This window comes from Callospermophilus lateralis, chromosome 11 (genome assembly GCF_048772815.1).
Source record: "Callospermophilus lateralis isolate mCalLat2 chromosome 11, mCalLat2.hap1, whole genome shotgun sequence".
NCBI lineage: Eukaryota > Metazoa > Chordata > Mammalia > Rodentia > Sciuridae > Callospermophilus > Callospermophilus lateralis.
In genome coordinates this window covers 16,358,464-16,471,737 of record NC_135315.1, presented here as the reverse complement: position 1 = coordinate 16,471,737, position 113,274 = coordinate 16,358,464, and the positions used below count along the sequence as shown (strand labels likewise).

The following is a 113,274-nucleotide window of genomic DNA, read 5'->3' as shown; positions in this document are numbered from 1 at the left end:
AGCTAAATAAATAAAAAGGGATGGAGATATAGCTCAGTGATAAAGCACCCCTGGGTTCAAATCCCTGTACCAAAAAAAAAAAGAAAGAAAGAAAAGAAAAGAAAAAAAATATACATAAATTTTTGCATGTTAGGAGAGGAGTTCTCAGATCTCCTGAAACTCACCCAGGGATTTTTAAATGAAGAAACTTTGTCCCTAGGTTCAGAAGGGATAAGGACTCGAATACTTTGAGTTTGGGACAAGCTAGGGCTTTTCCTAGCAAGAGTACTTAAAATGGAAGAACAGCCACTAGATCTAATCATGGTATGGTATAGAGGCAGGGGTCCTGACTCAGAAGCTGACAAAGGATGGTCAGTTTGGCTGGTAAGGATGTTGTCATAGCCTACAACATCCTTCTGTCTCAATTCAGCAGACATTGGTTGGGGAGAAGTAGTGATCTAGTGATAGATTAAGCAATTGGAGTCCTCACTTGTATGCAGAATTTGGCAATACTCTGAAAATCCAGCATTGTATCAGTCAGCTTTTTATCACTATAAGAAAATTCCTGAGATTGCTGACTTTGTAAAGAGAAAATGTTTATGTAGATGGAAGTTCTGGAGATTCAAAGGCATAGCACTCACAGCAGCTTAGTTCTGGTGAGGGCCTCCTGGTGAATGGTGGATGGCAATGAAGTGAACACATCTCTAGTCGGAAGCAGAGAGCTGGGTGGGGGTCAGGCTTGCTCCTTTTATAACAACTCTCTCAGGGAGGGGTACCAAAGGGGTCACAGAACTACCAAGGGGTCACATGTGAAATACCTCATGCCCCCTGTGACTTAAGGACCTCCCACTAGGCTCTACCTCTTAAAGGTGCACCTCCCAACAGAGTCACCCTTAGTATCAAGCCTTTAACACATGAACCTTTGGGTGGGGACAAATAGATCATAACCATATGATCTAAACCATATTAAACTATAGCAAGCATAAATGAGTTTGTCTTAAGGGGGAAAAATAGCTCATATTTATTAAACACTTACTACATGCCAGTTAAATAGCTAAGTGAATTACATTAATCTAATTTAACTCCCATTTACAGATGAGGAAACAGAGACTTGGGGTAATTAACTTTCCAAGGTCACTCAGCTTGCAAATGGTGAAGCTAAAATTAAAATTATGGCCATCTTATATTAGCCTGTCTTTGTCTGTCTGTCTGTCTTTGTCTCTCTCTCTTTCTCCTTCTTTCTCTCTGGTACTTTGCCACTGAGCTACATCCCCAGTCCTTTGAATTTTTTATTGTGAGACAGGGTTTTCCTAAGTTGCTTAGGACCTCACTAAGTTGCTGAGACTGGCCTTGAACTTGTCATCTTTCTGCTTCAGGCTCCTGAATCACTGGGATTAAGGGCATGTGCCACTGCACCCAGTTCACTAGTCTGTCTCTTGACAAGGCAATAAAGAGTGCCTGAGAGGTTGGAAATACATGCCTGGAGCCCACTGGCAAATTTGGATTAATTGGAGCAGGGGCTCAAGGAGAGCAACTAGGGATTTAAAGAGATACTGGAACAGGAATTTGGGGCTGGAAGTCAAGCCACAGCCCCATTATCAAAATGAAGCATTTCCCAGGCTCTGGGTTGCAGTGGGATATGGATTGGTCTGAGATGAGATATGAGCAGCCGGGTGATGTTCTCTGTGAGCAGAACTTGAGTCCAGGCTTGTCCAGGCAGTACCTGGTATGCCACAATGGAACGGGAAGTCCTTGGGCTCTTGCTTTTTCTTCTCAGCAGGGAAAGGACTGGCTCCCTTGAGGATGAGGGAGAAGTGGCAGTTTCACTGTAGGACTGAAGTTGACGGTCCCAGGTCCAACCAGGCTCCAGCTCTGGGAGGACAGGGCCTCTTAGGGTCCCAGGCAGCACCTGTCACAGTCCACACATGTGCCCACTTCATGCCTGTGATTGAATGTTGATGGCTGAGCTCATCCCTCACAACCCCTTGATAAAATCTAAGGGCACTTTCTAAAATAGCTCCTCAGAGCCCAGAGTTTCTAAGCTATGCCGTTTTCAGTCAGCGTGGACTCTGAAAAGCCTATTCTCATGCGAGCCAAAGAAACAGCCGGTTCATCTCTCTCTCAATGGACAGAAGAAGAACTCCTGCCAAATGTGTAGGAGGAGAAGATTCTGAGCCAATGTGCTACACTATACTACGTCTCCTTAATCAGAGGAATGGACTTCCTTAGAGAGATCTGAAATTTCTCCACAAATAATAACAATAAAAAGAATACACTTTGCTGTGCATTTCTGGTTCCAAAGGGCTTTCCTATCCATGGTATCATGGCACCTCATAAGTGGGTGTGTGCTGGGAGCAGGTGCAGTGAGACCAAGGGCACAGAGAGGGCAGGAAACAGGTTTTTGTTTTTTTGTTTTTCCAGATAGTACAAATCAGTGTAGAGTATTTGGAGACTTTTTCAAGGTCATTTAATCAAAGGTAGGGCAAGGACCTAAATCTGGACCTTCTGACTTTTTGTAGAGGATGATCTTAAAGGCAAGAAGTGCACCAGGAGTATGGCACATAAGTTTAATCCCAGTGACTCAGGAGGCTGGGTCGGGAGTATCACAAGTTTGAGGCCAGCCTTAGCAATTTAACAAGGCCCTCAGCAACTTAGCAAGACTCTGTCTCAAAATATTAAAAGGACTGGAGATGTGACATAGTGGTGAAGTACCCCAGGTTCAATCCAAGGTATCAAAAAAAAAAAAAAAAAAAAAAAAAAAAGACAAGAAGTCCAAGGAATGGCCACAAACGTGGTTCTTCCAACTTCCAGTTGTGATGTTGCAGAACTGAATAGGAGTAGGGGCTGCCCAGTGAGGATGGAACATTGTTGACAGCACAGGAAAAGATGCTTATTTGGGATCAGCCTGGCTAATGCTGGGTAAGGGACCTCATGGTGGACTCTTGCTTTTTAAAGGGATCATGGGGAAGAAGCAGGCCTCTGTCATACACTGGACACCCCTCCATGGTCTTACTGCTGGGTGCCTGGCTCTAGATCAAACCACAGGATGGACACTCACATCTCACATTGGAATTAATAGTTTATTAAAATTGTCAAGTGTGCCACATAGTAGCACACTCCTGTAATCCCAGCTACTTAGGAGGCTGAAGCAGGAGGCTCACAAGTTCAAGGTCAGCCTTGGCAATTTAGCAAGGCCTTCAGCAACTTAGCAAGATCCTATCTTTAAATAAAGAGGGCTGGGGATGTGGCTCAGTGGTAGATCATTTGCCTAGCATGTGCCAGGACTTGGGGTTCCATCCCTAGCACTTGGGGAAAAAATTTAACTATTAAATGCTGCTAAAAAAGATAAAAGAAAGAAAGAAAGAAAAAGATTCTTTTAGTTACTAAGGATTGCTAATGAATCTAAAGATAAGTCCCTGCACTCACAGTGTCTCAAATAAATGGTTACAGAATCTCTGCCTCAGGCTATGACAAAGTGACTGGTGTAGGACCTGCTCATAACTAATAAATAACAATGCAATTTATTTAAAATTTTTTTTCTTACTTTTTTAAATTGGTGCATTATAACTGTACATACTAAGGGATTTGCTGGTACATATTCATACATGCAGACAATACACAATATAATGATATAATTTGGCCAGTATCACTCCCAGCACCTTCCTCCTCTCTCCCCACTTCCCCCCTTGGGCCCTTTCCTCTACTGATTTCCCTTTGATTTTCATGAGATCCTCCCCCATTTTTCCTCTTTATCCTCCCCCATTTTTCCTCTCTATCTTCCACATGAGAGAGAACATACAACCCTTAACTCTCTGAGTTTGACTTAATTCACTTAACATAATGGTCACTAGTTCCATCATTTTCCTGGTAACAATACAATTTAACAAACTATTTGAGGAATCACTTTTAGGCACTGAACAATAGCGTGAAACTATAATCCTCGAGGGAAGGGAAACACATGAAGCAAATCCATATTCGTCCAGCTTTCTTCTTGGGGAACTTTCTGGATTGCAATGCAGGGAGGTGAAGCCTAAATGGTCTTATTGAGCAGAAGAAAGGTAGATTGGAAGCTGAATGAGGGGAAGTCTCTTAGAAGTTGGCCAGGCCTTTTCAACTGGGGGACTGCCTGTCTGTGCAAGGGATATTCTCTAAGGCTTTTCAGGGTGCAAGTGATAGCTGAACAGAGTACCAGAGGTTGCACATGGCTTTGGGTTTCAAATGTTTGGGTTTCAGCCTGGCCAGAGTGAAGGGATCTCACTGAGCAACCAGGTACTCAGATGATTCCACAGAAAACCCATACCTTAGGAATAAGGACCATGTTCCCAAGTAAAACAAAAACAAAAACAAACAAACAAACAAACGAAAACCCCACAGGATGTTTGAGGCCAGCCTTAGCAACTTAGCAAGGCCCTCAGCAACTTAGCAAGACTCCATCTCAAAATAAAATATTAAAAGGACTGGAGATGTGATGTAGTGGTGAAGTGCCCCCAAGTGAGCACACTCTGAAGAGATACAGATAGCAAATAAGCCCGTGAAAAGATGCTCCCCATCATATGGTACTATGGAAATGGAAACAAAGACAACAGTGAGATGCTACTATGCACCTCTTATTGTAATCAAATTCCAGAACACTCATATTCATCCAAAAACATGCACATGGATGTTTAAAGTAGTTTTATTTACAATTGCCAGAACTTGAAAGCAACCAAGATGTCTGGCAGGTGAATGGATAAGTAAACTGCAGTACATCTAGATAATGAGATAATTTCAATCAAAGCTATCAAGCTATGAAAAGACACTGAGGAAACTTAAATGGGTATTACCAAGTGAAAGAATCCAGTTTTAAAAGGGCATATACTATATGATCCCAACTCTATGACAATCTGAAAGGGAGACAGTATAGAGACAGTAAAGAGAGCAGTGGTTTCCAGAGGTGGATGGAGAGAGCATAAATGAGGGCAGCAAAACTACTCAGTGTGATATTATAGTGGTGCACACATGTTATATATAGTACATTTGTCCAAATCCTTAGACTGTATACCACCAAGAGTGAATCCTAAAATAAACCATAGACTTGGAGTGACAATGATGTGTCATTGTAGATTCATTATTTGTAACAAATGTGCCACTTTGACGTTATTGATGGGGAAGGCTATCCATGTGTGGGGTAGAGGAGATGTATGTATGTATATATATATATATATTTTTTTTCCCCACTTAATTTTACTTTGACTATAAAATTGCTCTAAAAATAAAGCATATTAAACATTATTGTTATCTTGAAACGATATTTGAGCAAAGAAATAGATTCTGTATGTTTCCTCTGCATGAATATTCTTTTGAAAAATTTGAAATTTAAATTAGAAACAAAAGCAAAACCAATTATACCTTAAGAGTAAGGATAAAATTTTAAGACCAGTTTTGAAAAAGAGTAAAGTGAAGTCTGACTAGATTAAAAACATCTGTAGGGGCTTGGGGTTGTGGCTCAGTGGCAGAGTGTTTGCCTAGCACATGCAAGACACTGGGTTGGATCCTCAGCACCATATTAAAAAAAAAAATCAACAAATAAAATAAAAGCATTCTGTCCATCTACAACTACAAAAAAATCTGCCAATAATTAACTGCCTAAAAAAAGCTTAATACCTTTTAAGGGAAGACAGCATAAACTCTGGTGAACAATTTACAATGTTCAGCATATAGCCTAATCTTACTATATATGTGAAGAAACAGGAAAATGGAACTTGTAATTTTGAAAACAACAACAACAACAACGTAACCATGAGAAACAGGCCCATGAGAAACAGAACCAGAATTAGCTGACAGGAGTTTTTAAGCAGCCACTATAGACATATTTAAGAACTTAAAGGAAAATATAGACATAATGGTTAAAGAGATGAGGGATATCAGCAGAAAAATTGAAAGCATAACAGAGACCCAGCAGGAAATTCTAGAATTTAAATAGTACAAAGTCTGAAATGAAAATTCCCTGATAGGCTTTAGAGAATAGTAGAGACTACAAAAGAAAGGATTAGAACACTTGAAGAGATATCAACAGAATATTCAATGTGCAAGACAAAAAAATTTTTGGCGGGGGTAGATACCGGTGATTGAACTCAGGAGTACTCGACCACTGAGCCACATCCCCAGCCCTATTTTGCATTTTATTTAGAGACAGGGTTTCACTGAGTTGCTTAGTGTCTCACCATTGCTGAGGCTGGCTTTGAATTTGTAGTCCTCCTGCCTCAGCCTCCCAATCCACTGGGATTACAGGTGTGAGCCACTGCACCTGGCCAGGATAAAAATATATTTAAAAAAACTGAAAAATGACTGAGCATTCATTCACTCAGGACTCTGTAGGACTGAGAATGGAGTTCAGTGGTAGAGCACTTGCCTAGCATGTGCAAGGACTTGGGTTCAAATTCTGACACCAAAACAAAACAGAGTTTCAGCGGTCAGTGGGATAATACCAAGTATTCTAAAATATTTGGAGTTCAGCAGGTAAGGAGGGAGAAAATGAGCAGAAAAAAATATTTGAAGGAACAATGGTTAAAAATTTCCTATCTATGCCCTAAATCCTATGTGTACATTATTTTCCAAAAGCAATTTTTCAAAAGGCAATCAATAAAAAGACAATTAGATTCTTCTTAAATAATATAGGCATAATCTTTAAGAAAACTTCCCTATTTATCGGGGAAATTTAGGTACCCAAAGCCTCATCAAGACCCAAACAGTTACATACAAAGAAAACAACACCTAGTAACTTTATATTTAAACTGCTGAAAAAACAAAACAAAACAAAACAAAAACAAAGAAAAAACCCCATGAAAATAGCTAGATAGACATTTGGGACAATTTAAGCAATAAAGTCAAGATAGTATTGGATTATAACCCATAGAATAAAGTAAATATCCATGGGCTCATACCAATATAAATACATCAATTTTTAAAATGGCAAGGGATAGGTAGCTCCTTTCTTACTTGGAATAGCAATTAAAAGCTGTAGAAGGAAAAAAGGGAGTAGAAAATCACTATTAATCATACACCGTGGTGGTAGCTATTGTAGTTAAGAAGCAACTGATGGGTGCTAAGATTTGTGGGTGAAATTATGAAGAGAAACAGGGTATTTGCACAGAATTAAAGTAGTTTCCCATAAAATGTGTATTAGTGACAAGAAAAATGGTAGTTTCTTTGTGAATATAAATCTGGCAGACACCACCTTAAGTACATAACGTTAACCTTATAAGTAATAAAATATGTCAATATCAAGTACCCCTAACCCGATGTGCTGAGAACATACAGCATCATTTTTGTGGTGGTGTTGTCCAAAATGACACAGACAAACCTAAAACTAAGGGCCATATTGCAAAATGACTGGTCTTCATTTTTCAAGAGTGATAAAAGAGAAAGAATGAGACTTTGCCACCTCCCTCCGCCATCTTTTTGGCCATCCTACACTGGACTGCCTTAATTTTGAATGCTGAGATTTTTTTCTATCTCTGGGCTTTTATTTGCACTTGCTTTCACCTTGACCTTCAATGCTTTCACTATGATCTCAAATAGCTGCCCTCTCCTTAGCTTTTTTGGCAGCTGCAGCTTCTAAATTCCCACTGTGCAGATCCTAACATCCAGAACAAGGATGTTCTTCCAATTCAGGGTCCTGGAAAGAAGCTATGATTGACCAAGATTATAACACATGCACACCTTTGTCCACTCAACTGTGGCTAGAAAGCAGGGAAGGAGGGAGGGAGGGAGGGAAAGGAAGAAAAAGAAAGATGAGGCAATGTTACAAATTAAAGGAGACTAAGGAGCATAGTGACTAAATACAATAGAGAATCCTGGATTGCATTCTGGACCAGAAAAATGGCATTACTGGGAAAACTGGCAAGATCCAACTTCTGTAACTAGATTAGTTCAATTAGTGTTGAATTACTGCTATTTTTTCTGTATTTGATAATTACGATGCTGTAGTATAAGATATGATCATTGTGGGAAGCTGGGTGAAAGGCATAAAGGAATTTTATTTGGTATTTTGTATTTTGAAACTTATCTGAAAGTGAAAATAATTTAAAAGTAAAAAGTAAAAAACATATTAGGGAGAAGACGAGCAACAAGAATGTCAATGGTGGGACTGGGTTTGTGGCTCAGTGGTAGAGTGCTTGCCTGGCATGTGTGAGGCACTGGGTTCAATTCTCAGCACTGTATATAAATAAATAAACTAAAGGTCCATTGATGGCTAAAAAAAAAAATAATAATGTCAATGTCAATAGTGGGAAATTTCTCAAAAGAGACAATGGAGGCCAGAAAATGGGGGAGCCTCATCTTTACAGTACTTAAAAAAAAAATCCCTGTCAATCTAAAAATCTATTTCTAAGAAATATCATGAAAATGAGGGTGAAACCAGGAAGGTTGAACATATTTGTTTCAAGGATAGCTTCTTTTCAAGATTTGTTAAATTTAAGGAGTTCTTCAGTCAGAAGGGAAATTACTCCAGATAGAAACTCGGAATTAAAAGATGGAATACAGAATAGCAGAAATGGTAAATATGTGGGTAAAATTCGAAGGCTATTTTAAAAAATCTCCTTATTTATTTTTTGTGAGTGTGGTACTAGAGATTGAACCCAGGAGTGCTCTACCGCAGAGCTACATCCCCAGTTCTTTTTATTTTTTATTTTGAGACAGGATCTCACTGAATTGCTGAGGCTGGCTTAAAATTTATGATGTTCTTTCTCTCCTTGGTCTTTTGAGTAACTGGGATTACAGGTATTCACTACTGTGCCTGCTTTCTTTATTTAATTTGTTAAGAAGCAATATTATATTGTAAATATTATATTGTAAGTTATGTATTTAGAAGTAAAATATAGATATATATCTATCATATATCTTTCTTATATGTTACATGAAATGGTATAATACCGATCCATGTATATTAATTCACTTCTAATTCAAACTAATTTATAATACTAATGTGATCCCTAGAGAATACACACATGTATATGCACACATGTCTCACAGGGAAGTGATGTAGCTAGAAAGTCAGTAGAGGGGAAAAATGAATTATCCGCAAAGAAAGCAGAAAAAGAGAAACAAAAAGATTGGAACAAATTTAAAAAAAAAATTGGTGGATGTAAAGAGAATCTTCAATTATTATACTAAATATAAACAAATATAAATGTGAATGACTAGCTCCTTCCTTTTCCTGGGGCTGGGGACTTCTTAAGGAGTCACTTACATGGCCATGACAGGCTTGCTGAGGCTTGCTCTAAGGCTGGGGACTTAGCATATTTGCTGAGGCCAGTGCCCACCAGGAGTGTTTGGTGCCAGTAGGGCTAGACTGGAGCCATTTAGGTGACTGGTTATTGGTTATATATATGGAAATTGAGCGAATAAGTAAATATCAAAGGCAGAGGTTAACTAGGTGTAACCTGGATCTTGCTCCAGGACTTCAACAACACCCAACTGAAATGACTTCTGGCCTAGAGGCTCTTTGCAGCCAGAGGAAGTAGATGGAAGCTGGAGTCTCAAAGCACAGGTCAGAGTCCAGCTTCCTTTTGGTTGGTTGGCTCTTCCCCAGCTTCCTTGTAAATTGCTAGTGTCACTTCTGCTGTGTGTATGCTACTAAAGTGTAAACTAGTGTTTGAGAGGTCCCAGGAGGAAATGCCCACCTTTGCAGAGGGTTGGGCTAGAAGAGGGAGGAGATCAGACTAGACTTCATGGAAGAGATGACATTTGAAATGTTTTGAAAGATAAGTGGAATTTTCCAAGTGGAAAAAGGAAGGAAAATCAGTCAGACAGAAAGGTATGGAAAGTTTGGGAATGAGAAATATCTTCTTGGGCTACGGGTGGGAGATGGGTCAGGGGCAGCTGTCAGGCTACAGCATGCTCAGGAGCTAGAGAGGCTCAGGTCTTGTTTTTATTACCATCAGAACTGCCTATTCTAGTAGACTGCAGGGCCACTTTCTGATGGCCTTCTGCTTTCAGCTCTAGTATTTTACTCCTCTTGAACATCTATAGGTTTCTAGCTGGGGGAAGATCCAAGGACCCTAGAGGAGGAATTGGGGTAAGGGATGGAAAAGGGAGTGAGCTGGTGGCTTTGAGGAAAATATAATAAAGTTTTAAAGACTACGAGTTAGAGTTTGTTGAAAATAAAATGACCGGGCTGGGGATGTGGCTCAAGCGGTAGCCCGCTCGCCTGGCATGCGTGCGCCCGGGTTTGATCCTTAGCACCACATACAAACAAAGATGTTGTGTCCGTAGAAAACTGAAAAATAAAAATTCTCTCTCTCTCTAAAAAAAAAAAGAAAAAGAAAATGACAGTGTCCTGAAACATTTATTAGACAACATATATATATACACACACACAATACGCATTTGTAGAGAGAAACACTTCATGGGCCCATCGCCGCTTACATGTCTTCAAGGCGCTTACACTCTACCAGAAAACCAAACTAACCCAAGGCGGGGAAAATCAGTGAATAATAAAGGATTGAACAGGTGCAGAAAACTCATTCAACAGAAGTTTGGCAAGCGAATGAATGATACTTGAGATACTAAGAAAAAGCGCCCCAGGACTCCAGGTGACATTGCCCCGTGGGTGTCCCTGAGGAGGTGGGACTAGAAATGTCCAGTGAGCGGCCACAGGCTCCTGGCCTTTCTGAGCATACCAAGAGTCCAGGCGCCGACCTCTGGGACCGGGATGGCTCACGACCCCCTCCCGGCGCCGCCTCGCCTAGTTAGCTGACAGGCGGATCCTCGTGGGCGGAGGCGAGGCCTCCAGGGAAGAACCGCGGTTTCCCACCGCCCTCTTTCAGGCTTAGGGTCCAGAAAAGGGCCCAAGGGGAGGAAGCGCTAGTCCGCGTCCCGCCCCGTTGCGTCCCACCCACCGCGTCCCCTCCCCTCTAGCTGCGGGAAAAGCAGCCGCGGACATCGCGTTTAGCCGTGGGGTGGGCAGAGCGCGGCAGCGGCGGAGGGCACCATGCTAGCGCTGCGGTGGCCGCGGCCCCGGCCGCTCTGGACAGCTCTGCTGGCGCTGGGGGCGCTGGCGGGCGTCGGCGTGGGCGTCGGAGGTGAGTGAGACTCCAGCGCCACGGGACGCAGATCTCCTGGGTCCCGCACCAGTTCGGATTTGCAGACCCGGGAGGGCGGATCACGAGTTTCCGCAGTCTGAGTGCGCGGGGTCGTCGGATCCCGGAGCTGAGGACCTTCCTGGCCTGGTGATGGCAGGGCCGAGAGAGAGGTCCCTAGTGCTTGGGGGCCGGTCTTCAGCCAGTGGGGCGCCTTCCCTGGGCGGCCTCTGTACGCGCCGCGCGGGTTCGCATCTCTGAGCCCTGCATTCAGCCGGAGTTGCGCAGGTTGCGGTTGGTAGCAATTCAGAAGTAGCGCAGGCTGGATGGGACTGTTCCCGCGCGTTGGTCGAGGGAAGAGCCTCTGACAGAGTACGCGCGCACTGGCTTGCCAATTCCTCTTTCTCCGTGTAACCCCCCCGCCCCGCCCCGCGCCCCTACCAACTTTTTAAATTTAGCGGCACCCCCAGGGGAGGTTTTGGAGCAGCATGAAGGCTCTGCTCCCTCCCGTGTCTCTGGGTGGCAGCAGTGCTGCTGTTTCTGGTACAGACCTCCCACTCCAAAAGTCTCTAGGGTGTGCGGAGAGGCGCTCTGGGGAGGCTCGGATCCCTGGCCTTGTTTCTTCTGCTGCTGCTCACACCATTGGCTACCCCGGCAGTCAGCCTTGGCCTTGGTGTTGGGAGCCCTTAGTGATTTTGCTGAAGGTGGAGAAACCCTGGCTCGGTGAGCTGGGGCTTCCCCTACTGCAGAGGACACACAAGAGTGCACATATGGACTTCAAAATAATACAGTAGTACTCATAAACAAATTAGACCCTGCAGGTGGGAGTTTTTCTTTTCTTTTTTAAAGGGGAAGGTTTATTAAGTCCATTTCAAATATAAACTATTCAAAAATATCTTGGTAACTGCCTTCAAAACTATTCTATGTAGGTGAAGACATATATAGATTCTGGACCGACAAGGATGTTTTGAGGAGGTTCTGTGGAGGGGCATTTAACTGTTACCGCTGAAGCTTCCATGTGACAGAGGTGATCTCTAGCTGTAGAGAACAGCCTGGTGACACTGAACAGAAATCAGAATTTTCAGCATTCTGCCCTGGAGATGTTAGAGCCTAGGTCTGCTGCTGCTGGCTGTTGATGGGGAGATGGAGAAATCCACAGGTCACCTCACAATTGACTGTTTTCATAAACTTAAAACATTTTAAAATTTACTATTCTGAATTTTTAAACTGAATACAGAATAAAATTGTGTGTGTTTATGTATACTGTACATGTATATGACGTGGAATGATCCAATCAAGGTAATTAGCATTTCTGTGTGCTGGGAACCTTCCAACTCCTCTCTTAGTTATTTTGAGATATGGAATACATCTAAAACATTTTGCCATATTATTTTTATATCCACAGCTTTCTAAATTCACTTGTGAGTATAATCTTTATATTTTTAGAAGAAAATAGTGAGGAAACATAAGATTGTGCCTAGCACAGAGTGTGGCTTGATGTTAGTGAAGAAGAAGAGTGTGTATCTTTTTTTTTTTTTTTTTTGTTTCTCCCTCCATCTCTCCTACTTATGCCAGGCTAACTCATGTGGATCTGGCTCACACAGTTGTAATGATCCACAGGATACTGCACATTCATACCTAAGTCTAAGCAGTGTTTAAGAGTAGGGACTCTAGAGACAGCCTTCCAGAGCATCAGTCCCCTGTAAAAGCAGTTTTTATTATAGTTCCATCATCTACCCCAGTGTTGGTGGAAGACATATTAGATCCCTGGTGAAGCAGATGGTGGGATAAGAGGAGGACAGTAGTGTTAGAACACGCAGTATTGAAGGGATACAGAAAGGGGTACAGAAAGTAGGAGTGGGAGTGGAACAGAGAGGCTGCTCAGAGTAAGAGGTCCCGGTATGGGGAGAAAAGAGGTTCTAGGGGTAATATTGAGTTTTTTTTTTTTTTTTTGGCAGTACTGGGGTTTGAATCCAGTGCCTTGTGCATGCTGGGCAGGCACTCTACCACTGAGCCTGGTTTCAGATTTTATCTGCAAAGATGATCTCTTACATAAGAAATTCGATTCAGTGGCTTCCTCATATTTCGAGTTCTGTTCTAGCCTAACTAGTTCTGGGCTGGGGTGCTTATTTCTCTTTAAAATTTGTATCCTAGAAACTGTCCAATTGGAGCCCTCTGTAGGAATCCTCGGGGCCTGGAGAGACTTGGGAGAAAGGCTTGTTAGCTAGGGGAAGGAACAGTTATGGTTTAAGCAAGTAGGATGTAGGTTTAATTCTTGATTTTCCCTCTGATTGGCCATGTGACCTTAGATGAATTTCTTAATCTCAAAGGTCCTCAGTTTCCTCATCTGTAGAGAAAGCAATACTTCTATGGTTATGCAGAATAAATGTAGACAAAGGCACAAAATAAGTATTTAATAGATGGCAATACTGTTGTCATTATTCTTCTTATCCATGGTATCTACCATGCGTACATTAGAGGCAAGAGCTGTTGCGGTTTCCTGCATGAGTGCAATATGGGCTTCTAGCATGAGACTGACGGGGTCCCTTTTTCATACCTATTTGACAGGGGGTCCCTCTTATTTCAACCCATTCCTCTTTGGTGGCATGGCATATTTCAGCTCCTCTGGTCCATCAAGAATGCACAGGTGAGGCCAGGGAGAGAGGTCCAGACACCTTCTTTATCCAGGAGCAAACTTCAAGTCTGTCTCTGGGAAGAGAGGAAGGTAGAAAGTGTTCACAAGACTTCAGACTCAACGAGGAGAGCGACATGCCTATTTTGTTCAACATTGTGCGCAGTGCCTGGCCCACAGGCAGCAAAATGAGTATCTAGGGAATGCTATGAAAAGACATCTAGAGGTGATGTGGTTCACTTTAAGAAATACAATATTTAAATACTTTCATTCATTCATAAAATATCCTCTAGTGCTCCACTTGGACATTCTGGAGGTATTTGGGGTGTGTGTGTGTGTGTGTGTGTGTGTGTGTGTGGTGTGTATGGCTGAGGACTGAACCCAGCGCCTTGTTGCATGCTGAACACACACTGTACCAATGAGCTGTGTCCCCTGCGCACTAAGATACAGTCGAGACCATAAGTTCTTTAATGTTTGTACCTCTGTACTAGTGCACGATTTGGACTTCTAATCAGAGGGTGCTGGAAACTCAGGGAACCCTGGGTGAAATGTCTGCCTTTTTCCCTCTTTTGGGGGGATCCCCGAAGAAGGCAGCATTCTTCTTTATTCCCCTCAGACTTGTGAGTGTGAGAGAAAGGTGAGAAGGGGTAGAGGTTTCCTGGGGCCATCCGAAGATGGGACCAGGAGGCGACAGTGTGAGTGGGGGGACCTGGATATGACTCCAGAAGTTCCCGATAGAAATTCTTCCTGTACAGCTCCCCATCCCACTCAAGATCTCTGGTTATCATCCCCTCCCAGCCCCAGGAATCCTGCCCTCGTTGGCAGGAGTGGCCGGGAGACGTGCCCACAGGAACCACAGCTCCTGAATCAGCAGACAGATAATTAACTGGGGGAGTGACTGGGCAGCTTCGGGGATAAACTGCTTGGCTTCCCCAGCCTGCTGCTTCACCCCATGCTGCCTCTTTCTTTTCCTGAACCTTGGTCCTCCCTGAGTGGCAAGAGCAGTGTGCCTGCTACCGTTCAGGTCACTAGTGGAAATGAGCAGGGAGCAGAGAAATGACACTGTCTACGGAAACCGCCTGTTCTCTCTGTGTAAACTGCTGGCATTTATTGAAACTTGGGACTGTCCTGCAAAAATGGTAGACTCTACCTGTCTCTCTATGCACACAGTATCCTCAGGAACACTGATTTAAAAAAAGATATTGGGTTTATGAAGGTATTGTTTATGTGCTGTAAAATCCACCCCCTCCCTTTTTTTAGGTGTGCATTTCTATGCATTTTGACAAATGCATGCAGTCAAGAAATTATCACCATAATCAAGATGCAGAATATTGTCATCACTCTAAAAAGTTTCTTCAGCTGCCCGATAATCAGTTTCCTATCTTCAACCTAGTCCCTGGCCATCACTGATCTGTTTCCTGTCCCTACAGTTGTGTTTTACAGAATGTTATTTAAATGAAATCATAGAGTGTGTAGCCTTTCAAGTCTGGCTTCTTTCACTTATCGTCATGTGTTTGTGATTCATCCATGTTGCTGCATGTATGGGTAACTCTAGAGGTTACCCCAGGCTATTCCAGCTGCCTCAGGTGTTGGGACAGTTATCCCTAAATCGGTGGAGCTAGGCCCATGAAACCTTGGAGGTGCAGTTCAGCTTTCATTCTGTATATTTTCTAATTGGGTAGTTGCATTTGGGCCATGATTAAGTCCTTAGATTTTCCAGCTGCCAAATAGTTAAAGATGAGAATTTTACAGCAACAAACAGTATTATAATTCTTAGTCCTAACAGCAACAGATATTTTGTGGCCAAAGACAATATGTCATGATTCTTAGAGCCAAAAGTTGTAAAATAAGCCTGGAACTATTTTACCTTTTTAAATGTTTGACTGCATCTCCAAAGAAACAACCCACTGGAAGTCTTCCACAAAGAGCTCCTCCCTCCCTCCCTCTTTTCTCCCTTATATTTTATTTTTTAAAAGTTTATTTGTTCTTTTTAGTTATACATGACAGTAGAGTGTATTTTGACATATTATACATGGACTTTAACTTTCCATTCTTGTGGTTGTACATGATGTGGAGTTTCACTGGTCATATATGCATATATGAACACAGTAAAGTCATGTCCAGTTCATTCTATTGTCGTTTCTATTCCCATCCCCCTTCCCTTCACTTCATTCCCCTTTGTCTAATCCAATGAACTTCTGTTCTCCTTCCCCTTATTGTATGTTAGCATCTGCATATCAGAGAGAACATTCAGCTTTTGTTTTTTTTTGGTATTGACTTAGCATGACAGTCTCCATTTCCATCCATTTACCAGCAAATGTCATTATTTCATTCTTCTTTATGGCTGAGTAATATTCCACTGTATGTATGTATGTATGTGTATATGTATATGTATATGTATGTATATATATATATATATATATATATATATATATATATATATATATATACCATATTTTCTTTATGCATTCATCTGTTGAAGGGCACTTAGGTTGATTCCATAGCTTAGCTATTGTGAATTGAGTTGCTATAAACATTAATGTCGCTGTCCCTCCCTGTTTTTTATTTCAGTAGTTCATTTTCTTTGTTTGGTTAGTGAAGGAGTTCAAACACTCAAGGAGAGAAAGATGAAATGATGCATGTGAATCCTTTTATCTTATTTATTTTATGTGGTGTCCAGATCGAACCCAGTGCCTCCATGTGCTAGGCAAGTGCTCTCCCTCTGAGCCACAACCCCAGCCCTGCATGGGAATCCTAAGAAAGTCAAATGAGGGAGAGTCAGTCAGTTTGCTAATTATAATTAACCAGATGGTGTGTTCCACTCAGACAGGTCCCCTTGCGTGTGCCGTGCTCATGTGTGCATGCTTGTGCTCCTTTACCTAAACTTGTGTTCTATGCCACTTCCTTTTATATGGGGGGAAAAAAACAACAAAAAAACAACAACCTCAGGAAAAAGAACCGTGAGTCTGGAATTTAAAAACCTACGTCTGATTCATGGCTCTGCAGGCCTTTTCATGAACTTGCTGGGTGACAAGTCATCTTCCCTCTAGGCCTCTGTCTTTTGGAGTCTCAGGGGCTGCAAAGCAAGTGAAGGAGGAGATGAAGGAGAGTCTTCCATTTGTTCTTGTTCCTTCCTCCGACTGGAGCAGTTCCTTCTTCAACTGATTAGCAACTTGAAATTTCATGTAAGGGTTTCTTTAGGGCACGGGGAGAGGAGTCCTGCATTAGAGAGGACTCCAGAAGTTTAGCAAAAGGCATATTCAGTAGTCACTTTAAAAGTCAGAATCTCTTTGCTAATGGAATTTTTGGGTAGCAGAAACCTAGTTCTGTGAGATCCACTGATGGTTCTAAATCCTTCCATTAGCCACCACACAGGATGGCTCCAAATTAGACCTTCCAACTTGGATCCTCCTGCTTCAGCCTCCCAGGAGCTTGTGCCACTGTCCCCAGCTCTACAGTATCATATTTCTGTCTGCCTCAGAAGTGTTGGACCAGCTCCTCTGAGGTAGAGGGGAGCTTGGTGTCTTCCTCCTGGAGCTTCCAAAGTTGGGAACAGACCAGCCTCTGGGAGGTTCCTGAAGGCTGTGGAAGCAGGCTGTCAAAGTTTACTTTTCTTTTCTTTTTCATTCTTTTCTATCCATTATTATTATTAAACAAGAATTGCATGTTTGTGATGCACAACATGTTTCGGAACATGTACACATCATGGAATGGCTAAATCAAGCTGCCTAACACATGCATTACCGCATGTACTTACCATTTATCTGTGCTGAGAACACTTCAGATCTGCTCTTTTAGGTAAATGAGCAGTTCCTAACTACTCACGATGTTGCACAGTAGATTTCTTGAAGTATTCCTTCTGTCTAACTGAAATTTTGTATCCTTTATCCAGAATCTTCCCAACCACCCTGTCCCCCAGAATTCATCCTCTTGTTCCAACCTAATTTTGGGGTTCCAAGAGGCTATGAGGTTTGGATGCCAAAGGCACAGTAGAACACCTAGCAGACTCCGGGAGGGAGCCTGCACTAATGAATGGCAATGCAGAAAGGAGGCAGACCAGAGGTCATTTAAAACTAGCTTTAATTTTCTTTTTAATTTACAAAAGTAATTCAGCTTGTTAAAAAAAAAAAAAAAAAAAAAAAAAAAAAAAAAAAAAAGGGCAGGGAGAGACGCCGCCGCCGCTGCCGCCGCAGCCTCTGAGAGCCTGGAAAAGGGGAAGCGAGAGCCAGCGAAGGACTCAGTCCCCGGGCGGGGGCTCTGCTGCGGCGGGGTCAGGCGACGGCAGGGGCAGGAGCGGCGGCGGCGGCCCGCACTGGCCAAGCGGAATAAAACCAAGAAGGAGAAAGAACCACTCAAACCGGGGAAGAGTGGGGAAAAATTCAAAAGAAGGACAAGACACAGTAGAATCAGAGTGCTACTGTCTAGGAGCTGGAGCCACAGAGTTGAAATTGCCACTGAAAAACACTGAAATATTGGGTCCTTCACTACTTCCTCATAAGGAGGCACCATGGCACATTAAGCATGACGCTGTGTCGTTATCTTGCAGGAGTACAAGCTGAGGCTCCTCGGTTCTTGTGAACTTTGAGTTGACTCTGTTTGAGTGTTGCTTCCCCCCCTCAGCTCACTGCTTCACTTCTAGTTCCACCCACTTACCAAATATGATTGACTCACGCAGGTGAATGGAACCATTTCTGCACACGTTTCTCCTCTTATGTCTCTCAGTGTTACTCTGGATTTGAGTATTTTAACCAGAACAATTTAAATAGGTTTGAAATTCCCTTGTTGCTCTTCAAGCCTTTCTGATATCACATCACCTTCACAAGCACTCCTGGAGGCACACGCAAGAGTCCCCTTCTAGGGCAGACCAGCCAGGTTTGGGACATATTTCCAGCAGAGAAAATATTCCAAGATCTTTGCCTGTGGCTGACTTAATATGCTACCTCTAGTGTGTAAAGCATCCTTGTGCTTTGGAATCCTGGAATCCTGGCTGGCTGTCTTCTAGCCTCACAGCAGACCTGGCTTATGTTGCAGAACGCCTTTTGGTTAGAACAAGAGAACATTAGATGGCATGGGTGTTTCATAAGATGAAGTGAGGGAGAGAGAATAGAGTAGGACAGTGACAGTATTTCAGCCTGGGAGTTAGAAAATAAAAAACAAAAATGCCATAAGTGACACTGCTTAACTTTTGTGACCCAGTTGAGTAGGTTGTGCTTTTCTTCAGAAATTCCTCTGACAAGATGTACAGCAGGATATATCTTTCAGGGTGACAAAACATTAAAGGTCATACTGGCTTCTGAGCAACTTTTGCTCATTGAGGAAATTTCTACTTATGTGACATTGGTATATCCCCCTCCCCGCCCATCTTTCAAATAGAATGTTTAAATTTGACTTGTTACTTATCCACAATTTCTGGAAATAAAAGTTTCTGTCTTGCAAAAAAAAAAAAAAAAAAAAAGGCAGTACAGAAATATGATCCTGTAGAGCTGGGGACAGTGGCGCATGCCTGTAATCCTAGCTACCGGGAGGCTGAAGCAGGAGGACCCCAAGTTGGAAGCCAGCCTGGACAGGGAGACAACAACTTAGTGAGACCCTTCACAAAAGATAAAAAGAGCTGGGGCTGTAGCTCAGTGATATAGTACTTGCCTCACATATGTGAGGCACTGGGTTCGATCCTTAGCACCACATAAAAATAAAATAAAGACAAACATATAAAAAGATACTATGTCCAGGGGCTGGGGCTGGGGCTCAGAGGTAGCACACTTGCCTGGCATGTGTGAAGCACTGGGTTCAATTCTTAACACTGCATATAAATAAATAAAAAATAAAGGTCTGTCAGCAACTTTTATATATATATATATATATATATATATATATATATATATATATATAGATAGATATAGATATAGATATATATAGATAGATATTGTGTCCATTTACAACTAAAAAAAAGAAGATATATAGTAATGTAGAAAATACAAGTTTCTTATAATGTCATTCTTAGAGATAACAACTGTGATTCACAATAGGATCACTGACATTTAATAATATATTCTAGGCATCTTTTTTATGTCAGTATATGACTTTCCATTATTTATTCTAAGAGATATATAATTTTAGCGAGAGGCAGACTCTTATAGGGCTGTATCAGAATTTATTTAACCAACTTCCTGTTGGAAGTCATTGGAGTCATTCCCAATGACTATAGATGAAGTATTATTTGCTGTTACAGATAAAGTTGCAGGGATCTAACCTTATTCGTTTATTATGCACCTTAGTTTCAATTTTTCTATAGACTGAACTACTTGAACTAAAGTTGCTGGGTCAAAAGGCATGGATATTTATTTATTTACTTATTTAGCAGTTGAACCCAAGGCAAGTGCCCTACCACTGAGTCACACTTGCAGCCTATTTTTTTTTTTTTCTTTCCTCTGTTGCTCAGACTGGTCTTGAACTCTTGGGCTCGAGTAATCTTTCTGCTTCGGCCTTCCCAGTAGCTTCCGAGTAGCCTAGCATGGGCATTTTAAATTTTAATGGATGTTGACAAATTGTCTTCTAAAACAGTCAAACCAGTTTGCCTTCCTCCCAAGACTGGCTGGCAGTTAGGACTGGTGACAGCACTGTTGCTTGCTGTTCTTACTCATGAGACATGAGCTGGGGAGGAACATCCCAGAGCTGGAAAGCTGGATGCCAAGGTCCCCTACAGGGTTCTGCTGGGCTGGGCCTTAAACCGAGCTTGGTACGGCCTGCCTCTTTCATATTCCGCATGAGTCAGATGGGAGGTGGGGCTGGTGCTAATAAAAATTTCCAGAACTCTAAAATGCAACATTTCAGATGTCAGTTATGCCATTAGGAAGAAATGGCCCCTTGTGCATTGTGTAAGGGGGCTTGTACCTTGGGATGCTAGGCCTCCTAGAGTACCAGACAACATGTTGATGTTTCTGGTGTTTGAAAGACTGCATACTTCAGGGGCCAACATTCAAGGTCATCTAATCCAACTTGGTTTGTCTTATAGAAAAGCAGAAAGGAAATTCCTGAGAGGTAAAGGCGTTTCCCCTAGATCTCCTGGGCATTGTGTGGGATCTAGCCCTGAGCGCTCCTGTCTCCTGCTTTCTTTCTTACATCCTGTCTGAGACAAGTATCCTCTCTTGTCTGACACTGAGGTGGAGAGGGGAGGAAGGACATTCCTGATGCAAAAAGTGACTAGAGTAAAGATAAAGGGGAGGGAACTGGACATTTTTTGAGCATCTACTATAAATTGCTCTTTCACACACATTACCTCATTTAATCCTAAGAACTCATGTGGCAAGCATTGTGCCCATATTTGGGAGCACAGAGTAAAGGAAATAACTGTTGAGGTCTCCAGACTTGACTGATGTGGCAGGGTTAAACCTGATAAATATTAGGGAGCAGTTACAATTTTTTTTTTTTTTTTTTTTAGTGTTTTACTTGCCGATGGACATTTATTTATGACAGCAGAATGCATTACAATTCTTTTTAAAAATTTTATTTATTTATTTTTAATTTTATATAACAGTGGAATGCATTACAATTCTTATTACATATATAGAGCTCAATCTTTCATATCTCTGGTTGTATACATAGTATACTCATACCAATTCGTGTCTTCGTACATGTACTTTGCATAATAATGATCATCACATTCCACCATCATTAATTATCCCATGCCCCCTCCCTTCCCCTCCTACCTTTCTGCTCTATCTAGAGTTCATCTATTCCTCCCATGCTCCCTTTCCCTACCCCACTACGAATCAGCCTCTTTATATCAAAGAAAACATTCGGCATTTGGTTTTTTTTGGATTGGCTAACTTCACTTATCATTATCTTCTCTAACTCCATCCATTTACCTGCAAATGCCATGATTCTATTCTCTTTTATTGCTGAGTAATATTCCATTGTGTCATTTTTTTTATATATCCATTCATCTATTGAAGGGCATCTAGCTTGGCTGATGTGGCAGGGTTAAATCTGATAAATACTAGGGAGAAGTTATGGATTCTTTTTTTTTTTTTTTAGTTGTCAATGGACCTTTTTTTTTTTTTTTTTTTTTTTTTAAAATTATTTACATGTAGTGCTGAGAATCAAACCCAGTGACTCACACATGCTAGGCAATCGCTGTATCACTGAACTATACAACCCCAGCCCCAGCAGTTACAAATTCTTAAATAGAGATGTGGCTGGGCCTCAGAGAGAGCAGCAGAGAGATTCAGGGACAAGCCTGGGGTCATAGGGCCGGTGGGAAGGACACAGGTGGCTTTAGACCCCTGGTCTCCTGCTGGTCTTCAAGCTTTTCCTACCACATCGCCCTGCCCATTGTTTAACCGCCCCTGCCTCATCCAGTTTCTCCAGGGCTGCTTGTTTATTTTAGACCACAGCCACTCACAAGATGGGACTCTGCCTAAGGATGGGCTTTATGTAGTCTTTGGCACATGACTATCTAATTAACCCCGTCAGAGGCGATAACTAGACATGATCTGGCTTCATTTATAAGGACAGGGCCTACTGGCTGAAGGGTCAGTGAAAGGGGATGGCACAGTACTCAAAACATTTGAGCCTTGTCCAAAGGGCATCCACTTGCTCAGGCCAAAGTCCTTCCTGTCCTTCCCTCATACCCCAAGTGGCCTCTTTCATCAAGTCCTTAGAACACGTCCAGCATCTGACCACTTCATCCACTCCACTACCATTCAAGTCCAGACTACTGCCATCTGTTGTCTGGATTATCTTAATGATGTCCTTATTGGTCTCTTTGCCTTCTGGCCTGCCCGCTGTCCGTCCTCCACTCAGCAGCCAGGCTGAGCTTTTTCTGCTTACTTCTGCTCAGATCCCTCTGGTGGCTCTCACTGGAGAATGTGTAGAGACTGAAGACCACCTGCGCTTCCCTGGTTTGTGGCTTCTAAGTGTTCCGATCCCTGCTTCTCCACCCTCCTCTCTGCCTTCTCTTCCTTTGTTTCTCTTCCTGCTGTTTCTTCAAAAGGCTGAGGTCCACCCAGCACTGGGTTTCGGTTCCTTCTGGAGTGCTAGTCCCCTAGATCTTTCCACGGTTCACTCTTTAACATCATTTTGGAATGTGAACTTGTTGGAGAGGCCTTCCTGATGCCTTCCCCTCCTTGCTTGCTATTCATTTATCCTGCTTTATTTTCTTTAAGCATTTGCCACTGTTTGAAATTATGATTTTTTTATTGTTATGGGTTTTTTTGGTATTTAATAAAAAATTTGTTCTAATTAGTTATGTATGACAGTAATGCTGTGTATGTTTTTGTTAGCAATTTTCTCACAACATATAAGCTTCACAAGAATGAAGGCTTTGTCAGTTCAACAGTGTGCCTCTAGCACCCAGGAGAGTCCCTGGTACAGGCAAGTGTTGCAGGGAATGAAAGAATCAGTGAATGCTGACACCACTGAGATATATTGGTAGAAAGGTATAAGGCCAAAGTAACCATTTTGCTGATTAAATATAGCAAAGTTTTCAGTCCAGGCTGACTTATTTCAGGGCACTACTTTTCAAAATTATGTCATACAATACTAAGGAAATGAAAATCCATTCTGCTAGGTTCTTAGGGATTTGGTAACAAAGTACCACAAATTGGATGCCTGAAAACAACAGAAATTTATTCTCTCTGGAGGATAGATAGCTGAAATCAAGGTGTTAGCAAGGCCATGTTTTCTGAGACTCTGGGTAAAATCTTTCCTTGTTGGGACTGGGGATATGGCTCAAACGGTAGCACTCGCCTGCCATGCGTGCGGCCCAGGTTTGATCCTCAGCACCACATACAAAGATGTTGTGTCCGCCGAGAACTACAAAATAAATATTAAAATTCTCTCTCTCTCTCTGTCTCTTAAAAAAATTTTTTTCCTTGTCTATTTGTAGTTTCTGATGGTGGCTGCAATCATTGGTGTTCCTTAACTGTCACCTGTAACTGTGTCTCTGTTATCACATGCCACCACTCTCTGTCTCTGTTTTCACACGACATTTCTTTCATCTTATAAGGACATATTGGATTAGTGCCTACTTTAATGATCTCATTGATTACCTCTGCAAAGCCCCTATTTCTCAATTCTGCACTGGGGATTAGGACATACATATCTTTGAGAGTTTAATTCAGCCCATAACAATTTTAATATCGGTGGAGGCAAATTATCACAAATGTTTTCCAAAGTTAAATACCATATTTAATTGACTCTGATGCATTGCTTTTTTCCTGTGGTATTGGGGATCGAACCCAGGGCTCTATACATGCTAGGCAAGTGATTTACCACTGAGATGTGCACTTTTTCCTACTTACCTATTCTTGAAAGGCCAGGCAGTTTTACCTTTTGATGGTCATGGGGTCTTTTTGTTGTTGTTGTTGTTGCTATACTCGGGATTGAATCTAGGGCCTCAAGCATCCTAGGCAAGCGCTGTATCACTGAACTACATCCCCAGTTCTGTTTACTTTATTTTGAGACAGGGTCTTGCTAAGTTGCTGAGACTGGCTTTGAATTTGCAATCCACCTGCCCCAGCCTCCGGAGCCCCTGGGATTACAGGTGTGTGCCATGGTGCCTGGCTGCATTTTATTTTTTGAAAAGTTTAGAATCTCTGAAGCCCATAATCTTAGATTTGGTGAAATGTGGCAGTTTGGATTCCTTATGCTTTGGGCGATGTTTCCTGGAGGTTTTGCTCAGAGCACAGAGGTGTGCATTGCCTTGAATTCTACCTTCTTTCTCCTTCCCCCTTCCTTGGGTTACTGAGCTACTGCTACCTTTAAGAAAGGAACAAAAGTAGATTTCCTTTGAAATACGCTTTATAGAAACCACTTATGCACACATAGGGCAGTTAACACGAGAAATTTTGTTCTTCCATGAGTCACCCAGCCAGGTGACTGCAATGGAAGATCAGATATTGAATCACCCAGGGTCCCCCATGGACCTTACTGGGAATTGACCAAAGGTCAGTGGTAGGGCTGAGGATCCAGGCCAGAATTCCTCTCCAACAGACAGTGAGAGAGATGTCCATAGACTGTGGACATCTAAACACTGCCCTCTAAACACTGTTCATTCTAACTTGGCCCTCTCCTGATGTCCCCTGGCCTCATCAGGGTGGCCTGTTCTTGCATCCTGTTTGATTGGACACCATGTCCCCAAAATAGCCTCGTTGACGCATATGACTTCCACTGGTTCCAACTCCCTTCCTTGTTTCCTTTTTTTTCTCTATTTTTCCCACCCTCTGACTCTGCTCTGGTTCTGTGAACCAGGCTGATGTGCCAAACCACAGCCTTCGACTTCTACTTTCCAGGCAAACATCTTGGCTGGCCTTGCCTACCTTTCCTATTGGCCTTCTTTTCTTGGCCGTCTCTCCTAGATTGGATTTTTGAATGCTGATATTATTAGCTCCATGTAGAAGCCAGATCTGATAATTGGTCATTTGACCTGAGCCTGATACTTTCTGCTCCATGTTCTCACCCCTACCCCTCTGTTTGGGGCATACTTGGCTTTGTGTCTAGTGTTCTATAAAATAGTATCTTCAAGGAAAAAATAAAATAAAAGCATTCATTTGCCCTGAATAGCTTGAGACTAAGGATAAAAACAGCAACAATAAAAACAATGGCAACAGCATTTATTGAGCATTTTCTGTGTGCCAGCTGTTTTGTTCAACTATGTTCCAGGTTCTTTTAATTCTTACAACCATCTCGTGAAGACCAGGCCCAGTCCAGCTTGTTTTGCTGCTCTGGCTAAACTGTCAGAGGAAAGAAGCTATAGCAGTTGTCCATCTTTTTCAATGACATTGTGATGAAGATCCCCACTTCTCTCGGAGGGCCATCTCTGGGCCCCAGAGGCTGAGCAGGAACACAGGCTTTTATGAATGACTGAAAAACTTTGGTTCAGACTCCTTGCTCATTGTTCAGTTTGGCAGGGTGGTCTCGGAGCAGCAGCTCCTTGAATCAGCATGGGCCCAGCTTGGAGACTTCTGATGTGAGTCAGTCACTTTGAACCACTGCATTCCAGGAACCTGCCCTAAGTGGCAGGACTTGGTTGGGGAGATCATGGAGGGATCATTGGTTCTCATGAAATCAACCTGTGATTCATTAAAAACAAGGGATAAAGGGGAGTGGGTAACCATGACTCCAAGGCATGACTTCCTAAAGACCAAATCCCAGCAGCTCAGCTCCTCATCTGGGGTCAGGGACGACTCATACACTAGGAGGGGCCTGCTGTTTTTTATTTCACATCTGGCAAGGCTTTCTTTTGTGGCTATGAATCAAGGACTCATAGGGAAATGCTAACTTGAGAATGAATGGCTGAATAAATGGACAGACTGGGAAAAGTTTTCAAAAACAATCTGATAGTGCCCATGCTTCCCACGCTGCCCACGCTTCTCTTCTGCCTTTCGACTCTCTGCAGTTGCTTTGTGTTTCTCCTCAGGAACCTCTGCGGGATTTATATCCAGAATTACTTCTTGGATGCCAGTCCTCATGGCAATTCCCCAAAGAGAGAGAGATACCTAAAATAGTTCAGGCGAGGCTCCTTTCTGAACTCTTCTGATAGAACAATAAAGAGGGGCTATGTCCACATCTGCCCAGGGAGAGAGCAACTGGGAGGCCCAGACATGGCCAGGCAGCCCCTGGCTAGGAGAAGCCTTGGGTTGCCTTGTTGGTTCTGAAGATTGAGATATCCTGACTATGGCTCTGGGAAGATTAGTTTCCTTTTTTCCATTACAGCTTTTTGTCTGGCTGAGAGATACCCCACCTTAGAGGTGACCTTGATGTTTTAGGCCCAGGCCCGGAACCCATGACATAATTTCCACCCACAGTCCTAGGTATACATGCTAAGATTGTAGTCAAGCAGAGGTAGGGCTCTAGAAGTTACTCGTGGGCTTAGAGCAGCATCCCTCTTGTTGAATTTTAGGATTAAGAAAGGCCCTTGAAGTTAGTTAGACTCAGGTTACGAAGAAACCTGGAGTTTCTAGGAGTTACTTCAAGGATTCCACATTTTGTGGAGAACACTGAAGGTCTAAATTGAATGAGGGACCCATTTAGAATTCTATGAGTAATTTTGAGAAATGAATTCATTTGCTTAAAAACAAAACAAATAAAACCGATGTAGTGTAATATCTTTATATATATTTACTGAACATCTTTGAACACGGACTGGGTCCTGTCTGGGCAGGCTAGGGCAGGCCTGAAGGGAACCTAAATATGTTGGGTGGCAGTGTCATTAAGATGAGAAAAATAATAATAATAATGTGGTAGTAATACTAGAGTTGAGAAAAATAAGGCTGAGAGGAGTTAAATGACTCACCTAAGGCCACACTATTAGCAGGTAACTCAGGATCACAGTCTTCTGATGGCCCATGCACCCTTCTGTTAGATCCCTTTGCCCCTAGTGAGGCCCTACAAATACTGATAAAGTGTAATTTTCTTCTTCTCTCTGTGTTGGCATTGAACCCAGGGTCTTGCACATGGTAAGCATGATTAGTGTAAATTTCAAAGAGTTAAATGTATAATTCTAATATAAATAGAAAGTAAATGCATGTCAAAGATTTATTTAGCTTAATTAAAGAGAGAATCAGTAAAATGTTAGGACTATTTGAAATTAAAATTCAAGGAAGAGAGATTAATACTTGGTCAGTCAAAGAAAGGTGGGAATGAATTATGGCTCATAGATTCAGAATTGGCCACTGTTTACAAAGCAGTAAATCTTAAAAAAAATTTTTTTTAAGTTGTAAATGGACACAATACCTTTGTTTTATTTATTTATTTTACATGGTGCTGAGGATGGAGCCCACTGCCTCACACATGCTGGGCAAGCGCTGTACCATTGAGCTACAAACCCAGCCCTACAAAGCTGTAAATCCTAATGTTTGAAGGTTACCTTTTCTACTAGACAGAAATTATTTGCATTTTTGTTGGATAAGAATCATACAGGTTGTTTCTCATAAAAAATCATTTACATTGTCATTGGATACCTGCTACTCTTACAGAGTTGTAGAGTGTCCTAATCAATAGAAATCACAATAGAAATTCACCAAAAGGTAGAAAATAAATCACACAAAAGGTAGAAAATCAAATATCCTTAACCTCAGCAGGTCATTTTCTGAATGTATTTTTGTCCAGGTGTTGGGATGAAAGGAACTCAGTCACACTATAATAAAATAGATTGGGACATTTTGTCTGGTGAGAAGTTTTGGGGATATTGGAAAAGTACTCACTGGGGACAATTTCCCCCAAACACAGACTTGCTGGTCTTTACAGCTGGGGGCAAAGTAGGCCTTTAGAAACCTGGATAATGAAACTGCCAGGATAACTGAATGGATCTTTCTTCCTTCTAGGGAGGAATGGGCCTTCCTCATTCTGTGTCTTATACTGGAAAAGGCCTCCCTGGAGTCCCCGCAAGAATAGGGGTTTAGTTGGCTGAGGCGAGCAGGGAGCATGGCAGCTTCTGCACAAGCAGATGCCTGGGTTTTGCTTCCTGGCTGGGTTTCTCAGGGATATTTTCGTGCCCCTTGCTGTCCCCACTCCTCACCCCCATCCCCAGGCTTTCCCCTGTCCTTTGTCAGTCTGAGGACTGTTCACATTAGAATGGTATCTTTTCGGGTACCCCTTGGCTCACCAAATTCTTAGACATATCCTGTGAGGCAGATATGTCATTTTGTAGAGAATAGGCAGGTTGCCCAAGGCTATAGTACAAAGAGCATTTGGAATTCAAGCATAGACCTTACTTCCAATGCCCGGAATTCCATGATCTTCCGGTTCCGACCAGTTGACTTTTTCTTGACATTTCTATAGTTCTCTGGAGCATTTCATGCTTGGATTCCAAAATACGTGTATATGGGAAGTGTCGCAAAGGGGCAAAATTGTGACATATGCAGTCGAGGGGAGAAATAAAGAATGTCGAGGCGCTTCTGCCCCTTTCAATGCTTTACTCACTCAAATTACTCAATACAATTTCACTCTATAGGTTCTTAATCAAGAAAACGACAATCCTTAATGCTAGGCACTGCAATAGACATAATCAATTCACAGCAAACAATTCTAGATTAATTCTAAGCACTGCAAAACACACTTAATCATGATAAGCTAATGACAGACATCTCCTCTGCATGCTAAGTTCAAAAGTCTTAAGCCTTAAGCTTTATGTCCAGCAGATGCACACTCACTCAGACCACGGTGACCAGAACCAAGGCAGGCTTTTCCTGGCGTGGAGTGGATGACCAGTTGAGGAGAGGGTCATTGGGAGAAGTTGCAGCTCTTACCAAGGTCCAGACAAGGTAGTAGAGTTTGAAAGCGGTGAGGATCATACAGAGGTTCAGGAACAACGACAAGTGATGGGATGTCAGGTCCTCATCAGGCTCTCCAGCTGATGAGCCTGATGTGCATCCTTGTTTTCAGCTGGCTAAATCCCTGTTCATTTGTTCTATCATTTATACTAAATTTGGGGGGTTTTTGACCCCCTTTCCAATCCTTATCAGCTACCACCAGATTTCTCAGGAACATCATTTACCCTGGGGTCAGAAACATCTGGTCTGGTGGTCTCCACCCTGATCTTCTTGCCTTTCCCTCTTACCAGGCGAGGACAGCCTGCCAGGGGCTTCACTCTGTTTACCAGGGTGAGGGGAAGTAACTTGTTTGAGGCCATACTGGAGGGCTCTGTGGGTGTGCCTGGGGAGACTGCAGGTTTCAAACTGGAGTTTTTAAAATGGAGTTGCTTAGGCTGAAGCCTAAGGCCATCCTAACAGGAAGCTTAAGAAGTTTTCAGATTTGCTTTCCTCTAGCAGGCCAATGAGACACTGCCACTAAAGTCACCCTGCCCTCCCTGTTCCCACCATACTTAGGCTATGCTTAATGTTAGTGCCTCTGGGATGCTCTGTGTTGTGGCTGTGAATATCACTTGGATAATTGAAGAGGACACTTGCCACTTTGTTTTATTTATTTATTTTATATGGTGCTGAGGATGGAGCCCTTGTATTTTCATTTGCACAACGTAGGCATCAAGCCAGTTGTTCATTAAATCCTTTCCATCAGTTGTGATCAGACACTTGGGTCCATGTCTTAGCCACATCCCGTCACTTGTTATCCCTGTGACCTCATCAGCTGAGGATGGAGATGAGTTTCTCCTAAGTCTTTATTCTCTTTCTTCCTTATCAATAGCCTGTTTGGTAAAAACCTGTGAAATGGTTAAGGTATGTGCACTTGAGGTCTATGAACCTGGGTATTTGGGAAAGTTGGGAAGGATAGGGTAGGCTGGTTACTTCATTGAGCCAAATCAGGTACTAATGCCCTTATCTCTGTTGCAGGACCCAACATCTGCGCCACAAGAGGCGTGAGCTCCTGCCAGCAATGCCTGGCTGTGAGTCCTGTGTGTGCCTGGTGCTCTGATGAGGTGAGGAACAGATGCTGTACCTTGTTTTCCCTGACAAAGACACAGACTCCTTAGGTTATATCCTTTCTCCTAAATGCATAGCAAGACCCTTCTGAGCAAGACTGGGGTGAAGCCTTCCCACTGATGGATGTTGAAGAGCCGTTACAGGAACATGGCTGGGAGTGCCACCCAGAGTCTCCTGGGAAGCCCCCACCCAGCCAGTTCAGCTGAGCCTCTAGCTTGGCTGTAACCATTGCTACCCTTTACTACCTTTGCTTGCCTTTTGTTGGGGTGGCCCAGGAAAGAGGTGCCTCAAGTCCCAAAGGAGGGACAGAAGGGGTATAGATATGGAGGGGTAGCTGACTGTTTTCTTTCTTCTAGAACTTCAAAAAGGCAAATAGAAGAGGAATCTTGCTCATATGTGGGGCATTTGGTTAGAGGCTCTTTCCTCTTTTTCCCCCTCTCTGATGGCCTCTTTTTCTTCTTTCCCTCCTTTCTTCCCTCTCCTAGGTGTCAATGAGAGAAGGAGCTGGGCCCATTGGTGAGGATGGGAGGGTGATGGGAAAGGGTTAGCTGTGTCTATGAGGAGGGTTTGTTGTGTCTGGGGCCCTAGGGAATGAGTGTGTCGAGCAAATGCTATGTTTGTGGCTGGGTTGGGAATTTGGAGCAGGCGAGGCTGGGGGTGGGGAGAGGTAGACCTGGCTGGAGAGATTCCCAGCCATTACAGAGTCTGAGGCTGAGTCACTGGCCACTGGCAGGTGGTTACCTGAGCTCCTGGCCTGGCTGCTACTCAGCTACCAGAGGGAGGCATCCTCTGTCACTCAGCATGTCCCTGCCCTCTACAGTTTTAAGATCCCTCTAACTGGGCCTTTCATTCCCCCTGTCTGCTTCTCTTCCTGATTCACTGATTTTCCTAAAAAGGCAACCTCCTGTGCAGGCTGCGGGGGAGGGGAGCTGGGAGGCTGTGTTTATCCCCAAGAGGAGGCTGCCAGAGCGCAGAGGCCAGCTCAACATGCTGCTTTGGCCTCTGTGCCGTCAGGCACGGGAACTGCTTCCCGAGGCAGCTGCCCAACATCTGGGCCACATTGACTTCATTTAGTAAATGAAACATTCCCTGGGGCTGGGAGTGGGAGGTGTGTGGGGAGGGTGAGTCCTTCTCCTCCACCCCCTCAGGTGCCCCTCCCCTCTGGGCAGAACTGGCTGCTCAAGTGTTGAGGTGGCTTCTTCCCTTCTCATCTGCCCTCTCCTCCTTCCTCCGGTCACCATCATGAATGAAGCTTTTTAATAAGAAAGTGGGAGCTAATGCAGAGAGAGGCGTCTGGTTTGGGTTGGATGGCCTAAAACTGGTAGAGCAGAGAAGGAGCTGGGGTAGAAGCCCTAGTATCTCTCATTTCCTCCTCCTCCTTCCCTCCTTTTCAGTCCAACACAGAAGAAAAGGCAGGCAGCTCTGCCCCAGAAAGTCTAGGGGAAAAAAAGGAAACATTCTTGGAAAGTCTGTCCCGTACCCCTTTTCTCCCTATTTTTCACTCTTCTTGATCTTCCGGGGTTGAGGTCTGACCAGGTGCCGCCTTCTGAACATGTGACCAGATTTCAGAGATGCAAATATGGAATATTTATGGGTGACCATGGTGACCTCTGAGGCAGGCTGGGTGAAGTCAGGGGCAGGGGAAGGGGTGTGTGCAGGGTAGGATCAAAGTATGAGGTTGGGCCAGCCCAGGAATAGGAAATGGGAATAGCTAAGAATGGAGAAAACTAATGAGGATGGAATATAAATGGAAGCAGAGGAGCACAAAGCTTTAGTGAATGACTACAGCAAAGGGTGGAGGACCCCAGTGTGATGCAAAAATGTGTCAGCCAGGGAGGAAAGAGATGGGAATCCAAGACTGTAACCCTTTCCTGGGTCGTCCCCTGCACAGCCAAAGATGGGGCTGAGGGTGTAGCTTGGTGCTTCTGCGCCCCATGCCTTGACTGTTCCGGGCCATGCTGGCAGTGCCTGGAAAAACAACTGGTTGGGCTCTGCTTTCCCTTCGTCCTTAGAGGACAGCAGCTCTTGGGTGTGTAGCGAGTGCTTGGCTGGGTAATAGGAAAACATAGCCAACGTGCTTGAGAGTGGTGTTTTGGGCCCATCTGCATAGGGTGTGTTCTTGGAGGGTTGGGGTTGGGGTGGTGTGCTCTCCCTAGTGGTACATCTAGCAAAAGACCAGCTTCATGCAGAAATTCATCTTGTCATTTTGGTCCCAGTGGCACCATGCCGGGTGCCTACACCTTTCCAAACTCACCTGGTGGTGAAAATTGCCTGAGGTGTTTGTTAAAAATAAAGGTTTGCCGGATGGACCCTGGACCTATTGCATCAGAATGGGTTGTCATGGTAGCAAGTTGGACAAACATTGCTCATCAGACGAACTGATTGTTGATCAAGGAGAATGGAGGCAGAATTGAGGTTTCCAGTCAAATACAGAATACCCAATTAAATATGGATTAAACAGCAAATAATTGTTAGTATTAGTATGTCCCAAATATCTGCTAAATTTGGCAACCCTAAGGTGGAGGTGAAAGGAAAGCGAGAACCAGGAGATGGGCGAGTGACAAATGAAAGACAGAGACCAGGCAGAGATACCCACGAGAGTTATTTGTCAGTGTTGTCAAATAAAGGCCATCTCTCCATAGATGGAGAGAGGCAAAACAGGCTTGGGGTTTGGGGCTTTTATGGAGTAGGCTCAGGGATTAGAGCCAAGAGGTTAAGGGTAGAGTTGGTATGAGGGAGTGGTGAGTTTTCTCAGAAAGGCCCTTGGGCGGGAAAGCAAAATTTTTCTTAAAATGGCGGCTGTCACTTAAGATGGCCATCCATCTTAAAGCAAGGACTTTACAGGAGGAAATACTAGCGCTTGGTAGGTAGGCCTGAGTGCATGCTGGGAGGTGGACCAGCTCCCTCTTAATCTGACATCCAGGGGTGAAAGAAGAAGGTTAGGTTTGGGTCTAGAAAAATAGAAGACTCCAGTAGGACTTCCTTCTTATTTTCCTCTCTGCAGCTGTGGAAAGGCATGGGCCACTCTTTATGGTTCTTTTTAGTTACAAACACAATTTTGTTCTCACTTCTTTGCTGTTCTTTCTTTCTGCTTATTTTTAACCTGGAGGATAAATGTCCATCTTGAGAGTTTTGCTTCAACTTGTTATTATAAAAAACATCAACCATGACGGGATAAAATTAAGAGTTCTTTCCTTGTAAACAAGGAAGTATGAATACCCACAACTATAAAGTTCAATGTCTTCCTTCTCCTCTCCTTCTTTTTCTTCTCTCTGTACATCTCTGCATGTTCAAGTGATTTCTTGTTTTTGCCAGATGAACCAGTCAAGATGGCAATGTTAATTTATTTGGATTGGAGATGTTTTTGTAGTTCCCTGGAGTGAAGGAAAGTACTAGGGCATGTTGCCCCTTGCTTTTCTCTAAGGAGAATATGCAAAAACAGTAGTAGTTACAATGGAAATTGTAGAAAAGAGTCACCTTCTATTCAATTTTATTTGTTTAAACCATATCCAAAGGATTTGAGGGTATTTGACTTATACTGAGGTATTTGTATTCTGAAAGCCTTTCATGCTCACAAAATTATTTTATGCCCTGACCAAATCCTGTGTGATATACAGCATAATAATTATTCATGCTGTACTTTCCCAATTTCCAAAACAGGATTAATGGGGAATAGTACCAAAAGCATGTGTCACCTTCCCAGGAAAGGAAGGTGATTCACCAGCTTGCAGAGCACATGGGGCCACACCTCCCACCTCTGTGCTCAGCATCTTCCCTGGGTCCTGTCCATTTTTGCCCTTTTTGTATAAAATTCGGTTTCACTGGAAACTGCAACTTTCATATCTGCCTTCTCTCTAGTCTTCTCTCCAAGTAACCTGGAGACATCCCTTCTACCATCTCTGCCTGGATATTCAGGAAGGGAATGTTGCTCAAGGGTGTTGAGGTCACTGCTCTGGTGTCCTCCAGGGACAGGAGGCTCTCAGGGAGAGCTGGGTTGATGAGCAGGCCTCTGATGTCAAGGGACGGGAGGGTAGGAAACCATTTTTGTTTTTCTGTGTTTATTTTTCTAAGGAAATTCATACTAAATTTTAAGGACCTCAGCATGTCTTTGCACTTGAGATCCTCTTCTAATTAGGACCGCCATAGTAGAAAATGGGAGTAAGAGAACCTCCCTCAAGAACATTCTCTTCCTTCACTTGAAGCAGCTTGAAGACATTTGATGGCTTGCAGTTCTCATTCAGTTCTCTGCTCTCCCCACCCCCAGATCTCTCCTCCAGCATCTGCCTTGTCCTGGAAGGGATCAGCTTCCTTGGTATCTTGGTGATCCAATCATTGCCTTTTTGGGAAGGTTTTTCTCAGGGCTTTGTGGGGAGCTGCAATCAGAAATAAGGGTAGGGTGTTTTTTTTTTTTTGGTGTGTGTGTGTGTGTGTGTGTGTGTGTGTTTTGTTTTTGTAAGAAAGAGACTATTTCCTGAGAGAGAAGAGTTGGGAGAGAGGTTTTCACAGGTTTCACAGATGGGTTTTCAGCCCATCTGAGTGGTTGGGTTGGAGAGGTAGAGGGACAGGGACTTTGAGCATCGGGAGGTTTGGGCTGCTGACTCTTGAGTATGGTGGTTTTCTGAGGCTCAGGTCCACTCCTGGCATATGGCCACCAGATCACATGAGCAGACCAAGGAGGAAGGGCATTACCCATTCTTCCCTATATCTCACACATCCCTGTTTTGCATCCTGCTCCCTACCTGGGGCATTCTCTGGTGTGGGCTCCTCCTTTGACCATCTCTTCCACACCCCTACTGCTCTGCCTTGATCCCCATTCTATACAGAATTAAATAAAATTTGTTTTATGAAGATAACTAGACAATCTAGTTGGCAACTCAGTTGTGCCCCTTCCTAGCTCTGCAACTTTGGGCTTGTTACTTAGCCTCAGGTTTCTTACTTGTAAGATTGGGTTCCTCATTTGTGAAGCCTCCAAGTCGCAGGTTCCTCATTTGTAAAATTATATATAATAGTTCCAGCATTACAGAATCATCAGGGGGATTGCAATAATCTATGTAAAGTGCTCATCACAGTACCTGCGTAAGTGCTCAATAAATGTCAACTGCTTGGTCTCTAGACATTAGTAACTCCATTTTGGTTCTAGGACTCCATCTTAACCTGAAACTGAAACTTATAAGCTGCCAAGAAAAAGAAATTAAGATACCCTGTTCCCATAACCTTTCTCCCTTCCAAGGGTCCCTGAATAGAAAAATCTATTGTTACCCAACCACCTGCACCCAAGGGTCAATTCTAGCTTGCTCTTATTCCATGTTTAAAAAAGTTATATAAATCTCCATTCAAATGACTGGCTGCTGTGCCTTACAGAAGGGCAGCCTAGCAGATATTCTCCGTCAACAAACTGTTGCTTGAACTCAGAGCTGTGTCTCTTGTAGATATTAGTGCCAGCTACCTTAACATTAACGCTAGCTCTTCTGGGATATTGGTATGGGGTATCCACCTGATTTTTAGAAGTGGTTGTGAGGGGTAGGTAGGAGACCCAGAAGGCCTATACATTGTGAAATAGGTCCAGGTTGTTGGATTCTCGAAGAGAGAAGGGACATCAAGATTTTCATCCAGGAAGCAGGGTTTATTAGTGCTGGCACTGGCCCAGCAGATTTGAATCCAAAGTCTGAGCCCGGAATGCAACAGGACCTTATAGATCCTGTTAATTTTCCCTTTGCATGTTAGCCCCTTTGTCTCCCCTGAATGGTATTGTTCGTACTTTTGGATTGGGTGTTCTATACTATAGGGTTGCAACAGAGTTGCGACAGGAGTTGTGCAGGTGCACATGGATACTGATGGTGCCATGTTGCCTTCTGTCTTTTCCAGAAGGGCTATTATCACACAGCGATGGGTTTACTAGTTTTCTGGTAGATCCCTTTGAGCTGGCAAGGAGACTTCATGGACATATGCCCACACAGTGCTGGCTAAAGGGACTGAAAAATTGTCTACATTCTCTATTGCATAGGTGAGGAAACTGAGGCTCAAAGTGACTTATCTGAGGTCTCATGGTCAACTCGTGGTAGACCTAAGACGGAGCCTGCTTCCTGGTTTTTGGTGGTCTTTCTAGTATAGCGTGTCCTCCATTCAATACTTAGGCGTAAATGCACCCAGGGCCCCACAGGGCAATGAGATACAAATGTGGGTTTCTGGACTTTGTTTTTATCTATTGTTAAGAGTCAGCTGAGTTCCCATAGGGGTCACCTGTGGGGGAACTTGAGAACAGCTTCTTAGTTCTGCTAGTGCCATTTGCGCTAGGATGGGTCCATTTCTTGCTTGACCATGTGGCTTCCCTTGGAAGCATCAGGGATGTCTCCTATCTCCAATGACCCTCCTATTCACAGCAAGTGCACTGATTGGCTTTTCATTCTCCAGTGGTCTCAATAATCTCCCTGATCAGGAGGTTATGTGGCCCAGAGTTGCAAAGCTCTTTAGAGAAGTTCCCTGTTCCCTGGATTTCAGACGACTCAGAGGGTAAGAGCGAAATATTAGTTTTTTTGGCCATTTTAATTTAACTTTAAGTTTTGATCATAAACATCCAGCAGAGTCAGTTTCACCTTAAATTAAGAGTACTGGGCTTTAGCTGAAGTCTGGCCTACTTTGGAGTCATTCTGACATATAGTAAGATGGGAGGCAGAGCCTTATCTCAGGTAAGGCTAAGATTTATAAATCTTAGGTAAAGTGTTCTATTACTGAACTGATCTTTGTTTTTAAATATCATTTTATAAAGTTTACATATATTGTTGCTTGATGTCACATGAATACTAACTAATACAATATGATATTACATTTAAATTGTACCCAGTTTATAGAACTTTATATTAATCTTATTGATAACAGGTCCAGTTATAGAACATTAAGTGATATAAATAAATCTCCAATATGTTATTTTTATAAGCCTAAAATTACCATGCAACCTTTTGGAGAACACCAGCTTGATATAATTTTTTTTAAAGCTTCTATCTTAAAGACTTATATACCTGGAAAATATGAACACATTTAATAGACAAAGAAGAGTAATAATACCACAATTAGATTGATGTTTTATATTAATCAAGTTTAGCTCTTAAAGAAATAACATATTACAATATTGTAAAATAACAGTTGTTGTTTAATCATAGTTGTATACACAGACTTTCTTTAGCACTTACTTACACCTAGATAGCCAATGTACACAGACCTTCTTTATCACTTGCTTAAACCCTCTTATTTACTTAATAGACTCTCTTATCCAGAAACACATTTTCCTTCTATTAAATCCATACCTAGAACCTTCTAAAGAGTTCCCATCTGTTAACTCCTTCTTTATTTACATTTTGAAACAATCCTTGTAAATTTCTGAATTTAGGCAAATTATTCCATTTTAATAAAGAGATATTTTTTTATTTGCAGCACACAATTAATCACATCTGTTGACCATTTCATGAAAACATGAACAATGTTTAGGTATATAGAATCATACTGTTGTACTGATGGACAAGGCAAGGCATCTAAGATAGCACTGAAAATAGGGAAACAATTTTATTTGGTTGCAGCCAGATTCAGAGCGCACTGCTCCTGTTGTAATTAAATAATCCCCAGAACCACAAGTTTAGGTTGTTTCAGAATTTTGTACCCAACATGTAAGGGGAGGGGCTCAGAAGTTCAGAGTCTGCAGAAGTTCACAAAAAGCAGGTTTTTTTTTTTGTTGTTGTTGTTGTTCTGGGCAAGTTAACTTTTCAAGGACACTTGGGAGGGGGAGAGCTTTTTTTTCTCTTTCTTTTCTCCCCCTGCCAGCTGTTACCATGGAGCCCAGTTGGTAACTTCCTTATCTTAGAAATCTAGCCATCTCTGGGAAGCCCCAGCTCAAGGCCAGAGGTCTTGTTCACATATTTTGTGAAAAACTAGTAAGGGGGGTGTCTAGCTTTTGGAGTGCTGATTTTTTCAGCCAGTGACCAAGTAAAACAGGGCAATATGAAAAGAGAAAGTTTACCTACATTAAACTCTTTTGTAGAGATTTTTTTTTTTTTTTTTTTTTTTTTTTGCTGAAAGTCCTAAAATCAGCCATGGTGAAGATTCCTGGAGAAGGTCAGTTAAGACTTTTCTGTGGGCCTGGTATGGAGGGGAAGATGGGAAGGCAGCTCCGTGGATCTGAGAATGAGGAAGGAGTGATGTAAAAGAATAGGATTTTCCCTAGCAAGGAAAACTTGAGCAGTAGAACAGGATGGGAGTGAATATCCCCAAAAGCCTGTAAGGGACTTTAAATTCTTAGTAACCTGTTTTCAGTGATGACAAAGCAACTTTAAAGGCCATTTTATCCCAGATCTTGGATAGGGGGTCTGAGGGCCTCCTCAGTTCCTTTGAACTTTGGGTTAGCTGGTAAGAGGACCTGGTGGGACCCCGTGTGGGTGCTGACAGTAGAAGAGAGGAGTGAGGGGTGGAGGGATTCCTTCAGTAACTGCTACCTCAGTAAGGGGTCAATGGTCTGAGAACTGGCCGAGGTTTGGGTTTTTGATCTAGTAATTGGAGGGGAGAAATCAGGTTGCTGAGGTGGTGGGGGTGACCGCGGAGGGGCTGGGGCAGAAGGTTGAGGGTGAGGACCTTTTTGAGGCAGGTGATAGAGTGGAGGTTCCTCAGCAAGGTCAGAAGAAGTGGATGAGTCCAGAGGAGGAGAAGATTGGGGATCAGTGGTTGTGGGTGTTGGTTTGTAGGCTAGAAGAATTTGCAGAGGTTTGCAAGAGGTGCAGAGAGCAGGATTGGATCGGAGCAAGAAGAAAGCCTGGACATAAGCGATCTTTACCCATTTTTTGAATGCTCACAGCAATTGTAGAGATCCCTTAGAATGGAGGGATCCAGGGACCCAAAAGGGGGTCATCTGTTTTGGTTGTTTAAGGGATAAGTGGGCCAGGCCTGGGTGCTATATTTGATCAGTTTTTTGGGTTTGATGTCTGGTGTCAAGGAGAGGGTTTTGAGGTTATCCAAGAGGCATTGTAGGGGAGAGTCTACCGGCAGAGAGGACACATTACCCATGTCGCAAACGTAGTATAAAGAGGAGGGAAGAGGACGCAAAGTAGTATAGGGGAGAAGGAAGGAGGAAGGAGACGCAAACGTAGTATAAGGGAGAAGGAGGAAACTGATTTACTGGCAAAAGGGGCATTCCCACTAGCGCCAAAAATCAGGAGTACCTTAGTGGCAGGTTCGAGCTGCAGGGTTTGGTCGTCACCGAATCCTGACAGTTGAAGCTCTCATCCTGGACGGAGCCGGAGCCGTGGGAGACCTTGGCCAAGGCTTTTCGGGACCCCTCCTGGAGAGGCCGGAGACTCCCAGGGCCAGAAAGAGGGGAAAGAGAGAGATAGGGGAAGAGAGAGGAAGGGGAGGGTAAGCGTCACTCTAGCGGCCGAGTCTTGAAGGTGAGAGGACTAGGACTTTATGAGGGTCACCGAAACCATGAAGGTCTGGGTTGGGTGATGTTCAGTTCTCTGTGTCCCTGGAGGTTACAGAGTCCTTAGAGGAAGACCTACAAAACCTATGCTGGTAAACTACCAGCTGGGAAGGGAAGGGAATAAGTTTGAACCTAGGAGTCTATTCTGCCCAAGGAAGGAGTCCCTGAGGGCCACTGTGGCCTTGAAGGCTGTGGTGGGGTGTTTTCCTCCCCACAGGTGGGCAAAGAGGTTTGCTGGACAATCAACAGTCAAATCCTCCTGACACCACCATTGGGTTTAGGGCTCCAGGAAGGGGAAACTCACCAATTGAAGGCCGGTGGTGGAAGTAGTTCTGGCAATCGAGAAAATGGGTTCAGGTCGTCCGGTGAGTGGCACTTCAGAAGGAAGAGGGACCGAAAAGTGGGTTTTAGCCCTCTCCTGGGTTTCGGCACCAATGAAAGGAAAGTGACCACAACACTCAGAGCGACCAAGAGATCTTTTTGCAGCAGTGCAACAGAGGAGAAAAGAGAGAAAGAGAGAGAGAGAGAGAGAGAGAGAGAGAGAGAGAGAGAGAGAGAGGGAGAGAGGGAGAGGGAGAGGGAGAGGGAGAGGGAGAGAGTGGGGGAGGAGAGCATGCACTCAAGGGAGACAGAGAGATCAAGAGAAAGAGAGACAGAGCAAGAGAACAAGAGAGCAAGAGAGAGAGGGGCCCAGCAGGAGGGAGTTTTATAGCCCAAATCTAACGGGGCCTCTGGGTCTGCAAGCTGCCTTGTTGGCACAAGGGGGGGGTTGAGTGTTCAGCCTTGACGCAAACAGGTGATAAAGGACCAGACAGAGGGGGGTTTGAGTGCATGGGCCATCCTGCAGCTAACATTTGTTCAGCCTGCCCTGCAGATAACATAGTTCAGCCTGTTCTGCACCTAACATTCTTCCCACACTTACTGCATGCATTGTCTTATTTAGCCCCAGGTGACATTCCTTTGAGGAAGGAACTACTACTATTTTCATTATTTGTTCTTTTAAAAGTAATTTTTATTGTGGTAAAATGCACATAACAGGATTTATCATCTTAACCATTTCAAGTGTACAGTTCCATGGTATTACATACATTCACAATATTGTGAAATTGTCACCATCATCCATCTCCATAATTCTTTTTTTTAAAAAATATTTTTTTTGGTTGTAGTTGGACACAATACCTTTATTTTATTTATTTTTATGTGGTGCTGAGGATCGAACCCAGTGCTTTGCATGTGTTCGGCGAGCGCTCTACCCCAGAGCTACAACCCTAGCCCCTCCATAATTCATGATTAATTCATAATTAATTCATAATGTCATGAAAAAACAGAAACTCTGTACTCATCTAATAGCAACTTCCCATAGCCACCCCCACCCTAGCTCCTGGCAGCCACCATTCTACTCTCCAGGGTTTTGACTGCCCTATGTACTAAGGAAGGGCTATTTGTGTTACAGCTGAGGAAACTAGACTGGGAGAGTTTAGGTGACTCCCTCTAGTAACCAGTTAGTAAGTAGCAATGCTCAGCCAGCCTACTCCTGGGCTGTTGTCCTTTATGCTTCACCACTTCCCCACCTTTGTTGGTAGTCCTGGGTTGCATGTTGGGAACAGAGAGGGAACAGGACACACACAGCCCTGCTTTCACAGTCTCCCAACTTCCAAATGGTTTTGACCTTTATCTATAGAAAGAAATACATTTCATATTATTATTTGTTATAGTTGTTATAGCTCATTTCCTAAGAAGTAAAAGTTTCATGAAATAACACTTAACTTTTACAATTTATATACTTTTGTTTTTCTTATTTTATTCTATTGCATCTTATTTAATGAGATGATGATTGAGATCCACTTACTACATTGATTTTGAGACCCACAAATGAGTTGTATTTTATAGTCAGGAAAATGCTGGTCCAAAGTCATCTGTAGGCTTGCTTCTTGGCTACCAATCCATGAAAAGCCCTTCTGATGTCTCAGTTTCCCTTCTGATTATCCTAGGAAGGACCATACCAGTTCATTTATGCTGATTTAGGTCCTAGGGACTATCCCAGGAAAGACCTTGCTGGTTCATTTATGCTGTTTTAGCTCCAAAGTATGGGATAAGGTCTAAGTCATCATAGCTCTGATTTATAGGGCTTCCTCTTGGGCTTCTATCTTACAGAACCTGCCTCTGGGCTCACCCCGCTGTAACCTGAAGGAGAATCTGCTGAAGGATAACTGTTACCCCGAGTCCATCGAGTTTCCTGTCAGTGAGGCCCAAGTCCTGGAGGCCAGACCTCTCAGTGACAAGGGTTCCGGAGATGGCTCCCAGGTTACTCAAGTCAGTCCCCAGAGGATTGCCCTCCGGCTACGGCCAGGTAGGCATGGGGCTTATTTTTGAGAAGAAACCTGGGACAGGTGGGCATAAGGCATGAGGTGGAAATCTGAGCAGGAAATCTTGGGGGAGTATCTCAGAATGGGGTGGGAAGAGAAGCATGTGAGGGAAAATCTAGGTAGGAGAATGGAAGAAAATGGGAAGTATTAGGGTTTTAGTCAGTAGATCTGAGTTTGAATCTCAACTCTACCACATATTAGGTACTTAGCCTTGAGCAAGTTACTTAACTTTTCTGACATATCAGGTGTTCAAAAAGCATTTGTTCTCCCCGTGCCCATTTTACATAGCGTGTCGCTCCCTGCTGAGGTGTGACTGAGATGAAGGATGAGAAAGCAATTTGTGAGGCCCTTTTCCATGGGGACAGAGATGAGGAAGGGGGCAGACAAAGTAGGGACAAAAGACCTTCAGAAGGAAGGAGGATGAGGCTAAGAGATAGGCTTTTTGAAAGCACTGACTTTGACTTTCTGATTAAATTAATAAGAATTTAAGAGAGGGCTAGGGTTGAGGCTCAATGGTAGAGCACTTGCCTAGCATGTGTGAGGCACTGGGTTCGATTCTCAGCATCACATATAAAATAAAATAAATAAAGGCCCATCAGCAACTAAAAAAAATCTATCTATCTATATCTATGTCTATGTCTATATCTGTCTATCTATCTATCTATCTATATATATATATATATAAAGAATTTAAGAGAGACTTACTATGTGCTAGGCATGTGTCAGGTGCTATGGATTCAGAGACGAGTAGGACAAAGTTCCTGTCTTTTACATACTCTGGAGTGTGGTAGTTACCCAAACTCCTGTGACTCAGGATGATAGACTCTTGGAATCCAAAGGATTAGACAGATGAGAATTTTAAGAGGGTGAAAAATCATACACTTAAAAACAGGAGGGTCAAGAGTTTGAACAAGGAACATAATTGTAAAGCAAGAGAGAAGGAACCAGGGCTTTCAAGTTTGGTTGATGAAGCAGTTACTTTTTCCCAACGGTGGCTTAATTACTTATTCAATCTTGGAGGAAGAAAAGGAGATAAACTAATATCTTTATGGCTTCCAGATGACTCGAAGAATTTCTCCATCCAAGTGCGGCAGGTGGAGGATTACCCTGTAGACATCTACTACCTAATGGACCTGTCTTACTCCATGAAAGATGATCTGTGGAGTATCCAGAACCTGGGTACCAAGCTGGCCTCCCAAATGCGCAAGCTCACCAGTAACCTGCGGATTGGTTTCGGGGCCTTTGTGGACAAGCCTGTGTCACCATACATGTATATCTCCCCACCAGAAGCCCTCAAAAACCCCTGTTATGAGTAAGTCTCTCCTCCAGAAACCAGGGAAGCACCCTCCCCCTTTGTCCCAAGCAGGTCCAAGTCCTGGTTCCCATTTCTAGCTCTAGGGTTGCTTTGTCGGCTGCCTTCTGGTCAACCCATAACTCCTTTCTACTTTAGTTTTCCCATCTGACACACGGGTTAGCCTGTGGATCTGGAGTATTGTGCCAATAGAGTCCAAGGCTAGTTGGGGACCTAGAAAGAAAATTCATCAACTTCTTGGTCCTTGTCACAAATACATAGGAGGAAAGAGAGAATGGGAAAGCAGTGAGGTCCAAAGCAGAGGGAAATTCGTGGATAAGTAAGCAGAGGAGTTATGCTTTCCGAAGGCTTGCTTTTATTGTTGTCATCGAGGGCATGGATTCTATAGGGTTAAAATGCAAGAAATTAAATCCTAGAGATATTGAACCCTTTAGTAAGGTATAAATTGATGAATAGGGTGTTTTGTGGTGGTGGGGATTGAATCTAAGGTCTTGTACATGCTAGGCAAGCACTCTACCACTGAGCACCCCATCCCTGGTTTCACACTTGAATTTATGGCGGAATAACTTATTTAATTGGTGAATACTATGCAAATCCATGTATTATGGTAATTAAAAATGATGGTTACTCTGTGCCTGGCAAGGTGTGAATTTGCTTTTTAGTTTTCAAAGTTTTATAATAAAGTTTCCCCACCCCTACCCCATACTAAGGATTGAACCCAGGGGCACTGAGCCACACATCCATCCCTTTTTATTTTATATTTTGAGCCGGGGTCTTGCTTAGTTGTTCAGGGCCTCCCTAAGTTGCTGAGGCTGACTTTGAACCTGCAATCCTCCTGCCTCAGCCTCCTGAGCTGATAAGATTACAGGCATGTGCCACTGTGCTAGACTGTTATCACTTTTAACCTTCTGTCTGGGTTGTACTTTTTACAGGAAAGACATCATCTATTAATTAAACAAGCAAACTATTAGTCTGGGGACAGCACTGTTCCTGTCTGGACATGATATATCAACTTATTGATATTTTAGGGACTTTCTTTTGTGATGGATTTTGCTGTAGTGTTACTATAGAGAAGTATTCATTATAAGGTCACAGCAACAACAACTCAAGCCTTTCTCTGGCCTAAATTCTTACTTGCTTACTCCTCACAACAGCTCTTATGAGATACGTGCTATCATGTCCCTGGTTTCCTGGGTTAGGATTAGAGGGGTATGTTGAAGTTCGCATGGCTAGTAAGTGGAGGAGCTGGGATTTGAACTCAGGCAGTCTGGTTTCACAGCTCACTCTCTTTTCTGCGAGGCTAGCTGAAGATGAGGTTGAGATGAGAGAGTTGGCGTCTGATCTGTCTGGGCAATTGTGATTATGTGGAACTGGCCTGGGCATACCACAGTCCATATTTGTCTGATTCTCTTTCCCTTCCAATTTCTTGCTGCCTTTTTCCTTCAGGGTATCTGCTTACATTATCTCTTGTTCCTTCCCAGTATGAAGAATGCCTGTTTGCCTATGTTTGGCTACAAACACGTGTTGACACTAACAGACCAGGTAACCCGCTTCAATGAGGAAGTGAAGAAACAGAGTGTGTCACGGAACCGAGATGCCCCAGAGGGTGGCTTTGATGCCATCATGCAGGCTACAGTTTGTGATGTAAGTTTGGAGGGCTTGGATGCCAAGCGTGGTTGGCACAGATCAAAGTGGGGAAGTGGCTCACCCTGGGGATTTCTGGTGCAATCTGAGATAAGAACTAGGCTGAACTTTGCACAGTATGAGTAATAAGTTGCTCCTGGTATGCAGTTCCTGCTTATATCTACTCCTTGACCAGAAGAGAGAACTCTTTGAACCTCACTGGTCCCAGATGTTTTCCGGGGAGAACATCTTACCTTCTCTGGTATTCTTTCAAAATCAAGGCTGAGTTAACTTAACCTCAGCAATGTGGGTAGATGTTCAGATGGAATTTCTTCTAGCCCAGCCCAGTTGTACGTGGGTAACATGACTATCAGTGGAAGAGTTTTGTTTGGAGTTGAAGAGGGAGTCATTTGGCTGTTTGAATTAATCAGTTATGAAATTATTTATTTTCCTAAGAAATTTCTGAATTAGGAAGCTCTAACTTGGATTCCAAGGGATAGGGCTGAGGTCCTTCTCCAAGATGACTTGTCCAGCCCTTCAGGTAGGGAGGTCCTTAGATCTTTGTTCTCTATCAATGATATGGCTGAAGTTGCTTTGCTCTTTTATCTGGTTTTTTTTTTTTAACAGGAAAAAATTGGCTGGAGGAATGATGCATCCCACTTGCTGGTTTTTACCACTGATGCCAAGACCCACATAGCACTGGATGGAAGGCTGGCAGGCATCGTCCAGCCCAATGATGGGCAGTGTCATGTTGGCACTGACAACCATTACTCTGCCTCCACTACCATGGTGAGATCCCTGGCACCACCCATGGCCCCTATCTATTATGGCTGCCCTAACCCATGCAAAGTCCTTGTGTGAATAGGAAAATGACAGCCCTTCTTCTGGGCAGTGAGCAGTTCCCCAGCTTCTGCCTCCTGTCAGCTGGACATCCCCCTCCAGAGTACAGCTTGCGCAACCATTACAGAGCCTTGACTGCGTCAGTGTTCCCGCTGTTTCCCCTGTCATCAGCACCAGCGGCAGCACCATGGTATCCAGAATGTGTCCAAAGGACTCTCACAGGCCTAGCTAGAAAACAGGTCTTCCCCTCTTGCTCTGGGCAGATGAGCCCCCATTTTGGACACCATGTTCACTTGGGGTTATTGGGAGAAGACAGAAGAAAAAAAGACAAAAATCATCAAAAAAACCGAGAGCCAGTCCTATAAGGAAACATTAAAGGGCTTAAAGTCATTAGCTTGAAGAAAAGAAGGGCTGTGGATGACTGAGCTGATATGCAAGAAGTCTTCTTATACGTTTTTTTTAATGTTTTAGTAATTAACTATGCACAATTCATTAAATAAGAGGAAACGTGTTAAATTGAAACAGGAGAAATCATTGTAAGCCATAAGATAAATATGCTGATGCTCAGAATCCTGATACTTCTTCATCTCTAAATTTATTAATGAGCAACTGTCTTATCAGGTAGCTTACAGGTATACCCCTGTGTAAAGGCAGGAGACCGAACAGGATGATCTCATGAGCTCCCTACAGGGTGTAGGATCCCATGGATATGTTCACACTTCACCCCCTCACCAGTGTGGCTGGAGTTCCTTGGTGTCAGCCATATCCAAGTCAAGTACACTAGGCAATGGGCAAGTCAGCAATCTTTGACACTACTCTATGCGGGGAACTGGACCAGGAGCTGAGGGACATAAAAACTATCCCAAGATCCTACTTTTGGGAGTTTTTGGTTTAGTTGAAAGGCAAGGACATATATATTTATTAATAACACAAAATGCATGATGAATGCAAAATGGGTGGTGTAGTCAATAAAGGCTACCAGTATCCAAAGGAAAAACAGCTCATCAAGAGCTGGGATGGTCAAGGAAGGCCTCCTGGAGAAGGTGGGCCTCGAGCTAGTTCCTAAGGAAGGAGGTGGGTTACTAAAAAGAAGGCCATTCCAGGTGTAAGGAAGCGTGGCCCAGGTCAAGCCTGGAAGTGGATTGGAGGTGAGCAATGTTTGGAAAGAAAGGCTGAAACCACATGGTGGAGGATCATGAGAGCCAGGTGAAGGTGTTGGTCCATTGCTTCAAAATGAGGTCTAACCCAGGGCTGGCCCCAGGGAGCTAGTTTGTGGTTTTACTGCATTAAGTTTGAGTCAGAAGAAAAGAGATGCTTAGTTTTGCTGTCACCATTATTTAACTCCAGAGCTCACAGCTAGGTTTGTGCTGCTATTTTATCCTTCTTGCTTATATATTAGTAAATCATAAAGCAAAGAGGTTTATTTGGGCTCGTGGTTCTGGAGGTGCCATGTCTGGTTATGGTCTTCCTGCTGGCAGAGTCCCGAGGTGGTTCAGAGTCATATCAAGGGTCAGGGAGCACATGTATGTATGTGTCTCTTCTAGTCTTTCTCTTCTTATAAAGCCACCAGGATTTAATCATGGGGGGACTCCACCCTAATGACCTTATTTAATCCTCTTTATCTCCCAAAGGCTCTTATCTACTTCTAAACACCACAGTTGGATTAAGTTTCCACCTTATTAATACCTCACGATGGAATCAAATTTCAACACATGAAATCTTGAGGGACATACTCAAACCATATCCAAACACAGTAGCATCTCATTTTGCCCGTGGAGTAAAAAAGTCTTGGTCACAGCCTCAGTCAGCCAAGTTCAAAGGCATAGAATCCATTGAGTATGTGAGACATCTTCATTAACCTCCATGTCCTCCCCCTTTCCAGGATTATCCCTCTCTAGGGCTGATGACTGAGAAATTATCTGAGAAAAACATCAATTTGATCTTTGCAGTGACTGAAAATGTAGTCAATCTCTACCAGGTAACTGTGCCTCTGGGGCTCTGTGGGTGGACCCTGTGATGGACGGACCTGTTATTGGGAGCTAGCCTATGGGACCCAATAAGGAAAGATCTTTCTTCAAACCACTTCTCAGAAGCTTAAGATTCCTCTCTGTGGCCTTTCCCCTCCAACCTCCAACCTATTAGGATGTTTTAAAGTTTGCCCTGATGGAGGGGAGGCAATTCAATGAGGTGAGGGGTAGGAGGATTTCCTATAATTTTGCTCAGGCCTTAAAAATTGGTAGATATATTCCTGGAAGTGACAGAAATATAAGTGACTGAAATATCCTATACTTTTCTTCAATTTTCATTTCAAGAATCAGTCTTATTTGGGGGGTGGTGCTTTAGGAGATCCCTCCTTTCCTTCAGTAAACTCTGGATATCTTTACCTTTCTTTCTAGAACTATAGTGAGCTCATCCCAGGGACCACAGTGGGGGTTCTGTCCACTGATTCCAGCAATGTCCTCCAGCTCATTGTGGATGCTTATGGGGTAAGTGCCTTGTGCTGGGAATGACCTGGTACTTGGCCTCTTGATTTGGCTTGCTATACAGCAGGACTCAGATTTGGGAATCCTGGTTGCCAGTCCACCCTGAAGCCGTACTGACTTCCTCTTGTGCCCCCAGAGGCCAGGGGATGACCAACCCTGGGAGGGATGCAGCCTCTGAGAGAGGCAGGGAGGAGTGGGGACAATGAGTAGAGAGCTAAAAGAAGGTGGAAGTGAGGGGGACTAGATGGAGAAGCAATTGTGGGGTGCTGACTGGGGCACAGCTTAGGTCCAACAACAGAGAAAAGAGGAATCTGAAACATGGGCAGGGTAAGAGTGACAAAAAAAATCAGATAGAGGCTGGGCACAGTGGCACATGGCTATAATTCCAGATATTTGGGAGGCCCAGGCAATTTGGGGTCAGCCTGGACAACTTAGGGAGACTCTATCTCAATTAAAATAAAAAAATGACTGGGGGTAAAGCTTCGTGTTAGAGCACTTGCCTAGCGGGTGCAAGACCTTGGATTCAATCTCCAGTAATGGAAAACAAAATTAGGTAGAAAAGTGCTACTACCCAAGGTGACCCATTTAGACATTTCTCTATTGTATGCCTTTGAGGCCTGCAGAAGGGTGTGGCTGGCTTAGATTTTACCCAGACTCATCTGGACACAAGTGGGGACAGAAAGAGGGAGGAGATTCCTGGGCAGGAAATAGAGCAGTAAATTGGCTCCCAGGATGCTCCAGTAGCTGCCACGCTAACCTCAGCACCTGGCACTGCCAGGGTAAGTTCAAGGTCACCCAGTAAATTTTGCTTGGGATGAAATTGACTCTTGCCCATTTCCTTTCAGCGCATTTCTTTTGTTCTTTTCTGCTCAGAAAATCCGCTCTAAAGTAGAGCTGGAAGTGCGTGACCTCCCTGAGGAGTTGTCTCTGTCCTTCAATGCCACCTGCCTCAACAATGAGGTCATCCCAGGCCTCAAGTCTTGTGTGGGACTCAAGATTGGAGATACGGTGAGGTGGGCTGGGCAAGGCTGAAGATGCCGCTCTGACCCTGGCCTGTGCCCTGGAGTGTCTGTGGGCATCCTAGCCCCTTCCCTTCTGGTACCTTCTTCCTGAAGGTTATTACAAATGAGATGTGCTGGAGCTGCTAAGCTTTTCCTCTGAAGTTTCTGTCGCCTAAGCTTTCTTTATCTGCTAAGTGAACTTCCCTGCCAGGGTTTCCAAGAACTTCCATTTTGGTTACATCCGTCTGTATATGCACATTTGATTGCAAATCAAAAATATTTCTTTACCTTCAAACCCTATCCAGCTTCCAGATTCCTCCAAGGTAATGCCTTTCTTTTCTCTACAATGTAAAATGACAATATCGTCTATGAATTTTTATGTGCCTAACTATGTGCCAGGCATTGTTCTAGCTGCTGAAGATTTAACAGCAAATGGAACAGGAAAAATTCCTGCCCTCATGGAATTTGAGGATGCAGATGTTCGTTCTGCCCCTCCATATTTTTCCTTATTGGTTGGTTCTCCTTTGCTTCTGTCCAAGGGGAGGGGAAGAAGGAAGAGAAGGAAATAGATCTTCTGATCTACCCATCTTTCTATAGATCTATATATTGATCTTTCTATCTTTGGGTTTTCTGGGCACATGTGCATATACCCCATATAAGAAATTTTGGCCAGATATGAAATATTATATGAAAATTGAACAGTAGATCTTCAGCTTATGATTGACTACTCTGTGACACTGTGTGCTGCACAATTGTGCTTTGTGTGCCTTACTGATATTATGTGACTGTGTGTTTAGCCAGATATGTCACAATGGCACAACTACCCTGTGTTCTTGGTTTTGCTTTGTGGACGTTGGTGGTGGGAAGGCTGAGGAACTCCAGATCACAGGAGGATTAGACACCTAATCTGGGTACTCCTTGGCAGGACACACACACACACACACACACACACACACACACACTTCTTCTTTTCCGGGGCTTGAGTGTTAACTGGGATACTTATATCTGAATCCGGTCTGGCTTTCCATCCAGGTGAGCTTCAGCATTGAGGCCAAGGTTCGAGGCTGCCCCCAGGAGAAGGAGAAGTCCTTCACCATCAAACCTGTGGGCTTCAAGGACAGCCTCACCGTCCAGGTCACCTTTGATTGCGACTGCACCTGCCAGGCCCAAGCGGAGCCTTACAGCCGCCGCTGCAACAATGGCAATGGGACCTTCGAGTGCGGGGTGTGCCGCTGTGGGCCTGGTTGGCTGGGGTCCCATTGCGAGTGCTCGGAAGAGGACTACCGCCCTTCTCAGCAGGATGAGTGCAGTCCCAAGGAGGGACAGCCCATCTGCAGCCAGAGGGGCGAGTGCCTCTGTGGCCAGTGTGTCTGTCACAGCAGTGACTTTGGCAAGATCACCGGCAAGTACTGCGAATGCGATGATTTCTCCTGTGTCCGCTACAAGGGGGAGATGTGCTCAGGTGAGTTGAAGGCCGGCTCCGCAACGTGCCCACGTGGCAGCGTGGCCAAACTTGCACACGTGCTGGTGGCTCCTGAAACAGGCGAGGGCGGGCAGAGCCGCGCAGATGGTGGTCTTCCACCCCAATGGCCAAAGAACCCAGGAGGAAGAGAGGCAAATTGATCTTTCCCTTCATTGTAGAATACAAGAAATCCAAACCATCCTCTGCTTCCAGGGTTTCTCTCCTTCCTGGAATAGGGTAGGAAAGTGGAGGAACTTCAAGGTAAAGATATATATATTTCTGTTCTTTTTTTCCTCTGCCTACTCTGGCAATTTTAAGGTCCTAATGTTTTTGCGGATAAGGATTAACACCTTTTCTCTGCCCGCCCCCCTCCCCCCAATCACGGAGTGATGATAATTAAATTTTTAGTATTTCAAGAGACTTGGAAAATAGTAATGTATATGCAAGATATTGTAGCATATTTAATGAATGAATATACTTAGGACAATATCTGGAAGATAGTATGCTCTTTCTTGTTAAATATTAGACCAGTTTTGTTACCAGTGTTGTTGCTTTTGTTTTTGTTTCTTTACTATTACTTTAAAAAAATTTTTTTTAGTTGTTGATAGACCTTTATTTTATTCATTTATATGTGTTGCTGAGAATCGAAGTGCCTCACACATGCCAGGCAAGTGCGCTACCCTGAGCCCCAGCCCCAGCCCCAGCCCTTTACTATTTTTTTTTTTGATGCCAGATCTACACTGTTCAGTATGGTAGCCACTAGTACACTAGGCCATTTAAATTAACTGAGTCTGAAAATATATTTAGTTCTTTTGTCAGTAGGCTAGTGGTGATTGTATTTGACTCCATAGATATAAAACATTTCAACAGGGCAGAAAGTTCTACTGGATAGGGTCACTATAGGAGAGTTCCTGGGTACAAATATGGGGTTTATCATTTTGAGTCCTTCTACCTGCTGAGTGCTGAAGTGTCCTCACTACAAAATTCATTAAAATCTTGAGGCCTATGAATAATCTCAAACTGTTTCTCCTTGCCTTAAAGACCACTCCTGGGGTACTTGTCCAGCTAGAAGTTAAACTTTATCTGTAGATATGCTGACAACACTTTTAGACGGCAAATGAGCAGTCTGAATTTTTCCTTGAGCTCTGGAGATGGATTTTTATCTTGATTTAATCCTTTTTTGCAATGGACAAACTGCAGACATTTTCAAATTGACCCGAACGAGTTTATGGGTATGTTTTTATGGCCAGTTGAACATAGGGCTTATAGTTGCTTCCTGTGATGATCCATGACCCAGACCGGCTTCATCTGCATTGGAGTTTAACCAGCTGAACTAATTGACACAGATGCTCAATTTAACATTAACATTGGCCCTTAAAAAAGCCTGATTAAAAAGAATAATCTGTGCCATTCTTCACATGCCCTAGAAACATAAAAAAGACTCCTTTTCTTTTTTACTTATCTATTGGTTCTTTTTAGTTATATATCACATTAGGTTTCATTTTGGCATAATTATAAAAGCATGGATTATAATTTGCCCTAATTTAGTCCCCCTTTCTCCCCTCCTTTTCCCATTGTTTTTCCTCTATTGTACTGACTCTTCTGCTATTTAACTATAGTTTATTTTTTTAAATTAGTGCCTTGTGGAGATACATAATGGTGAGTTTCACTGAGGTATATTCATATATGTACATAGGAAATTTAGGTTGGATTCATTCTCCTGTTCTTTGCTCATCCTATCCCTTCTCCCTCTGTCCAATCTCCTTCCTCTACTCCACTGATCTTTCTTCTATTTTGATGGAACCCTTTCCTTTTCTTTTTGCCTCCCCCCCACTCCCTGCTTATTTTGGAACAGCTTCTGCATATCAGAGAAAACATTTCACTTTTGGCTTTCTGGATCTGGCTTATTTCACTTAGCACAGTGTTCTTCAGGTCTGTCCATTTTCCAGGAAATGCTATAAGTTCATTCTTCTTTATGACTGAGTAATACTCCATTTTGTATGTACACCACGTCTCTTTAAAATCCATTCATCTGTTGACTATTGACGGGTACCTAGGTTGGTTCTATAGCTTAGCTATTGTGAATTGTGCTGCTATAAACATTGATATGGCTGCATCCCTATAATGTGCTAATTTTAGATCTTTTAGGCATATACCAAGGAGTGGGATAGCTGGTCATATGGTGGTTCCATTCCTAGTTTTTTGAGGTATCTCCATATGCTTTCCAGAGTGGTTGCACTAATATGCAGTCTTATCAACAGTATATGAATATTCCTTTTCCCCTTACATCCTTACCAACATGGTATTATTTGTATTCTTGATAACTGTCTTTCTGACTAAAGTTGAAACAATTTTTCCCCTATTTATGGCAATAAAATCTGAGAGAGGGCTTGGAGGAAAATGATACCAACATTAGTGCTGCAGTCTGGCTGGGCACAATTCAGGAGCCACTTGTCAAAAGAAACGAACTTTATTTTTAGAACCACACACGCCAAACAAAACAGCTCCTCAGGAAAAACCCTCAGAGCCCAACTGCCACCACCGGCTTCCCACAAGCCTCTCTCACAACCAACAGCCTCTCCACCTCCCACAATCCTCCTGCTCTTGAGGTCGATTGGCTGGGTCGTGTGGGCGGAGCCAAAAAAGTCCCCCAATGAGCAGCTCCGTGGCCTGAAAGGGCAGGGAAACAGCCCAATGAGCATCACCGCAGAGGAGCCAATCAGCTAGATGTTGCTGGGGCCGCTGTGAGCCAATCATCAGCTGGCAGTCTGAAAGTTTGCTGGGGCCCCTTCGGCTGTGGCTCTCAACAATTAGAGAGATTGGGGGGCCTGTGGAGAGAGAGATCAGGTACACAAAATGAAAACACATATGGCAATATTTTTGGGGGGGTACCAGGAATTGAACTCAGAAGAACTTGGCCACTGAGCCACATCCCCAGCCCTATTTTGTATTTTATTTAGAGACAGGGTCTCACTGAATTGCTTAGCACCTCACTTTTGCTGAGGTTGCTTTGAACTCATGGTCCTCCTGTCTCAGCCTCCCAAGACACTGGGATTATAGGCGTGCACCATCGCACCTGCCATAATGGCAATTTAACTAGGGGGTGAGGCAAGAACTTCAGCTCATTTTACTATTTAATAGTACGTACATCATTTTTAAAGTACCAAAGGAAATGGACAAGTTTGGGGTGGGAGATCCAAGGGGAGAAGGTTGGAACTGAGAGCCGGGGGTTTGCTGCAGGAGAGGCCTGCAGAGGGCCTGCTAGGGGCACGCCCGCTACTCTTCTGGGTCCTGGTCTGGTGTGAGGCGCTGTGAGAGGGATTCCTGTCAGAGTGTGTTTCCTTTGGCTGATGGCCCCACTGAAGCCACAAAAGAAAGCTGCCTGGGTCAGAAGCCCTGGTTCCTGCCAATGTGGATGCAAGAACAGCTTGTCCTACGTGCACTGTGGTCTGATCCGTCAGGGAACCCCAGGCGGCCTCAGCAGCCTCCCTCTACCACTTCGTGCCAGGGTGTCAGGTGCCTGGCCAGCCTCACATCTGGACCCTGCCGTGTTGTCATCACATCCTTAGTGACAGGACTCAGAGGCACATGTCCATCCTGCACCTGCTCTGTGTCTCAGCACTTGGTCCACACGGGTGAATAGGGGTCATGCATGATTCCTGACCTCTCAGAGCTATACTCCAGCTTGTCCTTGTCCCTTACCTGAGCTGTTGGCTCTGTGGCCTGTTCTTTGCTGCAAGCAGGGGCTCATGAGGCAGGACTCATGTGACCTGGCCATTTTCCTAGTGCCTGGCCACTGATCATGGCAGCTGGTTTTCTGGCCTGCTCCCTCCCTACCATAGAAATGGTCTGTGGAGTTGCCCACTTTTAGCACCTCTGCCTTACGTACGCATCGGGGAGTGCATCCTTTCCCTCAAGGTTCTTTTTTTTTTTTTTTTTTTTGGCGCTGGGGATTGAACCCAGAGCCTCACACATGCCAGGCAAATACCCACTGAGTCATAGCCCAAGACCTCAAGGTTCTTTTCTATTTCCTACATTATGAGCACGGATCTATCAGGCACCCTCTATGAGCAGGTTTTGTGCTGCCTTGGTGCAGGGTAGAGAGGTGTTAATAAGAGCTTTGTGCTTGATTAACTTATCGAAGCATAGTTCACAGCATGAGGCAGAATCTGGCAGAGTCAGTTGTCCTGGGGGAGTCTTACAGGAATCTACCCCTATAGGACTCTACCCTGGGGAGACTCCCTGTGGATAGGGGAGGCCTGGGCAGTTTCATGGAGGAGGTGGGACGTGTGCTAAGTCTCAAAGGAAAGTTGGGTCATACCGGAGTGGAACAATGAGTCAGCCGGAAGTCCAGCTACGCAGGGAGAGTGATCACATTCCCTCTGACCTGAGACACTTGCTCCTTCCCGCTCCCCTGCTCTCTTCCTTCTTCCCTACCTCCCTCTCTTCCACTCATTTCTCATCTGTCTCCCTCCTCTGACTTTCCTGTGAACCCCGGCTAGCCCGTCTGTTGGAGGTTTGCCAATCCTGTGACATTACCACACTGTGGTTGCCTGTTAAGGGCTGACTCTGCCAGGGCTTGGGGTCAGCCCGCTGGCTCTGACTGCCCACTTCCACTCCCGGCCTCACTCCCTGGCTGGCCCTGCACATCATCTTGTCAAAGATCACTTTGTTTTGCCTCACAAAGGAAGCACTGTGGGACCAGGGTTTCTGAGGAGGCCGAGGCCTCTGAGTACGGCCAAGCCACTGTGGTGTCGGTCTTTCCCCAGTCCAGGAGCCCTGGCCAAAAGCAAGGCATAGTGGACGCTATGGGGCCCTGCTCTGCTGGCTCTCACACTCCTCCCCCAGCGGCTGTGAGGTAGCTGCTGTGATGATAGCCGACAGCTGTCCTTTCTCCATAGCCTTGCCCTGCACCCACAGGAACTGCCTTGCCCTCAGGCATTGGGCAAGGCCAGTCCCTTTGCCTCAAGGTGGGCCTGGCTGTGTGGTGCCATTCATGCTCCAGAGCCCACAGGGTGCTCGGACTGAGGGCAGTCTCTGTCTGAGACCATATTTCTGCTGGCTTTTGCCTCTTGCCCGCCCTAGACTACATCCTGCCTCCCTTCCACTCCCTCAGTGAGTTGCTTGAACAAGAATCGTCACCACACGCTGTCCTTCGAGGGAACCCAACCTCAAGACTCAGAGGTTGTCTACTTTCCCCTTCTGCCAGCCCACACCTCCAGATATACGTGGCAGCTGGCCAGCGGGGGCTTATGTTTCCCATCCATCCTTCCCGGGAAACAGACCTTTATTTCCAAGGCTGCAAAGAGGTGGCTGAGTTGTATTTTGTTTCTTTATGCATTTATTTATTTTTGGTGTGTTTGAATCTTGAATGCTGATGTGGTTTCTAGAGGGTGGTGGTGGGGTCATGGGCAATGGGACCCACAGCGGCCAAGAGACACTGGTTGCACCCCCTGGTTCAGGGGAAGAATAGGTGCCAGCTAGCTCAGGTCCAGTACCATCCCTCCTCCAACTCCTTGGGGCCACCTACTCACACAGTGATGTGGCTTCCAGAGCAGTTCAAGTTACTTCCCCTTTGCCCCTGCCTTTCCTCTGATTAACAATCAGATTTTTATTACGCTTCTTCCTGATTGAGAATTCAGGAGAATGAGTCACCTTCTGTGGGGTTTAGGAGCCAACTTTTAAAGTCTTGTGAAATGACTATCAGGGGGATGCAGTTAATGATTCTGAGTTAATGATTGCCTTCAAGCAGACTGACCCCTGACCCCAGGCTCCCTCCCATTCCTAAACTCAGTAGGAGGACAATAGTTCTCCCCACCAGGGCTGAGAGCTCTTTGCAATACTGTAGTAATATAACACAGAGCATCTCTTGGTTGATATGCATGGGTTTTCCAGAAATTTGGCTATTTTGTAAGCTCCATGATAGAAGGGACTTGGCTTTATTCACTTCTGAGTCTCTAGTGCCCACCAGGTGGTATGAACTTGATAACTATTTGTTGAATGAATGAATGGATAAGTGAACAAACATTAATGGTGTACCTGCTCTGTAACAGATTTCATGATAATCACTGTTACTAGAAAAATTAATTTGGCCTATTCCCTCCCATCAAGGAACTCATCATTTAGAAAGAAACAGGAAAGCAAATGGGCATAAAATAAGGATAGAAATAGAGGTAGATTTGCTGGGAGAACCCAAGAGCAGACAGTTGATTCTGTCTGAGGAGATCAGAAAAAAGTTGTTGAGTGAGTAAAGATTTGAGCTGGGCCTTTGAGAGTGAGGAGGAGTTTGGTAAAGGTCACAGGGTGAAAGAGCAGTCTAGGAAGAGGGAACAGCCTGAACAGAAACACAAGGAAATAAGGATAGTGGAGAAAATGAGTATCTCCGTGTGTTGGCTAATGTGTGGAAAGGTCAGGTGGATGAAGTATGTGGTGCTCACTGTCAGAGTCTTGGGTGTTTGCTAAAGATGTTGGACTTAATCTTTTAGGCAGGATGGAGCCTTTGTAAGTCCAAGGATGCTAAACATTGTACAAGGTACAGACAGTCCTTCAAAACAAAAAGCACCAAGTTTGGGAAACAATGCTTTAAAGAAGGAGAATCATGGCTATGGAGGAAGGGTGGTTGAATTGAGGATGACCTGAGGAGGGGAGATGGTTAGAGTTGCCTGGGGATGGGACCACGCAGGATGGAAACATCTTCAACGAGGCCCATAAACACAACAGTGAGAAACTCCCTTCTTGTGACATCCACTCAAATAGTTCAGTAAATGTGAATTCCTAAAATGTTCTCATCTAGAATTTTCTCACTGGTGTCAAGCCCAGTTACTGGACTTTTCTGTTCTTCCTCAACTGGTAGAATTTTTTAAAATTTGTTTTATTTAGGTATATATGACAGCAGAATGCATTTTAATTCATTGTACACAACTGCAGCACAACTTTATGTTTCTGTGGTTGTACAAGACATAGAGTTGCACCATATGTGCAGTCACACATGCATGTAGGGTAATGATGTCCATCTCATTCCACCATCTTTCCCACCCCCATGTCCCTTCCCCACCCCGCCCTCCATTTTGCCCCATCAAATTTCCTCCATTTTTCCCATGTCCCCCAGTTGTGGATTAGCATCCACTTATCAGAGTCAACTGGTCTAATTTAACCAGTTGGACTCCATCTTTTACTGTTCAAGCCACTTTCTCTGTATGTTACAGCAGTCTTCTAGAAAGACCATATGAATATAAATAGGGAAAGTCATTACTTATGGTATTGCACAAAGGCTAAGTACTTGGTACCTAAAGTCAGAGTGATTTCAATAGGAGCCCTGCTCCTGCTATTTACAAGTTGTGTGGCCTTGGACAGGTTACTTAACCTCTTTGGTTCTACAGGGTTATAAGAAACGAATAGGATAACATATTAAAGAACTTGACCCATATTAAATGCTCAACAAGTGTTCTTGGGCATTATTACCCTTGTAGTGGTTATTTTTGGCGCTTGTTCCTACTGGAAATACTTACTTCCTTGGTCGGTTTGGAACACAGATGCAGTTCTTTTGTGTAAATGTTTCCAAGGCTTCCCTCCTTCACTGCCAAGACACCATATTCTGTATTGAGAAGAGAACCAGGATAAGAAGGACAAGTTGTGTTGGTGATGTTGGGGACAGTTGAACTGTGGTGTACAACTCAAAAACAATTTTGTTTTGAGAGAGAGAGAGAGAGAGAGAGAGAGAATTTTAAAAAGTATTTATTTTTTAGTTTTCGGGGACACAACATCTTTGTTTGTATGTGGTGCTGAGGATCGAACCCGGGCCCCATGCCTGCCAGGCGAGCGTACTACCGCTTGAGCCACATCCCAGCCCCTCAAAAACAATTTATTGTGGAGAATATTTCTGCAACTTTTGAGTTCAGAGGAAGAACAAAGATGAGCCAGCAGAGGCTTGGTGAAGGCCCCTGGGCTATGCAAGGTCATTGCTAATGATCATCCATACTGCTGTCCTTAGGAAAATCTCTCTTTTTTCATTTATCTTTGTTCTCTGCTGTCTTTTCTCTCCGGCATTCGTGGGATTTAGTTAAGAGCTCCGGCCCTCAGAAGGCTGTGAGGTAGGCTATATCTGTTCTTTCTGCTTACTTAACTCCATTGCTGACTCCATGGGCTCTTGGTGCCTTCTGTCTGCCCCTTGGATGCCCCACCCCATGCACCTGTGTATTGGGGCACTCTGTGTATCTTCTCTTCCCTGTGCTTGGGGCATCTCCAGTCCTCCATGGCCCCTGTGTTGAAGTTTTCCTGTCTCAGATCTGCTCTCTCAGATCCCTGCTGCTCACCTGGCAAGGTGGCACGCAGCCGATTTGAGAAACAGAATAATGGACATCTGTGGCTGAGTTGTTAATGGGAGGGACCAGCTCATTTAAATCAGAGCCTATGTTGGTGTCTAACCCAGCTGGGAGAAGACAATGATGACAAAGATAGACCCCTCACGTCTGGTTGGAGAAAGGAGAGAGTTCGGGGCCTGAGGGTCACTTTGCTGTCTCAGGCCACATCATCCAGGATCCTGGGTACTCTCTGTGGGTGCAGGCTGTGGCTCAGTGCTGTGCCAGTTCTTAAGGCTGAAGAGCTACCTTGTCCTCATACAAGGGCAAAAGGAAGGTAGGAGGCTTGGGAAACTCAGCTCCTGAGACTCCTTTGTCCTGTAGGGACTCAGACCAAGACCTTCCACACCTTGGAACATCTAGAGAGCTGAGTGTGTCCCCATGGAGTAGGGTTCCCCTGATATTGGGCCAGTTCCCTGCAGACCTGGAGGATTATTATCTGTCTGGCTGGGAGAGCAGAATGGAAGTGTGTGGTAGGCAGCCACGGGAGTGGGACAATCACTAGCTGATCCATCCTCTTGGGCTGTCTGCTTTCAGGGCATGGCCAGTGCAGCTGTGGGGACTGCCTGTGTGACTCCGACTGGACTGGCTACTACTGCAACTGCACCACACGTACCGACACCTGCATGTCCAGTAATGGGCTTCTGTGCAGTGGCCGGGGCAAATGTGAATGTGGCAGCTGCATCTGCATCCAGCCAGGCTCCTATGGGGATACTTGTGAGAAATGTCCCACTTGCCCGGATGCCTGCACCTTTAAAAAGTGAGTAGGTAGTTTGGAGAGACTTGGGAGACTGGGAGTGGGGAGAAGGTCCCTTGGACTAGAATCCTCAACTCTTAAGGTTCTACCTCAACTCTTAAGGTTCTAAAGCTTTAGGGAGAAGAGTTTTCTCCTGTCAAATGGCTTCTCTTCTCTTTCCAATGAAAACTATGGGGAGTTGGAGGTAGAGGTAACTGCAAGGGGCCAAAGAAGCACTAGCTGGGTTCCAGTTGGAGCAAACTCTCTCCTAGGGTGGCATCTTGAACACTCCCAAATTCAGAAAGGAAGGCTAAGCCAGATATTCTCTGGAACATTCCAGTGCTGATGTTCTGATTCTATAGGAGTTGCAGAGGCTGGAGTTGGGGAAGACACTGTGCAACAGGGGCAACTCGCCAGTACAAACTTCACCTGTTGTGGGTCAGAGGAAGCCCCAAGTCCGAAGCTCTGCCAGTCTTCTTACCACTTTAAGCAGGGCTGGAGTCATGGGCATGCACCTGTGTAGCTATACAGGGCCCCATGCTTAGTAGGGCCTTTTATATGTTCTGCTGTCACAGTTCTTAGTAATTTTTGAACAATAATTTCGTTTTGTACTGGGACCCCCAATTTTGTGGCAAGTTTTGACTTTAAAGTTCCGAGAAGTGTGTAGGGCTCACATATCCTGGTTGGTACATGAAATTTAACAAAGGACCCGGGGACCCCTGGCTGCGGATGAGGAGCCTGTGGGTGAGGAGGACACCTTTACTCCTGAACTCCACACTTGACTATTTGGGGCCTTAGGATGATTTTACAGGGTGTGTGTGTGTGTGTGTGTGTGTGGTGTATGTATGTTATGTTATTAAATTTTTTAAAACTGAGGAGCCACTTTCTGGGTACGTAGAGGTCAGAGGTGGACTGGGACATGCCTCAGCTTGCTGCTCCCTTACTTTAATCGCTGTGTCCTCTCTCCTTTAGGGAATGTGTGGAGTGTAAGAAGTTTGACCGGGGAATCCTACAGGAGGAAAATACCTGCACCCGTTACTGCCGCGATGAGATTGAGTCTGTGAAAGAGCTTAGTAAGTTCAGCAGGCCTCAGAGTCTCACTCGTCTGGGTTCTGAATGTTTTCACTTCAATCTCAGAACCTGCCCAACACCCATCTGTAACATGGAAGAGTAATTCCTGCTTCAAGAACTGTCATGCAGGCCTGATGCACAGTAGGCATGAAATGAAGTCTAACTTTCTTGAGAGACCTCTTCTGACCCCTCCAGAGTACCCCTTTCTGATTCCTGAAGCACACAGATCCAGCAAAAACCTGTGTGTAACTTGTAAAGGGTGTATAAATTGGGCAACCCTAACTTCACCCCATCCCCAAAGAAAGAAAGATAATGTACTCTAATTTGCAGATAAAAAACCCTGAGGCACACACTTGGGAAGTGGTTGCCTATGGTGGGCCTCATCTTAGCCTAGTAGGCTAGTGAGCATTTGCCTAGTTCACTTTATTAAAAGTTAAGCAATACTCAGGCTTGTTTGGAGGAAAACCTTCACCCTGATGGTCATTACCCAAATCTCTTTATCCTGAAGCCCTTCTTCTGGCTTTCTGGAGTTCCTCAGAGATAAGACAGAAATACGAACACAGCAGGGAGCAAAATTCTTGCCTGCAGTTATTTTTCTTTGTACTTCATCTTGATTTTAAAGATGATCTTTGCTGCTGTCAGCACAGCTGATGTGGGGGTTATCTGGGCCGGGAGGCACTGGGTGGTGCTAGGGAGATGCAGTCTCTCTGAAGATAGCAATCGCCCACAAAGGCAGGAAATTCGTTTTTAGTGAGATCCGTTGTGAGATGGCCAGGCTGTCAGCTTTGGGTGGGAGTGTTACGGAAAAGAGTGAGATCTCTGAACCTTGTGATTAATATCAGAAGTGGGCTGGGGTGAGGTTGGTGATTTGGGGATTGAGTTTGAAGAGGGAGTTTTCTTCTAGAGGGGGCTATGCTTCTATAATTAGCCCAGAGGAAGGGTATGCTAAAGTGTCAAGGTATTTTTATCATCTAGACCAGGTGAGTATTAGTTGATAAGCATTTCTTTACTCACCTCCTTTGTCACCATAATCATCATAAAGGTAAATGCTTACCTATATGAATTTTATAACTTATGAAAATTTTAAAAATCATCTTTTCTACTCATTCATTACATATTTTTCTCCAACCTAAAAGAAGTAGAACTATAGTACTATTGTTACCTTTATTTTGTGAATGAGCAAACTGAGTCTCAAGAAAATTAACTTGCCCACAGAAAGGAGTAATGCATTGAGAACTAAATCCTGAAAGGTTTATTCTTTCTTTTGGGCTGTGGTACCAGTACTGATGGCCTATTGACTTCAGGTCCACTGGATGTATTTTTAAACCTATGTTCTGGTCCCTCTCCATCACTTATTTGCAGTGGGAATCTTGGCACATTTGCTTAATTTCATGGTGTATCAGTTTTGCCCATCTGGTTCCTCAGTATAGGATGTAGTGCAACTGGTGGAGGGTAACCACAGTGTCACCAACAGAATAACAGGTTGGAGAGTTAAACGACACACGGTGGGAGGCACACTAGATCAGAAACAGACATGGAAGAGCTAAAAGGGCTGTGTAAACAAACTATGGAGAATTATTGAGCAAGAAGAGAAAGAGAAGGGAGGAAATGCCTACTGTATGTTGAGGTCTGTTTATTTTATGCATAAAATTCTCCACCAAATCTGTAAGGTGGGGAGGTCATTTCCCTTTTATAGATAGATGAAGAAAGAGAGAATGATTGAGGTCAGGTAACTTACCCAAGATCACACGGCTGGTAGGAAGCGGAGCGAGGATTTGAATCAAAATGTGTAATGTTATTATATCATGTCCCTTCCAGAGGAAGGAATAAGAACCAATAAGGGCCCTTGAGGGACAAAATACATCAGTGAGGGTCAGTGAGTGGCAACTGCCAGGCATGCCAGCTATCTTGAACCTAGGCATCTTGCCTAATATCAGACACAGGGTTTCCTGTCACATGCTTTTCTAGAAGTCCTGTGGCAGAGGTCTTGAAAGCTGTCATCTTCTAGGAATTGACTTGTTTTTCATTCTTCCATATTCTCCTCTCCCTTCCCCAGAGGACACTGGCAAGGATGCAGTCAACTGTACCTATAAGAATGAGGACGATTGCGTCGTCAGGTTCCAGTACTATGAAGACTCTAGTGGAAAGTCCATCCTGTATGTGGTAGAAGAGCCAGGTGAGTGACTCCTGAAGTCCTTTCTTTACCCCCCAGGAGAGAGAAGGATCTTAGGCAGGAATTTCTACCCACCACTCCTCTTAAGCTGAACAGGTTAAACCTGGCTTTAGAAGTGATGTGAGAGTTTATCACCCTGGTGAGGGGACATAGAAACATAAGTATCAGCAAGAAAGTGACTTTCTAATTGAGGAGACAGAAAGATAAGAAGGTGGGTAAGGAGAGGAAGAAGGTGGATTTGGATGTCATCAAGGAACACAATATGTCGTGACTATTTTTTCCTTTCAGTTTTGGGGATGGAACCCAGGACCTCATGCATGCTAGGCCAGTGTTCTATCACTGAGCTACATCTGCAGTCCTATCATTGAATTTTTGGAGGCAATAGAGTCAAGAAATAAGGAATTTAGATTCTAGAACTTTATAGCACATGACATAAGTTCTACTGAGGACAGCTGCAATGAGTGACTTGCCTGCTGCTATAAGAGGAAGGCCTGATGGTGGGAGGCACTGATCCTACCATGTTATGGCAGGATGTAGTGATAGGTTTCTGGCACTGACTCAAGGCTACATTGAACACTGAAAAGATTAAAAATACTGCTTGCTCTCGAGACCCTTTGGAAGTAGGAGGAGTCCACCCCGCCATAACCAGACCAACCACAGGTTGATTACCACCCAACAGTTAGATTTGTTTGCTTCACCTTACCACCATCATGGCCTCTGTCTTCATCCATTTTCTACTACTATAAAGGAAATACCCGAGGCTGAGAAATGTATGAAGAGGAGAGGTTTCATTTGGTTCACAGTTTTGGAGGCTAGAAGTCCAAGATCAGTGGTTTCATCAGTTCATCCTCCGGTGAGGACCCCCTTGGCTACATCACCACATGGTGAATGCTGACTGTTGAACCCAGGGCCATGTGCTAAGCCCGTGTTCTACCATTGAATAGACCCTCACCCAGGCTGGGAACTGTCATTTTGGGAACCAATGGGGGTCCAGTGAGAACTACATTTATCCCTTGCAAGGGCAATGCTCCCAATGACCTAATTACTTTGACCTATCTCTTATAGGTTCCAGAACCTCAATATCACCATGCTGGGAACCAAGCTTTTAGCACATGAATGCTTCAGGGACACACTCAAAGCATATCCAAGCCATAGACCTTCTTTGCCCTTAAACAAAGATGAAGATATGAATCATTAGAAAATAATTTGGAACACTTACTATATACTGAATACTATGCTAGGTGCTGAAACTAACAGTAAATGAGGCAGATGTGGTACTCGCAGGCCATGGGGGAGACAGGCATGGAAATCAGTAACGTCATTGCAGTTAGATAGGACTGTTAATGGTGGAGGCTGGGCAAACACTAGAACGAAGGAACAACCTTGGAAGGCTGAACTTGAATCAGTTGGTATCCTGACATTCATAGCTGTAGGAATTTCTTCAAATCATCTTTTAGACAAAGGACCAGAATTTTTTTTTTTTCTGCAAAAGACCAAAATATTTTAGGTTTCAAGGGCCATATGGTCTCTGCTGTGGCTACTCAGCCCTGCTATTATAGCAGGAAAGCAGCCATAGATATTCTGTAAACTTGTGGACAATGGCTAAATATTTTTATTTTTTTATTTGTTCTTTTTAGATATACATGATAGTAGAGTGTATTTTGACATATTGTACATTCATAGAGGACGTAATTTATTTTAATTAGGATCCCATTCTTGTGGTTGTGCCACAAAAATGAAGTTTCACTGGTGGTGTATTCATATATGAACATAGGAAAGTTATGTCTAATTCATTCTATTGTCTTTCCTATTCTTATCCCTCTCCCTTCCCTTCATTCCCCTTTGTCTAATCCAATGAAATTCTGTTCTTCCCTTCACCCCCTGTTGTGTATTAGCATCCACATATCAGAGAGAACTTTTGACCTTTGGTTTTTGGAGATTGGCTTGTTATACTTAGCATGATAGTCTCCAGATCTATGGCAAAAGTCATAAAGTCATTCTTTTTTTATGGCTGAGTAGTATTCCATTGTGTATATATACCATATTTTCTTTATCCATTCATCTGTTGAAAGGCATGAAGGTTGGTTCAATAGGTTAGGTATTGTGAATTGGGCTGCTAAAACATTGATGTCACTGTGTCACTGTAGTATGTTGCTTTGAAGTCCTTTGGGTATGTACTGACGAGTGGGATAACTGGGTCTAATGGTGGTTCTATTCCAGGTTTTCTGAGGATGCTTTCCAGAGTGGTTGCACCAATTTTCTTTTTTTTAAAATTTTTTTATTAGTTGCTCAAAGCATTACAATGATCTTGACATATTATACATTTGATTCAAATGGGGTATGAATTCTTATTTTTCCACATGTACACATTGGTTTTATAGCCACGTTTATACATACAGCCATACTAGTGTCTATTGTATTCTGCTGCCCTTCCTATCGGTTGCACCAATTTTCAATCCCACCAGCAATGTATGAGTGTACGTTCCCCCACATCCTCACCAACCTTTATTATTACTTATATTCTTGATTGTTGTCATTCTGACTGGAGTGAGACGGAATCTCGGTGTAGTTTTAATTTGTATTTCTCTAATTGCTGGAGATGTTGGACATTTTTTCATATATTTATTGGCCATTCATATTTATTCTGTGAAGTGGTCATGGCTGTATTTACAGAGAGAGTTGATAGTTGTGTTTGGCTCATGGGTTATATCATTTGCTAGCCCTTAGTCCACGAGCAGGGGTTCTCAAACTTTAACATATTTTCCTGTTTAAAAAAAAAAAAAAAACGAGTGCTGGGGCCATAACTTAGTAATAAAGTACTTACCTAGCATGTGTGAAACTTTGGGTTCAATCCCCAGCAACGAAGAACAGTCCTGAGCCCTGTCTTACTTCCACAAACCACACCTCTGTGCTGTTAGTGTTCCTGGCAATTGGGCTACACCCCAACATTTGAGTGCCTCTTGCTTTAGGCTCATCACTTCCCCCAAGAAGCCTTCTCAGTCCCCCCCTGGCCTCCATACTGCTGACTAGGTTTGGTTCTTCTGTTTGACTCGCATAGCATCTGTGCTGCCTTAGAAGGACCTTAATTTTACTAGAATTAAATTGCTTCTTTAATCAGCTCATCTGCTCAGATCATATGCTGTGCAGATACACGAACCATGTCTGTCTTATCTATTGCTATATCCCTGTACATCTACCAAGAAGTTAGTTAATAAAGAGGTTTTGAATGATTTTCTAGGTCTGATTATTCCCAGAGGAAAAGTGAGTGTATGTACATCTTGATATCTGCTAACCAGAATTTTGGCTGCTTGGGGAGGGAAGAAAATGAGGTGGTTTGAAAAAGGAGGCAGGAAAGTCCGGAGGAGCTACCTCAGGTCGCCCTTCCTTAGGAAAGAGCTGCCACATCTACGTCACCAAGGGCGTTGCTACGTCCATGGGTGGAGGAGTGCCTGGTGCCCTGTCTGGAATGTTGTCCGCTAGCCTTTCCCAGAGCTTTTGCTCTTTATATGGGAAAAGGAAGGTCAAGAAAGGGCATAACCTTAATTTTATTTGGCGACTCCAAGGGCAGTTGACATGAGGAAGGAGAGAGGAGAGTCTGGGGATGTGTCCCTGAGCCAGCAGGGGTGGACTGGTTTGACCACGATTTCCTCACGCCACCCCACCCACCCTAGCTGCGATTTTGTCCCTACTAATTTCAGAAGGGCATTGTGTCTTTGCTTTTGGGTCTAACATTATCTCATCTCTTTGCTACACCTGTCTTTGCTGGTACTTTTGATGAATCATTTATCCAAATCATTTGACTTGGGATTTTGGGACAGCAATCTACTGCCTCAGGTTGTGGGGAATAGAGATGATGGTAACCTTGGTGCCCTGTCAGGAGACCCACTCCTCCACATTAGGATAAGGGACCCTAGGATAATATGTCAAAATATACTCTATTGTCATGTATATCTAAAAAGAACAACAACAAAAAAATAAGTAAAATAAAAAGAATATGGGCCTCTCATTTCCTCTCTGCTTGTCCTGGCTCTTTCTCTCCTCTTAGCCCCAGCCCCAACCATTTCTAGGAACTCCAACTTTGGGGAGATTGTAGCAGCTGGGTTCCCAGAGGATAGTAGGAGATATCTCTTTCTCATGGCCTCACAGATGCTCTCTTTGAAGGGCTGAGCCCTGGCAGGGCAGTAAAGGGAGTATGTCACATGGCTAGGCATTGGCCATGTGGGGAATAGCCATGTGGAATGGGCTCCTGAGCTGGGGCCTGTTCATTCCCGGATAATTTCCAGATAAAACACAGTACGTTCCAGGCACAGTTTGGTACATACTTACACTTGAAACTAACTCCTTGTTTATTGAAAATAAAATTTATCTGGGCTTCCTATAATTTTGTTTGTTAAATCTGCCAACCCTACCCAGACTTCTCCGACCTTGGGTCACTCTGAGGCTGTTGCTGCAGCTGGGGGTGCCTTTCAGAGACCACCTGATCTTGTCTTCTGCTTCTGGGAAGCCACCCGCCCCTGTTGGGACAGATGGGTAACAGATTGTTTTCGCCTGAATACCTCCTGGGACTCTACCTGTCCTGCCCAGACTAACATGCAGAAGGAAGAGATTTCACCTTGGGGTTTGAAGGTCAGCCCTACTCCATTCTTCCAGAGAATTCATAATTGCTTTTCCCAGAAAAACTGGGGCCCTTCACTCCTGGGAATTCAGACGCTGGAACCTCGCAGCCTCTCTCCGGCGCTCCTTTAATTATAGACAGGGTATAATTTGGTGGTTTGGAAAAGGGCCAACTTGGTTTGTGGTGGTGGTTGTGTTTGTGTAATGTGTGGTGAGCACAGAGTGTATGTTTAGAGAAGAAGGTGGGAGACAGTGTGGAAAGTGCACCGGTGTGACTTCCTCTCCAGACTCATCAGTACCCATACATACAGACACCTGGTTTCGTAACACTTGAGGTTCCAGAGTGAGATCATTTGTCAGACACCTGAAGTTTATGGGAGCAGAGATCTGCAGAGGATAATCAGCTGACCCTCAAAGGGATGACGGACCTCTGTCTGCTTTGGTTATTGACTGGGGCTGAACAGGAAGTCAGCTTACAATGGGGTAGGATTCTGGATGACTAAATATTTTGAGAAAGAACCTCTAAGATTATCATGGCTGGCAGGCTTCCTGGTCTCTAAGCATGCTAAAAAGGTTCATCGCCCTTAAGGATACAAATATCTAAACCACAATTAACAGACACTAATGTCTACCGGGGCTCAGCAAGCCAATAAATAAAAACGCTGGGTGTAAGAACAACACTGGTAATAATGGCCCCTAATATTTATTGTGAGCCAGGCATTGCTTTCAGTTCTTTAAATATATTTCATTTAATTATTACTCTTTGCAATTTTTAAAATTGAGTTTGAAGGGTTGGGGGTGTAGTTCATTGGTAGAGCACTTGCCTGTCCTGTGCAAGGCCCTGGGTTCAGTCCCTAGTACCTCACCCACCCACCCCTAAAAGGGAGTGTGAATACTTTCTCCATTTTAAAGACAAAGAAAATAGAAAACAGACATCCAGAAAAATTAGTTACTGAATGTTACATAGTACAGTGTGTTAAGCCAGGATTTAAATCCAGAGTGCACACTAATTCAGACACAAGGACAAGTCACACTTTGCCTCTGTTTAGGGGAGAAATGGGAGAGTGGTGAGGACTCTCACAAGTAGAAAACACTGTGTCCCGGGTAAAAGGAGCAACTGCTCTCAGCTGTAGTTGGTGGCCACTTCATAGGGATATTGTTCTAGAGTTTCCAAATCTTTTGATTTTTTTTTTTTTCTCTTTTTGTTGTGTGTGGGCCTGGAGATAGAACCCAGGGCCTTGTGGAGTACTCTACCACTGGGCTACACCCACAGTGGCCAAATCGATTTTTTTTTTTTTTTTTGTACTAGGGATTGAACTCAGGAACACTTAACTACTGAGCCACATCCCCAGCCCTTTTTGTATTTTACTTAAAGACAGGATCTTGCTGAGTTGCTTAGGGCCTCACTAAGTTGCTGAGGCTGGCTTTCAACTCACAATCTCCTGCCTCAGCCTCCTGATTCTGCTGGGAATATAGGCATGTGCCACCAAACCCAGCAGAATCGATTAAAAAAAAAAAACAAAAAAAACAGTTGGGTGAACCCACATCTGGTGGTCTAGATTTTGTGCAGGAGTGACCAGCTTGAGAGCTCAGGAAGCTTATTACCTCCCTAAAGATTGCTCCCTTAAAAACAAACAAACAAACAAACAATGAGTTTGTTTTAAAACTGTCCTGTTTCCTTCAGAGGCGTTTCCAGTGCGTTGTTCCTCTGAAATAACACTCAAGGTCTTACATTCATGGCCAGTTCAAGTGATTCCTGCTCTCTGCTTCTTCCTTGCAGAGTGTCCCAAGGGTCCGGACATCCTTGTGGTCCTGCTGTCAGTGATGGGGGCTATTCTGCTCATCGGCCTTGCTACTCTGCTCATCTGGAAGCTTCTCATCACCATCCACGACCGGAAAGAGTTTGCTAAATTTGAGGAAGAACGAGCCAGAGCAAAATGGGACACAGTAAGAGGCTGGGTTGGGCTGGGCATTTTCTTGAGTCTTTGGTTCAAGAACCTGAAGTGGGAACAGCAGCTGTTCAGAGTGACCAGGGTCATCCAGCACTGCAGTTTTCGGATTATCCTCTGTTCTGGAAACTGGGAGATGGTCTCACTGTTGTCTTTAAGCTTCCTGAAAACTACCGGATCCTCTACCACACGGTGACCATGGGCCATGTCTTGAGTACTGATAGAACAAATAGGACCCAGCTCTGCTCCAACAGTGTAAAGAAATGGAAAAGAAACTTACTCTTCAATTGAGGGAAACAGGACAAACCTATACTGAGAATACATAATACATTATATAGTATTGAAGTCCAAAGCATTAAAAACAAATAGAAAAAAAAAAGCAAAAAAATAGCTAACATTGACTGAGGGTTTGCCGTGTGCCAGGAACTGTTCTAAATGCTTTTTTATATATTAGTTTATTTCATCCCTGAAACAACCTATGTGGTGGGCAGTATTATTGTTCCCATTTTGTAAGTAAGAAAACTGAGTGCAAGGGAGTTCAGTAGCTTGTCTGATTGTGGGAGGGAATTAGGTAACTATAGGGCTTCTTTTTGAGGTCAGCCTCTTAGGAATAGTGGCAGGACATCAATCTACCTCATTCTCTTCTTTGCCCCCAAATGATGAATAGTAATTTCCAAATCAGACTCTTCTTTTATTATTCCTGTTGTTTATCCTGATTTAAGCCTATCAAACAAGCATTTACTGAGAACTTTTTATATACTAATTTTACTGTATTCTCTTTTCGCTCATCTTCCATATTTTAACTATTTTCTGGACCTTTTACATGACATTTGACTCCTTGAATGTCCAGGGTTAGGCCAAAAGTTTGTTCCCATTTGGTGGTGATCCCAGGACTTTGTACCAAATAGTTCCAGGAACCTTGGATGTTTCTGTTAAGAGCATATAGAGCATGCTGAGTCTCCAAAGGACAGAAGAATGTGCTGGGCTTCTTGCAGTTACCATTAAGAACTACTTAGTCAGGTGCAGTGGTGTGCACCGATAATCCTAGCAATCGGGAGGCTGAAACAGGGGGATCACAAGTTTGAGGTCAGCCTTAACAATTTAGTGACAGACCCTCAACAACTTAGTGACACCCTGTTTCAAAATAAGAAATAAAAAGGGCTGAGATGTAGCTCAATTGTGTCTCTGGGTTCAATTTCTAATACCAAAGACGGGGCGGGGTGGGGTGGCGGAAGAAAAAAAAGGAAAAAAAAAAAGAGAAAGAACTGCCCAACTTCATGGGTTTTGTCATATTTTTTGTTGGAAAATAATTTGAGAAACCCAGCGAGGGGCTTATTTTTCCCTGATAATATGACACTTTTGTAGGTAATCATTGAAGAGATGAAAACAAATGAAGAATCATTTCAGCCGAAGCAGTCCTCTGTGTTCTGACCTTCACTCATCAACTACTACATTTCTCTCTCTGCCTCACATTGGCCGACACTGTCACAGAGAAAGAAAAAGGGGAGAAAAACAAAAGAAAGAGTAGGGCGAGAAGAGGAAACAAGACAGATTTGGGTGAAAGCTATTCTAGAATGTTTTGGGATTGTCAAAGAAGGATGGGCCTCCAAAAAAAAAAAAAAAAGTGCTGGACTGATTTTAACCCTTTAAAAACAGCTGAAAGCCGGCCACATCATTTTCCCTCCTCTCATTTCCTACCCATTCCCATTCTAAAAGTGAAAGTGTGCGTACAATGAGCGTTAGCCTGTTTCATCCAGTCTAGGCCAGAGAAGGGTGTCTTGGGCAAACCTCTCAGGTGAAATCCAAGCCTTTGGGACATGAGAGGACCCCGGAGCTGACTGTGAGACACTCACTCTCCTCTTCTCTCCACAGGCCAACAACCCGCTGTATAAAGAGGCCACATCCACCTTCACCAATATCACCTATCGGGGCACTTAATGACAAGACGTCATCATCAGATCATTATCAGACTATGCCAGGATTGTGGGCGTCTCTGCCATCATGTTTACAGAGGACAGTATTTGTGGGGTGGGATTTGGGGTTTAGAGTGGGGTGGGATGGGAGAATGTCAGTATTTGTGTGTGTGTGTGTGTGTGTGTGTGTGTGTGTGTGTGTGTTACATGTGGGGAAATGTTTAATTTAAAACGTGTGATGTGTCCCCAGAGCACAGCTCCTCGGCCTTTGTTCTCAGATGCCTCCTGCAGGGATGTGTCCTGCTTAGCTTGAGGGTGAGCTGAGCAGGTGTTCTTCATTACCTCAGTGAGAAGCCAGCTCTCCTTAGTAGGCCATTCTCCCTAAAGAAAAGGGCAGGGCTGAGGCTTCTCATTTCAGAGAAAGGGATGCTAAGCCCCGGCTCTGTCCTGAGTTTGTAATTTAATGGCATCGGGTCTGACTCTCAGGAACTGCTGGCCCGTGCAGCCCGGTTTTTGTCACCTGTGTCTCTGTGTCCTTACATTTCCCTCAGGCTGAAGGGAGGGTCAGGGGAGAGCTTCCTGTGCCTTCTGCCACCACCTGGATCAGCTGTGGTTCTCTTGAAAGGGAAGTCCTTGCCACCTAATATACGTTGACCTGATGAGAGTGAGGAAGGCAGGGCCACTCAGGGTCCTGCATGGCCTGGGGGATGTGCCAGCTTTCCCCAGTTCATAATCATGACCCTTTAGATTTGCCTCCCTGGCCATTCTACCCTGGAGGTTTGTTCAGAAGTGTCATCCTTAGACCAGCACCTTCTCTTTTCCTCCCATTTCCACACCCTTGCTGTTGCAGATATTTGCTGCGTACTGGAGACTTCTCTCATGACCAAGTGCTTTTCTTCCAAGGGCGGGTGCTATGATGAGCACCAGAGGTCTGGTCCTCCCCTTCAGACCTCTGCTCCATGTCTGAGGCACCTCCACAACCTAACCCCAGGCCTCTGTGTGCTACATCCACCCATGGGGGTGGCTGCATTTACCTACCTCATGGGTGTCTTGTGAAGGAGTCATTCCCATGAGTCTGTTGAACCTAAGTGCCAGGATGGCACGATGGGCCAGTTGTATCAGCATGTGTGGCCTCTATTCCTACAGGAAGGACAACCTCATTTTAACTCAGTCTTTAATCTGAGAGGCCACAAGTGCAATTTTATTTTATTTTGTTCATGGGAGCACCTGAAACCATGATGAGGTTTGCTTACTCTAAAAGGACATGTATATAAACATACTTACTTTATATTTGTAATTTTGTTTGATGACAAAGAAGGAAAGTATAAAAAGCCATGCAGACATGAGTGGGAAGCAGACACGCCCATTTGGCATCATTCATAGGAATTTGCTGCCCAGTCGCTGGGTCTATAAGGGGCCCTCAATTCTTGGGAGCCTGTGGGAATAGATGTATGGACACTCTGGACCTTTCCTGAGGGAGAAGGACTGTTCTTTCATCCCAGCAAAAGCAGTTGCTCCATTGGTGTTGACTTTTATCCCACATTAAAAACTGATCTTAGCACCCTAGAAATGGATAAAGATTTATAAGCAGAAAATCTGAGTCCTGTATTTGGTGTCACAGCTAAGGAATCTTTAATGCTAATTAGGGCAAGCCACTTTCTTCTCCCTAGGACTCAGTTCTCTAGTAGTAAAAAGTATGGATTTGGACAAGCCAACCATGAAGGCCCAATTCAACTTCTGAGATGCCAGAATCTTAATGGTATTAAACATGAAGTCAAAATTCTGTGGGTGTGGGATGGGACTGGGGTGCAGTTCAGTGGTAGAGCCCTTGTCTAGCATGTGTGAGACCCTAGGTTTGATGCCAAGCACAGCAAAACAAACAAACAAACAAACAAACAACAAAACTGAGGGATGTTGCTAGAGTTTGCTTTTTGGTTGGAAGATCTGAGAGCCCTGGCTTTGGGAAGAGCAGATGTTAATCCCTATCATTCTTCTCAATGAGAATCTCATCCTCATCCTATCTTATCTCAGAATCCTTTCTCCAACTTTTGTTAGCAGGTATGTCTCCTGATGTAGCACTTAAGTTTCACTTAGTTATTATTTCTTAGTTATTTTGCATATCAATAAGAAGTAGCTGATCCAGATGTTAACACTGAGAATTAGCTTTGAAATTACAAATGAGGCTGATGACTGAGCCCTTTCTCACTGGTAGATTACCCTTACAGTAAGAGATGGGAATATGTAGAGGGACAAATAAGAGAAGGAGAAGGATGATCACAAATCCAAGAGGTTCTGAAGTTAGTTGTAATAACCTTTGGCTATCAAGACAGATTTTATGAGAGTAATAGTGGGACATTTTCTTTAGAATGGTTTACATGAAGAAATAAACCCTATGGAAGGAGGAAGGCAGTGTATCCCAAGGATGAAAAATATTGTGAACTCTTGTGTGAGCTTCTGGGACAAGGCTTGTAGGCCTTGAAGACCAGTGTTGCTTATTTGCCAAATGGAGACTAGAGGTTAGTTTTGGCATTGGGTGAACATCTAAATAGTATTCTGGCATCAGACAATACAGCGCAAAGGGGTTGTACCCAGCTCTTTTGGGGGTAATTTTTTGTCCAGTCTCAGGGTCTGTGGACAAGAGTTGGAAAACTGAACATTCCTGACAAGTTGCTGTATCAGGAGTCAGTTCTTTACCTCTCAGTCATTCCTAGACTGTCCAGACACTTCTATTTGTTAAGTTTCCTGAAATTACTTAAGTGCCTTCCTGACTTCCTCACCACCTCCTCTGAGTTGTGCAACAGTGAATTAAATGTGTTTTCCAAAAAGAACTGGCCTAAGGCTGTCCAGTGCTTCCTGTGTTGTTATTTCTGTTTCCTCTGGTTAAAAAAGAATAAGTGTCATTGCCTCACAAATGATTATTTTAGAGTAAGCATGCTTCCAAGTGTAACAGAATGACGACTACTATGTAAACCGAAGTTTCCGTCCGGAGCCAGAGCTTTTCTTTTCTTTTTTTTTTTTTTTTTAAGAGAGAGAGAGAGAGAGAGAGAGAGAGAGAGAGAGAGAGAGAGAATTTTTTAGTATTTATTTTCTAGTTTTCTGTGGACACAACATCTTTGTTTGTATGTGGTGCTGAGGATGGAACCCAGGCCGCACGCATGCCAGGCCAGCGCGCTACCGCTTAAGCCACATCCCCAGCCCCCAGAGCTTTTCTTTAGACAATAATATTTTCAAAATGAATAGGCTATTAATAAGAGTTTGTTCTAACAGTTTCGAGTTTTTTTTTTTTTAATTGACATTATTTAGGAAGTTGTGCAACAACCTCAACCTCAACAACCTCAACAGAACAGACTGTCATGCTTCCTTTGTGGGAAACATGAATGATAAAGGCTTGATGGGAAATTATTTATAGGACCATTTACATGTCCAAATTTTACTTCAAGTATTGGGTGTCAAAGTGTGGTCCCAGGACCAGCCACATCAGTTATCACCTGGAAACTTGTGAGACATGAATATTGATCCAGGTGTGGTGGTGCATTCCTGTAATCCCAGCAGCTCAGGGGGCTGAGGCAGGAGGACCGAAGGTTCAAAGCCAACCTCAGCAATTTAGTGAGGCTTTAAGCAATTCAACAAGACCTGGTCCTCAAAAGCTAAAAAGGGCTGGGGATGTGGCTCAGTGGATAAGCCCTGGGTTCAATCATCCCTGGTACCAAAAAAAAAAAAAAAAAAAAAAAAAGGACACATAGTAAACACAAGATATATGAGGCTACTACCAATGTAACATGGCACGGTATTTTACAGTCAATGTAGGAGTATACTCTAAAATAATGATAAAATATATAGTAGAGTTGATACATTAACAAGTAACAGTACTTTATCATCATTAAGTGTTTTGTACTTAATACAGAGTATGTACTTAATAATCTATGTGCTACTTTGGCAGTATATTAGATTTGTTTACACATAACTAATGTGTTATTCTACAACATTATTATGGTTATGATGTCACTAGGTGGCAGGAATTTTTTAGCTCTATTATAATCTTATGGAACCACTGTCATATATACTGTTGGTCATTGACCAAGATGTGGTATGCAACTCATGGTTGTATTAAATCAGAAAATCTGGATGTGGGGCTCGGCAATCTGTGTTTTAATGATTCGGCTACATGCTTATGTTTGAGAACAGATCTAGAAAGGTTATAGAAAGCTCAGTCACTATACTGTTAATACCTTGGCTGGTAGATTCAGAAAACCAAATATCCATCCACACAAAATGAAATTCTACTTTTGATCCATTTTCCAAGTTAAGTGATTTTGGCTTCTTGAGTTCATTCAAAGCCACGTATTTCCATGAAAAAACTAAAAGAGGTAATAGATTGGAATCTTGTAACAACAAAAACTAACAGCATACTTGGAAGGCCCCTAAGAAAACTTCTTTTGTGTATCGAACTGCAGGCTATCACAGAATTTATTCACAAGAGTTAGGGATTAAAATCTAATTATTAACATTATCATCCTATAGGATGCCAAAATAAGATGGCAGAATTTATAACTTCATTTCTGGCTATTTAAAATTTATTGATCACTGACAGTGTGGGATTGAACAACTTTACAAAACACTCCCATCACTTTTGCCTTTGAGTCTTAAATTTCTTACATAATATACATTTTGAAAGTAACACAATGAACAACATTATAAAGATTACATGAATGTAGACCTAATCCTTTTATGTTGAAATCTTGTGAGATTTTTTATATATGTCTTAGTCACAGGCAACTAAATGGATGCAAGTGGAGACCTTATGAGAAAAAAGAAAGATGTGGAAGGGTGTTAGTTGGGCTCTGCTTTTCCTGACTCTTGCATGTCAAACACATTTGTAATACTTTAGCTCTGTGGCTCTGTTATCTGAACTCTACAGTAATAGAGCCATCTAATGACCACTGGGGCCAATTACAAGCAGATTGGTAATTACAGAGCACTCAGTTTTCACACTGATACAATGAAATGATAATATATGCTTTGCAAGTTAAGCCATTTAAAAATAATTTCTATTTGATTTTTAATTCAGTATATTTCTGAAAATATATATCCCTAATTTGTTTAATTTGGCTAATACATGCAAAGAAGACAGTCTTAGATGTTTGTGATTAGGGTTAAGTATATCAGTAAATAAAAATTCAAAACTCTACTCGATGTGGCTTCCTAAGAACAGTTTGTATGACAAAGGGAGATTGAGAGGTCAGGACTGTGTTTGCCGTCCTTGAAGCTGTTAATGTCATTGTGAAGTTCCTCCAACCTCTTGCATAGAGGAAGCATTTGTCGTCAGTTCTGTATTTTCTGACAATGCATACAGAAAGCAGCACTTAGAAAATTTAAGAGCCTTTACATAATACGTCCATTGTAAATTATTCTTTAGTATTGTCCCTGGAAAAAACCCTGTAAGGAAAAAGTTTCACAATTAATTGTGTTTTACCTAATGTGTTAGCTGTGTTTTCCAGTGACTCATGCATAATTGGCTTGATTCTTTGGAGAGGTCATAATAATGGGTGGGTAACTATTGCTTTGATGGCCAATGGAAATATCTAGTTAAGAAAAAAAAAAAAAGAAAAATGTTGATGAGTGAAGGCTGGACTTTGCTTTTCCTGATTTTTTACAATCACCATTGTGACAAGGATTTATAAGTAGCCTAACATGTGTTTTCTCCTTCTAGGTCTCTCTTGCAGCTCGATGTGCCATGTCCAGCTCATAGACAATGAGATTTAAGTGGAAGAGGTGCATGAAACTTCCAATAATGCCATTTAAGGGCAGAAACATGGCTTTCTTCTCCCTTTCCTTCTTCCTGAAGGTGGAATTTAGAGCTAATAGCTAGAACTTAAGCAGTCATGATGGAGCAAACTGTGACCTAGGGAATTGTATCAGTTATCTATCTATTGCTGCATTGCAAACAGCATTACCTCACAATTTGACAAACATTGTTATATAGCTTCTGTAGTCAGGAACTCAGTAATGACTTAGTTGGGTAGTTCTGATTCAGAGGCTCTCATGAGGCTGAGATCAAACTGTTGACCAAGACTGCAAGTCAACCGAAGTCTCAAAAGGGCTGGAGAATCTTTTTCTAAGATGGTTTACTCTGATGGCTGTTGGCGAGGCATCATTTCCATGCTGGCTATTGGCAATAGGCTAATATCCAAATGGTGGATGGATATCTCCATAGGAACACTTGGATGTTTGCATGACATGCTCACTCTGTTTTCTCTGAGAGTGAATATCCAAAGGAGAGCAGGGAGGAAGCCACAATTTTTTTATGACTTAGTTTTTAAGTCATAACTTACTTTTTATTTTTTTATTGGTTGTTCAAAACATTACAAAGCTCTTGACATATCATATTTCATATATTTGATTCAAGTGGGTTATGAACTCCCATTTTTACCCTGTATACAGATTGCAGAATCACATCGGTTACACATCCACGTTTTTACATATTGCCATACTAGTGACTGTTGTATTCTGCTATTTTTCCTATCCTCTGCTATCCCCCCTACCCCTCCCCTCCCATCTTCTCTCTCTCTACTCCATCTACTGTAATTCATTTCTCTCCCTTGATTTTTTTCCCTTTCCCCTCACATCCTCTTATATGTAATTTTGTATAACAATGAGGGTCTCCTTCCATTTCCATGCAATTTCCCTTCTCTCTCCCTTTCCCTCCCACCTCTCGTCCCTGTTTAATGTTAATCTTTTTCTCATGCTCTTCCTCCCTGCTCTGTAACTTACTTTTTGTAAGAGTCACCCCATCACTTTTGATGTACTCCATTATAAGTAACTTGCTACCAACCAAACTTTAAGGGGATGGGAATAGATGCTACCTCTAGAAGGAGGAACACTGTGGACAGAATCATTGTACTCTAGTGGTATACACTTCCTAACCCCCAGAATCCATGCATGGAATAAAGAACTTTATTGATATAATTAATGATCTTGAGATAAGGAGATTACCTTGGATTGTCTAAGTAGGTTCAAAGTAATCATAAAGGTCCTTATGGATAAGAGTAAAAGAATCAGCATAGGAGATGTGATGATAAAAGCAGGTCAGAGTGATATGGCCAGAAGTCAAGGCATGCAGGTAGCCTGTAGAAGTTGGAAAAGATAAGGAATACTCCTCTACAGCCTCTAGAAGGATTGCAGCTTTTGACATTAGCCCTGTAGGACCAGTTTTGAACTTCTGACCTCCATAAATGCTAAGATAACAAATTTGTGTTGTTTAAGTCACTAAGTTTGTGGTATTTTTTTTAACAGCAGCAAGTATTTTTGGATGTATTTAAAACCATCACTGTCCACAAATTATTTATAGTTCTCCCACATATAAAATAAACTCACCAGTCTTATGGCCTCAAGATGTTACTCCATTGTAGTATTAACTCAAAAAAGTTTAGACTCTTGCTGGGTACAGTGGTGCATGCCTGTAATCCCAGCAATTCAGAAGGCTGACATAGAATTGTGAGTTCAAAGCCAGCCTCAGCAATGGCGAGGTGCTCAGCAACTCAGTGAGGCCCTGTCTCTAAGTAAAATACAAAGTTGGGCTGGGGATGTGTCTCAGTGGTCCAGCGCTCGAGTTCAATCCCAATACCAAAAAAAAAAAAAAAAAAAAAAAAGTTTAGACTCTTTTCCTCTAAATAGGGGGGCAGATGAAGTTTCTTGGGTATAATTACTCTTATACAGCTACTTAATTAAGTACATACTCATCAATCTTAAGTGGAATAAAGAAAAAATTATATGTTCTTCTACAATAACCAATATAAAGTGGTAGGGCATATAGGACAATTGCTACAGAAGCTTCTGTTCCAACAGGTAGAAAAAGAAAAGATGGTATACAGAAGTTACTGGTCAGTAGCAAATTCTGAAATCCACTTGGTTACAGGCCTGCAGGTCCTCTTTCAAAGTCTGGGAGTAATTCTTTATGATGGTTTCACCCTTTGGACTCTTGGTTTTACCCTCTAAGTCATCTTTCTTTCATGAAAGGTAGTATGTATTTGTACCTGAATAGTTTTTTCAGCCTGCTTCATGCATGTAGAAATGTGAGTGTACTCACAAATCATTTTGATATATGACTTTCTTTACCTTGGACTTCTGCTAAAGGGCAAAGACCTTAAACTTCTTAGAAACCCTATTATGTGAATAAGAGGACCTGTGAGGCACACTTTGAAAAATTTTAGAGGGATTTTTGTCTGAAGAGGACTCTGATGTACCTACCATCCTTTAACACCCCTGGGATAAAAGCCAGTGGATCAGTAAAACAGAACACTGTCTCCCTGCCTTGGCACACAGTATCAACTCTGGAGTGACTGTCTCTCAAGCTTTGAATGTGAGAGAGAAGTAAAATTCAATCTTAGGTCATGATTTTGTAGAAATTTTCTGTTACTGATAAAATAATTGAATCTTAACTTATCCTAACTAAGAACATCTTTGGTGGTTTTTGGGGGTCTGTGGAATGAATGTATAACAAAGTAACTCATGAATAACTTTAGAACCCCAAACTATAGTTATTCAGGATTTGGTAAGCCTCCACATTCTGTTGATCAGCACACACTCTGAACCCATCATTATTCTTACACATTAGTAGTTTGATACTTGCTTTCTGTGGTGGCTCATGCTTATAATCTCAGCTACTTAGGAGGCTGAGGCAGGTAGATTACAGTAGAGATCAGTATGAACAATTTAGTGAGACCCAGTTTTAAAACAAAAAGTAAAAAGTGCTGGGGTGTAGCCCCTAGGTTCAATTCCTAGTACTACCAAGTTAAAAAAATTCTTAATGAACTGGTAAAGAATTAATATATATATATATATATATATATATATATATATATATATATATATATATATGACTATAAATAAGAGTGGGAAGTGGGGAAGTTGGGGATGGAAGGTAAGTAGATTAGGGATGTTTACAAAAATAAAAGAACTGGTCTCAGCATTTAGGTTATTTGTAGACTCTTTTTTTAGAATAATTACAATTTTATTAGGACTATTTGGGCTTATGTTTTGAAGCTATGTCACATTTTTGAGGTCAAAAGGCAATTTTAAGCAAATGGACTTTTAAAAAATTATTTGTTCTAATTAGTTACACATGACAGTAGAATGCATTTTGACACATCATACATAAACAGAGTATAAATTCTCATTCTTCTGGCTGTACATGTTGTAGAATCACATCAGTCATATAATCATATATGTACATGGGGTAATAATATCAGTTTCATTCTACTATCCTTTATTTAAACCACAAACTAAAAGACTCTTTAGAGAGGATAAGCCATATGCATTTTAAAAGTACTAAAGAATTACAGCCCAACATGTCATGAACACAGATGCAAAAATCCTCAACAAAATACCAGCTAACCAGCTGAGTAAGGTGGCACATGCCTGTAATCCCAGTGGTCCTGAGGCTGAGACAGGAGGATCAAGAGTTCAAAACCAGCTTCAGCAATTCAGTAAGGCCCTCAGCACCTCAGGGAGACCCTGCCTCTAAATAAAATACAAAAAGGGCAGGGGATTTGGTTCAGTGGTTAGGCGCCCCTGGGTTCAATCCCTGGTACCAAAAACAAAAACAAAAACAAAAACAAAAACAAAAAAAACCCAGCTAACCATATTCAACAGTACATGAAAAAGATCATTTACCATGTAGGATCTATCCTTAGGATGCAAGCTTGGTAAACATATGCAAATCTTTAAATGTGAGACATCATAACAACAGAATGAAGGAAAAAACCATATTCATCTCAATTGATGCAGAAAAAGTGTTTAACAAAATTCAACATCCTTTCATGATAAAAACTGAAGAAACTGTATATAGAAGGAATATATTCCAACACAAAAAGGCCATATATGACATACCCATAGTTGACATATTATGAAAACTTTCTTTCTTTTTTTTTTTTTTTGGTACCAGGAATTGAACTCAGGGCACTCAACCACTAAGCCATATCCCCAGCCCTATTTTATATTTTATTTAGAGACAGGGTTTCACTGAGTTGCTTAGCACCTTGCCATTGCTGAGGCTGGCTTTGAACTTGCCATCCTCCTGCCTCAGGCTCTAGAGCTGCTGGGATTACAGGCATGCACCACTGCACACCATGGCCTATGAAAAGTTTTTCTTAAAATTAGAGAAAGACAAATTTGCCTCATCTCACCATTTCTTTTCAACATGGTACTAGAAGTCTCTTGCCTGAGCAATTAAGCCAGAGAAATAAGTAAAAGATATCTTAATAGGAAAGGAGGAAGGGAAATTGTCTCCATTGATGATAAGAACTTATTTATATAAAGAATATTCTAAAGATTCCACTAGAACCAATAATAAAATGGATACAAAGTTAGCAAAAATCACTAGCAGTTTTATATACTAACAGTAAACTATTCATGTGCTGGCACATGCCTGTAATCCCAGTGATTGGGGAGGCTGAGACAGGAGGGTCACTAAGATGCCAGTCTTAGTGTTTTTTTTTTTTTTTTTTTTTTTTTTTTTACAAAAAAGTAAAAAGGGCTGGATATGTAGCTCAGTGTTAAAGTGCCCCTGAGTTCATCCCCAGTACAAAAACAAACAAAAAAATGGCAACAAAAAAACCCTAAACAAAAACAACACCCCCCCCCAAACAAAACTAATCCAAAACAAGAAACCAAAAAGAAATTAAGAAAACAATACCATTTATAATAGCAAAAACCAAAAACAAGCACAAAAATCTTAGGTATAAATTTAACCAAGGAAGTAAAAGATCTGCATACTGAAAACTAATGATGAAATAAATGGAAGAGCACACAAATAGATGGAAAGATATCCTGTATTCATGAATTGGGATAATTAATATTGTCAAAACGTCCACATTATGTAAAACAATATACAGATTCAATGCAATCCCTAATAAAACTATAATGACATTTTTCACAGAAATAGCAAAAATAATCCTAAAAGACCTCCAAAAGACAAAGCAATCTTGAGCAAAAAGAACAAAGTTGGAGGCACCATGCTATCGGACTTCAAAATATACTACCAAGTCAAAATAATGAAAACAGCAGAGTATTGGTATAAAAACAGACAACACAGATCATCAAAGCAGTATAAAGTCCAGAAATAAACCTTCACATTTATAGACAACTTATGAGATACAGGTACAATTTATTCATCTGCATGTTGATATCCAATTTTACAAATACTATTTATTGAAAAGATTGTTATTTCCCCATTATGTGTTCTTGGCTCCTTTATCAAAATATACATATACAAAAGTAAACAATAATGGATAAAAGACTTGCATGTAAAACCTGAAACTATGAAACTACTAGAAGAAAACAGGAGAAAAGTCCCATGATACTGACCTGGGCAATTATTATTATTTTTGGACATGATTCTAAAAGTACAGGCAACAAAAGCCAAAATAGTTAAGTAGGACGGCATCAAACTAAAAGTTTTTTTTTTTCTTTTCTTATACTGGGGATTGAACCCAGGAGTGCTTAACCACTGAGACACATCCAAGACATTTTTATTTTTTATTTAGAGACAGGGTCTTGCTGAGTTGCTTAGGACCTTGCTAAGTTGAAGAGGCTGGCTTTGAACTTGCAATCCTCCTGCCTCAGCCCCCTGAGTTGTTGGGATTATAGTGTGCATTACCATGCCTAGCCAAATTAAAAGGTTTCTGCACAGCAAAGGAAATAATTAACAGAGTGAAGAGAAAATCCATAAAGTGGGAGAAAATATTTGCAAACCATACATCTGATAATCATATCCAAAATATGTAAGGAACCCAAACAACCCAATGCAAGACAAGAAATAACTCAATTAAAAATGGGCAAAGAATCTGAAATAGACATTTCCCCAAAGAAGACATACAAATGGCCCACTGGTATATGAAAAATGCTTACTATCACTACTCATCAGGGAAATGCAAATTAAAGCTACAATGAGATATTACTTCATATTGGTTAGAATGGCCGTAAGAAAAAATGAATAAGTGTTGGTGAGGGTGTGGATAAAAGGGAACCCTTGTATACGGGGTTGGTGGGAATGTAAGTTAAAGTTGCCATTTTGGAAACAGGATGGAGGTTCTTCAAAAAACTAGAAATGGAATTACCATAATCCAGCAACCCCATTTTTGGGCATATACCCAAAGAAATTGAAATTAGTCTATGAAAGAGTCACCTGCACACCCATGCTTTGTGATGCACTATTCACAATGGTCAAGATATGGAATCGGAAATCCAATTGTCCATCAATGACTGAATGGATAAAGAAAATGTGGTATATATACAAAATTGAATATTTAGCCTTAAAAGAGGAAACCTTGCAGTGTGTGGCAACATAGAAGAACCTGATGGACATTATGCTAAGTGAAATATGCAAGGCACAGGGAGGTGAAACTCAGAAATAGAGAGTAGACCCAGGTGTGGTGAAGGACGCCTATAATCCAAGCTATTCGGGAGGCTGAGGCAGAGGATATCAATTTGGAGTCCAGCCTCACCAACTTAAGGAGACTCTGTCTCAAATAAAAAGTGAAAAAAGGACTGGGGATTGGGGATGTAGCTCAGTGGTAAAGGGCCTCTGTGTTTACTCCCTCCCCAGTACTTCAAGGAAAAAAGAAAAAGAAATAATAGAATGTTGGTTGTCAAGAGGCTGGGAGGAAGTGAAGATTGGGAGATGCTGTTCAAAGGGTACACTGTTTCAGATAGATTTTTTTTTTTTTTTTTTTTTTTTTTTTTTTTTTTTGCACCAGGGATTGAACTCAAGGGCACTCGATCACTAAACCACATCCCCAGCCCTATTTTGTATTTTATTTAGAGACAGGTCTCACTGAGTTGCTTAGCACCACACTTTTGCCAAGGCTGTCTCTGAACTCTGGATTCTCCCGTTTCAGCCTCCTAAACCTCTGGAATTAAAGGCCTGTGCCACCACACCCCACAGGAGGATTAAATTTTGAAATATATTGTAAAGCATACAATAATGTACTATATTAAGGGCTGCTGAAAACATTTCAAATCTCATTTCTAAAAAGATAAGTGAGGTGATCGAGGCTATAAACTTTATTTAATCATTCCATATAAGGTTATTAAAACATCACATTATACCCTCACACACATAAACAATAATGAGTCATTAATTTAAAAATGAAATAAAAGTTCTAAATGCTTACAAAGCAGGGTTTTAAGATACAAATGAGCAGGTAATATCATTGAAGGAATTAAATATTGCAACATTCATCGAGTGCTACATATACATTTTAAAATTCCTAAAACCCTTGAAGAACAGAAAACAGACTCAGGGAGTACAAGTAATTTGCTAAATCGTGTGCAGTAAAGACAGAATGTAAATTGTATCCATCCATCTAAAGCCTGTGCTGTTCAATTCAATGTAAATAACAGAGAACCCAGTTTGGATAAATGCATGTAAACATACTGACTGATATGTTTATAAAGGACAGATATTTATAAAAGATAGATGAACTGTTTAAAAGAAAAATCTTTACAAAATGTTCTTTACAGAGCATTTTCAAATTTAATATGGCCCTAGAAAATGATTAATTTCACTGAACTGGATTTTATTTTTGCAACAAGGGATTGAACTAGGGGGGTGTAACCACTGAGCCACACCAATAGTCCTTTTCATATTTTATTTTGATACAAGTTCTCGTTAAGTTGCTGAGGCTGCTTTTGAACTTGTGATCCTCCTATCTCAGCCTTTCAAGTTGTTGGGATTACAGATGTGCACCACCACCTCTGGCTGAACTGGATTTATACAACGTTTTAGGGATATAATATTTGAAGGAAGCAGTATTTTTTCTTTTGCCACCATCATTTCAGGGAAGTACAAAAAGTTGATTTAATAAATAAATCCAAACTATCTCTTACAAAAGAAAGAGTACCCCAAAAGGAAGCCTGGGATTCATTTCAGGTAAATATTGGTAAGAAGGGCCTTAAAACTGCTGCTTTAAGTCTCTTACTACTTATTTTTCGGTACTGGGGATTGAACCTAGGGGCGCTCTACCACTGAGCTGCATCCCCAGTCCTTTTTATTTTTTATCTGGTGACAGGGTCTCACTAAATTGCGAAGGCTGACCTCCAATTTGCGATCCTCTTGCCTCTGCCCTTCGAGATCCTGGGATTAGAGACCAATACCAAGTAGCAGAAACCAAGAAGCACCGCAAACTCTGGAAGAAAGGGAGGAGAAGGTATTAAAGCAGGGATAGAAAACCAAACTGAAGTGGGGGGGGGGGGTGTCAGGCTACGGCGCGAGAGCACCGGAGAATGAACAAAAACAGCTGCTGGAAGAGCAGCGAATGGGTAGGATGGAGGACGAAATCCAGGGCTGCGGGAGAACAGCGCGAGAAAAGACCCCGGACCCCAAACACTGAGCTCAGGCCCGCAGTGAGGTCACAGCTCCTTATGAGGTGGGGCCCACCGGCTCAACCGCAGCGCTTTCCCGTCCGCGCCCAGACGGCGGCGAGCTCAGCCGCTTCCCCCACCGCCCGCCCTAGAGCCTGGATGGTGGTGGAGGCGGCGTGGCTCTGGCGGAGGCGGTGGCTCTGGCGACAGCAGCCAGGGTCCAGAGCCTGCCTCGCTGGGTCCGCTAGGTGGGCGGAGCGTCGGACGCGGTCAGGTGACCTCGGGGGCGGGGCCGCGCTGCGCGGGAGCCGGGGAAGGAGGCGGAGCCAGGGCGCTGCGCGCGAGGGTCTTGAGGCGCCTGGGGGACACCTGCCTGTCGCCCAGAGCGAGCTTCAGCTTGAGGGAAGGAGGGAGGGGCAGTGCAGGGCAGCCAGGAGGGTCCATGGGGTCGATAGAAGCAACGCCGACGAGATGTCCAGGCGAGGTTTGCTGAGGAGAGAGGAAGGCAGAACCTTGGAGCCTGAGGGAGGAGAAGGAGATGTGAAGGAGGACACAGTAGAACATTAAAGGAGCTGGGTGAAGGAAGGTTCCAGAAAGGAAGGCGAGGCGCCCGAATGGGACAGTCAGAGGGGCAGAGTGACAAGGACTGAGACTAATCAACGCGGTCCCTCAGAAAGTGGCTGTAGAAGGGTGGAGGACACGGTCGCTGGGAAACTCCCTGTCCCCGGCAACTTGCGCTTTCATCTCTAGGGTGGTTTGCTCATTTGTTGACACATTGACTTTCTTCTCAGAGTTGTTTGACTCATAAAAACGGGGCCTATGGGACTCCACCAGAGCCTAGGTTCTTGCCCCAGGAGGAGATTCCCAGAATATTTTTAAGCAAATATGACAAGCGGGAGTGATTAATGTGTGAACGTTCCTTGATGGCAATAAGTGCAATGAGGTTAGGTGTGCAATTGCTGTTATGGACATTTGCAGGGAAAAGTGAGTGGGGCCCCTTGGAGACTGGAGGTGCAGCGTGAGTGAAAGAGGAGAAAGAACTCTAGTGGCATGTCTTACATAGTCTTCTGTAAACATGCCTTTCTTTTTCTCATTAAATCCTCATGACTCCACTTCCTCCTCAGTTACTGCTCTATTTCCCTTGACAGCGAAACTTCACGAGAGAGTCTACTTTCTGTCTGCAGTATCCATCCGCACCCCCTTGTTCTCTCTCCAAGGATGTTTAATGAGCCACCATCCAGAGGCTCCTCTCAACATCTCGGGTGTCCTCTCTACCTTGCAAAACCTAATGAGTCATTCAATACTTGTCTTGACCAATAGCACCTTTTACCACAATTGATTACTCTTTGAAGTACTTTCTTTACTTCAGGAGGCCCTAGAGTATTCTTTCAGAAAGGACTTCAGGTCTTGTCTCCCTCTGTTCAGAACTCTTTAATGATTCCCTCCCCATTCGAGATAGGAGCTTAAGTTCTTAGTATTATTAATGGGCCCTCCTTAATTTGCCTGCCTCCTCTGTTCTGTTTGCTGTTTCTGCTTCAGCTTCCAGTGTCTTCGGTTCCTGGATAGTGAGGCTTCTTTTTGCTCTAGGCCTTTGTACTTGCTCTTCTTTCTGGCTGAAGCCTCTTTTCTGAGATATTCATAGGCTCCCTACCTCTGTTCCTCTACATTCAAGTTTGCCTCTCAGTCAAGTGTTCTTGTGGCCACCCTTCTATTACCTGCATTTCTCCCTCTACACATTGCTTCCTATTCTTCTTCCCTTTACTTTTTTCTTATTAGTATTTATCACAGATAGCTGACAAGTACAATATATTTTAAATTTTTTTTCTATTTTATCATCTCTCTCCTTGACTGGATGTAAGCTCTTCTTGAGGCAGGATTTTCCCCCATTTTGTTTACTGATATATCCTCAGGCCCAGAAAGAGCTTAGCATAGTGAGCATGCAATAAAACTATGTTGAGTTTACAGATTAAGGAATGAATGGATAGATGATTAAAGAACTCCCAGTCATCAACATCCTTCATTTTTCTCCTTTTTATTTTTTATTGTTATATATACAATTGTGCTTGATACTATGAGAGATTATTCAAAGAATTATAAGTAACCAATCCCAGTTCTTTTAGGCTGGAGTTGATAGAAGAACTATACATGTGAAAATTAAAATCCAAATGATTAGTGTAACTTGAATCGTGAGGACAGCAAGGATAGTGAAGACAGTATTGCTATGACAAATAATTTAAAGATTGAACTGATTAGAGAAGATATAGAAGAGATTTCATAGAATGGGTTGCTGGGAGACCTGTATAGATTTCTAATGTCTTCTTGAGATGGGTATTGTTAATGTGATTTCATTTTATTTTTAAACCTATTTTGGATTCCAGAGATAGTAGATATATCATATTCAAAATTAATTACTATAGCATATTTCGGAAATAAATGCAAATAATTTAAAAGTTATGGGTCTCTATTTGACAAAATAATGATACTTCACAATATGAAAAAGACACTGATGGTTACAACTAGCATTGTAATATATAACATTACTAATAATGTAATAAATAGCTGTTCAGATGTGGCTCAAGATATGAGTAAAAAAAATTGTGACAATTTTGGGAATTTCCAGAAGTGTTGGTTATTACTGTTGCATGATGTGAAATCCATGGTCTCAAGTGAAGCTAAAACATCTTTGGTTTGTAGTAGTATTGTTTTGAAGGCAATGTTGTACAGTGCTGAAGAGCATGTGCTTTTGAGTTAGATTGCCTAAATTCAAATTCTGATTCCATTATTTGCTGGCTGTGTGGTCTTGGGAAATTTCATTTCTCTCCAAGTCTTTATTTTTCTCATCTGTAAAATAGGGATAATGGCAATTCCTTAAAGGACAATTGTGAAGAATAAATTAAATAATTCATGTCATAGTGTTTATCATAATGTTTAGCACATAGTAAGCATTTGTTAGCTGGTGATTGCTGTTTCTGTAGTTCTACCTCTTAGGATTTATTTGAATAAATATAATTGGATTTCTCTGCTTTTTGTGCCACTTGAGATGCATTTATTTACTTCTCTTTATACCACAAAGGGACTGGGTGCTCTCCTGTGATTTATAATCTAATAATTGCTTTTTTATGTCCATGTATCTGCAATGCTAGGTATTAAACCTTAAGTGAGTGTTACACTGAAGAGATAACTTCAGGTAGATAAATATAATTATAAATATAATTACTTAAATTTCCTAAATAGACATATGATTTTTTTCTATTTCTGCAGGAAATCCTTTTGTACTGTTGCTCAATCATACTTGTTGATCAAGGCCTTTTAATCCTGAAGAGCAGAATTTATCTCTCAGCAGAAAGATGGAAACAAAAGAACATTTATTCTGCCAGGTATTTGTTCAAGACAGTTTTTAAAGATTCCTTGTTTTCCCTGTATTTTTTAGTTTATATTATTATACATCCATGATCATTAAGCAAATTTAGAGTAATAAAGTCCTCAGGAACCTGCCTAATATCTGAGATGATTTTTGAGCTCTTTTAGTGAACATATGTTGGACTGTCATCTAACAACCCAAGTAGTACCATACGAAGAGAATTTCTGTGGGGTGTAATGGGAATATCTTCTGAATGTAGGGACCTGGATAATTCTTCAAGAGATCAAAGAATTTAAACTGTCTTCCAAAGTGGCTGTTACCATTTGCATTCCCACCAACAATGAATGAGTTCCTTTTGTTCCACTTTCTTGTTCATATTTGTTACTTATAGTGTTTGGGATTTTCACGTTTTTAAAATAGTGTCATTGAATTTTAAAATTATTTTAAAATTGGGCTGGGGATGTGGCTCAAGCGGTAGCGCGCTCACCTGGCATGCATGCGGCCCCGATTCGATCCTCAGCACCACATACAAACAAAGATGTTGTGTCCGCCGAAAACTAGAAAATAAATATTAAAAAATTCTCTCTCTCTCTTTAAAAAAATTATTTTAAAATTGGCAAATAATAATTGTGTATATTTAAGGGATACAAATTGGTGTTTTCAGCTGTGTATATGTAATTGAATGATTCTGTCAAGATCATTCCATTGTTTCCATCACCTCATCAACTTATCATTTTTGATATAAGAATATTAAAAATTTGTTCTTTCAGTCATTTTGAAATACACAATACATTATTAACAAGTGTTGTTACCATACAGTGCATCAGATCACTAAATTCTTCTAGTGTAACTGTAACTTTGTACTCTTTCGATCAATATTTTCCTTTTCCCCATCCCTCCCTCTTCTCCAGCCTCTGGTAAACAGCTTTTTACTTTGTGTCTATGAGATCAGGGTTTTTATATTTTACATATAAGTGAGTTCATGCAGGGTTGTCTTTCTGTACCTGGCTTATTTCATGTAGCTTTCTGTCTTATCCATGGTGTTGGGTATGACAGAATTTCCTTCCTTTTAAGCCTGGATAGTATTCCATTGTGTTGATATACTGCAATTTCTTTTTTATCTATTTGTCCATGGACACCAAGGTTGATTTTATATTGTGGCTATTGTGAATAATGTTAAAATCAATCTGGGAATGCAGGTATCTCTCTGACATACTATTTAGTTCCTCTGAATATATACCCAAAAGTGGACTTGCTGAATCATATGATAATTCTATTTTTAGTTTTTTGAGGAACCTTCATACTATTTTCCAAAAATGTCTATACCAATTAATGTTCCAATCAACAGTTTGTAAGGGTTTCCTTTTCTTCAGATCCTTGCCAATCCTTGATATTTTTTATCTTTTTGATAATAGCTATTCTAACAGGTGTGAAGTAGTATCACTGGTTGTAATTTATTTGCATTTCATAATGACTAGAGATATTGAACATTTTCTTTCAAATCTGTTGGTCATTTGTACTTTTTTTTTCAGTACTAGGGATTGAACCCAGGGTGTTTTTCCACTGAGCTACATTCCAAGTCCTTTTATTTTTTAACTTGAGATAGGATCTTGCTAAGTTGCTGGGGCTGGCCTTGAATTTGCAGTTCTCCTGGTTCAGTCTTCTGAATTGCTGGGATTACAGGCATATGCTACTGCACCTGGTTTATACATGTTTATTTTTGAGAATTGTCGGTTCAGATTCTTTGCCAACTTTTTAATTGGATTGTTTTCTTGATATGTTTAGGTTCCTTATATAGTTTGGATATTAACCCTTTATCAGGTGTATGGTTTGCAAATTTTTTTTCCCACTCTGTGGATTGTGTCATCATGCTGTTGTCTCCTTTGCTGTGCAGAAGGTTTTTAGTTTGATGCAATGCCCTTCTTGTTTTATTTTTTTCCTTTTTTGGTGTTGGGGATCAAACCCAGGGCCTTATGCATGATAGGCAAGTGATCTACTACTGAGCTGTAGCCCAGTCCTTCATTCAGTCTTAGTAGTCGGTTTTTACTTTTATTATCTGTGCTTTCTGGGTCATATTAAAAAAAAAACAAAAAACCCTGCCATTACCAGTGCTGTGGCACTTTTCCCAAAGGTTTTCCTCTAGTAGCTTTGTAATTTATTTTACCCATTTTGAGTCAATTTTATATATTCAAATTAGACAAGTAGTGTCTAATTTCATTCTTTTCTTTTTTAATTTCATTCTTTTACATGTGGATATCCAGTTTTCCAACCACCATTTGTTGAAGATACTGTTATTTCCCCATTGTATATTCTTGCCACACCTGTCAACAATCAGCTGACTGTAATACTTGAGTTATTTCTGAGTTTTCAATCCCATTCTAGTTTTTATTCTAGTACCATGTTGTTTTGATTACTATAGTTTTACAATGCATTTTGAAATGAGGAAGTGTGATGGTTCCAACTTTGTTTTGCTTCAGATTGCTTTGGCTTTTTGGGGTCTTTTCTGATTTAATACAAATTTTAGGATTTAAAATTTTTTTTTTGGAAAAATGACATTGGAATTATCACAGGAATTGCATCAAATATGCTTTGGATAGTATGGACGTTTTTATTTTTTAGTTGTAGATGAACACAATGTCTTTATTTTATTTATCCATGTGGTGCTGAGGATCAAACCCAGGGCCCTGCATGTGTGAGGTGAGCACTCTACCACTGAGCCACAACCCCAATCCCTCAATGTCTTATAGTTTTCATTATTGGATTTTCACCATTCTGACAGGTGTGTAGTGGTATCTTGTTTTAATTTGCAATTTCCTGATGACAGTTGATGTTGAACATCTTTTTATATGCGTATTTGCTATCTTTACATTTTCTTTGGTGAAGTATTTGTACAGATCATTTACCCTTTTAAAAATGGGTTGTTCTTTTCTGATTGCTGTTTCAAGAGTCTTTTGTGTATTTTGGATAATAGTCCTTTATGAGGTATGTTCTTTGCAAATGTTTTCTCCCAGTATTTATCCTCTCCTTCTCATGATAGGTTTGTTCATAGAGCAAAATATTTAAATTTTAATGGAGTCAAGTTGATTAGTTATTTCTTTCATGGATCATGCCTTTGATTTGTATGTAATTTTTATGATTAAAACTATTGCTTTGTAAAGCATATGGTAAATATTTTCAATCTGATGCCTTAAGAACTAGATTCAGGTATTGTTAAATATATTAATGAATGCCATGTATTTTAGAGGTTCATAATGCATTGAGGAAAACTGATGATATTTAAAGTAGGTCATCTGAAATAATAACGCACTAATGAATAAAATCCTTTTAAACAAAATTCCCTTTGGTAGCATTATTTGAGAATAAATACTGATCTAACATGAATTATTGGACCCAGAATGTTGCATTAGATGTATAGGTACAAAGCGAACATGGATAATTGTGACTCTTGATTGTTCACAGGCAGAAGAAAATATTGGCTTATCAGTTAATAACTCTAATTCTTCTGGAACCAACTTGCGAACAAGAAATATTGAAAACAAGAAATACATCAAATTTTCTAAAATAGTGGAGAACAAAGTTTCACCTGAAATTAGGGGTTATAACCCAGAACATAAAAATGTGTAAGCTAAAAATGCTGATCTTAACTTTATAGAATTATGCTTTTGTTAGTGCCAAACATATAGTTTATGTTGCTTATTTGTGGCCATTCTTTCAGGAGCATAGCTTTAACTCTTAAATAGCCATTCTTACATTCTTTGTTCACTTCTGTCACAACTATATGGAAGTCTGTTATCTATCATAGAATACCAGTTAGAAGAGAGCAATTATCAAAATTACCAATGTGTCTGTAAGTTTATCTTCTTTTTTTTCCCTTGCGATGCTGGGGATTGAACCCAGGGCCTTGAACATGTGAAGCAAGCACTCTACCAACTAAGCTATATCCCCAGACCATATAAATTTATCTTAGGGGGCTGGGGATGTGGCTTAAGTGGTAGCGCACTCGCCTGGCATGCGTGATGCGTGTGGCTCGGGTTCGATCCTCAGCACCACATACAAACAAAGATGTTGTGTCCGCTGAAAACTAAAAAATAAATATTAAAAAATTTATCTTAAAGATAATTTAGGAAGGAAATAAAAGTGTTCTTCTATCTGAGCTTGGGTTACTGACTTCCATAAAATTAAGCCATTTGAATATTTGTTAATTCTTTTTTTTTTTGTATATTTCATTGCCTTGGTTACCTTTTGTTAGTTACAAAAGAAGCTCTAGCCTCTCACATATATTCAGGATAAATAATGCTTATTTTTAATATTTTTTTATTTCTTACATACATGGCAATAGTGGAGTGCATTACATTCATAGCTATCCATTCACAGCACAGTTTTTCGTAACTCTGAAAGTATGTTCACGCCAAATTATGCCATTATACATGAGCTCTCTATTTTTTTTGTATTACAATTCTTTATACACCTTTTTTTTTTTAATATTTATCTTTTAGTATTTGGCGGACACAACATCTTTGTTGGTATGTGGTGCTGAGGATCGAACCCTGGCCGCACGCATGCCAGGCGAGCGCGCTACCACTTGAGCCACATCCCCAGCCCCTTTATACACCTTTATACCACAGTTTATCCATATCTCTGTTTAAAAGATTGGAATAGAAAACTTGCTTCTTGAAAAAGAAGAAAGCTCTGAGAAAACATTCTGGATATATCTCACTTTATCTTTGTCTACCTATATGCTTGTCTTACCAATTGGTGAAGTTGGAAATTATCTGAGCATTGTGATTAAAGAGGCACTTAAACCCAAATCTCCTCTACTTACCATAAGTTTGTATTTCTACTTTATTTAATCTAACATTTTTATCATGATTTCTGTTAGATGGCAAAAGCAAGTCAATTGTTTCCAGAAGATCACAATAGAACTTGTTATCTAATAAGGAGTAGAAGGTAGGGGGAATATCCCTTACCTTGTTTCTTTAGCATTGTTCAAAGTAGTTTAGTACCTTGGAGACACATGCCCCAAAGGAATGGAATACAGGATAAATATTTTAAAACTATTCATTATTTATATCAAATCATCTCTATTCCATAAGATGTTGGAGCAGCTCAAAATTTAAAAACATACTTAAAAAAGAAGATGAAACACCACAATCATGTAGTAGAGTGGAAGCTATGATTGAACCAGTTATAGGAATACTCAGTTTCAGGAGGGATATATAGGGAAGAGGTGGGAGAGACAAAGCAGCAGTAGACTCTAGGCTGTGATCCATTAATGGTCATAAAATTAATGGTCATGAAATCAGTTTAGAAAGTCACTACTAGTTGCTGGGCATGATTGTACATTCTTGTAATCCTAGCAACTCGGGAGGCTGATGCAGGAAGATCACAAGTTCAAGGCCAGCCTCAATAACTTAGTGAGGCCCTAAACATCTTAGTGAGATCCTGTCTCAAAATAAAGAAGGGCTGGGGATGTAGCTCAGTGGTTAAGCACCCCTGAGTTCAATACTCATTACCAAAAAAAAAAGAAAACAAAACCAAAAAAAACCCCAAACTAACCCCAAACTACACAACAACAATAACAACAACAAAAAACCCAAACAATACAAAAAAGAAAGTCACTACTATTTTTTTCTTTTTGAAGGAAATAGTTTAGAACTGATTACATTAGAGTACTTTTCACATAATATGGATAAGTATTGTTTTGTGGAATGGTTATTATATATTCTCTTTCTGAACTGTTTCTCAATAGAAAATTTATGTTAGCCTATTTATTTTCAAAATAGTTGAAAGTCATTGCCTATGGGACCAGAGGTCTGTTGAGGGGACTAAGTAAGATAGGTAATTTCTATTTCAGGATAGGAATTTGGGGGATTGGATTTAAAAGGGAAACAGAAGCCGGGTACCCTGGCGCATGCCTCTAATCCCAGCAACTCAGGAGGCTCAGGCAGGAGAATTGTGATTTAAAGCCAGCTTCAGCAAAAGTGAGGCACTAAGCAACTCAGTGAGACCCTGTCTCTAAATAAAATACAAAGTACAGCTGGGGATATGGCTCAATGGTTGAGTGCCCCTGAGTTCAACCCCCACCACTCCTCTCCCCATAAATAAATAAATAAATTAAATTAAATAAATTAAAAAAATAAAAGGGATACAGATTTTCCAAAGGGCAAAGTATCTGCTGGATGTATGATAAAATTTTCTCTTATTTTACAAGTTTGTTTAGGACTAAATTTACCTAAAACTATTAAATATATAACTTAGTCATTATCCTGTGTATTACCTAGGCAGTTCTTGCTCTAAAAAGAAGGAACCATTTCTGAAAAAACTTTTAGTTCTGTGAACAAGGAAGAGTAAGATATTACTCCAAGTATGAGGAGCTGCAACTCAGTTGATGTGAATACTGGACAGGAGCAAATCTATGGGGTTTGCCATAGTAAGTCCCAATTTGTCTGCATGTTAGAATTATGTGGGTATTTTTTAAAACTTCAATATCAGACCACACCCAAACACTTAAACCAATATTTGGGAATGGGACATAGGTATTAGTGTTTTCTGAAGCTCCCCAGGTAATTTCAATGTGAATAAGACAAGTTTGGAATCTAGTTCAGCCTGGAATCATTCCTAGTTAACAGTGTTTAAAGAACACAAAAATAATTTTATGTTTGTCCTTGAAATTTAGATATATCCTGGATTATCTGAAGTAAAACTATGTAGTTTTCCAAGAGCATTGGTCTTGTCTCTTTCAGTTTGATTCAGGCTAATTGTATTTATCTTGTTGTATAGTTTATGTGATGTTTTTGTGTTGTGAAAATTCTTTGTAGTACAATAGGAAGTGGAAATAAGAAATAAAAGTAACAAGAAAGCAAATTATTAAAAGGCAGTTTAGCTTCTAGTGCCCAGACTTTAGCCTTGAAATACCACTTCTTATTAAAAGGCTCTTTGGAGATGTGGCCAATTTCAGGTAGAGAAAATAGACAGAGAGGCCCAGAACATCTTGACTTCCACAGATAAGAAAAGTAAGGAAGAATGTTACCAGTGATACATCAGGAGGACTTAAGTGCATACTTGAAGAAGCTCCTGCCTTTTTCCACTGAAGATGAGAAAATTAGAGCATCAATAAAGAATAACTTTTACAGGGATTAAACTACATCAAATATACTTAAATTCATGTATTCAAAATTATACAGAGAGACAATTGGACATTATGTACTTCCTGAAGGAAAAAACACCACTTAAAAAACCAAGTGGTTTTGTACTTCCCTCTAAAAAATTAAACATTAATATGATCAAACTTTTAGAATCCTATGATCATGATGAAGCTGCCAGCAAAATCCAGATTGGAAAATCTATGGAACAAATGACATCATCATCATCATTTTCATCATCGTCGAAAAATGAAAGGAGAAGCTATAGATAAAAGGAGATTTAAGACAGATTAGCCAACTATAACATGGGGACTTTATTGAATCTGATGCAAATTGTTGAAACAGTTTATATTGTTTAAGTGACAACCGGAAACTTGAACTCTGATTATCTTACTTTATGATATTAAGAAATGCCTGTTAATATTTCAGGGGTCATAATAGCATTTTAGATGTTCTTTATAGAAAAAAACACCTAATGTATATTATGGAGATATATATTTGAAATCTTTACAGATGAGACTGGGTGCAGTGGCATAGCCTGTAATCCCAGCTACTTGGGAGTTGGAAGGTGGTTCATAAGTTTGAGGCCAGCCTTAGCCATTTAGCAAGACCCTGTTTCAAAATAAAAAAATGAAAAATTATGGAGATTTAGCTCAGTAGTAGTGTGTCTCTAGGTCCAGTCACCAGTACTCCTCCCCAAAAGATCTTTGTAATGAAATAATATGATACTGGGATTTACCTCAAAATAATAAAGGATAAGAGCAGGGGTAAAGTTATAGATGGAAAAAGACTGGCCGTTAGTGAAGCTGGGTGATAGCTGGGATCATTACATTATTCTGTTTTGATTTATGTTTGAAAATTTCCATAGTTAAATGTTGAAAAGAAGGAAAGAGGAAGAAAAGCAATCTAGGAGTTATTCTGATTTCTGTGTGATTTAGGAATAAAACATCAGTATTCCTATGTAGAGAAGAAAAATCCTCTGATTTTTCAGGAGCAAAAAAGTTCAGGAGAAAGAAAAGTTTACAAGTACAACTGCACAGTACAAGAACTGAGGTAAATATTTGGAAATTTTCCTTTCACCTTCAAATATTTGTCCAAGTTTTAAAATGTCACTATTTTAAGTGTTACTTCTCCTTCCTCTTCCTCTCTTTTTCCTGAGTCCCATTCCTACCCCTTTTTAAAAAATTTATAATTTTGAGTCAGGGCCTTGCTAAGTTTCTAAGGCTGGCTTTGAACTTGTGATCCTCCTGCCCCAGCCTCTCTCTTTTTTTTCTTCTTCTTCTTTTTTTAAACTTTGGAGTCTCATGTTGCCCTGGCTGGAGTTGATCCTGCCTCAGCTTCCTGACTTTAGGAGTACACCGTCATGCTTGGTTTTCCTTCTTTTTTTAAAAAAATAAAGATAAGGAATCCTTTCAGAAGATGATGAAAATTTGTCCTTTTTTCTCCATTAAACTGATTTTTAGTTTTTAAACCTGTGTCCTCTGCTGACATTTCTGCTGTTTTAAAAATGAGCCTAGTGTTTCTTGGTTTGTGGCAGCATAACCTCAGTCTCTGCCTTCATCTTCACATGGGTCTTTATGGCCTTCTCTCCTCTATCTCAAATTTCCCTCTTCCTTACTTTTGTGAACATATCCATTATTGGATAACTCATTTCAAGACCCTTAACTTATATCTACAAAGAATTTTTCTCCAAATAAGGTTATATTCAAAGGTTCCAGATATTAGAACATTGACATATCTTTTTGTGGAGGCATCATTCAACTTCCTACATTTGCTTATTTTTTAAAGTTTATTTCTATTCCAATTTCATTCAGAGCTTTTTAAATAAAATCATTCTTTTTAGATATTCATGACAGTAGAGTGTATTTTGACATATTACACATACCTGGAGTGTAAATTCTAACTAGGATCTCCCATTCTTCTGGTTTTACATGATATGGAGATTCACTGTGACGTTTTTATGTATGAACAAAGAAAAGATATGTCTGATTCATTCTATTGTCTTTCCTATTCTTATCCCCACTCCCTTCCCTTCATTCCCCTTTGTCCAATACAATGAATTTCTATTCTTCCCCCTCCTCTCCTTGTTTGTGTGTTAGCATCTGTATATTAGAGAGAACATTCAACCTTTGACTTTTGGGGATTGGCTTATTTCACTTAGCACGATAGTCTCCAGCTCCATCCATTTACTGGCAAAAGTCATAAAATTCTTCTTTATGACTGAGTAATATTTCATTGTGTATAAATACCACATTTTCTTTATCCATTCATCTGTTGAGGGGCACCAAGGTTGGTTCCATAGCTTATCTATTGTGAATTGAACTGCTATAAATTTTGATGTGACTGTGTCACTGTAGTATGCTGATTTTAAGTCCTTTTGGATTTAAACCAAGGAGTGGGATAATTGGGTCAAATGGTGATTCTATTCTAAGTTTTTTGAGGAATCCTGACTGCTTTCTAGAGTAGTTGCACCACCTTTCAGTCCACCACAATATATGAGTGTACCTTTTTCCCTACATCCTCACCACCATTTTATTTTCATTTGTATTCTTGGTAATTGCTCTTCTGACTGGAGTGAAATGTATTCTCAATGTAGTTTTTATTTGCATTTCTCTAATTGCTAGAGATGATGAATCTTTTTTTTTTGTATATTTGTTTACCATTCTTATGTCTTCTATGAAATGCTTTGGCAGTAACTTGAAGAACTTTAAAGTAAACCTGTGACCTTGCTATGCATCCATTGCTCATTAATAACTACATCCTAATAGTACCCATGATTCCTCAGGTTCATATTACTGTTCCACTAGGGCAAGGCACTGCTTGTGTCCCCTGTTTCCCAGATGAGTTCAATCATTCTCTTTTTAGTGTGAACAAGAGAGGCATATTTCAGTTAACATGTTTGGCCATAAGTAGCCATAGAAAGTGTGCAGCCATACAGCTAGTGGCTGCCCTGCAAGCATCTCAGTTGTTTTTTACAATTCATAATCCATCTTCTTTCAGCCCTGGTAGCAATTCTCTAGAAGACATTTTCAGAGATTCCTTGGAGATCTTCTCTGTCTTGGGCTCCCACCTCTGGCAAATGCATGATGATGGCAAGAATTGTTTCTGGGACATAGTTGTCAATCTTGATCAATTAGACTATGATAAATGAGAGTTTCCACTGCTAAGAAGTAGAAAAATGACATTTTTTTCTAAAGAAAGCTCCTACATCAAGAGGGTATCATTTCCTGGTGCCCAGTGTTCTCCCTGTGCTTCTTTCAGCACCTGTGAAGCACAGAAGCATAGGGCTCCTAAGTATAGGAGGAACCTGGAAACGGATCTGAAGAATGGCAGACTCCCCATACTAACTCCTACATTTCCTTTTTATTTTTCTATTTTGATATTTGTTGTGCTTCCTAAATCTGAGGTTGAATGCCTTTCCTCAGTTTTGTAAAATTTGAGTTCATTATCTGTTAAGAGTATTTCTTATCCCTTAATCTTTTACTATCCTTCTGATTCTTGTTATATGTAAATTAGACCTTATGATTCTGTTCTTCATGTTCTTTCACATTTGTATTAACTTTATGTTACTATAATAAAATACCTGATAAATTAACTTATAAATGGAAAAAGCTTTATTTTGTCCTATGTTTCTGGAATTTTCAGTCCAAGATCAAATGGCTCCATTCTTTGGGCCTCTGATGGGGCAGGAATATGTATATATGTAATGGCAGGAATATGTTGCAGAGCAAACCACAACCCTCATGAGCTAAGAAGCAGAAAGTGAGACAGAGACTAGGATTCCATAGTCCCTTTGAAGTCATGCTTCCAGTGATCTAAGGGCCTGTCATGGAGTTCCACCTCTCAAAGCTTCTACTACCTCCAGACTTAGCCCAGGGACCAAGTCTTTAACAGAGCAACCCATTAAACTATAGCAATATTACTTCACATTGTTTTTTTCTATTTCTCTTTTTCTTTCTTGTATTTTGTAATTTTTCCTTATGTGCTTTGTGGTACACTTGTTCTTCATCCACCTGAATTTAATTTGCAGTTTAGCCTTCCCATTTAGATTTTTAAAAAATATGTTTTTAGTTGTTGATAGACCTTTATTTTATTTATTTATATGCGATGCTGAGAGTCAAACCCAGTGCCTCACACATGCCAGGCAAGTGCACTACTGCTGAGCCCCAGAACCAGCCCCCCATTGAGATTTTTATGTTTTTTTTTTTTTTTAGTTGTAGGTGGACACATACCTTTATTTTTATTTTTTACGTGGTGCTGAGGATTGAACCCAGAGCCTCACACATGCTAGGCAAATGCTCTGCCACTGAGCCACAACCCCAGCTTCCCCATTGAGATTTTAATTTCAGTGATTATATTTTTTAATTCTAAAAGTTTTATTTGTTGATTTTAAAAATCTGCCTTAGATCATATTCTTTGCTCATTTTCCTTAGTTACTTCACTAAGGGTATCTGATAAAGATTGGTATCTGATAAATATATGAAATCTTTGGGAATCAAAATCTGTCATTTTGTAAGATTCTCATTTATATTAACTGTGCCCTTGAACATTTTATATTTTGTTCATTCTTTCACATATACTTGATCTACATTTATGGGAGTCTCATGATAAATCTCTGTACCTCCAAGAGAATTTTTTTGAGAATTTACATTTGCTTCTGCCTTGAACTTCTTAACTGTTATATGTCTGGGATCATTTTAAATGAATTTTTAAAATTTCAATTAACCTGGCCCACATATTTATTGTAAATTTGAATTCACAATTTGTGTGTGCCTGGAGACATGGCTATAACTGATGAGGAGAAATGGTCTTTCTTCTTCTCTTTCTATTTTCCAGCCCAGAGTTGAGACAGAAAGAAACCACACTTGGCATATTCCTCCAGTGAAGGTAAGTTTTTTCCTAGCCTACTCTTGCTGAGAACATTGATTTGAAGATTTTGGGATCTCAGTACCAATTTCTATCAATATTTTGTGGCTTGAATATGTTGCAGAACAAATCACAACCCTATATAGACTATATTCTGAGTAGTCTTTGAAACTCAAGGTTATAGGTTCCATATAAAATTGAAGACATCTATAATAGAGTCCTCCTTTTCTAAAGTGGTACTTTTCTATTTATCTAGCTGTTTGTCTCTTAAATCATGTTTGTATATGCAGGGGTAAGTGGATAATTTACTCAATCATGACAATAATTACCTGTGTCATTTGAATAACTGTGTTGATTCTTCATATTATTTTGTACCTGTAGTTAAAATCTGTTTATGTAGCCTAGTCTGGTAGCTGAGTCATGTTGTTCTCACTATACCATAGGTTTTCCTTGTGCTGTAAAATTCATGACTGCAAATTGACAGAATATGAATTAGAAGGCAATTAGTGATATACTTAAGAAAAACATGGTTTTGCAGAAAGAACATTGTATAGTTTATTTAAAAATTTAGCATATATGAAATGCAATTTAATTACAGAAAGCAGTTTTACATCAGAAGCATAGCTAGGTGAGAAGCTCAAGTTATGATTATCTTTTAAGAGGTTCATTTTCTAAGAGTGATGGATTACTAGGGTTATTTCAGGCACCAACATACTTGCTTTTGGACCTAGATTGCCTCTCCCTCTCTGAAGCTGTCAAAGGAGGAGATGACCAGGAAAGAAAGCACTTTATGCCAGTTGCCGAATCAGTACCATGTTCCCGAGACTTCATTACCTATTTATACATCTTCCTCACTTATTCGGTATTTAAATCATTGTATTCTATTCCTTAACTATTGCTTCAAGATTGGGTATTTTATTTTCCAGAGTTATCTGTCTCTTTTGCATATGTAATGTCAAATAGTTTGTGCAAATTAAGAGACTGTGCTCTTAGGATCAAGTAGAGATAAGAGCACTGTACTTGGGATTGGAAGACTTAAATTGAGAACTAATTGACATCATCTTTTAGTTTAGGCCCTTGTAAAATTCACTTTACATTTCTGGGCCTCATTTTCCACTTTTGTACAAGAATCTTATATTATATACACTCTTAATATTTCTTCTAATACTGATATTTATAATAGTATCAAAGGAATCATCTTTTCCAGACATTTTTACTGACAGGTGATGAGATCTTTGATTCTTTGGCTGTTTAAGATTTCAAAAAAAATTTTTTAGTTGTTGATGAACCTTTATTTTTTTATTTATTCATTTATATGTGGTGCTAAGAATTGAACCTAGTGCTTCATGCATTCTAGGCAAGTGGTCTACCACTGAGCTACAACCTAGCCCCTAAAGATGTTTTTATTTGCCTTATTATAACAACTTTCTTAAAAAAATTGCTGTGACTTATAATAGGAAAAATTGGACCACAATGAAAGAATGGTGTCTATTTTCTGACTAGGCTCAGTAAATTCTGTTCCTTACAGATAGAGTGTGTAAAAGAAATAAGGTGGGAATTCTAGGGGAAGAATATGAAACTCTTATCACTGGAAAATTCTTTGGTAAAGGTTCTTATGATGAAAAAGAGAGGGAGGGAGGGAGAGAGGAAGGGAGGGAGCGGGAGAGAGAGAGAGGGAGAGAGGGAGGGGGAGAGGGAGAGAGGGAGGTGGAGAGAGAGAGAGGAAAGGAGGGAGGGAGGGGAGAAAAGCGGATATGAATCTCAGGCTATTGATAGATTTGCTAATATTTAAAAAAAATTTTACCTGTAGATGGACTCAATACCTTTAATTAATTAATTAATTCAATATGGTGCTAAGAATAGAACCCAGTGCTTCACATGTGCTAGGCAAGCACTCTACCACTAAGCTACAACCCCAGATCCGGTTTGCTAATATTTTAAAATGTGCTTTTATATAATTGTATTTGCTGCTTTCTAATGTGGATGTTTCTTTGACAGGGAAAAGAAAATACATTCTAACCTCTCCCTGACATTATATGAAGAAATACCTCAAGGACATTTTTATGCAGAAGAATTAAGTGGTAATAAGAAGTTCTAGAATTACTTGAATAAATTTCCTGATTATATGCTCTTTCAGCAGTTAGTGCCATTTTTCCATTCCCAGTGGCTTATGATATCAACTGATATTACATTATATGATAAATGCTGCAGGCCCTGAGAAAAAAAAAGTAGACAGTTTAGTCCATAAATATCTTTTGCTTTATGGATTTAACTAAAATAGTCTCATCAGCACCTTTTAAAAAATTATTATTATTATTTTTAGTTGTCAATGGACCTTTATTTTATTTATTTATATGTGGAACTGAGACTCAAACCCAGTGCCTCACACATGCTAGGCAAGTGCTCTACCGCTAAGCCACAGCCCTAACCCTTATCAGTACCTTTATGCTAAGGGGTATTCTACCCTTTACTCCTTCTTGACATTAACCTCTACCATAACTTGGGCTTCTTCTTTGTATTTATGGAGTAATTTGGCATAGTTTTTTTTCTTTCTTAGCTCTGTTCATCATATTAGCTTAGTGTCCAAGTAGATAACCCCTGTGCTGCTGTAGCTTCCCACCTTTATTTCTCTGATCAGAAATCATGGCTGCAAGTCATGATGGTCATCATGTTGAAATCTAGACTTTCATGTCTTGTTCTCTGTTCACAATCTCTTATAATCTTAGCTCTTTTTATTTACAATTTCATTTCCTTGACCTCCGTATTTGGTGCACCAATATGATTTCTAGCCCTAGCTAATTTTTTAGCACAGTTGGCATTCCTTTAAGTTTTGGCCAGAGCTCTCTCCTATTTCCTTTGGTTCCTATTTCAGATAGTCATTTCTTTCCTTAAATCCTCAACCCTATCACACCTATTTATTAAAATTTAAAAAACCTTTTATTTAATTAAAATATTAAGATTTGCTTCTCTGAAATATATGAAAGTGGATATTTTCTCCCCCATTTCTTTTTGTTCTTAAAAATTTTTATTATGGTAAAAATGTTTAGCATGAGATCTACCTTCTTAACAGTTTTAAGTGTAAAATACAGTATTGTTATCTATAGGGACAAGATTGTACAGCAGAGCTCTAGAACTTATTTATTTTGTGTAAATTTTTATTTTGTTTATTGCTGTATTGCCCAGGCTTACCTTGAATTTGTGATCCTCCTGCTTCAGTATGAAGTGTAACTAAAATTTTATGTCCATGCTTAACAACTTCCTGCTTTCTCCTCCCCCGTTCTTGGCAACTACAGTTCTATTCTTGGCTTCATGAGTTTGATTGTTCTAGATATCTTATGCAAGTAGAATCACACAGTATTTGTCCTTCTGTGACTGGCTCATTTAACTCACATAATGTCCTCCAGGCTCATCTATGTTATAGTGTATTACAGGATTTTCTTCTTTTTAAAGGCTGAATAATATTCCATTATGTGTATATACTACACATTTTTTTCCTTTAAATCCACTCATCTTCTGGTGGACATTCAGGCTGTTTCAACATCTTGTCTATTGTGAGAAGTGCTCCCATGAACATGGAAATGCTAATATGTCTCTTTGAGATTCTTTTTTTAAAAAAATTTTTGATTCTTTTTTTTATTATTAGTTGTTCAAAACATTATAAAGCTCTTGACATATCATATTTCATACATTTGACTTCAGTTCTTTTGAATTAATACCCCAAAGTGGGATTGCTGGATCATCTAGCTTTATTTATTTCAGAATTTTCATAAAGGCTGTTGGGAGGAATCTTCCTAAACTCCTTGCTCTTCCTACCCATAAACTTACCTTTAAACACCATGCATAGTCTTCCCTTTTATCTCTTTGGAAAAGTTTTTCTGTCACCAGACTAATTCTTTCACTTCTAATTTGGGTTCATTTTTTATTTTTTTGCTTCCACAGGTTCTTTTCTTTACCAATTTTATATTCACTACTTTTCAGAGAAGCATCTTCAGTTGTATTCATTAGTTATTCCATTTTTTTTTTTGCTTCCCATTTCACTGAAATCTGGCTTCACGTCCAGTATTCCAGTAAAACTTTTATTATTAATAAAGTCACTGTTTTAATTTAAAAAAAATCTTTCTTTTGTATTTATTGCTGTTTCCTGAAAATAAAATGTAGTAGTTACTGAACTATACCAAATTTAGTTCAACAGATTTTTTTTTTATATTCTATTTTGAAGTAGGAGCGGAAACCAAAGAATGAAAAGTCTTGCCTCAGTTCAGTAAATTATATTGATATGCAAGCAGTCTATGATACCAAGATATTTGGTTGAGGTAGATACTGAGTGCTATGAGAGCACAGAGGAAGTATTTAAAATTAACAGGGAATCTTAAGGAAACCTTTTCCTATGTGATCTTTGCATGACTTTTCTGACAATTTCTCACTGTCTCCAGATATATCTAAATAAATCATGAGCTAGATTTTAAAGTAGAGAATCTGAGAAACAAATGTTTACTCCCCTTTATTCTTTTAATGATTATTTTTTTTCAAGAGAGTAGGGGGAATAAGAATATTTATTCTTTTGAATTAACTAACTAAATGTTTTTTATGTGTGTGCAGAACTTCTTAAAGCCTGTAAAATTTTTAGTAAAATTCGAAGTGGTAAGATTTATGTGAATGATCTGCCTATGGTCCTTGGTACCTTGAAGATTTCTATAAGTGATTCAGAAATGCTAACGGCACTAAAGACTATTGATATCAATGGTAAGTTTTTTTCTTTTCCATATTAATTTAAGCTGGTCATATTGTAAATTCTATGAAAGCTAATCTTTAAAATGTTATAAAACATAATTTTTGTCACATGTTCTAAAACACTTTTGTTTTAAAACATTATCTGATGATAATAGGTCAATAATTTTTTAATAAAAATTGGGCCTCAGGTACACACAATTTTACTGATTTCCAGATTGGATTATAATGTATTCTCATCATTGGTCTATGGATGGTTTATAATATCTGACCTGACCACCCAAAATGAAAACTAGGACCTTGATAATAAATTTTCACCTATCCATAAAGTTTATTAAATAACCCATTCTTTTTTTTCCCAACCTGATGTAAGCATTTTTTTGAGTCCTATGCTTATTATTTTCTTGCTTTTCTTTTTACATAGTTTTATTGTTATGGATATATATTTCTGTAAAATAGATAAGAATTATAACATTTTGTTTTTGAAACTTCAGTAAAAAATTTATCATAATGTATGAATCTTTTGGGGCTTTTTCAGTTATTAGATGACTAATATTTATTCATATTGTTTCATGCTTCTTTTAGTTTGTTTAGTCATTTGCATAATATTGTGTGAATATATCACATTTTATCCATCTACTCTCTCATTGATGAGCATTGAGTTTCTTTCTGAGTTTTTGCTACTGTGAAAAATATTTGCCATGACAGGTTTTCTGATATGTATGTACAAGGGTTATTCTTGGGTATATACTTATAAATAGAGTTACTAAACTGTAGGTACATAAATTAATGCCATATTGCTGTCCAAAGAAGTTGTACCACTTTACATATTCACTAGTAAGTAATATACCCAAGTAAGGTATCCTGTGGATCCACTTTCTTTTCAATATTTGGTGTGTTTAAACTTTTTTTTAAAAAAATATTTATTGAGCTGTAGTTGAACACATAGTATTTTTATTTTTTTATGTGGTGCTGAGGATTGAACCCAGTGCCTCACACTTGCGAGGCAAGCCCTTTACCACTGAGCTACTGTCCCAGCTCCATGTTTAAACTTTTTAAAAATTGGTTTTCTTAGTATACATGATTTTATTGTATATATTTTTTTTTTTGGTGCTGGGGATTTAACCCAGGGGCCCTTAACCACTGAAATATATCCCCAACCCTTTATTATTTTTTATTTTGAGACAGGGTCTTGCTGTTACTGAGGGCATCACTAAGTGGCTGAGGCTGGCCTTGAACTTGGGTCCTCCTGCCTCAACTTCCCAAATCGCTGGGATTATAGGGGTACACCACTGCACCAGTTTAGACATTTACTTTTATTAATTACATGTTATAAAGTGGTACTATGAAATAAGGAAGCATTTCTTAAACAAGGCAAAAAGGTTTGAGTGTAACAGGAGGAGTTTGGGCTTATAAGAAGAGGTTAATATATTTTATATATTTGACCATATTAAAATAAAAAAACTTTTGTTTGCCAAAAAACACCTTAAAGTAAAAACATGTTACAAACTTGGAGATATTTGAAATTCAAACAAGTGAAAAATAATTAGTTTTAGATCATTTAAAAAACCCATACAAATTAGTAGCAAACAATGAGGTAGAAAACTAGGCAAGACATATTTTACATAAACTATTTTTCATAAAAGAAAACACATATAGCCAATACTTATATAAAAAGTTTATTCAGTTTATAATCCCAGCTACTCAAGAGACTAAGGAAGGAGGATCACAAATTTGAGGCAAGCCTTGGCAATTTAGTGAGGCCTTGTCTCAAAATAAAATTTAAAAATGACAAATTTAAATAATGATATATTACACCATCAGTCCTACATTTAAAAAGTCCTGAGGGTGTAGCAAATCAGTAAATATGTGATTTTAATCAGCCTCATATTGATTAATGGTGAAGTTACCTCTAAAATATTTGCTCCTATAAATAATAATGCCTAAAGAACATTTGTACATAAACTCTTTCACATTTGTTCAAACATTTCTATAGAACAGATTTTTAGAAATAAGAAAGCTGAGTTAAAGAATATAACACTTTGACAGGTATTGCAAATTGTCCTATTCCTCACAAGTTTCCCTAAGTCTAGCCCCCCCCCATAATGACCATGAGTGTCCTTTAGAAGTATGGGTTCTAAATTCTATTTATATTAACTATAAGTTATTATTTTTAGAAGTTCCATGGGTGATTTCAGGTGGTCCATTAAGTGGTCCCTCTCAATGTGATTTTAAAATTTGATTTCTTTACTATTTTAAAAATTACCTATGGGAAATGGTTAATGTAAAATTATGTTATTAAGGTATTATTTTGCCTGAAACAAATATAGAATGGAATAAGTTAATGAATTTATAAGATCAGGTAGCATGTATGTCATCAAGTCAATATTTTATGCCTGATTGCACTGTTTGTTCTTGATAGGAAATAAGAAAAGCACATATGTCATTATGATTCTAGATATTCATCCTTGTTTATATCAACCTAACTTAAGTTTAAAATGACAGAGAAAAAGTACCCCAAAACCTGCAAATCTTGGTTTTATTTTTCATCTCTCAATATAATGTAATGCAGAAACTAGGGTTCTTCTTTTAAAAGATATTTCTTGGCAATGGAAACATGAAACTGAAGATGAATCTTCTTATCTATCCTGAAAACTTATCACAAAGTGTGGATTTTTTTTGTGTGTGTGAGAAGCCTTGATTATTAATGGTGGGAAAATTTTCAAACTTGGATTTTCTTGAGCACACATCCTATCTTTAAATATCCTAGAAGGATGTTTATCCCTTATGTGAGTCATACATGATTGGCAAGATCTTGTTTGTGTGCCCTGGGAATGTTAACTTACTCTGTGACTTGGATAAGAGAAAAAAAAATTGAAAATAAATTTCCATAAAATACCTCAATTCACTCCAGAACTCTTGATACTTTTAAAAAGAATTTTGAAGGAGATATTAGAAAAATTAATAGCTCTGACATTTCCCTTGAATATGTCATGGCTCACTGCTTCACAGCGATATTTATTTTGCCAAATGTTCTAAAAGAAATATATCTGTTAAAGTTGTCATCTTCATCTGCATCAGAACCTTGAATTATTTCCTTTTCAAGAGTTTTTGTCAAGAAATTGAAGAAAAACATGAAATTCTCTGATATATTTATGAGTAGTTTGCATATAGTTTTATTAAGGTATAATTGACATACAATAAGCTACACATATTTAAAGTGTCCAATTTGTTAAATTTTGAGATATGTATTCACCTGTGAAACACTATATTCAACATTATGAGTTTATTCATCACCTCTAGTTTCTTTATATTCTTTTTTAAGTCTTTAGTTTCTTTTTCCATCCCAAATCCATTCCTAGGCAAATCCCATCCTGCTTTAGTCACAATAGATTAGTTTATATTTTCTAGAATTTTTATATAAACGGAGCATGCAGTATTTACTTTTTTTTAGTGTGGTTTCTTTCACTTCAATTTATGTTGAGATTTATCCATGCTTTTATGTGTATTGATAATTCATTCGTTTTTATTACAGAATACTATTCCATTATTTGGATATGCAATGATTTGTTTTTTCATTTATGAATTGAAAGACTTTGGTTTGTTTTCAGTTTGGGATATTACAAATAAAACTAGAATAAACACTTATATGTCTATGTATATTTATGATTATATTCTTTCATTTATCTTGAGTAAATATCTAGTAGTAGAATTATATGCAAGTCCTTTATTGGATATATGATTAGTAAAATATTTCCTTCCAGTCTGGCTTGTCTTTTCATTAAGAATGTCTTGAAAAAGCAGAAGTTCCTACTTTTGATGAAGTCCAGTCTACATTTTTTTCTTTTATATGGATTGTGCTTTTGATGTCTTATCTGAAAGCTCTTTGCCTAAACGGTCACAATGAAGTCAGAAAACAAGTCAAGTAGTTGATTAAAATTTAGACAGATGTTTCACTAATTTTGAAGGAAAGAAGAGCCCTCTTTCAAGTTGTTACACTGAAGAAATTTGGAGGCAGATAACTTAACAAGCTTCCTAATATTGGAGAAAGTATTTTTATAGTATGGAAATGAGAGCAATTAAGCCTTTTCAGTTTCTTTGCAGTTAGAAGCCTGGAGGCAATTGGATGGAAGCACTGAAGTGTTTTTACTTCTGCTCAGATGACATTAAATAGAAATGCAGATTTATAATTTTTTTTTCTGGTGTCCATAACATCATTGATCTGTAAATCCTGACAAAATTAACCTCATTTATTTAAAGACAGAAAGAAATGAAATCAAAATTATTTAACTTGAAGAATCTTGACAAATTGATTTTTCTTGATAAGGATCTATTTTTGTTCAGAAAGTGAATTTTAAAAACCCTGATTCTGTGCTTTGGCAGATTCTGTGAATCAGGATTTTCATCTCTGATTGTCATTAGAGATGACTTATGCGCCCTCATGACAAAAGCACTGCATAATTTCAACTTCTTTTTCAAACCAAACAACCACAATTTCTTATAAAAATCATTTGTACAATTTAGATTTTCTTTCTTTTTTCTTTTAAGAAATAGTCATTATTCTTTACATGAAAAATGAGATGACTTCTCTGGTAAGTATTATTTTAATATTGTGCAGTATTTTGTTCATGTATTTTAATGGGGGAGAGGGAAAGAAATGAGGTGAGATAAATCTTTCACAAGAATCTCAACTGGATCCATAACCTCCCCAGAAAGGCTTGGAACCACTTTTCTATAGCACAGTGAAATCAGTTCTATCCTTTAAGTATAAAATGCATTATGCTTAATCACTTCTCCGGTAAAATTGGCATGTTTATATATATATATAATATTTAATTATAAATATAAACATTAGAGTCTTAAACCGAGAGGATTACAAATCTACAGTCCTAGTTCATAGCATTTCTGTTATTGCTGGAGCACTATTTACTATTTAATTATAACATGTAACTTTTTTCTGGTAAGTTTTCTTTACATATAGTGTTATTGTTGACTGCTCTTGTGTGCAGACAATGGTATTCTAACATCGTCAATCCTATTTACATTTTTAGCTTGTATTTTTATTTTATGTTTTTAATGAGTTTACTACTATTATTTGCTGATGGGATTTTTTCCTTCTCTTTCTGAACCATTTTTATAGTTAATGGAATGCTGGATTTTTCAAATTTCCTTAAGGCTGTGAATGATATTTCTTATGTGACCTCTCAGGAATCAGGTAAAAAGACTATTCTTCAAAAGTATAGAAGAGAATGTTTTGATAGTAACTGATTTTAGGTGGAGTGGACATATTAATTTGTTTTTTCAGAATCTCTTACTGGGAAAGTGAAACATGAGTCCTCTCCCATTCCCACAAAGGCATTAAAAAGTCTAGATCATTGCCACAACATCCTTTCTATCTCCTGTTATGAGTTAATTTGCTTTAAATGCCATTTTCTTGCTCAAGAATTTAGATGCTCTTTTGAGAAGGGTCTGTTCAGTTCTATTGCCCATTTATTGATTGGGTTTTTTTTTTTTTTTTTTTTTTTTTTTTTTTTTTTTTTTTTGGTGTTAAGTTTCTTGAGTTCTTTGTATATCTTGGAAATTAATGCCCTATCTGAGAAACAGGTCGCAAGATTGTCTTCCATTCTGTAGGCTCTCTCTTCATGCTCTTGTTTGTTTCTTTTACTGTGAAGGAGCTTTTTAGTTATATATAACTAAAAGAACCAATTAAAAAAAATAATTTAGATGCTCTTCCTATTATATAAATTTTTATGTTAAGCTTCCTCACATCTTTAAAATTTTGCTTGCAGCTTGTTTTTCCATGGAAATTTTCCCAGGTTGATTAGTCTAATTAATCTCCATACATGTCAATTTCATTCTTACTTTTATGTGTGTGTGTGTGTGTGTGTGTGTGTGTGTGTGTGTGTGTGTGAGTGTATGTGGTGTTTTCTGTTAAAGTTTCATATTTCTTCTCTACCTCTGACAGTATTTCTATTTGCGGTTGAAGTATTCTGAGACTAATCAAAGACTCTCACATTTCTTTTCTTTTCCTTTTAAAACAAAACATAACAATTTATTATTTTTATAAAATATCCAAGCAATATGTGTATAAACCTACAAAAGACCCTCTTTAACTTTTCCTATCTTGCTATAGTTTAATATTGACTTTAAAAAATCCTTTTTATATGCCACAATGAACACACAAACACTTACAGAGTTTATGCATGTTTTGTCAAGACAAAATGAGTTATCAATTACCAGGTAGAGGAGAGTCAGAAGACCTAGAACTTGTAAAAGTTGAGAATCTAGAAATCTCTCCAGAAAATGAACGGAAAAATATAAATATCTTTTACTTTAAGAAAATGGGAGGTTTTGCTAACATCCCCCCCAAAAAAAAATGATGTCTCATTATTTCTATTTCTTAATTATAAAATTTGTCATTTTTAACATAATTATTGGGTATTTATATATATTTTTTCTATAAATTGTCTTTTCATGTTTATTGTCCATTTTAAAAACTGGCTTGTTTATTTCTTATTGATTTGTTAGGGTTTTCATATTCTGGCTGCTGATTCTTTGATACAAATGTTTTTTCCTATTATACTGTTTTTTTTTCTTTTAAATATTTTTTTTTTAGTTGTTGATAGACCTTTATTTTATTTATTTATATGTGGTGCTGAGAATTGAACCCAGTGCCTCACACATGCCACGCAAGTGTGCTACTGCTGAACCAGAGCCTCAGCCTCCTCCTATTGCACTGTTTTCTTTTAATTTTAGAGTGATGTATTTTTGAAATAAGAATGTTAAATTTAATCATGGAATTTATTAACTTTCTTTTATTTCTTCTGAATAAAGAAATAAAAACTTTGCTAACACACACACATACACATTTTTATCATGATCATTGGCTCTTGTTTTTCAAGGTTCCTGTGAACTTGGGGATGAGGAGATGAGAATAGAGCAAGTTAAAATGTCACAAAACTCACTATTTCTTAATGAGAGTCATTCATTTTTTTTTTTTTTTTTGAGGACACTTCTTGGATTGCTAGAAGCCTTTGTTTTATTTCTAGAAGTTTGAAAAAATTTGATTGTGACAATTTTTGCCAGTGTTCTCATTGCTTTTAATGGAGGAAGAGATTTTTTTTGGATTTTTTTCCTTTGTTATTTTGTCTAACTTTATCAATAACTACTAGTTGGATGAATACATAATGCTCAGTTTCCCTTCTTGGTTGTGTTTATTCAAAGATTGAGGAGCATTATTAGATTTTCTTGGAACTCAGTATACTGAATCAGAAAATCTAATCTGACTATAAAGTGATTTGCTTTCTGGAGTTAGTTATGGAAATTTTTTTTTGTGTATTTTAATCAAGGTAAATTAAGGGATGTAGTTGTCAGAGGAGTATTTAATTTAGCAGTTGGACACAGCTTTC

At 40.8% G+C, this 113,274-nt stretch overlaps 2 protein-coding genes across 2 annotated transcripts; both read left to right on the top strand.

The window, feature by feature from the left end:
- The first annotated feature begins 10,929 nt into the window (after window positions 1-10,929).
- Window positions 10,930-71,505, top strand: Itgb3 (integrin subunit beta 3). Its single transcript, XM_076869925.2, has 15 exons — window positions 10,930-11,042; window positions 29,961-30,046; window positions 41,662-41,857; window positions 42,933-43,185; window positions 44,667-44,829; window positions 45,436-45,597; window positions 47,531-47,626; window positions 48,045-48,134; window positions 49,005-49,144; window positions 50,170-50,594; window positions 59,489-59,711; window positions 60,660-60,760; window positions 62,815-62,934; window positions 69,326-69,492; window positions 71,367-71,505. Exons 1-15 carry the CDS (start codon window positions 10,952-10,954, stop codon window positions 71,430-71,432), a joined length of 2,379 nt encoding a protein of 792 aa, XP_076726040.2. The 5' UTR covers window positions 10,930-10,951; the 3' UTR covers window positions 71,433-71,505.
- Window positions 71,506-89,115: 17,610 nt separating this feature from the next.
- On the top strand, window positions 89,116-103,235 carry LOC143410203 (EF-hand calcium-binding domain-containing protein 13-like). The gene is made up of 5 exons (XM_076870944.2): window positions 89,116-89,145; window positions 92,589-92,749; window positions 97,210-97,324; window positions 101,869-101,999; window positions 103,136-103,235. The coding sequence occupies exons 1-5, from the start codon at window positions 89,116-89,118 to the stop codon at window positions 103,233-103,235; spliced, it is 537 nt and encodes a 178-aa protein (XP_076727059.2).
- Window positions 103,236-113,274: the final 10,039 nt, after the last annotated feature.

What these genes read in the sequence shown, in the direction of transcription:
- Itgb3 (XM_076869925.2), top strand. Translation starts at nt 10,952, where the DNA reads ATGCTAGCGCTGCGGTGGCCGCGGCCCCGGCCGCTCTGGACAGCTCTG. An exon ending in CAAGGGGGAGATGTGCTCAG is followed by an intron (nt 50,595 to 59,488) that starts GTGAGTTGAAGG and finishes GTCTGCTTTCAG; the next exon opens with GGCATGGCCAGTGCAGCTGT. An exon ending in GATGCCTGCACCTTTAAAAA is followed by an intron (nt 59,712 to 60,659) that starts GTGAGTAGGTAG and finishes TCTCTCCTTTAG; the next exon opens with GGAATGTGTGGAGTGTAAGA.
- LOC143410203 (XM_076870944.2), top strand. Translation starts at nt 89,116, where the DNA reads ATGGAAACAAAAGAACATTTATTCTGCCAG. An exon ending in AAGAACATTTATTCTGCCAG is followed by an intron (nt 89,146 to 92,588) that starts GTATTTGTTCAA and finishes GATTGTTCACAG; the next exon opens with GCAGAAGAAAATATTGGCTT. An exon ending in ACATCTTCCTCACTTATTCG is followed by an intron (nt 102,000 to 103,135) that starts GTATTTAAATCA and finishes TTTCTTTGACAG; the next exon opens with GGAAAAGAAAATACATTCTA.